The following is a 144,179-nucleotide window of genomic DNA, read 5'->3' as shown; positions in this document are numbered from 1 at the left end:
GGCTTTGAAACCACATGATAAGATATAAGTCTCGGTTTTGCTTGTGGTGGATTTTTTTTTTTTGCATTATCCTTGATGAGAACAAATTAATGAGAATCTCTTGATTCACACTTTGCTTTTTCAATCTTTTCATGATTTACTGGAAGCAAAAACTGTGTTTATAATTTCACTCTCTATTATTGTTATTTTTAAAGACACAAAATGCCTTGAGTGCTCCTCTATAAACAGATTCAGTATTTTAATATGTTTTAGTAAGTTTTTCCCTTTGTGTTGTAACAGTGTAGTCTGTAGTGAAGCAATGAATCATTGCAGCTACGTAGTTAAACACTACGGACAATGTCCAGAAGATTGGGTTTGTTGGTTCACATATGAAGAACACAGCACGAGATTATTTGTCGGGAACATTCAGGGTGAGGGGAGGCACCTGGGTACAGCATTCAGGGGCAGATCATGAATTCCACAGCAGAAATAACATGTTTTTTACAACACATTGACACGGGTGCTGCAACCCTTATCAGCGGAAGCTGTGGAATATTGTCTTTCCAAGTTTACAATTTCTACATGTATGGCTCCTCAGTTTCATCCAGAGAGAAGTGTTTTCTTTTTTTCTTTTTGAGTTTTTGTTTCTCTCGCCTCTGGAAACATCATCAACACAACCAATCGCTTGCTTCTGGACATTTTACTAGAGGGCTGGCAGGAACATTTCTGAAATCAGATTAAGCCTTAAATTTCCTATGATGAACTGAATTGAATGTTTTACAAATGCAAATTCAAATACAGTAAGTACTTTGTAAATAAATAAAATCAGAAATTTAGTAGAGCAACTTTGATGAACTGAAACATGAAGGGTTTGTTTTATTTCTAGAATGGAAATGCATGTTTTTAATCACATAATTTGGAGAACATGTTTCATATCATTAATATCCTTAAATATACTGTCAGTTTAGAGAATTAGATTCCTGTTGTAAATCCCACAGTAATTCTTGTGTGACCTTTACCGAGACACAAATAGACATCTTAAAAAAGTCTGATCTACACTGCAGGTAAATAAGGACAGGCAAAGGACTGGAGGGAAAGAATGCCAACTGTGGACACAATGGTGGATGGTGAGATGAGGGGAAATTACAAATTAGAGAAAGTATCTGGCACCGAGACGTGTTGGCAGCAGAAACTTTATGTCCTCTAAGTTATGAGCTGGAAAAACTGCTGATTGAGGTGTTTTAGCACGTTTGCTTAATACCCTGCTCTCAGTTCATGGTTTGCTCTCTGGTTTGTTGCACACCAGTCCTGACTGAATGTACTCTATAAACCTTGCAATTTCAGAGATGCCCCAACACCAGTTGTTCAGCTGTAGTGATTTAGGTTCGACCCTCATCACAGTCACTCAGATCCTGTCACCTGCCCATTTCTCCAGCATCTGATCCATCGACTGTGAGAAACAACTGTGCACTCGCCATCTAACATATCCCACACCTCAACACCCACTGTCGGTTGTGAGATAAACATCATTCACTTCATCTCTGAGTGGTCATGATGCTTTGGTTTATCTCTGCTGTATACAAGCATCTTCTCTATATATATGATATAGAGGGAATTAATTTTTCTGACTGTGATACTAGATACTGCATCAAATATGGAGACATAGCCCCAGTTTGTGCCTTGTGTTAGATGTAGAGATTTCGATTATTAGCTATAATTTAATAACCATCCACGTTAGACTTACCACGAGGAACAAGATTAAACGATATTATACGCTCACGTAGAAGTCACAAGTTTAAAGAAAACAGGTTTTATTTACAATGTCAAGGAGAAGTACAACACTACCCACAATCCTCAGGTGTAATAGCGGCATCTCTGATTAGTAGAGCCATGAAAACATCAGCTACAATTGGATGGTTCAGTGCTACCAAATTAGGCTACTATATACTATACACTGTATGAAACACTATATATATACACACAAGACACAAAGTATACAATACAATACAATGCAACACTATGTTAATAACAAGGTTACATTTAAGAAGTGCACAGGTAACGGATCATTCACAATGGTTTATGGGATGCATAGCTCCTTCACCCTTAAAGTTAATATGTACAAAGTCTAGTAGCTTTTTTTTTTTCTTTGCTCATCATCAAATCTTTTATGGTCATGAATGATCTCATCTTGTTCTAAAACGTTAATAAAGAAATTAATGGGAAATTGACTTCAGGAACCAGCTCCATTCTAAAAGTGGTCTGACTCCATCACGCTCTCTAGCCAGCTGAAACACCAACAACAGTGGCAGCAACCACAACAAACAGGCTACATAAAAAAATCTGGCTTTTGTCTGCTGACGTTTACGCTGAGTGTACTTGTTTAATTGAGGGTATTTAGCAGCCTGGCAAACATCTTCAAATGGACCAAATGGTAATTGGAGCTGCCTCCATCCTCACCTGCATTGTACAATATATTAAGTGCTATGTGATATACCTATGTTGAGTGCTCAAACGTCTGTGTATTTTTGCATGTTATTTTATGTGCATATATTATGTGTGTTTATATATGCAACATTACTTTGGCTCAGTAGCTGAGTCTGCACTTTACACAAAGGCTTGTTTCCCTTCACTGAACTGTGAAGTGCAGCAGTTTCTTATTACTGAGGCCCAATAGCTCACTAAGGGGTGTGAAGATTGTGGCTGATACATGGGCTTTTCCCGTGCTCAACCTGCGCTTCTCCTTTTCTGCACCATATTTTTACAAAAGCTCCAATGTTATCATCACAGCAGGAAATGGAAAATACAGGATCACAGGAGCCATTTTCCAGCCGCCACAATGAAATGTATTCAGTGTGAGCAGCTGCACTGCATGCATAACGCTCTTGTGTGATGTGGAAGTTTTTCCCTCTGTTTTCAACCTTTTAATCTTGTGTATGTTTTCCTGTGGGACTGTGGCGTTGGAGTTTCCACGGGTTTTTGTTCCGCTGCCATGATGTTAGAGCAGGAGGCTTGTGGGACCACGGCTGCAGAGGCAAAAATCAATAGCTTTGCCAGCAACAACACTTTACCAGCGACAAGTGCATTCATCAAGTAAAGAACGACTACTCAGCGAGTGAATCTCCCTGCATTTTGCACTTCAATGCCGCAAATGTGTTGTGTTCTAGCCTGTGATAAGCCTGGAGAAAGGCGAGCTCCCTCTCTCTTCCACTGTTAGCTTTATGGAGCCCTTAGGAATCACACCTACCTTTCTGTGAGTATAAATGTGCTTCTAACTGTTGTCATATGTGCCCTACTTTTGTCATGATGGAACTTAATGGGCACTGGATGCTTTCTGGGGATGTGATCTGTAGTAGAGGCACTGCCAACAAGCCTTATCTAAAACACAGAGTATGTTTGGCAGCAAAACTGATACACATGCAGATACTAATACCACAGCTGTGAATGGTTCTGCTGTTTATAGTAACTGCAAAGTGGTTATAATCAAAGCAGCAGAGGCAGAGAAACACCACACCCCCCTGTGTGGCCCTGCAAACATGCCTAAATTTCCCATGATGCAACTCCATCGCAATATTTTTTTCAAATGCTGCACCTAAAGGCTTTCTCATGAGGGTTGTGTTCCTCAGCTTTGATAAATCATCACCAGATCCACAGAAGACATGATACCACTGATTCCACAGCTAATCCACCCACTGACTGCTAAACTGAGCTTGATGTTAATAACACAGCCTGATTGCCAAAGGCAACATTACATCCTCTCAATGTCCACTTGGTCACCAGTGCCCAGTTTCCATTTGTGTGAACTTGTGAAGAAGTGCATGAAGGTATAAATGTGTAGACCTTTAATAAAAATGATAAGCTACCAATTAGATTAGTTCAATTCAATGTTATTCACAATCACAACATTGAAGAAATTCTGTAGCAGAACCATCTGCCTCTGCGGATTGGGCTGAGAGGAGAAAAATGGATTGACTCCGTGGATATGACAAATGCATTGACAGGCAGTGGAGCCAAAGGTAATAGACCTCAACTTGTTTAGAGTTGAGATCTTCAGGCAGAAGATACAAATGCGGAACTGAATGAAACGGGCAAACCTGGAAATCAAGGAACAGAGGTCTGAGGCACGGAGGATTGAAAACAAGCAGAAGGAGTCACTGAGAACCAGAACTAGGTAAGTTTGCCATAGCACAAGTACAACATGCACTGACCCAGCAGGTGATGAGAGGACTGGGTCATTATAATCCTGGTTTGAGTTGATGAGCTGATAAGTCTGAGGTGTGCAGATTAAGAGAAAGGAAGTGGATCCACTGCATTGTGTGTAACTATGTGCTGCATGCAAGTGAAAAGTATTAACAATGTTACTCCAATGCACAACACATTACAATAAAGCATGCAGTTGAATTCTTAAAACCTCAGCATGTGCACCCATAAATTATCCGGTTGCTGCACTGACCTCATAGAATAGTTCCACCTATTAATTTGCATCAGGCAAAAGTTGAGTGTTTGCCAAATTACAGGCAGAGATCTCCATTTAGATACACCAGTACAGCAGCCTAGTTTTCAGACTGTCCTATAACCAGAGCATTGAAGGTTTGATTCTCTAACTTTATATATTTTCTTTTTTGTAATCCAAGTACTTTCTGCACTAAAGTGTCACCGTTAATGAGAATATGCTCCTGACCATTGAGCCCAGAGAGTTCCAGGTTCCTGTTGTTCCTGGGTGTCATTGTTATTAAGCTCTGTGACTTTATTAGGGCCACGTGGAGCTTCAAGGGCAGTCATAATAAATGTTGAGGTTTTAGCATCGCCGCTCTCCCAGTGACTCTGTAGTGAATAATGATCAGGCTCCGTGTAGGAAGGACCTCATGTTTAATCTAGTCCCTATATGGATGACCTTCACATGAGGCTGGGCCACACTGGATAAGCAACCACTCTGGACTAAAGACAGATTGTCCTGAAAAGGACACTGTCAGAGTACATTTGCAATAAGAGATGAAAGTGCTCGACATGCTAAAAGCTCTGGTTCTAGCTCATGGTTAAATGAGAGAACTTTTTCTTTGTAATTGAGTGTGCGGGGAGCAGACCTTTCCTTTGCTTTCAGTTTCGATAGGATAATTGCACACATCTGATTAAGTTAAACATTTTCACTTAGCCCACTTACTGCTTTAAAGGACATGGACATAGAGATGTATATAGAGTAAATAGATCAATGAAAAATGTATCTATTAAAAAAATTACAAGAATAAAGCTACTTCCATCCAATCAGTAAATAGGCCCTTTGAATTAAGCCCACAGATTATTAATTCAAGGTTGATTTAGTTGCATTAGCTAAACAAATTGCCCTATATTCAATTACCATAGCATCAAATGTTACATGGGTAACTAAGTAAAAAAAGCAACTCAGACAAAATGTCTGCTGCACCTATTATCCCCATTCTGCAACAGGGAAAGAAAACCTGACAAGATCAGTGACTTAATTTACATGGATGTAATATCACTACTATTGTCCTTATTCTGAATTAATTCTGAAGACAAAAATGATTAGATGTTTGCATGAATTCCTAATAGGACATTCCATTTACATTCCTGTTTAAATGTTACAGATTATAGTCTGATTGTGTCTCATGTCAATGTCACCAAGTCATATGTCCGATATTGAATATTTCAGTCCATGTTGCAAAATTATGTAAAAACTATAATAGGACTATATAGCTTGATTAAGACTTACACATGTCTAGATATTGCAATTTAGGTCAGAATACTCAATTTCTTAATCTGATTATTGCTCGTATGATTTGGTTATGCTTATCAAAAAATGCTTTTTGCATGGCAGTGTTGTATTTTCTTAAGTTTAATATCAGAATATTGGCGTCTACGGCAGTTTTCAGAAATATACTCTGTAAAATGTCCATACAATTTGGTCCCTCTATGTATACTGAACCTCTTGCTCATCCTGAGATATTTGTATCCAGCACTTGATAGAAACGTCAATAAAGCATCCACTCGCTCGCTGTGAATCCTCCAGATAATCTCCTGCTCTATTTTCATCTGGGCTGAGTTTTTACGAGGGACAAATTTGAAAAAGTTCTCACCAACTGACATGTCCACTTGCATTCTAATGTACAGGCCCTGCCGATAATTTCAGGAGATAATCTGGTGTTCAGTCATCTGATATGATATACGATATGGGGCTTCCACTTTCTCTGGATAGAAATACTGTTATTTTCCTCATATTAGTGCCGTAGAATAAAAATGGCAATCCGCAAATTAAAAAGGCACCAAACTACAGGTATAACATCACCCCGACCCCCGCCCAAGCCACATTCTCATTGGTTTCTGTGTTTTCTATTGTGTTGGTGGAACATTTGCAACTAGTGCTTTATCACAGCAGCTGCTCTGGGGACCAGTCCAGTCAATATGTGAGTGTAATGTGACTCCTCATAGAAACACATCATTTTGAAAACAAGGCAATGGTAATTTAGTCTCTCAGTCAAGGTTTAATTATAACTGTGAAGGAAAGTTTTAATTGCTTGGTATATTACGCATATATATATATATACCCAGTTTACACACACACACACAAGCACGCACACATGCGCGCGCGTTAATGATCCCAAACTGAGCAAAACTTGGAAGCTTTTCTTTTTTATTTCACTTATCTCTCAAACACACCCACACTCTCACTCACAGACACTAACACACACACACACACACACTTCATTCACACATCATTAGTCTCAAACAGAATAAGAAAAGTAAATTATGTTGATTGACAGGCTTCTGAAATTGTAGGTGTAGAATGTCAAATAATAAATAATAATAATAATAAAACACCTAAACAGTGATAAAGCAAATTCTGTTTAATTTGAACACAAGAATGTTCATATCTGCTTGATCATAGGTCAGTTTTGCAATTTCTGAAGGAAAGCTGCAACCAGCAACACCACAGGCCAAAAAACAGCCCACTCCAAACAGGCAGGTTTAGAACGAGCACTTGGTGCCAATTTAAATGATGGAAAATTGTGTGGTTTGTCTGATTTCGAACCAAAAACTGAAGCCAAAGCGCTCAGAAAAAAATGAAACTTGATCATCTATTCCCTGTGATACGATCAAAAGGACAGCGTCTAAATGTAAAATGCTGTGAGTTTGTAAACTATCATTAACAAGTTCTACACAACTTTCCCGAATGATTAATAATTGTAATCGATGTGAAGTAGAAAGCTGTGTGTACAGGATTTAAACATTCAATCACAAAGGAAATGTTCATTAAAAGTATTACCCTCTGTTCCCTCTACCATCCCCTCTCTGCGGCAAAGTCACAGGAGCCAAGTTCAGCCACAGTCGAGATAAAGCCCCAAACGATGGCCCGCCATCTGTCCTGCTCTCTTTGCAGGGGAGCATATGTTAATGCAGCCACTCTGCAGCCTTCATGTGCTGCTTCTAAGTCAAGGACAAAATTTAATTTCTCCAGGAGATTGTATCTTCCCATATGCTTGGCATTTCGGCTGCATTATGCTCCCTCATGTCTGTCCCCTCCCTACGTCTCCCCCTCCTCTTGTTTTGAAATAAAACTGCGTGTGGAAAAAACACACTCTCTTCTCAGCTCCTATGTCCTCACCTGATTTGCAGTTGCTCTGGTGGTTTGCTGGTGACACTGTAGTAGGAGCTGAGTGGCAGGATTTTTCTTTTTTTTGGAAAGAGATAGGATTTTCTCTCCATGGGTATCATTCCATCCCACTATCAAGCTATTAAGCCAGAGTACCTGAAGGGAATCAGTGAAGAGCAGCATTGTGAGTGATCAGCCACCACCGCCAAGCTGAGTCAAGCTCCCTGTATGTGGGTCAAGCTCCACTACAGAGCACCATCAGCACAAAACGAGATTCCTGGAGGGGGAACAGGGTCAAGGTAACCCTGCGAACATAGAGACAGTTTCCTGACTATTATATGAACACCCCCCCACCCCGCCCACACCTAGAATGTCCTATTATGGTTCAAAACTTCTTCCAAAACAAACCATAACCATCACAATTCCCTGGATGTGTCTCTGGACTTACAAGCGGCACAACACTACCATCACCAGCAGGAGTATTCTGCTCAGGTTCATGCATACAGTCTGTATCCTGTAGCTTCAGACATCCTCTATGTGAAGATAAACAGTGTACAAGTTCTAAAATAGTCCAACCCATCCTCAAACCACACATGCAGTCAAGAATACCGACATGCAACAATATTTTCATCAAGATAAACTAAACAGAAAAGGGTCGTCATCAACAATACAGCTGATCACTCCTATAAATGTTCACATCTCAGGGTTCCCAACAGAATTAATTCAATTTATGGCAGTGACAGGGTCCACATGCACACGTGTAAAGGTCTCTCTCACATGCAACAAATTAGGTACACACAATATAGATATGTAGAATGCATTGATGCCACAACTACAGCTGAAATGATGTCTGCCTGTCTGGTAAAAACATTAGGGACCATAACGCAAGCATACGGTAGCTTGTGGCAGTGCAAGCACGTGAAAGCAGGTTAGAGATCTTTTCTGTTATTATGAGACATGTAAAAATAATTTTGGTTCATTATGAAACTGGCAGGACAATTTAGAATATGACAGGCTGCCGCAGTCAAGATAATTAATGGGGAACACTGCATCTGAAGCACTTTGCTCCAGTGTCCACCAGCTGACTCCAGAACAGCCGCAAAGAACGTCTGTTGCAGCTCTGAGGAAACAGAGACTACGAAGAACATATGAGAAATATTCATTTGTGGATACGTCTCAAGTAGCAACACTTGCAACTCTTGCTTATTACAAAGTCTGAATAGATCGCACCAACTCATTTTTTCTCTATGAACTTGTGAAGATAATTTTTTTCCTCACTCAACAAAAGCTTTTTTTTTTTTAAGTTAAGGTCAAGTGTCTCATAAAGGAGCTGAAGCTCAATCATGGCTGCAGTTTCCTACATATTCAAGGTGTGGCTTGGACAGTTTATGAGTCCTGCTTTTGATACTAGAACCACATCTGCAGAGGCCGAGATCTGTACTGGCATCCTCCTGACCGAGAGCAGCATCTGCCAGTATGGCGGAGATACATGGCTGTATAGCCTATATAATAAAATAACTATATTAAGAATAAACCTTTTTTTATACTGAGCCTTTTAAAAGTTACAAGGTACTTCACAAAACAAAACAAGTACAAAGTCAGATCATGCTCAGCATGCCTTTATATTTCAGGTGCAGAAGATGTACTTGATCTCGCTCCTTAAAACGTACCTTCCCCTCGATGACTGAAAAACAGAAGCAATATACTGGCATGTGAAAGCACATGAAAGAAAACAGAATCTCCAGTGGTTTAAAGTCTTTTACTCACTGAGCATTCTGTCAGACACGATGCATCAGAAACACTGCGACATTAAAGCAAACTCTTAAACAAATGTACCCAAATGTACTCCTGCTCCATTTCTGTCATCTTAGGTTTGTGGCATTTCGAACACTCAGCAGGTGCAACTGTGCACATGTGAAACTCTCATCCCTGCTGACATGTTAGACGTCGTCACACAAGGAAGAATGGAAGTTGGTGACTGAGATCACTGGAATCCTCTGTAGATCAGACCGTCTCATTTCAGTTCAGCCTTTGCAGTCTATGTGGCCCACATACTCTGCCTCCTTCTGGGGTCTCATACATCGTGTCCTAAAATTAAGTCTGCCTAGTCATATTCCTAAACCAAATGGATGATAGAGAAAGGACAGATTGAGTATTTACAATGTATTGGTGTGTTTCTGTCAGTAAATTCACAAACGCACACACCCATGCATGCACATCTGGTCCAAGGATTTAGACTCAATATCACGTTGCTACTTCCGTTAGTACAAATAAGTTTCTATAAATATGTTTTGATTTGTACAAAAAGTGCACTATGGTGTCATGATATAATAATGTGTTTGTGTACGAAACTGATTATTTGTTTTCCACCGACGCGCTAATTTCCCTCCTCAAACATCGTCAGAAAGGGAAACATGGCAGGAGGAGGTGACAAAGCAATTAACCCCATATTAAGGCCATCTGTACTCGCTGCCCACGCCAGAAATCTCAGCTGAAATTATGCATTCTGACTGATTAAGTTCTTTCTGGAATATTAGACGCACTGGAGTGTTGTACTGTGTAATTATACCAGGAATAAATGACGGAACTTAAAAATAGTCATACATTTATTCAGGAGTCATAATTTACATGTGCTGCTTTTGGAAACAGCATGAGTGCATAGGGGGTCTCAAACAGCCGACCTTGAATTCATACAACTCTGGGTTAGCGCTATTAAAATGACACATTTCAGTTTATAATAAATTACAATAAATAAATACAATAAATTCAAAATTTGTGGATTTTGTGTGTAACAACTGTTGTTGAGTTGTAACATAGGCTTCAGAGGTTATGTTAAGATTGACTATCAATTCCATACAATCCCAATAACACGATATAAAATGTGATTACAAATGTAAAATTGGTAATTTGCTAATTGGAATTTTACAGATTAGTGACTGATGGGTTAAGGCAATGAACAACCACTGAAATGTGATCAGGAATTCAAGAGCACTTATGATATGATCATGCAAGAAAGTTGATGGTTCAAATCCCAGTCTTTCTGTGTGGAGATTTGTTGTGCTCCCTCTGTCTTCGTCGTTTTTCTCTCATCACATGGTTCAAAGACATGCAGATTGGGGTAAGGTTGAATGAGACTTTAAAGTGACGGTAGGTGTGAAGGTGAAGTTGAATCTCTGTGTTCAAACTGGTGGTATTACATCAGATGTAATGGCATAGTGGACGTCAACAACATGAGTCCCAATCTGTTCTGTAAAATGTAAACAGGAATACGAATCAAATATTCTATTAGCGACTCATCTAAACAGCATATCAGATAAAAAGAAGCTAATATACCTTCTCTCGACTGGCTGCATGAAATCACTTATTTTGTTGTGTAATTTAAAAGGTCTTGTGCTATTGCTGTAGATTTGAAGCTGAACTACACATGGCCTCCTACTTTACATTTAACAACTGTTGCTAGTGTGAATTAATTTGATAAATTTTTAATTTACTAATGTGTTCACACTTCAAGAAGTTTGGCCCCATGAAAACATACAGTTTGCCACTGTAGTGATTGTGTGTAGTGAAAAGTAATGGAACAAATATTCACTCCTCAAAAAAATTCGGAGATCTCGATGAACTTATTATTATTATTCAAGTTGAAAATCTTTACTGATGTACATTGTATAATTTGATGAGAACAAAATGACTTCAACGACGTTAAATGAAAACCAAAATCATCAATCCACCTGGATTCAAAACCACACCGAAAAATCTAAATGATGAAAAATTGTAATCACAGGCTGTTCCATCTTGAATTTCATCACAGCCTCAGTGACTCAGTTTGTGTGGCCCCCTCATGCCTGTATGCATCCTCCCAAACCTAGATAAAGGCTTCAGTGGGCTCCTGGACAGTCTGTGGTGGTACTTGGCATTGTCGGATACACTGATACAAAATGTCCCATAGATGCTTAATTGGATTTGGGTCAGGGCATCAATGCCTTTGTCATCCAGGAACTGCCACACTCTGGCCACATGAGGCTGGGCATTGTCCTGCACCAGGAGGAACTCAGGGCCCACTGCACCAGCGTAAGGTCTGACAATCGTTCTGAGGATGTCATCCAGGGACCTAACAGCAGTCAGACTACCGCTGACTATGATATGGAGGTAAAATAATAGTAATTTTCACTCTTTACTTTGCTGTGAACAGCATGTGGCACCCAAGACAAAACTGAGACACTCAAATCACGCAGGCAGTGTGGTCGCTCTAACCTGATAACAATGAGAAGCAAGAATAGCATTAAAACATCAGGCCGTTCTCAATACAGATACATCAAGTTCATACTTATCAGGAGGTTTGAAGTTCTACTCAGATGCCAGACATCCAGGAGAAACAGTTTTTCACAAAGTAACAAACTAACCAACTCTGACAGTCTCTTTCCACAGTCGTTCGTAAATCAGAATGTCACTCAGAGCACATATCTCAAGCAGTCCCCCTGAATTCAATCACGCTGCACCAATTGTCACACACGCATCAATTTTATTGCCACAAATGTGTGATTATTTTCAATCAGGATCATGATCCATACATTTTAAAAAATGTTGATGCAATGTTTAGTGAAAATGAATTTCTTTCTTCTTCTTGTACCAAAATGTAATGGGTTCTTTCCCCAACTCATACCTCATCCTTCCACCAATTTCCGTGGAAATGCATTCAGTTATTTTTGTGTATTCATGGTTAAAATCAAACAAACAAACAGACAGGGGTGGGAACATCAGCTCCTTGGCGGAGGTAATGAGGATGTTTGCCAGGTTGTCACACAGCAAAGAAACACTATGAAAAATAAGCACAATATGCACTTGTCATATGGTGACATAAAGGATATTTGTTGCAGGAGCAGCCTCCTCTGCTTTATGACAAACCAGAGACTGAACAGAAAAGGCATAATAGGCTAAACTACTCTTAGTGATAATACCCACAAGAGTGAGACGACTATGAAGAACATCAGCCCTGCCCTCGAATATTTCCACTCTGCTGGTGTTTGGTAACTCCTCTTCTCAGCGTAAAAACATCCGTCAGTGAGCTATCCGCTTACAGTGAGCAATTATAGCACAATGCAGCCTGTAAAACTCTTAACAAATCTGTGTCGACTGGATTAGCTGCATATTGACAGTTATCTGCTGGACTGTATTCAGCTCCAAATGATTTGAAAAGGTCCCGTCTCTAAAAAGCTACAAATAAAAACAACTAGAGGTGTTTGACAGCCCCGGGGCAGTTATTCATCCACTTCACAGCTTTTCGCTGTCACAAAGTTACTTTAAATGAATGGGTTCTGTCCTCACTATATCCATCACTGTACATCTATTCTGCTTCACTGACATTTCATACTTTTTCTGGTCACAGACCATCTCTCTGTTCTAACCCCCCCCCCATCACCTGAATAAGTATACACACACATTTGTACAGCCATCCTTTTGTGGACCCTAATGTTAATCTAATCTCAATTAGCCTCATTAAGACCCCGTGAGGACAACTGATCCTGACAAGGTCATGTTTATACTGGAAAAGGAGAAACACAAATGAGTACACAAACACACACACACACACACGCGCGCACACACACACACTGTTATGACCGTTCCACTGGCTTAATCATGTTTATTTTTTAACCATTACCCAAACCATGATGTTTTCCTAACTAAACTTTGTAGTTTTAGTGTAAAGAGGATCCATTCCACGATCTTTACTTCAAATCTGTTTCTGTTTGCATGATTATCAAGGTGCAGCTCCCAAAGGAAACCTACAGTATATGATTGTTGAGTTGATGGATGACAAGGGTGGGATGATGAGAGATATGGCAAACTAAAGACTTCTAAAGGACAAGAAGGATTTAAATGGAATATAATGATGTTTCATTAGTCATTTCATTAATCATGCTACCTTTGGATCCCTTTATATTCATACAGGGCAGGTCCTCTTCCACAATGTCAGACTTGTTGTACTGCCATCTACAGTGGCCCAGAATGGACAAACCAACACCTTTCATACTTTGACATAACCTGAGGGCCACCACAGGTTACTTAGTCATCCTTATTGCATACAACCTACATTTGTTAGCATGAGTAATATTACTAAACACCATCATGTCCCTGTATTTTCTAATCACAACCCACAAATACTGTACTGAGTTCATTTTAGTTATCCTCACCTTCCATCGCTTTGGTTATGTAAAAAGGAATAAAAAGGGAATCTTAATGTTCACTACCTTAAAATGACAGGAGTTTGCTGATACTGATATCAGGCAGTAAAACATTTCCAATACTTATATACATGTCAAATATTAGCAATGATACCTAAGATGTTGTGATCAAAACTGTAATGACAAAGAATTTTAATTTAGGCTCAATATTTTTCAGTTTAACCATAAACTTGATTATAGATAGCTATAACAAAAAAAAAGACAGTATATATAGTTGATCCCAAGATACAAAATGCACAAGACCCAGAATAAACCAGCACCCAGAAACTGCTGCACCAAAATATACAGGTTTTTCAAACAATGCAATAATGGACTTGTATCCTTTCAACTAAACAGCAGTAGTAGAAGGATTAAACACAGACCACAGTGAAGGAGAGGTTGGGGGAAAATTGCCCAATAACTAAATAAATAATTAACCAATGCCCAAAAATAAACAGGATCTGATGGCACCGTCAGGAGGGCTGGGATGGAGTAATGCGTTCAATGTAAAATGATCGCAAAACATATAGACAAATTACAACCAAAAAAAACACAGCTACACACAAAACAATGCAAACCAATCACAGCAGCTACAGTGACTTATACCACACAAGAACACACACTTGTAAGATGGCCACTCTACTACTAAGTCTCCCTTTAACAGAGCACAGAAAAACCAGGAAAACAGCCCCATTCTACATATCTACTAAAGGCCATTTAGAATCTAATAAGATCAGGACATAAAAACAGTGGGCTCCTCTATATCCTTGTTTCAAACACTAAACAAAACATAATATACTTGAGAAAACTTTACAAACATTTCAAAATTACATGATACCTGCATGTGACTGTTATCTAGCTATGTTTATATTATATTAATGGTACTAAAATGTATTTGTAAGCATTTTCATTATGTTTGAGTATATCTTGTTACTTGCCGGATGGGCTCAAACAAACATTACAAGTCTTGATCCCTTAGCAAATGAGAAAAATATAACTAAAACCTTTTTGAAATGATTGGCTTACAAATCTTTTTTTTTGATATATTGAGTTTAAAAGATATATTTCATGCTTTTAAACACAGATATTTAAAGAAAAGGGGTCCTACCAAACACAATTTTGCCACATGCTCTCTCGCTCCCATCTCTGCTTCAGTGCAGGAAGGAAGGCCCAGGTGATGGTCCCGCCCCCTTTTTAGACCCCTCCCCTTTCCCTGGGTCAGAGTGCTGCACTTCCTGTCACCTTTCCTTCCACATATGGAACTTACGCATGTTCACATCTTTTCTGCATCGTTTTTAAGTTTCCTTATTGGCATTTATCAGCAAATATGTCTATAAAATACTCAAAGGTGGCCAACGAATAAATCGTCAGGCAGCAGTCACAGAATAGTTTCCTGGTTTTTGTCACAGTAGAACAGAACACAGATGTGCAGGAGACTTATTCTTTCTCTCCTTGCCTCCTTCACGCCTACATGAATGTGTAAATCCAGGCCATGTGTTATTCTCCACCCAATCTCATAAATAGCCCATCAGTGTTCATCCGCAGTGCTGGTTTTAATCATGAAATTATGGTGAGGGTACAGAATAAAAACATCAAATCTGACAGAACATGTCCTCGACACACTGACACAATGTATGAGGAATATCAATGAGCAGTTTATGTACTTGGAAAAAAAGGTCTCTGGGAGATGGAAGTGCGACTTCAGATGGCTTCATGGACATCGTAATGCAGCTGTGACAGATTCACATTCCATAAACAATATACAATCTTAGTTATTACTCACGCTCTACATTGTGCATTGTTGGCCTGGAATTACCTCCACACAGAAACACTACTGTACATGACTCATAGTGCAGACTCCTTGAAAACCCTTGAGGAGCCTGGGAGCTTGGTCATTTCTCTGGAGCCTTGTACACAGGGTGAGGACATGCCAAGCCCCAAGGCTCGTCCTGATTACATGAGGGGTTGTATAAAAATTTCAGTGTGTAGGGACACAGAGATCTCCTTCTGAGGGCAAAGCTTATGTGAAAACAGTGTAGTGGGGGCAGCAAGGAACAAGAAGAGGCAGTATATTCAGATTAAGACCACTTTATTGATCCCAAGGAGGGCAACGCATTTACAGACAGTAGTTAGGTTGCATGTGTTTATACTACATACAGTAGGATTTTTAATCAGTTTTCACAGGCTTCACTTAATTCTGACATACAAAATATTTTTACTGTACTTAAAGTCTCAACTTTCAAATAATTCTTCTGCAGAAATGTTGATACAAGAAATTCAGCTACTTTTCATTCTGTTACTCATAACTTGCACATATTGAATTTTCACCTCACTCGTGTTCATGGTGAGCCCCAGTGTCTGCATGTCAAGTGTCAGAAGATTTTACTGCAGACATTTTGAGAGCATTAGAGGGACATTTACCTAAATTTTCATTATGCCCAGTTGTAGGGAGAACAGGGAGACTTTGAAATTGGTTTGTGGAGCCTACAGAGCTACGGGCATGCTTCCTCATCCCCCTACACATCGCCTACTGCATATGGCACTTATCTACCACATGCACAGCCAACAGGAGCAGTTTAGAAGCTTAGTATCTTGACGAAGGAGCTTATGCATGTCAGCATGCTAATATTTGCCAGTTTGTCCAGTTTGAGCCAGCAGCTTTTTAGCTTCGCGTAAAGACTGGAAACAGGGGGAAGCTGCTAGCGTAGCTGATTCCGTTTGAAAGCAAACAAAATGAACCTTTCGGCACCTTGAAAGGACATAAATTAGCTTAAGTTATCCGGTTTCTCTTTGTGGATGTTTCTTGGCTGAGCACATGGTCTGATCCAGCAGTCTGTTAGAAGCAGATATACCTCTGTCTGTCGTCCTCAGGGTGCAGCAGAACCAATCGTATTATTGGCTGCACCAGTGGTTGTGTGTGTGACCAGATGTAGAGCAGAGGGAAGCCTGATAAATGAGATTCCTGTCTGCTCGCCACTCATAATAACCCAGTGTGCCAGGAGACAGGAAACCACACGAGATACAAAGAGAACTGTGGGCGGGGCAGAAAGGATGGATGTTTTTTTGTTTTTTTTATGGGGAAGGAGACAGATGGCAACAAAGGGAGTTTCTCAATTTGCACACTTAGCGCGTCCTCCTCTTTACTTGACATGTTTCAAGTAAATGAATGAACAAGAGTGTTTCTCAGAAGCTCCGGATGTACAGGACAGTGATTTAGCTCATGACAATTCTTGTGAAGTTCAGCAGAACAGAGCAAGAATAATGTACTTTATGGTAAACAGCCCTTAGAGACCATGTCACTGCAGCGCTATTCATTTATTCTGGAGTCTAATATTCCACATACATCATTACACTGACTCTGATCCAATATTCTGACTATTGACATTAAGACATTATTGCTATTGTGGTGTTTATATGTTCTACACATATTCCTATTTATATGCTGCAGAGCATAGTTTGATTATGACTCATGCCGAATGTTTAGGTGTTTCATTTTTTTCCCCTTTATCTTTCAATCTTGTTCTCAGGTCATGTGTCATCAAGCATGTCGATGTTGATGAACGTGACTAAGGCTGGAATATTCCATGTCTTAATTTGATTATTGCTTACTCAGAGTATGACCCTGTTTGGTTTACGGTGTTCAGAAAATGCTGTTTCCAATCTGTGTCTTATTATGTGAAGCATACAGAGATTCTGCTTTTCATGCCCCTTCTCATGTTGGTTACAAGGAGACTTGTGATGTGAATGCGAAGCTTTGCACAGATTGCAAATTAAAAATTCAGTGTTTTGTCTTTGAGACAAATCACATGCCGTAATTACCAACAAGATATTTCAATGCTAAACAGCAGAAGTTGTGATTTAGAGAACATACACTAAAGAGTTCTTGGACACATCATTCCATGATACACACATGGCAGATGATCTGATCTGCATGCACACTTGATGAGAGCTGTTTAAATGCATGGTTTACTCACTGCATTATCCACACAATATACTAATGTTTTTTTTCTGCAAACATGACACAAACACTTAGCTTCCTGAAAAACAGTGTTAACTTTGAAAGTTAAGGCCTGCATACACTCTTGACTGCTACACTGTTTTGAGTGTTGTATTTATTGGGTCTGCACTACAATTGCACGTAAGTTACAGCTCCATCCTTGCACTGAGTTCAATATCCTAACAACAGAAAACCTGTAGTAAAATTCTATATATTTAGAGGTATACTCAGAGGACCTCAAAACATTCTGGATCTAAAGTAATGCGTAACACAAAATATGTGCTTTCAACAGATTTTCTATTTCACATCAAGTGGAAGTATAGACTTTTCTCACCACATTTCTAACCTCAACATGAAAGGATTCTTAACATTAAAGCTGGAACATACTTCTTCAGAGAGCATGTTAGCTAACGTTGAACGGGCTCCCTTGAACATCCCCTTGGCTGTTTCTTTGATATACTTTTTTTTTGCTGCACAGTGTTTAGTGTGCATTCAGTGCATTATTTCTTCTTTTCCACTTTAAAAGCACCTCCTAAAAGGAGTTGGAATTACCAGTCAACTTGCTCGATGCTCAAATCAGGACAACTCTATGTTGTGATTTGGGAGGTGTGTGCGACAGTTTCTTAGACAGCCTGTGGGACCTGGAGAAGTTAAGTATCAAAATGCGGTATTATATATTTCCATTTGATTGAGAGTAACAGGAGAGTTGGCTTAAAGCCATTATAACAGAATAGAAATGATAAACTGAAACTATTAAATGATTAAAATGATTAAAGATTTAAACATTCAAGAGTAAATCAGACTTAGACAACATATTTTTCATCAGCCATTAAATCTGAGGATGTTTGGCCTGGAAGAGACAAAGGACAGGACGCGAACAAATGAAAATGCAGCAGGTTTAGAGGAACTTGACAGAGTAGCGGACAGTCAGCCTCAGGTGATCCGTACTGTATTATTCTGATTCCTGCAGACAGAAAGGAAGACAGATTTGTCTCTCTGTCAGATCAATGGCTGCTTCTCCCATGGCACTTTCTCCCTCATTTATCTTCTTGACTTTGATTTCATTGTCGGACCATAGCGGAGGATGTCTCTTCATGAATGCTGGAGCTCAGCAGTTCCAGCTCCTATCCATCTCTGTTGGATTCCCCATTAGTCGTCTTCTTATTTTCTTAGAGAGAATGCCATGATATTGCACTTTTGCTGTCACAGCACAGCCTGTAAATCCAATAGTACACTTTACATTTGTTTGGGATCTAGATTGCTATATTGATCATGCCCTGTCTCCGGCACACACGGCACGCAAACAAAACAACTTTGTGTAGCCTTTACTATATTAGTTCACTCTTCAAGGTCACTGTGAAATGATGTATTGGTAAAAAGTGAAGTGAAGAGAGCAAAGAGCATATAGTGTGTGGGATGTGGACACTGTGGCTTTATCCTTGGCTGAGAAAGAAAAGCTGTAGTGCATCTTTGCCTTTGTAGAGAATGTATGGAAAGCTATGAACACAAGTGCTTCATGTTAAAAGTATACACAAACAGAGATTACCCAAAGCCCGTCCAATGTGGTATTTAAAAAGCCTTGATTTATGTTTCACATTTGTATATTGTTGGGCTAATTGGGGTCAATTAAATTTAAACTCAGCTGTGAGATTATATTATGGTAAAGAGAGGGGTGGTTTGATGGTTTGTGCTGTTGCCTTATCAAAGGTTCTGGGTTCTAACCCTGGTTCGGTGCCTTTCTGTGTTGACTCTGTGTTTTAGTTTGGGTATTCCTGCTCCCTGACACAGTCCAAATCATGCAGGTTACGTTAATTGGCAACAATGAGTGAATGGTTGTTTATCTCTATGACCCTGATCAGGCCTGGTATCAACTTATATCCTGAATGATCCAATCACAAGTGTACAGTGCTAAGTACACATTTGAATGCTGTGGTTATTGTGGACCTGGAGGATATGCTGTTCACCTTAATTGAGATTTAAAGCAGGAGTACAGAAGTGTAGGCTATCTGAGACCTGGATAGTACTTGGGTATGAACCTTTCATTGGGGTCACAGAATACACAAACCAAACCTATTGCCAGATACTTGCCAAAACCCCTCTTCATTTTTTAACACCAACATCTTTTGAATAATTGAATTGTATTTATACATAGTTATGGTATTACTCATGTAAGAATGATTTAAAAGTAATTCTAGTTTTTGCTTGGAAATTCACACACCCATGAACCATCCTTTGAGATTAATCAAATGCAATAATAAGATCCACTGGGAAGTGCTTTAACTATTCATTGTAGGGAGTGACCTCTCCAAGGTAGACACTTTGGACCTTTTTCCTAATGACCAGGAGGAATTATTGTAATTACTTGTGGGCTCATCAGTCCATATTGTAATCGCTACGTGTTACCTGCTAGCTGTCTCCACACAATAAAGGTCATTACATGAGCAGGATTAAGCTTCACCCTTGAATTACACTGCAGCAAACTGCTCATCTTTTATAAACCACAAGATACCGGCCTTAATGCACGACTGCAACTCCCCGGAGGGAAATAAAAGCAATATAAATAAATACAATGTTGTGCTAATGCCTGTAATGTCTTTGTAATTTATTGGATTACTGGCTCCACACATACAACCCAACGATTAGACCATCAGAGTTTGTTAATGCCCTCTTGAGCACAGTATCAGCACGTTTACTGTCATTGCACAATTTTCTGCTCCCCCCGCTGAAGTCAAGAAAGATCTTTTCACCATGGTGAGGGAAACAAAGGCTTACGGCTCCGTAATTAAATGGAGCCAACACACAGAGTTTTATCTTACTGCACAGCACAAGGAGACCTGTGGCCAAATACTATCCTGCCAATTTGATTACTACTATTTTCAACACAGGCAGCAAACCAAGAAGGATTCATTCATTTAGAAATAAGCCCTTGAAGGTAGAGTGGAGGATGAGGAAAGTCCATTACTGAGAGGAACATTGATCCACTTGTTTGAAGTTACTTACAATTTAGAGAGACAGAAATGCATACTGCCAAAAGTGAGGCTGCCAATTCTTCCTTTTTGAATATATAAAAGGTTTTACAATTAACTCTAACTAGTGGAGTTAAACCTGTCTGTTTTTAATGTCCTGTGTTAAAGCTCTGGAGCTACTTTAGAATTATTCCTGGTTATTAGTGAGTCCTCCTCAAACAGTTCTACAATACACTGTCACTTTTTATTGTTTGTGTTCTGCACGTTGTGTGCGGAACTTTTTATAAACAGCTGATGATGCAGAATGAAGTTAGAAAACTTTGTGTTCATCCAATCTGATTTATCTGTAGTTAAGATTTTATAGTGAATGTTTTTTATAAAATGAAACACTTTATTGCTGTCCGCGTGTGTAGTTCATATATTTTTTAATGATTTTCCTATTTTTTAAAAATAATTAACCTAACTTCTTTTTGTTTCAGAGGTTTGTTAAGCTACCAACACGATCTTCAGACCCAAGTTCAAAATAAAAGCTCAGTGAAAAGCATTGCAGTAACAAAACAATAATGACTGATTGTCAGACAGGAAGTGGTTCTATGAATGTTGTTGCCATGACAGATCAGCATCAATCTCAGGTCCACCCATCTGTGTCTGTCGGATACGGTGAAATAAAAAAATCTAATCATCAAAATGATCTGGCCGCCCTCTTGCTGATCAATGCTGTAGTTTATCCAAGGACGTGAAAGGAGAAATGTTCAATTCTGCTGTTAGCAAACTGCCACAGCCTCACTGACTACTACAGAGCACTGATCACCTGTTTATTAAATTTTCATACATAAACATATGTGAATATTGAATATGTCCAAACTCCGCCCTGCATATACACATTCCAAGTGTGATGCCAATACGTTGAACGGTTTGTGAGCGATGAGTTCCACATACAGACATACAGGCGGTTGTCACATTAGTATGCAGACGATGTCACTGGTATTCAAAGGAATATTTTGTAATTGGAATACATGAAAGTTAAATTATCTTTAATCCAATGACAGTATATTCAGTGTGATTATATTATATTATATTAAGTCATATTATTGAGCTGATTCTGAGTTTTACATTGAACTTTATCAAAGGCAAGAAGTTTAATTTTTACACTTTAAAACATCATCAGCATCAATTTTTCACTTGACTTTGGTGAAAAAACACTTGTACAATGTTTTCTGTGCCTCTAATGAAGGTTTGTCATGTCTAAGAAAACAATCCAGTGTCATGGATGTAACTTTGGCTTGTTGGGCAGTGTGGATAAGCTTGGAGCTTAATCTACATGAGGGTTTAAAAGTCACTGAATCTTAGTCTATTTAAATTAATTCAAACAAGAGGTTTAGAAAACACGTATATATTTTGGTTGAGGTTGGGTTTGAGGTCAGATACCTGAGTGGGATTTGGTCCTGGAACGTTAGCTCTTAATGACACACCCTGAGTCATTTAAATACTAAAGTGAGTCTGGACATCTCATCCACATACAACCATAGTTTACTCGGGATGACAGCGTGTGCATGGCTAAATCAAATCTCAAGGGCAATTAAAATATGATATTAGGGAAAAGAAAAGATAGATTTATGGAAAATCCATCCCCAGACCCAGTGGGGTCAGTGAATGCACAAGTACAGTGTCAAATATCCAGCATGAATACAAAACAGCATCAAACCGTGATTGATGATTTTTTGGTGAAATATTTCAACTTAGCACTGATTCCCTGTTCCTTAATGTGTGTGCAATGACACGGAAAGGGAGAATGATGGAGTAGATCATGTTGAATGTTTGTACGCTCACAGTTCAGAGAGGTGCTGCCGTGCAGACAGGCGGCTGCCAATCAAAGTCGCCCACAGCGTGACACACCAGGCAGGGTGACCCAACCTCTGTCTCTGTCAGGGGGGAGCCATCAGCTCTCCACAGCACATTTCTATAGCTCTAGCCTCCTCCAATCTTCCTCATCAGGGCCCTGCATCAGTGAGGACACTAAGGTCATGTCCATCTCATGGTGGAGGAGTTTAGCAACATGGGAGAAATGTGACAAATGTGTTGGATTTAAAATCTTTAAAAACAGCATTTATACCTACAGTGGAAAAGCTGCACTTCGTTTTACATTTGCACAATTATCAAACCATTACCTGGGAAGTGTCCTTGAAAGAATTTAATCAGAAGAGAACAGATATTCTTGTATTTTGTCATGCATAAGCGTCCTTGGGTCTCTTGAAAGGTGCAATATAAATTAGCAATTATTATTATTATAAGACGAGGATGATCTTTTTTATAAAGCTAACTTAACAAATGAGTAGTAATAAGTGATAGCAAAAGTTTTATCTAGTGTGTAGTATTATTATGCAGTATATATTATCTAGGCCTTACTGAACAACCCCACTTGAAGTGACAGACTTTGGTCCATTTCCAAGCAAAAAGCTGGTGCATTCTATTTGTGGTGTGACAGCAAAGCAAACCAAATTAAATCTGACATCTGTGAAGAAAACAAGCTGTTTCATCAGTGTACAGATCGACACGATAAATCATAATTGGAATCTTAACAAGTGAAATTTAGCAGATGACTTGTTCCTGGATATCACATTACAATTTTTAGCACACAGTGAGGAATGAGGTACACTTAATACAGTCTTTATTTTAGCTTCAGTTAGCATAACATGAGAAAGCTAATTTGGTTTGGTTTGGACTTCTGACTGTAGCCTTATATTTAATGCACGGATGTTAAAGTGGCTAATGAAAAGTAATGTTTCCTAAGTGTTCTTTGGTATTATGAGCAAACCCTATTTAGTACAGTAACTGAGAATCTAACTATTTAATATCAAACATTTCTTGCGACTTTTTCGAGGGTGGGTTCTTCAACCCATGACCTCAGTATTTTCTAGGTACGGCCCTGTTCCTCATAATCTGCCCTCCCTCTGTTCTTGTGCCAAATCATCTGCTGCTGCATCTACAATCTAATTTCCTTATCTAAACCGGATCCCTTTTGCAGGTGATGCTGTTGAGTCATTCAGTTTCAGAGGATGTCTGAGATAAATGGCTGCATAAAAAAAAGAAAATGGCCTCTATAAGTAGATGGGTAATGGATCTGATCTGCCCACTCAGCGCTGGCTAATACATCAGAGCAGTCACTCTGCCATTACATAAAGCACAGATAAATAAATAAACAAAAGCCATTAGGATGATTTGACTTGCAAATAAACATTATTAAAGATATTGCTGCTCACTTTATGTAATATCTCAGCCACTCAGCTAAAGCTGTGTGACTTATCAAACATATCAGAAAGTTATTTACTATATTCAATATTATTACCTTCATGAAAGTAAAATTAAAGCTTGTGGATATCTTACCGTCACTTTTTTTCTCTACTGTAAAGAGCTTCTAAATCCTTTTTAGTGCACTTGTATTTAAATGCAGATGCACTGACTTTCAAAAATCTGCTTCCCCTCAGCGCTATAAACAACTTCAGATTCAATCTCCAGCAGCTCCTTCCGTTTGTACACCAGGTTTGAGAAAGTGACTTCACCCTCTGACCTCTCACAAACAGATTATCTCCTGAAGAAGAGGCCTAATAAGGTCGACTATGGTGCTCTGATGGAGTATTTCCCACACAATTGACAAACTGAAAAATGTAACACACAAAATAAGACATCAATCCACTATCCTTTGACAGTCGTTGGGGGCAACAGGGCCAATCCCAGTTGACATTTGACGAGAGGCAGTGTGTCACAGGGCCGGCATTCAGAGACAAATAACAATTCACACCTACAGTCAAGTTAAAGTCTCCAATGAACCTAACCTCAATCTGAATGTCTTTGTGTACCTGGAGAAAACCCACACAGCCCTGGGTAGAACCTGCAAACTCCACACGATAAACCCCACCAAGCTGGGATTCGAAACAGGAACTTGCTGTGAGATAATGAGGCGACTGCAGTTCTAACCACCGCACCACCACCACTTTGAGATACGGATGAAATGATCAAATCATTCTTTCCGATTTTCATATTTGCAAGTGTCTGGAAGACAGGCTGCTCGATCCCCCTCAGGTGTATATCTATCTGTAACAGTCCCCCTCTTACGTGTGCTCTTATTTCTTTAAGTAGATGCTGAACAGTTCCCTCAGGGCTCTTACTTTTCTGGAGTCTTTCCACAGCCAGTGAGAGACTCTCTGCAGAAAATCATTTCTCTTCTTTGTTGAATAAACTTCTCACATAGAAAAGTCAGTATTCATGAGCGTTGTACCATTTCACCACAAAAACCAGTATCATTACAGTATAAATACATCAGCGCAAGACATGCACATTTGTATGATTATGTTTCTTTTTTGAGCTTGCTAATTTCCTTCCTTTTTATCCCTCCTTCGTTCCTTTTTATTGCGATGCTCCACTTTCGTTACACGAGGAATGTTTCCTTCATTAAAGTGTCATACTGAGTCTCAACATCCAGACTGTGCCGGGGCGGACGATGTGTCACCATGGCAACCCTCTCATAATCTGTTCAGATGTTCACAGGCAGTATGCAAACACACACTCGTACGCCATATACTTGTGTGTGTGTGTGTGTGGGTGAGTGGGAAAGTTGTCTCAGACTTTGGGACCCCACAATATATCCGCTCCCTCCTCAGTTCACCCTGCTGGAACTTTCTTTGACAGAAACATGACAACATGGCCAAAAAAAAGTTGTTCTATGGAATATATAAAATAATATGATAATGATAAATGCTAGATTATATTTGTTTGCATAAGAAGCATTTATAATAAGAAAATAAAAGATGAAAATTGATATTTGAATTCAACAAGCTCGAAGTGAAAGACCACGCTCTTGATTAAAGATATAATTGAGGAGCACTCACATCTGTGTGGCTATTTCTCTGAACAAATCTGTACAGAGTGCAAACAGGAATTCTGCAGCTGGGGTAAACAAAAGCAGGGAGATCTGTGTGACATCTATTTGTTGAAATAACGTAACTGGAGAATAAACAAGCCAATCATGAACATGGAGACACGTGCCGAGACGTGGGTGAAGACTGCAGTGTTTTATATATCAAGAGGTATGCATGCCAGCTACGTTGCAATGTGTGTGTATGTGTGTGTGTGTGTGTGTGTGTGTGTGTGTCTGCAGAACCTACAGTAAAACAACCATTAAATGTGATTTAGCCACCAAATGCTGTAAAATGTAAATGTCATATTAATCTAAATATGAATATGGACCATTACTGATGCCAGATTTAGATGCACTTAACCTTTTAAATTTCATGAGTGTACCTTTGATTTTTTCCATTTATGAATCAGATACTCTCACACATAACTGCTCACCTCTCATACATGTAGTAAATTAAAAATATCACCTCCTACTGTGCTTTTCTTTGGAAAATGCTCGCATGTTGGAATAAAGAATCTGGGTAACTCCAGTCGCATTATTACTAAAGTATGACAAAAGACATACGCTCTCTCTACCAAGGCTCAGTGGGACGTCCTTTGACCTCTAAATTATGTAACAAGATTTCACGTCCACACTCTGCAGATTTACTCTTGAACCAGATCTATATACAGACAGAGAACATCTTGGTTTTCGATTCTACAATGTGATTTTTCTACAAATAGGGACAGTACAATGAAGAGCACATTGCATCAGAAAATCCACTGCTGTTTCCTTAAAGGCTAATATTAAAAGCCCTTGACTTGGTTTCTATGTAAAACCACTGACGTGCCGTGACAGCGATCAGCACTTCTACATATCCAAAGTGACAGATGAAATGACTTAATTGTGGATGATAATAAATCTCTTTTGCTCAGGGTTTGATGGTTGTAGAAACGCTGAGTGGAGTGTCATTCTTCCCCCAGGGTCATGTATTTTTTAAAGCCTCGCTTCACGCCTGTACAGACACAGCACAGTGACTGAGAGAGACAGCGAGCGTGAGCTCCCAGCTGGAAGCAGCCATCTTGGACTAGGTTAAAAGCATAATACTGGTCACGCTGTATCAGCAGCAGAGGAGAGATAAGGGAGCGAGGGAATGCCAGTGCAGGGAAACCCCTCTGCAGAGAGAGAGAGAGAGAGTATGGATACTGCAGATACTGTTGCAGGCAAATGAGAAGGCTGGGCAGGAGGAGGAGGAGAGTGCAGTCTCTGGGGCTATTCCAGGGTAATGTTAGGAGTCTCATTGAATCAGCATCATATTTCACACAAAAGAAATGGTGAAATAGATCAGTGAAGGGCTGTACTCTCTCATCCACTGCTAGATTTGTTGATCCATGCGCACTAATCTAATCAAATTCTCTGTCAGTCGCAGTTGTTACATATATATATATATAATTCCAGGATTAATCCATTCTTTTCAGAGGAGGGAGGGACAGAACATTTTAGTACCTAATGGAGACTGCTCAGTTTTACATAAATAACGCTTACTCTGTGTCTGCCCTGCCTTAATTCATACCATGTCAAAGAAGCCAGCGGTGTAGTGTGACAGCATTTTGGTAAAACAGAGTTAGTGTATACTGTGCAAAAAGTAGACACACCACAGCTCAACAACAACATTGCATAACATCTAAAACAGGATCCTTTGTCTGTGTTAGCAAGCTCCGTCTACCCTGAGCCTCTCAGAATTGGCATTCCTCAGAATGTTTGGTCTGATAATAAGGTGAGTCACAGTCAATTATTTTTATTTTTATTTAGAATTAATTTAGGCCATGTAGATGTTAAATAATAAGGCTACATCCATATTATTATGTTTTTCGTTTGAAAATGCACATAACATGACCGCTAACCTACACTGAGCATGTACATTATCCATGTTCACTGGTAGCCGAGGCTAATGGCATTGCTATTCATTTTTCCAGAAGATCTGACATGGGATTGGCGGCAGACGAATCAGCAAAGTCTACGTGGTGCCCAATAAGACCACATCAGCAAGCAGTTGTGAGCGTCTATGCCATAAATTCCAAACATCTCATTTTATGCTCATTCAGACTAAAACACAGCTCCAGAGTTTTCAAACTAAAGCGAGACCCACAGTGTTTCCAAACTTCTGTGGAAGCCACCCTCTGCTGGTCATCCAAGAGAATACCGGAGAGACTATTGTCTTTTTAGACCTGGATGATATGTGTATTTTATTTACATTCTATATGAGGGAGGTTAAAGCTGCATCCATTTCAAAACACTCTATTCAATCAAAACTGGTTGGATAAAAATGATGTTTTCTCTCTTTATAATTCATCCTCCACCATGACATTAAGTTTTTTGCTTTGTGTCATTTCTCAAAAACTCTTAGATGGGTTTCAAGTAAATATACTACAGAGCCTTCATGGTACCCAGAGGATGAATCCTAATGAGTTTCTTTACACTAATGATCCCATGACTTTTGACCAAGTGCAACCATGAGGTTAAAGTTGTAGGTTAAGTACTATTTGATGGATTGCCATGGATTCATTTGTGCAGATACCTTTACTTCTATTGTGTCTATCTCTTCTGTTGCTTGTTGTTCTTTTAGCTGTCATGAGCTGATTTTTATTTTTTTTATAAATGAAGAAGCAGGTGTTGGGGGGGAAAAAAACTCAGAGATCCAGTTGATAATGCAAGTGTGTCTCTTTGGAGTGGAAGGAAATTACAGGATGTCCAGCAATCTGGGAGAAATGAATCTCCACAAACAGCATGTGGCTAAAACCAACCCTTTAGCTGGTGAAAGTAATTCAGGCAGCAAATTGTGTTTCCACCAAGACATAAATTACTTGCACATCATTTTAATTTCCAAGCAGGAATCTTACAAAAGGTGTAGGCTTATATCATCTGATTTTATTCAATATAAAAATCTCAACCGTGAGAATACCAAGCTTTTCTCTGTGTTTATTGAATATTTAATCTGTTTTTCTAACAGTGAGTTGGAATTTTGTTCTCTATGTGGCGTGTTTTCAAATCATGCAGCTTGTTTTTAACACTTAACCTTATCTATCACGCCACACCACAACCACCACAGACAGGACACAAAGATTTCTGCCTCTGATGAGCCGTTCAAGGCCAAAAGCTGTCTGCTCTGGTTGATCAGCAACAAAGTGGAAACTGTTTATACTGTCCCTGAAATGGCAAATTAGCCCACTGTTCCCTCTGCAATGGTTTGGTACAGGAGGATTCATTTTTCTGTGGGTGTGACACCAACGTTCTTTATGAAATCAGAGACTAAAGACATGTCCGCAAGAGCACACACACACACACACACATCATATACGTGGACACACAAATATACAGCTGGTTGAAGTGAGTGACAAAGCGCTGTTCTGTAGCTCTTGAAATTCATGTCGCTGTCACCACAGGAAGCTGTGTGACAGTGCAGAAGGAGGCTGTGATCATTAGTATTTTCATTCATTCTATTTCAGGAATTTGAGGCACGTCTCTCGTGTTCCATTTTTACCCACACTCTCCTCTTTCATCTTCCTGTAGCTATTTTTACTTCCTCTCATTCCAACGAGCGCAGAACCGCAACCTGATGCCAGCAGGTCAGACTTGATTATGATGTTTGGCGTAGTTTACATCTCTGTCTCTGACAGAGCGTCTGTGCTCAGTGCTGTTTTCCCCGGCCGTTTGAAATTAGCCTGTGTACAACTGACAGTCTGATAAATATGTGTTCAAGCAGGATAAAGTGCACAGCTGGACCTCACAGCAAGGTCTCCTCTAAGGGTCCTGTATCCATGCATCTGTTAGGTGGCTGACACAGACCTCTGACATCTCTGTGAGGTAAATAAGTCATATGAAGAGCCACATTTCCACAACCAAAAATCTACCATAACCAAATTCAACCATAACCAAAATTTCACAATTTAGGGAGCGGACTAAAAACTTGCTTATAGATAAATACAGAATATGACATATGTCCTGTGACCATCACCTACGTGCACTTTGACACTGATTGGTTTGTAGGGGATGTGTGTGACGTCGGCATGTTGTATGTTCGGCTATTGTCTTACTTAACATTTAAATAAAGTGCTGAAAGTTTTCTTTACATTTGAAGGGAGAAAATTAATAAATTGGATCACTAACGACTGCATTTCTGCAAGCTGCTGCTGCTGCTCCTTTTCTTCTTCTCTTGTTCAAAGCTGTGTCAACCTCCTGCAATTAGAGTCAAATCAAGAGTCTGAACCGTAAAAAGAAAAGCTTTCACATCACAAACGATCTGAACCCTGGATCAGTTTGATCCTGACTGACACCATCCTTGTGGTCAGACAAAATTTTGGTCTGTTGGTACCTGTCACAGCTTTGGTTCAGACTAAATGTGAGTCTATTTGTTTAAATATATATATATACACAGCTTAACATTTGTAAAACTCAAGCTAATTTTTCATAGAAAATATTTTCACATTGAATAACTTTTTGCTTTTACAAGTAATCTCAAATTGTTACAGGTGATCTAGCCACATTTTTCTTAAAGCAACATCGGACAAGATCAGTTTTAATCCATCAACCGATCAAAGGCCTTGCAGACAGTGTTGTGCCTCCTTGGTGAATGTCCAACATGGTCTCAGAATGGAAGAGTGAGCTGTAGCTCTGGTGCTTCATGTCTGCAGTCTGTGATTATTTGAGGCTAGAGGAAAAGCATTAAAGCCAGAGTGGCTTGTGAAAACTGCATGCTGAATAATTGATTGTGTACATAAAGTATGGTTGTGGAAGCAAAAGAGGAAGAGAGGGCTGTGAGAGGGGATGAAGGAAGCAGGCTACTGGAGCAGAACTATAAAAAAAAATCCACACATTATATCTACAACAAAGCCTCACTCCAGCAATCAAATTTCCCTGCACTTCCTGTCCCCAATCACACGTGATGAATGGTTTTCTCAATCTGAATATGTCTGATAACATGGTAAGCAGACAGTAACTGGCTTTTAAAAAATGTATCGTCCTCAGCGAGGAAGCTTGGTGTCACGTCCGCTGGAGTCCCTTGGGGCCTGTGTAAATGCGACACAGCTTGCAGAGGGAAGCCTGCCGCTTCTTCTGTGACACAAATTAGGAAAGATGTCACCTGAAATTGGGTTTTGGAGGCAGTGAAGTACAGGCGGATGTTTTTGGTGCATGTGACGACATTATTGGCGCAGCGAGAGCAGTTTTCTGTTATTTGCCAGCCGTGGGGATAACAGGAAGTTTCTGGATCAACATGCAGCATCAGAACACATTTGTGCTTATGAATATTTTAGCTGCCCCACTGAGAGACCTTTGTAATACTTTTTGCATGTATTTTTGTGCATTACAGGCCACAGTGCAGACAAAATGTTGAGCGTGATCCATCCTAGTTATATCTAATCTTAAATAACAGAGACATTTTTGAGGGGCAGTTTTTTCTTTTTGCACCCCCACATCCACTGTATCCATCCTTCCTCCTGACTTTGGCACACAAATACACTGAATCACTGATTTGATGTACCGTGCAAACAATAACAATATCTACTTTGTGATAAAATGCATGTGGCCGACATAGACTGTGCATAAAGATGGACAACATGACAACCACCCCAAAGTGAAGCCAAAGCATCTCGATCTCCCCCTGATGGCTGGCTGCAGTATAGGTCGAAAAACCTACTTGCTCCATGTTAGTGGAAGGGATGGGTCAGATGAAAAAGTCAAAGTACATATTAAATGAATTATTTTAAAATTACTGTAATTTTAGGTAGTCACACTGATCTATGTCCCAGTATAAATTTGGTTTAATTACTTACTTTTTGCTTTAAAAACATATGAATGTATCGACGATACCTCACTCTGGCTCCATCCCCTGATAGCTACAGTGCAGGCTCTGGCTCCAGATCATATTACCAGAGCACGCGGGCAGCGTTCCTATTTTTATTTAGGATGTATTGGCTCCATTTCAGTATCGAATAAGGGAGTGGAGAGGTGTTGTCCATCTTCATATACAGTCTGTAGCTGTGTTGTAATTCAGGAGCCACATTCTTTAGAGGCTGTATTTGACAACCAATTTTGCCACTGTGGCAGAAGTAGACAGTTTCATTTTCATGGCTCCTTCAAATGCATTCTTTCATTCCCTCGAAACAAAGGCTCCAACAGGTGGATCCTTCTTGGGCCAAGCTATAACAGGATTGTTTGTACTTTTGTGACAAATGGTTTTTCAAAGAGGCGATGGCATGGGCAATAACAAGATGGCCGATGTTTGAATATCACACTTTAATTCAACCTAACAGCTAACAGTAAAATGTTAAAAAAAAACAATGGTCTTTCACATCATGTCTATCAGCAGCTCTTTTGCCATAGGCGATAGCAGGAAGAGACTGAACTACTTGTTCTTCCAGGGAAAGCCTCTCCCACCTTACTATTACCTTTGACAACTCCGAGGTAACCCCCACCCAGACTGCTAGGAACCTGGGTGTGACACTCAACAGTTAACTCTCCCTTACTACCAACTTTACTGCAACAACTCGCTCGTGTAGATACAGTACATGCTGCTCAACATCAGGAAAATATGTCCCCTTCTCACTCAGAAGGTGGCGCAGGTTCTGGTCCAGGCTCTGGTCATCTCACACCTAGACTACTGCAACTCCTTCCCGCTAGTGCTGTCAGAACTCTGCAGCTCATTCAGAATGCAGCAGCTCGACTGGTCTTTAACGGACCTAAAGTCAGTTACACTACTCTGCTCCTCCGCTCCCTTCACTGGTTACCAGTGGCTGCCCACATCCATTTCAAAACACTAGTACTTGCATACTGTGCTGTGAATGGATCGGGCTCAGTCCACATCCAGGACACGGTCAAACCTTTCACCCCAGCCATTCCACTCCGCTCTGCATCTACCAATCGGCTTGCTGCTGCTTCACTGCAAGGGACAACAAGGCACTCAAGAAAATCCCGACTGCTTGGAATGAGCTCCCCACTGACATCAGGACAGCAGAAAGTCTACACATCTTCCAACACAGACTAAAGACACTTTTCTTTCGACTACACACAGATAAAAACGAAAAAAAATTGTTGCACTTTTATGGCACTTACATGTAGCACTTGTAGTTTGGTTTATTGTAAATTGCACTTACTTGATTCGTGTTGTTCTGGGTTTGTTCTCTCATGGTTGATGCACTTATTGTAAGTCGCTTTGGATAAAAGTGTCAGCTAAATGAAATGTATTGTAATGGTTCAGTCTTCAAGGTCTAAACTGGGCCTCTCTGGTCTTGACCTTCTATGTAAAGTGCCTTGAGATAATGTATATTATGATTCGGCGCCATACAAATAAAATTGAATTGAACTGAATTATGATTTGACGCAACTTTAAATCAGGCTACATAACACATACATTATATCTTATTTGATCAGAATGAAGCATGTTCGTTTCTTCATCACCTAAAAATGTCTGCAGTTGATGACATGTTGTCTCAAATTTAAAATCACAGCTTCTCAGAACAGATCTTGGGTTCATTTCAAATTTTTTGTTTTCCCATAGGTAAATATTTAAGTTGGAAAGACTGCCTTCCACCACGTTCTACCTTTAACCGTTACGTGAGCATGTCCCTGTTAAATTGTAAGGAACTAGCCTGACAAGTTCCAAACAGAAATAAAAATCTAAATGGCATTCCTGCTAAAAAAGGCCAGATACTCCTCTGCAGTAATCAGCTAAACAATCCCACAGTTTGACTTCCCTGAGAGGCGGACCTTGTGTCTCATAAAGGCAGATGTCACATAAAACTACAATCATCGATTGAATATAAACATAAAACAAATCTTATATAACTGTGCCGACACTAAGCAGGGAGCCTCAGCAACTAATGGAGTTCAGTGAGAGGTTTATCTAAGATACATCCCCAGAGAGGGAAACAGCAGACAGCAGTCCATCACTATACACACAGGCCTGGGACTTCAAAATAAAAGCCACTGCATCATTTAACAATACACTGTCCTAATGGTGTAAGTCTCTTTAAATAACAGCTGTTATTTTATCGTCATATCAGGGCACTCCCCCAAATACATAATCGACAATTTTTTCAGTCACACTGCAGCAGAGAATAGATAGGAATAAAAAACACTTTGTATGTACCTTGTATACCTTGTTTGTTGAATTCCTGTTCATGTCTTGATAGCCATCAATGAATAAAGTTGTGGCCCGAGCATGACTGTAATAAACATGACCAGTCATTTCATTATCTGTTTGTGTCTGTCACTAACAGACCTGCCTGCATGCAGAGTCTTCACACACCACAGAGAAATACACAGCTGAAGCAGAGACAAGTCAAAAGTTAGTGAGGGAGTCACAGGCTTGTAGCAGTTGTCAATTAGTGCACGTTCATATGGGCGTAGCTTTGACGAGAGGGCCTTTGGGAGGGTTGGGATATATCGGTCGCAGTGCAGCCTGCTCTTGTTGGCAAAATATTTCTCTCAATGTACAATATCACACTGTTAAAATCAATCTATGAAGATGTACGTAATGTGTTTAAGTTGATTTACACACTATTAAACGATAATACACTTTTTTAATTTTCTTGTTTGTACGACCAACCAACTGCCAGCTAAGAAATGTTGCACACAGCTGACTGTGTGTAGAGTGAGGATCATCCTGATCATGGGTGAGTTTGAAGTGGATCGTTTATGTTAACAAAACATCAACACGTGCTTATGTGATTGTGAAGACTTGCATGGACAGGTAACACTTTAAACAATTGTTGCAACTATATCACAACTGTGTCAAAAGAAGGCATAAGGTGACCAGTTGTAAACAAGGACATAAGAGCCATGTCTCAAGTCAGGGGCTGCCACCTTCACAGGACGCAATCTATGTGGCGCACTGTGCAGGCAGTCTTTGTGGGTCATGTAGACCGCAAAGGCCGGACCAAAATGAGATATTGAGGTATTTCTTCAATTGGACACAACGTGACAGCTTTGTTGCCACTTAGTTTTCATTATATGTGTATTGTCAGTTGAAGCCAGAAACTTCCCAGCAGCATTGCCTCTTGGAATAACAGTGTGTTACCAAAGCGCAATGACTCATGGATCAACCCAAGAAGTATCCACCCATTGGAGCCTTCATTTCTCAGGAATAGAAGAATGCATTGGTCGGGTGCATTTGTCTGAGCCTTCGAGAAGGGGACCAGTCGAGACGTGCCGCTGTGACACAATCGTCCTTCTGCTGCAGCCTCAGAAGGATGCAGGCCCTGAATTGAGAGTCCTACAAGCTCTGTCTTCACAGGGGGTTTAAGCTGTGTCTATCTGCTGTGACTAAAGGAGCAGTTTTAATTCTATTTATATCAACAGAGCTGTCTACACGGACTTATATGCCATTTGCCCATAACCACAACATAATGCCGATTTTTTATACATCAAGTCCATTTTCTTCCGTTGTGCACGGTTGTGTTAACTTATGTAACTTCAGTGATTGTGTGTTGGGCCCTGAGCACTGCTAAAACATGGGAGACCTGCACACACTCCAGCCACTCGACGATGTATAGCGTCTACTAACTGTTGCTATAAATCACATCAGTAAACACAGTGGGCCATAATTTCTTTCTGTGCACACATGGAAGCAAATGTATAAACAGGCCCACGCATGAACAAATGCATGTGGTTAAGCTCAACCCCTACACTTTTGTACACACACAAACACAATTACACAACTGACGTGTCACATTTTTCATAAGAATCGATCCTGTGCAAAGAGCCGTGGTGAGAAATGACACACACCACAGCCTGAACACACACACTGGGGCATGGGTGTACCCATTTTCTGCTCCACCGTGATATGTAAAGCATTAATAAAGTACTGTGGGAGGCTGGGCAATTTACTTTCACTGCAGCTGAAATTACATATTTGACAGTGACAAATCTGAATGCATTGTTTGCCACATGAGGGGATGGATGGGAGTCGTACAGTATTATTCCAGCTGCACATGTTTAGGTGATTTAAGCCTACAGGTTTAAACAGGTTTCTCTTCACATGTGGAACACGTGAAAATACTTTTTTACAGATAATTCAAATGCGAAGTTCGAGTTCATGATCATAAATGAGCACATCCAAAAAAAACCTCCTTCCATCTGTGTTTCTCGATGGCACACATACCACCAAACCCCACATCTACACTCACACACGCTCATTATTCATCCAGCAGAGCAACCACCCCCACAGCACACAGGCATGCAAAAACACACACACATACAAGACTTTAACTACAGCATTTCCTCTCAAATATTTCCCCAGGGCCCAGTATAATGTTTCTGACTAAGGTGGAAGCATACATCATGCAACGGGCTTGGTCCCTTTATGACTTGTTGCATAAGTATGTGAACGCTTTCAAGATAGCCGATCTGCATTTATGAATAATTTAAATATGGTCATATCTCCATCTAAATAGCATTCATAGTAACTTATAATACAAATCATTTCATTGTCCATATTGACAAGACCGATAACAGTGTTTATAAGACTTGTCAATGTGCTGTAGGTAAAAACAAACACCACAGAATTGATATGTTACATCCTGCCTGCTGTGCCACTCACAATTGCAGTTGTGTTGATGTTTTCAGCTACATGCGACATCTATTGCACTTCTGTCCATCCTGGGAGAGGGATCCCTCACATGTGGCTCTATCTGAGGTTTCTACTTTTCTTTTGAGGGTTAAGAGCAGAGGATGACACACCTTGTTGAGCCCTATGAGACAAATTGTAATTTGTGAATATGGGCTGTACATAATATTTGATTGACTGATTGCCTCGCCAAAAAGAGCTCTGAGAACAGAGGCTCATTTGCATTTTAAGATGGTAAGTGTTCCGGAGTAATCCAAAAGGGTTCAGATATTCATCAGTCCAAATTATGTCTTTAAATTTCTACAAGTGGAGACAAGTTAGTACAGTGGTTACTCTCCCTGAAGGTGAGCACAAGCTGAGACGACTCCAAAGGCACAAAACAGAATTTTTAATGAGATCTTAAAAAAGAAGTGCAGAGTTACAGTTAAAAGCTTAAAGGAATCATTTGAGCAGGTTAATATCTCTGTTCATTGGTCATGAATATAAAGTGGAAACTGCTTATAGTGATCACAGATATAATGATCAATCGTTTATATGGATCAAAAAGCTTGGGACAGAACCGTTCCAATACAAACGCTGTTTAAATCCCTTGGTTACAGTGTTCATTCGGGGTCTTTTCATCATAATTCACTGCTCCTCTCGGTGTCTCTATCATTCACGCTGTGCACCTCCAAACGAATCGACGTACATATTCTCAATAAACTATGTTTTTATGGGTTGTGTCCAAAATACACTCACTCATTCACACCTTGCATCAGGGAGCTCCATATAGAGGACTATAATTAATCTTTTTCTCTGTACCAGTAAGTACATCATTGTTGTTGCTCGGTTTAAATGTGCCATGTCAATGTCAGTCGGTTCATATTATACATATTAAACCTTTCAAGTTTGCTGCTGCCTGTTATTGAGTCACATCTGTGTGAGTGTTTTTATTCAGACATAAATAAACTCTACATTGATTGTTAGCTGTTTTTTGCTCATTCAGGGTGAGCGCAATGCATGTTGGTATATATCGCTATTGTTAGTGAGCATTGGCTGCACACTACTTTTCATGTTGCATCGTGTTGTACAATGAGTCTAGTATATACATTATAAAAGTCATTTTAAAAGTATTTACAGTTTCTTTGTAATCTTTATATTGAACTAAACAAATGAGGTGTCACACTTAAGAAGATGCCAAAGTAAACAAAACAGTGAGAGAGGCTCTGGGAGCTTGTGGGACCGAGCTAACAATTAGCCCTCTGAGCTGTTACCATGTCACCAAACCTCCAGCTGCAACCAGGCCCCAGCAGAGACATTATCAGGTTTTCAGATGACATACAATTATTTCTACAGAATGGGTGTAGTTATAAGACACATTGCTATTACTATTAGATTACTACAATATATAGTGTCATTAGAATTTTGTTATATATAGTGTTGAAGTTGCATGTTGCAGCCTAACTCCCCTCACCTCACCCTCTCCTTCCAAACATGAAAAAGAACCTGTGGTAGCCTTTAATTGCATAAAAACTCCAAAGGTGTTTAGTTTGTTCAGTCTGGGCTAACGTAAAAAAAAAAACATGGCGGCCTCCGTAGAGAGGGTCCTCCATGTAAATATAAAGTATTTAAATATAAAGGGTCTTTTCTGGGGTAAAGAAAACTACAATTCATACAATTTAGATGAAATTAACTCGTAAAAACATCATGAGGATTACTCTCTTATTAAATTTCTGCCAATCGTTCCCTTTCACCTAAATCTTACACACTGGACCTTTAAAGCTAGGGTTTGTGATCCTGGAACCCCCCCCCCCCCCCCATCAAAGTTACACCCCAAATTACATGATCATGCACTGACTGACTAAAGCTGGAAGCCGACTTTTCTGTGACTCTCTGATTTCTATCGTCTCTGCTTCAGCGGTGTATGTCTCTCAGCTTGTAAAGACTGTGGTCATGCCCAGTGAGAGCAGCCAGGATGATAAGTGACAGACAGGTACGTCAACCAATCATTCCATTTAAGTTTATCGGTCCTGCGAGTGCCACAGTGAGAATTTTATTTTACTTTTTTTCACAGGACTTTGTCTATTGGTGGTTCACAGGGCTTGAAAGAGGATTTCATCAAAATTTATAAAAAAACTGCCTCAGAAACAAGAAACAACCCTTAATGCACCACTTTTAAGTTTCATGGTGAGTTCATCCAACACATGCTGTGTCATTTAAACCAACATTTAACATGTAACTGAATTAAAACTTTCCCTTTTCTGCTGACTCATAGAATACCTCAAAAAGGAATTCATTTAGCAGGAGAGCAACAGGAGACTGACCTTGTTAACAAGGTAATGGAAACCTGCTTTAGGGAGAAATCTGCTTTATAACAGAATTATGAATAAGTGGTGTGAATCAAGGTGATGAATGAGAGAAATGAGGAATGATAATGAGCAGTTGTGGGCTCTGACATTTACATACAAAGACAAAATATGAATCACCCCCAGAGATGAATTCATTGCTGGTCATGACAAATCATTTCACAGCCCTTTTGTCTGATGGGTAGAAACAGTTTACTGCATAAGCAGTGAAGTGAGCCTGTGGTTATGTTTTTTCTATTGACAAGCAAACCACTCCCTGGCATGTCTGCTGTAAACTGCATAGACACATTGATACATGAATTATACAATAGTTAAATGATCTGTGCCTGAGGCCTGTAAGGCAATTTCACAGTTATCGATTCTGGCTTTGACCATATCTGCCCCCTCAATTTCATCTGTGACTTCTCCGACGGGTCAAGCTGGGGTCACTGAGGTTTCTTGTGGTTTCCACAGTACAACACTGCTCTCCAGATGGGGTGGTCCGTTTAAACAGGGAGCCAATTTAGGAGAATTTTGTGGGATTATGAGAAAATATTAAGTCCATTGATAGCTGTATCGGCGTTTGCAGTATTACCAAGCTCCCCCCCCCCACACACACTGTTTTCAGAGTAGATCAAAGTGACGCAGAGAGAGAGCGGAGAAGAGATGTTCCATTTCAACAAGCTGCAGAGATGAGATAGACATTGGCTTCCTTTGGCAATTCATGAAAACAAAATGATGCCTCAAGGTCATCAAAGCACACAGACCTGAAACTGATTCATCTCTCTCATAGGTGCCTTCACTGTGGGTTAAGGGATGACTATTCTCGAGGCAGCTAAATGAAACCTTTATTCAAACCATGTGTTAGACCAGCATGGCTCCATGTTGGATGGCTAGTCTGTGAGGATGATTGAGAAGAAAAATGATGGGTCTCCAGCCAAAAGTATCCTCAATACAGGTGCTGCCATCGTGCACTATTGTCTTCATTAAGAGCTAGAATCTGTGCAGCATCATTGAGGATATATTCAAACCAATTGTGATCCATATAAAATCTGTTGAAATCTGAATTTTGAAAAAACTATCAGCACTACTGCAAATAAATCTTTTACTGAGCAAAAATGTTCATGCTCCAGCAGAGGCATTGGGTTGATCTATTATTTTGTGGTGAAGGACATCAGTAATGAAGAGCAAACAAAGTTTGATTTGAGCCTCCCGTGATTCATCGCAGTGCTTCTTTGAACAAACATCTCTCAGCTCCTTCATTAAAATGCTTTATTTCAAGCAAAGTCGAGAAAAGACTGATGGATCGCTCCGAGATATTTATTCTAAAGTCTTGACTCATTCCAGCACACTGCCTCTGTCTCTTCTTGTCTTGTGGCTCCCCTGCTGTGCTGATTGTCTCTGGCTTACAGCGGACTGTATATTTACCTCTTAACGTTTTACAAGGAGAGCAGAGGACGACAGTGACTAAAACAAGCTGCCATCAATTTCTACCATTCCAGCGCGTCATTCATGATACAGTATGGTCAGCATGTCTGATGACAGGAGAGGTGGAGAAGGGTAGGAGAAAATGTGGAGTTATAGTCTCAGCAGGAAGAACCTTGCAGGAATAATACTAGCGTAACTAAGAAACTAGATTGGACCTGTGTGTTTAGACAGTACTGTATAATACACTGTCCTTTCAACATTGTTGTCAAAAACACTGGTTGTTATATTTTGCATTTGAATGTCTGTTTATTCTCATAAATATTCTAGTGTTGTGGTACGAGCATTATTTTTTCAAAACTGTAAATGTAGTTTCACTTGGATGTACAAAAAATGTATTTTCAATGCTCTTGTGTTTATACTTCAGAGGGATAATTAAATCTCCCTGCGTCAAATAGACATTTGAGGTGCCTGTTTGAATATGCATGGAAAGATGAAAATGTACAGCTTCTTGTGCAGCTCAGTTTTCCGAATAATTTTAAAATTTAAAAAAATCTTATTTAAAAAAGGGTTCCTTTCAATTGTCCCATTTCCATTTTTTTTTTTACTTCTGATCCCTTCACTTCCTACTCATAAATACTCATCACATGTAGTTTCCAGACTGTTTCGTCTCCACCTCGGCCTCATCCTTGCATATACATCAAGTTGTCTGACAGCAGCCTCACATGAATGGGTGAGATGGATGAAAACTGATCAAGAGTGAACTGTAGTGCACTATAATAGATGGTCTATATTCATATAGTGTTTTTTCTAGTCTTAAAGACACTCAAGGCAATTTGCAGTCCACACATTCATACATTCCATCAATGTGCAGCACTTTCTCTATCATACATCACTCACAGACTGGCAGCAGTCAGGGGCAATGTGGGGTTCAGTATTTTGCCCAAGGACACTTTGGCAAATGCAATGGGGGAGACTGGGATCGAACCACTGACCTTCTGGTTAGTTCATGTTCTACCACTCTACCCCCCAGAGCGCTACAGCTTCCCCTATTCATAATACTGAATACATTGTACAGTAGAGGATTCATATTTGACTATTCAGTTTTATTCACTTGTTCCCATTCCACAATACAAGGTATTTTTACTTAAGGCATGTAAATGTTTCTCTGCTCTGACATTAACCTTATATATAACAGACCATATGCAGATATTGTAGTTTTGCACTTTACCGCATATAATGTAGTTTAGTCGAACTGTTCTCTGCACTGAGAACCTGTAATCACTGCCATTAGTCTGATGGCCATTGAAATGCCTGAAAGCAGAAATAAGGCAAGCAGACCCACCATGCTGAAGGGTTGTTGAAAGCATGTTTAGAAAAAGGTTGTTCATAACAATACTCTTCTGCAAAGCAAGGCTAATGACAACCAAAGCTGTTTTTCGGACATTTCCGTGTTTAACTCAATGTACAACTCCGAGAGAGAGTGAGTAACATCAGGATGAAACCGAAAGCATTAAATATTCGGGACATTCTTAAAGGTGTGCGTGCACCGAATGCAAATATGGTCACACATCCCATCTGGCCACATCTGTGTTCATATAGTAGCCTACATATGCCTTCAAAGAGGGTTCAGTGGTGCATCCCTGTGTGTCACGCAACACAGAAGCCGAGGTGGTCCCACAACACCTGATATCACACAAGCTGTAACCTGACAGAGTTTGCTTCGGTTGACATGGTAACTTCTCCTCACCTGCACTGCATTTCAGTTTTATATGAAACATTCAAATGCACAGGCAAATACAGACATTCATAGTTATTCGCCATGAAAATCTCTCATCCAGTCTCAACATTATCTTTAAGTCATTACTCACTTCACGAGCTTTATGAATGGCATCATGTGACTTAGACAAGAATTAGAGTGTAACCACCTATTTAGTTATTTAATGAAACTAAAATGTTTCTTCACCAAGAACTCAAGATAACACCCGCAGTTAAGCATCTTTCAGCAGTACAGAAAAAATGAATGGCTTTTGCACAATACGTCTTTGCTTCAGACTGATGCATTGGTCATTTTCTTGTCGAGCACCAAGATTGTTAAAATTGCAAATGATCCACACTCGCACCCATCGGAGCACCAGTGCACGTGTTGGTTATAAATTGAGGTTTGGTCAGGTACATTTTTGGCTCATGGCTGATCTTGAGGCAGCGGAAAGCAATCACGCTATTGACCAACTATTGGCATAATATTTAATTTGAATATTTATGCATGCTCACACTGTGCACATCATGCACCCACACAAGTGTTGACAGCTAATTAATACTTAGGTAGCACTAGCCTACAGTAAACAGCTGATTTAAAGGAAGAGGATACGGTGACAAGCTCATACTAAGAGATCTACACAAGCTTCCTGAAGGGATGAATGTGAGACTACACAGGTTGGAGTCATTTTCTACGAGAACATATAGAAGTTAACTTTCAGCCAGTAAAATGAACAACTCACAGGTATAAAACAAACTAAGTTTTTCTCTGTACAGCAATTTTCCCGAAATGTAGCATTTTGTTGAGTTGTCAACAAAATGCAAAAAGCAAGTGGCATTTACGGTTGATCAAAATCTTTCCAGTACCTGCTTCTTTGTATATGATATTATAAACTTGCAACTATCACATTTGGTAGGATTATGCCAAATTATTAAATGAAGCATAGGCTCTTGAGTTTGGTATCACTCCACAAATCATAACTGGTGTTTCTGTTTCATGATGTTTAATTTCTCTAATTTAAGTCTGCTTTTAAAAGCAGATGAAACAACACAAGTAATACTAACATGAAAAATATTAATTTTCATTCATCTTTGAGATAAAATATTGAGTAGGCAGGCTTACAGAAAGTGTTGTCACGATCTCATATCCTTGGGCAATTATCTGTTACCTTCTTAGAAAAAGGAGTAGCTGTTTCTTTTGAAAAAGCACAGATTTATTTTTCTATTTAGCTTGAGGCAATGTTCCCTTAAGACCAAAGCGCTTGATAAAGAGGTCAGATGAATATAAGGGAATACAAAAAAGACCTGGTTAACACAATGTAACACTGCTGACTCAAAAGGGTAATGGCTGCTTTTATTTCCTGCCTAAGAACAACCTGCAGAAGGGAACACATTTCTCACTGGCAATCAGAGCTGAGAAAGAAACATGTCAATGCAACTTTCAGAAGCATAATGGAAAAATCTTTCATATTATTCTGTACATAACAGAAGCAAATATGTGGCTCAGGAGGTGAACTGAGTCTTCAACGGACCAGGAAGTCAATGGTTCTATCCCCAGCTCCTTCACTCTGCAAATCCTAGTGTCCTTGGGCAAGATACTGACCCTAAGAGGTCTTTAACACCAGAGAAGCTATCTATGCCCTGGCTTTGGAGCTGTACAAACACACACACACTTAGTTGATCGATCAACCTTCTAACAACATTCATCTTTAAATGTATGGCTTCACATCATATTGATAAACTGACCAGCTGTATTATTCTCCTTAGTTAATAAACATAGTAAGGAAAATCACACAGCGTAATCAATAATGTGCATGTGTGTGTCGACGCTGCAGCCTCAGAAACAAAATAATTACCCGTGGTAGAATTTTACAAAAGGACCTGAGTAGAACCAGCAGGGTGAGCAGCGTTTGCCTGCCCCAGCAAATCAATCGCAAGAAGTGCTGGCGGATATGAGAGGGGGTGGGACTGAGGGGCAAAAAAGAAAAACAGGGAAAAGATGGAGAAAAAAAAGGAGAGAAAACTTTTTGGACACTAAAGCAGCACAACTGGCAACAAAGGAGCTCTTAAATAAATGAACCCAATTCCCAAGTGTGCCTTTACAGGGGCAATTTGCCAGGCCTATTGTTACTGCTGTAATGTTGTGTATTGATTAGCTGCACATTTACATCAAGGTGAACTCTGAGAAAGATTACAAGCCACAGTGTGTTGAGGTGGAAGCCGTACAGCGTCTGCTTTTCTCCTCTGTTCTGGCTACTTGTGCTGGCTGTGGGTGAGGGCTGTATCTGATATGCTGATGTGAAGGATGCTGACGCTGCCGTCGTCTTGAGTTGAATTAGAAAAAGAAAAAAATGGGCGAGAAGCTTCTGATTTCATGGCAGGAGAAACTGAGCGATAAAGAAAACGCAAAGCGAGGGATTAAAAAGAAAAAGCGGGAGAGGAGGAAGACGATAAGCACAAAAATGGCAGGAAGAAATAGAGAAAACCAAACACAATTAAAAAAGAGGAAAGGAATAACAGGCAGAACAGTGAGGAGAGAGAACAATATGTAGCCGTCGCCCCCTGTGGCCTCTCATGAGCCTCATAACCTGAGAATAGAATGTTTTTCTTCTCTGTCTCTATGAGCAAAATGCTGATGCAGCAGCCTGTGTCCTGCACAGATAGGCCCTGATGCTGGCTGACACACATCTTCTTTTGCTGTTACAAGCCGAAAATGTGCAGCCGAACTCCAATCAAACTGCATCTGAATGAAAAACGTGCAAACTGGAAAAAGATGCAGCAATACTGACAAAACGCTCAGACAGGTTCTTATGCTGATTCTCTTTGCCAGAGAAAGAGGCAGTGATGTGACTTTGCAGCAGAGCTGGTTTGCGCTGGCGTCGCTTCAGGAGGTCACCGCTCTGTCTCTGGCAGGACCCTGACAGAGATTTCTACTTTCATATAGTTTACAGACAGCAATGCTAAAGGGGCTACAGAGGAGATACAAAGGTGCATGCATTCATCTGCAGGAGTTATATCATTAAATCACTCGTGAAAACACTTCCATCCCTAAGTGTTCATCTGTTCTCCAGGACTTGAGAGATTATACATTTTACAGGCAGAAATGCAATTGGTCCAGTTTATATAGTGTGCATTATAGATACAATTTTGATTGACCTTAAGATACATCAATTCTAACATCTTTGCATTGGTCAAGTCTGTTAAGGTGACCGATAAATTAGTCTGGAAAGAACCAGATTACATTTTGTTGTGTTTTGTATCTTTGTAAGTGCTATTCCTCAATGTATGGGCCAGTTTGGTGGGTAACAGGAGTGTTTAGGAGCTGCAGCCAAGTCAAATCAAGTCCAGTAAACTGGTTTCTACCACCGAACGCTATCACCACTGAATGAAAAAATAATAATTTGGTCTGTGTGATGGAAGCTAAACAGTGTAACACACTACTCAAACGAGTTTATAAAACTTCAAGGTCACAGTGCTTTTGTTTTCTTTGGCTGGCAGTTAGTTTAATATCATATAAATGGTGAGAGGGCAGGAAAATATCAATGGTCAGAGTTGGATAGACTGCAGCATGTATCAAAGTATGTGTGAACTTGATTCATATCAAAATTGCACAAATATCAGAGGACAAGTTAGGAAGGTTTGATCATTTTGTGGCAGCAATGGCTTACATCATCATGACACAGGAGTTCATGGTACAAACAAAAGAGAATATTGTCCCGTTAGCAGAACTATAGTGTCACACTGGTCAGAGGCATAAAGGACTATGAATGCAGACTCAGACTGGATCAGGATCAAAGTCAAGGTTGCTAATACAAACAGAAGACGAAAAAATCCATCCAGGGGAGAGCAACTGTATCAAAACTGTTCTGAGAGGATCAGAGGTCACAGACGACAACACAAAGGTGAAATGCCGAATCCAAAGTTGTCAAGACAAACTGGTGTTAACTAAAGAGAAACTGTGTCCGGAACCATCCGCTCATTCTCTTTCTTCAGTTTGTGCTGTGATGTGCTGCCCTGCTCTAAAAACATGTTTTACCGCCACAACTCACAGATCAAAAAACGAGGGAAGTCAAAAAAATGTCATGGGAAATATTAGGGACACAACATTAAAAAAATATATTTTTATAGCACTAACTCACACAACATACATTATCTCAAGGCACATTATATAGTAATGTCAAGATAATATTAAAATCTCCCTTCAGAGATACTACACACCCGCCATTATTCAGTCATAATAAGATGAGGGAAAAACCTACAACATGGCTGGACTGTTTCTGATCAAACTGTAAAATTCAGGACAAAGTTGAAATCTGTGAAACCTTCGAAAAAAATTCAAACACAGCGTGATCAATGTGTTGAGAAAGATTTTTTCCCCTTTTCAGCCTCTGGCCTTGTTTGTTTCCTGGAAAAAGCAGAATAAAAATCTAAAAACCTGCTTTGGTGTCAGAGGTCACTGCTCCACTCATTTGCCTGCAGCAGTGTGGGGAACCATCTGGCATGGGTTTTATACGGGGAGTTACAGCCAAAGAGGATGAGCGCGGCTGCTTCAGACGGCAGCGTATTGATCTGTGATTCATCGTCCACATGCAGGAGCGAGGGATCCTGTGTGGGCTTCTCACTAGCATGGGCCTGCAGCAGAATACAGTACAAATATACTGTATGTGTGTATACTCTGCATTACATGGAAGTTTGTCTTAATACATTTACAATTCTGGAGAGCTGAAGATCCCACTGGAAACAGCTGATAAGCTGCATGATGAGAAGAAGAAATCCTCTGATAAAGCCATGAGGCATAAGAGGAATGAAATTAAAGACTGTCATCTAGTGGTAAATCTGTAAATTACATCTTGCAAATGGCTGATATGAACCAATACGCTCGGTAACTGGAAGGAAAACAATCTACTGGCTAGGTTTTCAACTTCACATGCTTATACTTGTATTTAGCTTCATGAGGTTGAAAAGGTGAATACTGAATCTAATCAATCTAAATAGTGAATAGTGTAATTAGTCACTGTTGTACCTGTCTGTGAGGATCAGTGATCCAAGCTCTGGAGGGATATTTGCAGATCCAGCAATCACCATGAAGCTCCCATTCACCCTCACAGCATTCAGTACTTAAGACTGTATTGATCAACCTGAAGAGATTGATAATCTATTAATGGTACAGCCATGGCCACTGGGAGTCAATATTTAGTGCCTTTAACAGATACTGGTAAAGGGCCCACGAAATCAATAGTTAACATTGGATTGTAGATTTCCAAAATGATTCCCTAGCACTGAGCTGAGCTCAATGGAGGAAAAGGAAAAAAAAAGCATTTTCTAAGAAAGGCCCAGAAACTGTGCAGCTGGCACGATGGGGCTAATGGAGTAGGAAACTTAAAATCTAGTTTGGACCAAAACATCATCAATGAAATGAAACAGATGTTAGATCACAAGTAAAAACTTTTTAGTTCTTTTTAAATACTTTTACCTTCACTGGGTATGTTCGTTCAACTATACCCTGACAGAGTTGATGACTATAATTTCACAAAAGAAAAAAAAAAGCATACATATTTAGTATTTATATGTTATTAGACAAATTAATAATCTATTACTATATTTGACTCAATCAAACTGAAAAACGATGCCTTCTCATTGAATGTCAACTCCTTAAACAAATTGAGTTTATGTAGGAGCCATTTTCTTTTCAGCTTGATGCTAAACTCACTGAACCTACTTCAGGAGAATAAAATTATTGAAACAATATCCTCAGAAATTGGAAGATGGTGTCGACATATCGTGGTTCTGACACAGGAAATATTAACAACAGGATTTAAAAATACTTTTAAACTATGAAACTGATTTGACCTGCGCGTCTGACATGGATGCACTTTGCATAAGTGGAATGTAAATGGTGCCTTCAGAGTGACAGTTCCTAAATGATAAATGATTGAACCCTTAACTGTGGACATGCTGTTTCAGATGTTTTATAGATTTTATATAATATTTTTCTAATTAAATTGAAGGTGATAATAGTGTTGAATGCATTCTATTTCTAATCCCTCATTAAATCAACATTTGAAAATAGTTTCATTTTTAAACCTAATGGCAGTTTCAACTGTTGGACAAGTCTAATTCTCTTGTTCACAGAGGTACCAAGTATAGAATTGAGAGATTAGACAATCATTTCAATTTTGGCACAAACGACACTTTGCTTCACGGATGAACAGATTAGATCTGAGTGGTCCGAGGTCAAAGGTCATGGTGGGCACACAGGAAATGTAATTGGGCTCTTGAACATGACATCTCAAGTTGTTATTTGCACTCAAAGAAGAACAGATTAGATTTCTGTGAACAAATGTAAAGGACATGGTGACCCCATCAGCCTGGAAAAATATTTATGTAGACTATAACTGCACTGGTTGGCAAAGGCTTAGAACCACAGGGTTGTGCTGACTGTTTCGTTCTTGCACACATGGGCACACGAGTGTTGTGAACTACGCTGCAGTATGTCTCTATTAACAAGCATGAATTAAAAAAACATTTCAAACCATATTTCTAATTACCATGCCGTAGCCAGGTCAAGGTCCGTGTCCTCAGACTGGATTTTACAACACAGATAAAAATAAGATTTAATCAGTTAGCTACTGTGCATAAGACATAAAGACTGCTGTAAGTCGTCACATTGATAATAAATGAAGTGTTGTTGACACAACAGATCTGGAAACACCTAGTGTTTCCTAAGCAGTATCACAACAAAAGTAGACAAATTGAAAAGTGTCACATAGGGGACTTAAAAAAATGTTTACTATCCAGCTCTATTGTAGCAAAGGTAAAATAGCAGAGTTTCAATATCTTTCTTTCTCTCATTACGACTCTGAAGATGTTAATGTTGTTTACAGGTTTAATAATGTGGGAAGTTGTGAAAATAAAAATTAAAACAAACACAAATGGCAAATTATGTTAATTATAATAATAATTACACATCATTACAGTATCAAGCAAGTCTAACACAGCGATTGCATGGAAATAGCTTTTTTGTAATTGTCACTCACGTGGTTTTTTCTCAGTCCTGATTTTCTGACCAAAATGTAGATAAATTAAACTTAACTCAACAAATATCTTAACGTAAGTGAAAATACGAATCCAACTTAAAGTAAACGTACAGACGATGCCTCGAAAGACCAAAGATGGGAGCAGATGTAAATGGATTGTGGACATCATGTGTTCTCATTGAATACACAGACTTCCTGTTCATTTTTCAACTTCCTTATATGAACATCCACCATTAAGTGGCAGAAAACCAATATGGCTGTGTCTGAAATCACTCACTAATTATTATATAGTCTACTATATAGTGTTTTATAGTTTAGTGAATTTTTTATGGTCATTAACTGTGCAAAATATACCATCATGCATTGTGCTCGCAGCAGCGAAACGAAAGGAGAGAGGACAGCAGGAACAGCCCGACCTGTTGCTGAAATGTAAATACTAGCAGAGCGGTGCATCACAGCACAAACTGCAGCAAACTAGTTTATTTCTATATTTAAACACGGTCATTCATTGAGCTTTTTACCTAAAAGTGTAAAATAAACATTTTCTGTGTGATTTTCTAACGGCCGATGTTGTTATACGTCATAATTCTGCAACACTGACGTAATCACCAGCGCTGACATAATGCTTCTTTGCGAATGAGCTCACTTTATAGTCCTCGACACAGAAGTCACTGGTGAAGTAGGGGTTAGTGAGTAGATTGGGTGATGTGTTGCATTTTGAACTTCAGTCAAATTCACTGTGCGTGTTGCATGAACTGAAACAGAGCTGAGCGTGTGAGTTAAACATAATTCAAACTGGACAAAAACACTTATTTCCTGTGGCTTTTTAACTATTACTCCACACAGGCACACCCAGCAGCACCATAGACCATGCGTCTCCACTTTCTCCCGTCGTACAAAAAAGAAGCTATAATATCCTGGATACTGGTGCCACCATTCAATACTTTTGACCTCTGTACAGATGGATCGTGCTGCTGAGCCGGGATATTGAGGTCCTGCCAAGACACGCTCTGGACTCAGCTGTCAATCATTGCGTTTCACCCCCATTTCTAAAGCCAATAACTTTTTAAAACCAAACTTAGCTGAAGAGTGAACACTTGAACATACATCAGTTTGATAAATGACACCAAAAATGACAAAAAACCGTATCTGTGAAAAATGTATTTGGTCTATTTTCCATCTACTAACATGGAGGAGGCAGGGTTTATGACTTATGCTGCAGCCAGCCACCCACCAGCGGGCTGATTGAGACACTTTGGCTTCACTTTTGCGGAGCTGTCATATCGTCCATCTTCATATAATATCAAGGAACAGCACCTATAGCCAACCACAGTTAGCATCTGTACAGCTGTTGTCAGATCATTGGTTGTTTGGGGCAAATTAACACAGACATGGTGGTCAAATTCACCAAATCATGAAAGGTACTCACAAAAGTATATTTTTGTATATTTTAATTTATATTGTATATATAAGTATATTTATTCATAGCTGAGTCTTAAAATGTCTTCCACATTACTCAGAAATGATCAAATATAAATATATTACACCATCTATGGCTCACCTATACATGTGTAACACCAATCAGCTCCATTCAAACTCTCCATCTCACCCCCCAGCAGGAGTTCACTGATGCCTGTGGTTCTGGGGTTTGAGCAGGGAGACAGCAAGGTGGTCACACATGAGCTTATCTAGCAGGCCCAGACTCTGCTTGACAGCCAGTGTCTTTACGCCACCTCTAATTATATGCAAATCTCCAAGAGGCTTTGGAGGAACGGGTTTGTGTTTGCATATGTGCATGTGTGTCTCAACCACGTCTGTTGCTGCTGATGTGCTACATACAGCACATCGACTGCATACATACGAACACACACTGTTTAATCACAGTTTAACTGTTGTTAGTCACAGCAGTTTTGTCAGCCTTTGGATTTCTAAACAGTTTAAAATATACGAAAGTATACACATTTTGTAAAGTAATATCTACAGTGGCCAAGAGAGCTCAGTGAACTGCAAGTCCAGAAAACACATGCAAATAGAAAAAAACACATGCACACAAGCAAACTCGGAAAAATCTTCATCGATTTGATCACGTGTGCTGCAAAAAGTCGCAACACAAGCAAACTTTGTGAAGTTCCATTACCACTGACGAGAAGCAGACTTCAATAACTTCCCAAAACATTGAACTACAGCCAGGTTTCACTTTCTTGTGTCCCCTGGAAACCTTTCCGTTGTTGTTTTCGCTTTAGGTATTTGCTTGTGTTGTGAATTTTTGCAGTACATGTGATGTCAAATTGAAGTGTTTTCCTTAATTTGCATGCATTTTTTTCTATTTGCACGTGTTTCCTTAATTTGCACCGCCCTGAGGTCTTTCGGCCACCGTAAATATCTTCTCTAGACTTTACAAAAGGAAAAAACTAGAGCAAAGTTAAGAACAGGACAACACAGTCTGTTTATATATTCCCGTTTTAAATGTGAACCCGCAGTTCAATCAGGAGACACTTCATTTGAAGAATGAGAAAAAATGAATGACCTTGCACAATAAAATGAAAGTGATGTGATATAAATAAGAGTAAAAATCATTTGGCACTTAGATCCTTTCTGATGTCATCATGGTCTGGGTCTACATCGCTGGTGGTTGATGGGAGCTGATGAGTTGAAATGAGAGGACTGAGCTGGGTTCCACCAGGACACTGGATATAGAGACAGGAGATGACTGAGGAGGAGGAGGAGGAGGAGGAGGAGGAGGGTCACAGCAAATCACTGAAATGATTACACCGAGGAGAGCAGATTTAAAGATGGACAATAAAGACATGATTGAACCTTCACTTAGCTTCTATTGAGACTATGAAGATTTGTGAAAGTAGACGAATGCAATCTGCAAATCTTATTTTCTGTAGTGGACATTCATACATTGCATTTTTTATTCACACCACAAGAGGGCACTTTTGTGACATTGAAACAGAAATGACAGAAATGTAGAGACTATGGAGGCCGGCCCATGCTGTCATCTGATCGCTGACCAACAGGCTTCTTGTTGTAATAATAATAATTATTATTTTTAGTAGTAGTAGTGGTAGAAGTAGTAGTAGTATTACACTATAATACATATCACACTGTGTTTATTTTAGATTATTCCTGTAATAACAAACTGCATTTAAATGATGAATAAAATACCTGTTACATTGCAGAATAGAGAAAAGGAACATTCTCACCATGCTGCAGCTGATCCACTTTATACTGTTGACTGGGGGAAAGAGCAGAGCAGCAGAGCAGCAGCACAGTACGTGATATTGAAGCAGTAATTCTGTTTTATTCCGGTGGCTTCAGAGCCTCAGGGCGTATCGATGAAATCATTAACACTGATCCGTTTGGATCATACAAACGACCTGCACAGGACTCGGGTGACTCTGCTGTAGCTATTGCTGAGACCTTTTACAACTGAAGGGGGAATAGTGCTGAACTGACTTAAATGAGTATTAGCTAATAATTTAAGATTAATGAATCGCAACCATTACGCAGAATTGGAGCACAGGGCCAGAAAACCCTTTTGCATTAGCAGCATTCTACTATCAGTGGTGCAATGCAACACAGTATTTACTTTGTTGCTGCAAGTTCTTAAAAGTTTCAGACTGTAGGCAAAAAGAACAAATCCTGATGAGAAACACTCAGTAAATTCAACATAACAATCAAGGAACACTGTAAACGGATAAGAGGACACATGTGACACAAAAACACAGGTTTCTTTTTACCTCTACAGAAAAAAATGGCAGTTTTCTAAAATGCTTCTTATACAATAAAGAAGGAAAAATTTTATTATGATCTGATTAGATTGTCATTTGTGATGGATAATAATAATAATAGTAAAAATAATAATAATAATAGTAATAATAATAATAACATTAGTAAGAAGTTACCAAGAAAAGTAGATTATCATTATTAAAAAATACCCTGCTGATTCAGCTATGCCAGCACTCAGGGTGATGATGCTTATACTGCGTCATAACTGCAGGAAGTTGAAATAAATAACTATTTGTTTACAAAGTTTGCCATATAAATTCAAATGGTGATAATGTAAATTATATGAACACAGCATATTTTTACTGCCCCCCAGTGGCCAGGAAAATATTGTAGGTTCAATATACATATTGAAAAGTCTGTCCTTTCTGAATTTACCTCGAAAATGTTCAGAAAAGTCCCTCTACAGACTATACATCTCTAAACTTTTACAACTATTTGCTGTAACAATGACCAGTGACCATCACTGAAGAACTGCCAGGTGTGAATACAAAATGGATTATTGGTTGCTATGCAACGCCATTTAAAATGCCTACTGGGAATGAGCACATTGTGGCCTTGGCTCCTCTCCAAACAAGAAACTAGAGGCTATGCCAATTTCTGGCAATGCTGCGTTCACAAAAGAGGCCAACACTTATTGCCATAAATGAATCCCCACAGCAGCTGATACTGAAAGTCCACGCTCATAAACACTTTGGAGGTGTAGGCACAACACAGCAAAGTTGTTTTAAAGTGAACATCATTAGACTCAGCTGAACAAACTTTCAGCTGACGGATATTCTGCAGGAACCTGGGAATTATCAGTGTAACATGCAGAACTAACTCAGATCTAAGAGTTCAGCCTTGTGTCTGTATGATGCACGATCATTTGTTCATTTTGTGATTATCAGTTTTAATCTGGGGTATAAAATATGGATCACCTCTGTGTTTATGCATCTCTTGTCACGTGACGTCTTTCCACCAAATCATGCGCGTGATGATGAACGTGAAACAAGTCCTTCCTGTTTCATGTTTCAAAATAAGAGCCTTATCCCTGTATAGGGATCATCTCTGTTAACCAAAGTCACTTCGCAATCTCAACACAGCTTTGGAATGTCGGTACTGAGCTTCCCATCCCTATTCTGGTCACACACTTTGAGCATTTTAAACTTCTCGTACGATACTTCAACATTTCCCATCTGGCAACGCTGCTTGTATCAGAAATGCTCAAAAAGAGGCAGCACTGAATCTTAAATCCACTGCATCACTTGTTGCCATGCAGACTCATCAGTCTGTCTGTCCATCTGTCTGTACCTGTCTGTCTCTCACTGATATTGTATTGGCCAAGTGTAACATACAAGCTAGACCTATAGTATTTAGAGTTACAGTTAGAGTGCGTCTATTGGAATGTAATGTAAGTCAATGTGTGCGTGTGTTTGTGTGTGTGTGTGTGGTAGCACTTCTCTGTAACATCGCAGGAGGCCTGCGTGACGGCCTCCAGTGTCTGACCACACAGCTCTCACATGGAGACTCTCTGAGAGGACTAAAGTGTCGATTTAGTGTCTTTTTGAATGTTACTGAGCACTTGTCGTGCTGTGGAGAAAATGAGAATGCATAAATGATGCAATGAGCTGTAAAATTGCCTTTTGCTCGTTAGAATCATTTTCACTGTTTGTCCCAGTAGATTTATCTCAGTAATAAATCACATCTTGAATTGAAGTCATTAGACCTGGTCTGAGTACTCAGTGTAAAGTGTGTTAAATTAAGTTTTCCTGTGATTGCAGACTGAACAACCTAAATAACCCCCAAGTCAACACAGTCTAACCAGAAGCTTAAGTGTTGTCTGATGTCCAAAGTCTGTCTGAAGTGCATAATGTCCTTTTACAATTTGTCTTTAGGATTAATATCTATTAATGAAATACCCTCAGTAAGGCATGATGGTGCCATGTTGAGCCTGGAGTTCACATCTCCTGGTGGGTTTTCACTGGTTTCTCCTGAATCCCCCCACTGTCCAAAGACATACAGACTAGGGTTAGCTTGTTTGGAGACTTTATATTAAATTGTGAATTGGAGTGTTTTTTTATCTGCCTGTCCAGAGTGAACCCTCCCTCTCGCCTACTGTCAACTGGGATTGGCTCCAGTCCCCACGACTCTTACAGGATAAGAGACAGAGATAATGGACGAAATATATTTTATCCAAAAGTTGCAGCTCTTAATTACTCAGGTTGTGTTTGCACTGCCATTGCTATGTTGGTTTGTCAGTAGGATTTCCATTACATTTTGAGGAGGGAAGACATTTTGGAGCAAATCCAAATATACAGATGGACCAAGGATTTTTTCTCACTATCTTTAAAGGAATACTTCACTGAAAAATTAAAATTCACTGGAGGGGTGGGTGAAGTGTCTGAGTCCACAAAACACTTCTGGAGTCTCAGGGTTAAACAGTGCAGCTGAATCCAATGCAAGTCAATTGTGAACACTTCTTCATACTGCCTGACCTTTAGCCTTAAAGCACAATGTAAATGACCTCGGTTTGAGTCGAATATGAATGTCGGGGCTTGCAGACACTTGGATGACACCACACGAGCAGTAGGAGGCATGTTGTGTTTTTCTGTTGTTTTGTTACATCTGATGAAGATGTCACTTTGGCTAAAACACTGTTTATTTGTCATTTCAATCCTTGTATCCCTTCACTGCTTGCCAGTTAAACTTTTGATATTGATATTAAGATTCTTTTAATAACCTTCAAAGCTCGTGGGCTGGCCCCTACTTACAAACAGCTCTTGACTCCCTACAATCCGAGCTACAACCTGAGATCGGCCAGCCTGTCCTTGTTAGCTGTGCCTCAGTCAAGACTAGCTACTCAGGTTGACCAGGCTTTTTCCGTCAGGGCCCAGAGGCTCTGGAACTCTCTGTCTGACGAGATTGGGCTCGTCAACTCACTACCTATCTTTAAATCAGTGCTCAAAACTTATTTTTTGTGGGATTTGTGAGTATTGTGCTACTGTGTTGTTTTAATTCCTTTTAATCCTTTTCAATATACTTTTACTTAACTACATATTATGTAGTTTCTAAAATAGGACAGTTTTTGACTCTGCTGCCTCTGACGGTAGGTGTTTAGTTGAAAAAGGCATAGTGGTAATGATGTCTGATCTACTGAGCGTGGCTTCACTGCCATACAAGCCAGTAGCCAGCCGGATTTATCTTTAGCTGCAGCGTTATTTTTATGTATTTAGTGAAGCACTTTGTAACCTTGTTTATATAAGTGCTGTATAAATAAAGTTATTATCATTTTCTACCTGAAACCCAATCAGCTGTCACAGACAAGCTGTTGCTAGGCGACAAGCCAACCTTTAAAACCTTCAAAATGATCCTCAGCTCTGACAGGGTGACATCCACCTGCCAGAAATACACACAGGGAGACAGACGTTTTAAGCTGGTTTGCCAGCTACAGCCGCAGCGAGCCGTTCTGTTCGCGCTCAAGCCAAGTCAGCTTTGTTTAGCCTGTGTAAGCTGAATTCACACATTTGACTCAGAGGACTGCACAATCTGTACAGCATATGATTAGGCAGCTATTAGAGGCTGTTTACTGGTGATGCAGCCAGAACAGCATCTTTTCATGCTCCTATTCTCAAGGCCTCTGTACACTGCTGCCGCTGCTGTTTTAATGCCTCTTTTTATTATTTATATATTATTCAAATCATTCATTCTTCTTCTTATCATTTCATTTTATTCCATTGAACCACTGGGCCACTGTTCTACTTCTATTAACCAACATTAAAAAACTCCCAGTTCTGTAATTTCCAGAAATGTTCTGATAACATTGTGGTGGGAGTTTTGGAGGGTGGACAGGAGGATGAGTAGAGAGACAAATCACCTGCAACTGAATGTGAATAGAGACAAACATGATGGTTGTGGATGCCACCAACTTCTCCAGTCTGCAAAAGGGACGCAGAGATGGTCAAGTCGGACTATGACTACCTTAGTGTATAATTGGACAACAGTGAGAAAACCATCTCACCAACAATGTCAGTCAGCTCAGCTCTATCCATCACTCACCTTCTCCGTCGTTGAAACCCTGATCCTTCTTCACATCCAGATCATCTATGGTACATGCATCACCCTTGTCCTCCAGAACCTTCACTGGCTCCCGGTCCCTCAGTGCAATCCAATTCAAAATCCTCACCCACAAAGCCACCCCCACAACCAGGCTCCTTCCTACCTCGCAAACATGCTCCATGTCCACACCCCCTCACGCAGCCTCTGCTCTTCTGATGCCAACCACCTCTCCCTTCTACACAGGACCAAGCATCGGACCTGGGGTGACAGAGCCTTCTCCATAGCTGCCCCCTCCCTCTGGATCTCTCTCCGCCAACACATCGGGGACTGTCCCCCTTCAAATCCCTATTCAAAACCCAGAACTACATCCAAAGTTTAATGACGTTATGTTTATATCATTGGTGTATATTTCTTTTAAATTGTATGTGAAGTGTGTCTGAGTTTCTTGAAAAGCACTATACAGATAAGATGTATTATTATTGTCATTATTATTGTTATTAACAAGCTGCAGAGGTAGACTAACATCAAGGCTGTAAGGAGGACCTGAGCTCGGGGGTCTCAGGTCCTTCACTGTGTGCAATTAACTGTTCCAAATGTTTTATTGGTCTGCTGTTGTGAGCACCATGTTCTGTTGGGCTGTGGGGGGCAGGCATTGAAGCTGAGGATGCTTACACTACTTAAAAAGACAATGGGCCTCATTTATAAAACAGTACGTATTATTCATAGTACAAGTTTGTGTGTGCACAAAAGCCAAAAACAACATACACCAAAGAATAATCAGATTTATAAAACCACAGCTGAGGGAACGTTCCCTTAATAAATCACAATCCACCAGGAAAGACCTGCAACATGTCCACATTCAGTCACAAATGGTCAATGCAAAGCGCCATGTGAATGTTGAATGACCTTGATGATCAATGAATCAATCAATGAGCCAGTTATCATCATGGAAACCATAGAAATTCTTCACAGTCGCTGAACACTTCTTTACTTCGTGTTGTCCTCTGAGAGCAACGTACCCGATATGCAGCATTACACAAGTATCACCGCAGTATTTAAGATTACAGTGATAGGACAAATGACTTCACACCTTCCCAAACTGATCGGGGCAATCAGTGGTATCCTGAACTCATCATTTGGAAATGGAGCTTTGAGGGTGAACATAGTTTAATTATTTTCTAAAGTGGTTTCCAGAACGCTCTGTGCGCCTGATGGCACACTCGTGTTCACTGCAGCGATTTTACACACAACCGAAATGAAAACTGAAGTCTTACTTGACACCGGCACATTGTTAGAAGACATTAATAGCTGGTATTTAATGGTATCTGAACCGTGACACAATGCAATGGTTATGAATGTGGTTGGGTCCAAGCTCACCACCCTCAAGGTCAACATCCCACTCAACAACATTGTGCCACAGACTGTGAGACTGTATGCAGGATAACGAATGTTTACTGTGGTTCACTGTGGTGTACAGTGTTAGAGGTGGATGTTACATAGTCCAAGAACACACTGCATCCAGAAAAGATGATTATAAATAAACATCAGAGGCTCTTGTTGTCATATGAAGTAGCATGTTTACAAGGTGTCAGCACCATTGACCCACTGTGAAGTTTTGATTTTCGCACACTAATGCCAATGTAACTGCAGGCGATTTACAAAAGCTCCAGAAGGTGGCGACATCTCCACAGTGTAAATGTGCCTCATGCTCAAAGTTAAGTGGTGACATTGACTTCCTTCAGTCTGACTGATCTCTCTCTGTGGGAGTGTTTTTATAATTCCGTGCGTCAGTCAATGTATTTCTGTTTATTAAGCATTTCTTATTTCAATAATCCCTCAAGTGTTTTTGTCACATTAAGCTGTTAATCTGTTTATATAGTTCAGGTGAATATAGCAACTGCATACACACACACACACATGTCTACTTAACTTCAGAGGACATTGATTTCCTGGAGACTCTCACTAACACCTTAATTAGTTCTCTCATTTGTGCTAACCTAAACATAACATCACCCTAACCATAACCTAAACATAACATCACCCTAACCATAACCCCCTAACCTAAACCTAACATCACCCTAACCTAAACTTAACCTAAAACCTAACATCACCCTATCCATAACCTAAACTTAACCTTAACCTAACATCACAATAACCTAAACTTAACCTAAACTTAACATTAACGTAACCTAACATAAAAAACATATCTTCACTTTAAACTTTAATGATTTACATTATGGGGACTTGGTTTCTGTGGCCATAAGGAAGACAAGACCCCACAACATGAGTTATATCAGGACCACCACACACACACACACACACACACACACACACACACACACACACACAAACGTGCACGCACCGGGCGCAGCACTCTTAGATCCACCTGTTCACGCGCCCCCATGCGCTCCGCTCCTCATTACTGCTGCTGATAGGTTTGTCAGAGAGAGAGAGAGGCAGAAAAATAGAGGGGGGGGGGGGGGAGAGCTACGTTTATATTAACGCCTTGTGCACGAAGTGAGGAGCAGCTCTCTCTCTCTGTCTCTCAGCAGCGTCACACACACAGGACTGTGAATGGAGCACCCAGGAATCCTCCTCTCTCGGGTGCTTTTGCGCATCAGCATCGTCCCCTCGGTTCCTTGAGGAAACTGCTTCACATGATCATCTCTCCGACGCTGTGGACGCTGGATCACGCGGAGTGCACTGATCTGAGAGCAGCTTGGACTTCACTCACATCGCCGCTGCAGCTGCTGTCTGGAGGACGACGCGCGGCTCATCACCACCACCTTCATCATCTGGGGAGGTTTCCTGCAACAATTTGTTGCAAACATTGCGAAGGGCGAAGTCATGGTGCCGGCACCGCCTTGGCTCCTCATGGCACCGTGAGAACTTTCTTCCCGGCCCCGCTTCTCTCCATCTTTTCTTTTTAGATGTTTGTCAGTGGGATCGAGCTCCTTTGGGGAATCCTCCATCGTTTCCCATTTCAATTATGTTCACTTTTGCTGCCTTCTGCTACATGCTGTCTCTGGTCCTCTGCGTGTCCCTGATCTTCTTTGCAATATGGCACGTAAGTACCTTAGCTGTGGTCTATCCTGAGATTTATGTTGTCTCATCATCGGGGATGTGTGCGTGCATATTGCAGGCGCAAGTGTGATATTTGTGCTCACATCCTTGTGCATCGATTCCCTTCGAGGCTCGTGCACACTGCACGCACGGTCTTTTTTTTTGCAGACAGGTGCGCACCTGTATCTTCGTGGAGAAGGCTCCGTCATCCATACTGTGCATGCATCCGTCAATCCGTTTAATCACAATTGCCTCTCATTGGCTTACTTCACACATTTGTACTGACCCAGTTCAATATCCAGAGATGCCTGCAGCCTAACACAGCATCTGAGATCAATTAAACTCTCTTGCTTGCAGATCAATTAGGAAATCTTGTCGAGCCTTATCTCCACTCTCTCATCTCCCTCTTCTCCCTCTGCCTTTAATCAAGCCTCAGCTCAGCTCTACACCAGTGCCAATATGAGAGACTGCATTATGATATTTGAATAATCTCATTATTTGCTCCTTGAGCAACATCTCCATCGTGAAGGGTCTTACATAAGGACAGATTTGGGTCAGGACTTCCAGCCTATTGCCCCGGGGCTGCCTTTTGTATTGAAACAGCAACAGACCTGATGCACTTGGGATGACTGATCCTCTGGCAATTACAGATAATAGCCGGTCCGCCTGTCTATGAGCCACTGGCCCTGTCTCTGCTGCACAGAGCAGAAATAAAGAGACCAGGACAGTGACACGGCAGACACTAATGACAGTGCACACAAAATGAGGGGTTATGAGAAAAGGAAAAACCTGTATGATGCTAGTGACTGGCAAAGAAAAAAAATCTTCATCTGTCCTGATTGGGCCAGAAGCCACAAACGCTCCCTTCAGTACTGTGTAAAATCGGCACGAGGGGAAAGATCACAAAGAAAGACAATATTCTGTAGCCTCAGCAATAATCCACCTCGCACCAGGGTTTATCTTGCATTCTGCTTAACACGGCAAAAGGAGCGTTCTCTGCTGATTCTCTTTCACAGTGACATACAGACATGCAGCAATAATAAGCCAGGGCTCCATACTGCGAGGAAGCATAATTAGGAGGGGGCTGTGAGGTGGGAATATGTGGAGCTGTGGGAACGAGCGGCAGAGCCAAGGATGCACATTAACACCAGCCACCTGCCAGAAGCCAGGAATTTTTTTTGGCTGTTAACAGTTACACTTTTATCAGTCGTTTTTGGCAGGTTGCCATCTCTCAGTCTTTTTTTCTTTCGTTTAATTTCATCCGGTTTCAAAGAAGAAGAGGGGGAAAAAAACACAGTGGCCACTGTGGCAGTAGGATTCAGGTTAGTTTCACGCCTTGAGCAGCAGTGCATTGCTAAAAGGAGCAAGTATGCTGAGTCAAACCTACTCAGAGTAAAATCAGCCTATAAATAAATGAGATGTATTCAGAGACGGAGGCTATGAAAGAAGCCGTATAGAAATAAAAAACAATAGGAATAAAGTAACTAAGTGCTCTGACTCGGTATCACCAGCCCTGTCAGTTGTAAAACTTGTGCCTGAGTCACAGAAGACAAATCACTTCACATAGATGGACTTCTGTCATTAATTGACCATAATCAATCAAAGCACTGGCTCCCTGGTAAATTAGCTCATATGTATGCGTCTGCTACTTATTTTCAGGTGCTGATAAATCTTTCATTAACTCGCTGAACATAACCGATTCTTCTTCCTCTTCCACTCCCCTCATTTACAAATCAAGCTGTGCCATTAAAACCAATGTGAAAAAAAAGAGGAGGACATGTTTGCTATCTTTAGAATATATCTGCTATCATTAATCACTCCTCTCTGGCCATCCCTGGACTCACCGTGGGGTGAAGTCTTCAATAAGATCAGGTCAGGTAATAAGGACGGAAGACAAGTAGAATGTGGAACTGTAGAAGTTCATTCAAGAGATGCTGCCCAATTAAAGGTGTTCTTTGAGCTGTAAACTGAATTATATGACTGTTCTTTAATGAAGTACATTAATGCAGGTTTTAATATCACATCCATTACCACGTTTATGGAAAATCTACTTTATGTGTTGAACCTGGCTCATAACGCCAACATAACGAGTTTCAAACTGGCTTGGACCTTGCAAGGCCAACAGAGTTACTGTTTAGTATCATGATGGTGATGTTGATCTTGAGCCTGGATGGATAACTCAGGGCATTTAGTACATCTCTGTGTCATGACCTGCACATATATTTGAAAAGGTTACACGAACCAAAGGTGGGCAGTTCCCCGCCATCAGTGACCGCTCATGAGAGGCTCTGGAGAGCCACGCTCGTCTTTCAAATCTATGCTGAAACTAAACCCCTCAACCACCGACACTTCAGCAAAAACTGAGATCTGAAGTAACACTTTAAGCCACAACTTGATAAACTGGTAACAAAGCTTCTTTTGGGGAAATCATGTTGATAGGCATATTAAACCATTGATGGTCACAATATGGTAAATGGTTTTGGTTCTGTATTTATAGAGCTTTTCTAGTCTTGATGACCACTCGAAGTGCTTTACACTACAGCTTGCCATTCACCCATTCACACACGCATTCATACAGTGCATCTATAAGGAGCACTTTTTTTTTCTATGAGGGCCAATTCAGGGTTTAGTATCTTGCCAAAGGACACTTTTGCATGCAGATGGGGAAGACTGGGACCGGACTGCTGACCTTGTGATTGGAGGACGAACGCTCCACCCCTCACCAGCAGCTGCCATTGATACATAATCCTGGCAACTGAACTGTGCTTCCACAGTCAATTTTCAAACTGATTTTGGCAGCTCACCAAGACATACACTTTATCGAAGCATTTGTTTTACAACCAGTTGCAGCAATGGGCAGAATTAGTCTGTTCGTCACATAAAATATAAAATCACAATCACCCAGGGGAGTACTCACATAGCAATTTGAGCCATTTTAATTAACATACAAGGTGAACTGCGACCTCCCCGAGCTCTGCGGTTCAGCGCTTCAACAGCTCCACACTGCTTGAATGATTCTCCTCCCATGTAACCACGGCGCCTAATGTGCTCTGAGTGTCATTAAAGTCGAGAGCGAGCCAGACGCTCCTTCGGTGCGCATCTGATAGATGGGAAAGCCCCACAGCGCAGTTATGATGTAGAGGCTGTCCCGCCAGTGTGGCAGAGGGTAGGATGTCAAACTGACATAATTTACTCTCCCACTTGGGGTTTCCATTATATTGTGGTAGTTTTGGTATTTAGTGGGTGGAAGGTGTCGCGTGGTATGAAAGCAAATGGATGGAGCGACAAGCCAAGACAAAATGCACTTACTCTCCCTGAACCTCTGACCAACAGGAGAGTAGAGGCCCTGAGTTTGCTTTCTAGTTTCTAGTAACTTGAATAATATGAGTAATAACAGTGGCAAATTTAGCTCTGAGTCTGAGGGCTTGACCCGTCCATTCACTATCAACTGCAACAGAACTGAACAACACCTATTCCTCATGATACCTAGCCTCCGGAACCAGAAGAGCTGCTGCTGTAACAAATACACCAATCACAGTTTAAAAATCTGATATTTGAGACATTTCCCAACTGGATATCAGAGATGAGATGATTTTTAATGAATTCTATGTCTTTTTAAATGATCTACAGTTCAGCACTGCATTTGCTCAGCCTGATCCTGGCAGTTAAAGCCTCTGACTATTATTCAGTGTTGTGGGTAATCGTAATCGCATCATTGTATATAATAGCTCAGTGAAAAAAAATTACAATGATTTATAATGTAGAACAGCTAGGAATCAATAAAATATCTTTGGGTTTGTTAATTTGTCAAATGAATGAGAGGATTTGGTTTATGTTTATCCGTCACTACACTTTTCTTGTACTCCTTTTTAAGACCCCTAAAGTGGTGCATAGACCATCATTAATGTATTAACTTATAAACATTGACAGACTTATTCTAATGTTAAAGTGAAACCCTCAGAAGCTTTAATCAAGAGAAAATCAACTGAACAATTTAAATTATTAAAAAGACAGATGGAGGGATTTTTTCACAACCTGGCAACCCAGAACAATTCCTTATTATAGCCAGTCTATAGAATATTAAGTAAATAGTTTATCTTTGGTAAAAACAGTGCTACATGTTAAAGATTAACAGTGTTTCATGCCACTTCTCATAATGACGTGAGACATTTCGAAGTTGGTGTGTTGCTCCCTTGTTGCTTTGTATGGTTGTAGTGTGCAGCGCTATTTGTAGCTCAATATAACGGATCCTATCCTCACCCATACCACATCCTTCCACCATGTTTCATGGTAATCTGTTGAGTAATGTGTGTGTAATGATGTTAAATAACAGAGTGGAAGACCAAATAAAAAAAATCATAAGCTCCTTGGTGGAGGTAATTGGTGATATGTTGAGGTCCTGATTGGCAGATTAGTTTCACCTTTCTTCACTGCTTCCAGTCTTAATTTCCAACAAACCATCCTCTGGTTCCAGCTTTACATTTAGCATGGTCTGCATGCTGAGGTACAGTAAAACCAATCGTCTTTAACCGTCAGGAGAAAAAGTTAAAGATTTAATTCACCGACATGTCAAACTAATACTTTCATTTAGGCTGTGAGTTTACCTACTAATAAACCTAATCACTGAAGCCTTATTACATAGTGGTGCAGTGTCACTTCTTTTGTTAGTTTTTTTCAAATTCGATTTTTTTTCCCCCAAAGAGCAATGAAAGTGAAAATGTTATATGATATTAACTTTGGTCATGGTAATATGCAAAAGACAGTATAAAGCAATACAGTAGGAAATTAATTATTTACAAAATATTGATAATGCATCTTTTTGAGGGTCGCTGTTTCAAAACTGGATTTCTTCAGGGTATACATCAATTTAAATGTATGACTTCTTACATAGAAAGCATTTTAAATTCAAAGCATGCCTCACAAACTAATACATTTCAAAGATTGATACAAAACCAGTAGAAACAAAGTCAATTATTGACCATTAAATATTATATTAACCATATTGGTATTGTCAGTATTTCCTCACTGTATATAACAATAATTCCTAGTTTATATCATATATATACCAGTGTATAAGATGTAGGTGAAAGAGAACTATTGGCAAAAATTGAATGTAGAATATTCCTCATGATGTTTTTACTAGTTCGTTTCATCTAAAGTGTATGAACTGTATTTTTCTTTACCCCAGAAAAGGCCCTTTATATTTAAATACTTTATATTTACATCGAGAAGGTCCTCTCTACGGAGGCCGTCATGTTTTTTACATTAGTCCAGACTGGACAAACTAAACACCTTTTGAGTTTTTATGTTTGGAAGGAGAGGGTGAGGGGTGTTCAGCTGCAACATGCAACTTCAACACTAGATATCACAAAATTCTACACACTGAACCTTTTATACGGCTGTGGCAGAGAGGACGGAATATATTCTCTTCACTCTTCCTTCCACTCGTCTTCCATTTGTTCACTTAAATCACCTCACACAAAGCACGCGCTGATTTGAGAAACACCGAGGCGACGCCGCACATCAGGATTTCATGCGCTCTTCAGGATGGATTTTGAGGAGTGCAGCTCAGCTCGCGTCTCAGTTGGCGTTGCCTCCTTGCCGAGCGTGACTTTGCATCACACTGAGATTTTGACAAGTACAGGGCATTCGCAGGCTTAACAGAGGTGTCGTGTGAATAATCGTTCACAGAGAACAACCACAACACTCCCTCATCCGTTCCTGTCTCTACGGTGTTCTGATGATATGGAGCAAAACAAGTTTGTTTATTTATTTGTTAACTCACTGGGTTGCTATGTGCCGGAATGAGAGAAGATGAGGGTGCATGACAGTGGGGACAGACTTTGAGGAAGAGCAACGAGAAGAAAAATTGAAAGATTGTCAGAGTGATATTTAGCCAAACATGGTTTTTGCTATTTTCCTTTCAACCTGCAGAAGCCTTATCTTATTCCCATGATCTGTAACACCTCAGTGTGGCTCCTCTGGGGACAGACTGGTCAAGACCCAGAAGAGAAGGAAGAGAGAAAGTCACAGGGAGCTAAATGGAAGGGGGTGAGGGTGGGTCTGCAGAAGGAGAGAGGAGCTGCAGGAGTGATGGGATGATGGAGAAAAAAGAGGGAAAAGGCCAGAGAGACTATGGATGTCACTTACTAGGAGTTCAGCCCAGTTCAGACTGGACTGGATGGATGACCGGGAGAGCGTACAAAGTGATAATCAGCCATGAAAAGGAAGGATAAGGCAGCAGTGCAGATAGGGAGGGATCAAAAGAAGAGAGGAATGATTCATTAAGAAAAGTTCTGTGTGGGAACGTTGAGTCTCTTTCAAAGTAAGAAAAACTCCTGAAATGTACCGAGTGAGGCAGCGCAGATACAAATGCAGAGGCAGATAATGGATCAAGGAGAAAATGAACTTTAGACAGTAAAGATTTATGTTGTGGGAAAGGCACTCAAAGTTCAAACTTCATCTGGATTATTCATGACTTTATAACTGATGAAATAAAGATGTGGTTCCCACTTAATGTTCTTGTTACAACTGTCTACAGGCTTAAATAATTTACTCATTCACTATTTACTAAACACTGTACTGGGAATTTAATATAAATAATTATTCAATTAATTCAGAAATGCAAAAGTTAAAACAGTTTTTTTATTCTAGTAGTCATTCAAATGTGGCTTTTTTGTAGCAATGCAGGTTGCTCTTACTGAAAACTGGTAAATCCCAAAGTGACCACATCTTAGATGATGGTATTAATCCCTCACAGCAGAACGAAACACTGTGCGCAGAAGAATAAATAGTATATAGTTTCTCCTGGATGACATGTTTGGGGTAATACTATCTTTATCATCTTTCCCAATTAAATCAATTTGGCTAGTCTTAAGTATTTTCAGATTTTTTATATGTATTCCATTTTTATTATGTCTAATAAAATATTAAAAAAGGGAATATAAAGAAGAAAATATAGGTGTTTAAATTTGGAGACAAGTTTTGAAACAAAAATAGATTAATTCAGAACTTCGAGGTTTGGTCTAGCATTAAGCATGTCGAGGGAAATTCCATCCAACTCCCCTGGACTGTAAAGGAAGCAGCTCTGGCTCAAGGTGCCCTAGTAAGACATCAAGGGAAAAGAAATGCATGGTGATGCAGCTGATCGTAATCTCAATGAAACCGACAGTCAACGGGGCTTTCTGGCACCAGCCGCTGGGAGCTAATGGAGGTGGCGCTCAGTGTATAGCCAAGTTGGTTCAGCATTGATCAATATGTTCATTAACCCCTGCTGGCTCCTCATCCATCAATCTGCCTCCACTATTTCTATTGCTCCCCTGCACAGGGCACACACTGGGGGATTATATGGGTGATCCTTGTCCTCTTTTTCCCATTTCTCTTCCACTTCTTTCTTCCTTTTTTCACACATCACCCACTACAGCACTTGCTTTTTACACTTGAATAATAAATACACATAATTATCATCATTTATGTTAAAACATATGCAGTTTACCAGCTTCATTTTCTTTTCGTATCCTCATTCTTTAGCTTTGTAAGTGAGAATGTAAAAGAGACTGATGGCGATTTTAGAGAAACACCAGAGCCAGTGTTATCACGTTTCGATTGACTTCCCAGAAGCCCCGACTGCTCCCATTAAGCAGCTCCGTCATAGACAGAGTGCTTTCTACATCAGACAAATTGCTACTCCAGCGTTTTCTCTGAGGCTATGTTTAGTTTGTGAACATTTCTCTGGGCCAAGTGATCACAAGTGACAAGGTAAAGCTTGTGTGGATTAGAATCAACAAGATTTGCATAGATTTTCTTCTGCGTGGAGAAGAGACTCGTGCCGCTTCACATGTACAGTAGTGGATAACTGTCGGTACAAGGGGCCGTGCGGGGAAAAGGCTTTAGTGATGAGCAGAGAGAGTTGTCGTTTTATTCATTCATTCATTAGATCCTTGCGTGTAAACCTCAGCACTGCTTTACTATATAGTTCAAAGATGATCAGCCATGTATAAATTAGATACCTTTAGACATGGAAATTGGAGTGGATTGTGATTTGCCACATTGAACAGATCATGTGTATCAGGCATCAGGAAGAAAGACAATACAAAAAGCTGTGCATATTGTCCTCTGTGTGAGAAAAAAACTAAATCCATCCATTTTCACCTTCAAAATACTGTAATGGCAGTAACTGGTTAGTTTGCAACTCCAGTCTGTTATGGTGGGAAGTTTTCATACATTACAAATAATGCATCCATGTCCTCATGTTATTGTTGGGTAACAACATTATTTGATGTGATCTAAATGAGTCACTTTACAGTTTTTGGATGGAGATGTGTGTGGGACAGAGTTTTAACAACTGATTTTCTGCTCAAAATCCCTTTGATTTTCTGCTCATGTGTGGTACAACAGATGGTTTATGTGTTGGTTGGTTACTGCACCACGGGGGCATATGCAGGCTGTGTTTGAATAAAATGACCCCAACTTTTCTTTCAGTTCTGTCGCACCACATCTAGACCTTTTCCACAGCGGTTATTTTGACATTAAATAGCAAATATGGGTGTTACCGTTCGGTTTCCTTATAATTTTGTCCTGTAAAGTGCTTTGAGATAATGCACTGTATGTTGTGATTTGTTGCTAACTGAACTGAATCAAATAGAATTGAAGCTTTGTTAATGTCATTAAAATGCTTGTGTTAACCTTTTTCATGCAGCCTCTTATTGGTGCATGGTGTTTGACCTTATGTGACAGCTCAGCCCGCAACATGAGCAGAGGCCAAAGGCCATGAGGCCAAGCAGGGAGCTGTACAACAAGCTTGAAACACTGACATGATATTACATTATAGAGTTGTATATAGAGTATAGAATATGCTAAAATGATCCATAAAGATGAGGGGACCTAATGTGGGCAATGATTCTCTGAGTACCTCTGTTGAATATTCTCAGGTGATCTATTAACCTAGTCACTGTAGCTGCATGCTCATCATATGCCTTTGGTGCCTCGCTGCACGACCTGATAGCTGAATAAAGCAGAACTCTGATTTAAGAGGGGGAAGAAAGAGCTTTATTTCATTTGATCTTGTCACATTGAAAGGAGGAGTTAACTGTGCCAATCATATCTATACAGGGAATATTCAGCTGTCTCACCCTGCCAAGGTGTTCAGCCAAGATACAGTGTAACGCTGACATGTTGGGGATTAAAAAAAAAAAAGCTCCCACACATGACCAACCAGTGGCCTCTGAGTCTACAGTAGAGGGATATTTTGAAGTTTAGCACAAAGTCCTAGAAGAGATAATGAGATCTGAAAAGGCAGGGACTGAGAGGCGAAGTACATCTAGTGCTGTTTTACTGATTTATTGATTATCAATATTATTTATTGTTTGAGGTTTGGAGTTGTAAACAGGAAGGCGTATCACTGTCACAAATTGCTAGAATAAATTTCTTGTCGCCTATGCATGTAAGCAGAATCCAATGCATGTCTACATCATTGTTTCCAAATATCTTCATTTCTGCACATCCAGACTAAAACACAATTTCGGAGTTTTCTAACTAAAGCGGGGCCAGCAGCATTTCCAAGCGCCCTTTTTAAATCCCTCTTTGCTCGCCTGACATTTCACAATTGACCATGCCATCACTAACAAATTGAATTTAACACTACAAAACCAACACAGGCTTACTTTCACCAGATCTCTTTCTCTTTTTGTCAGCAAGCCTCTGCATTTTACTGTCTGCTTGAGGTAAGGTAGAATTGTATGCTCCACATGGGGAGATTTGGCAGCCTGTGTTCTAACCTGTGCATCGTGTCTGGTGGTTAATACAAATATTATATGTGAAGTTCAGCGCTGTTCAGTTCTCACTGGCTGCATGTATAAAACACTTATGGTTTGGATTTTTGCTTCATTGGTTTGTAATGTGTGCATCAGAGGTTGGTGAGAAGTGGTTGTGCGGAAAATTAACCCACGCCGAGTGGATTTAAAATCCTGATAAATATTTAAGGCAAAACGTTGAATAATTTAAACAGACCATGTAGTCTTTCACATCAGAGTGGAGGTTCTGCTGATTGCTGTTGTTGTTTTTAATGTTGTTATCTCTATGTGAATTCTTTGAAGGCAACATGGACGTAAAATAATGTTCTTGTTTTGGTCGTAGCTTCCACCAACTGTGGAAATGAGCACAAATTTGGTTCTGTGGACTAAAACACAACAAATTAGGCTCCATCCATCTCGCCGCTCCCCTCACTCCTCCATGAAAACACACAGAGCAAGGCATCAGTCCACTAGCAGCCCCAATCTGCACTGACACACAGAATCCAGTGAGCCAAGAGAGAGGAGCAGGGGGCGCCAGGTTTGCTGCCAGCCAACCATGACTTCAAAGCAGTCAGTTAAAGTGAACATCCACATCAAAAGAGAACTGGATTTGCAAAAAAAAGAATTCTGCAGGAATCACCCTCTGAGCATGTCACATATTTGAGTTTTGGTCGTCTGGTCTGCAGCTTAGAAACAATATCACTATCTGAGGGATCTGAAATCAAGGGCAGTGAAACTACTATTTTCCTTTATGGGATAAAACTTTTATCCCAGTTTTATTACAATTTGGGTCTTTTTAGCTTAAGTCATTAAACTTATTGGTGTTTCACTCTTTACTCACTTAAATTAGTAGTTGATAACAGGGATTCATGTGTTTTTGCCAGATCTATTTAAATAGATCTATAGTTTATACTATAGGTCTCACCACTTAGTTATGAGTATCAGTACTTTTAAAAGATTGCGTAAGAAACTTTGTCTATTCAGAGGAATTAACCATACAGACTTGAAATTGTCTTTCTTATTGTGGACTTAGAAATAATTGTTGGCAGGTGATTATATTTCTTTGGTTAGATCTGTTTGATAATAACAGGGGTCTAATCGTTTCAGAATGAGATTGGTTCAAACTTCTGGATTCACAATTTATTTCTCATAAATTATTTTTCTTTACTATGAATTTATTCTCGTAATTCCCGATTCTATTCTCATACTTATACAGGTTTCTTATAAATTACGACTTAATTCTCATAATATTAATTGAAATCTCTTGTTTTGCTCTACATCATGGCCCTAATATTCCACCTGGTTATTTGAAATGCAAAATAAATACAATCCATAAAATTGCGCCCCATTATGTCCAACCATCCCAGTCTAGCTTCCTATTTTAACTTCACAATTTAATCCCAAATTGCCTCGATTTACCATACGCACACACAGTTTTGGTGTGCAATGAGCGGGTTATACCAACATGTTGGGTAGGCCTACTTTCAGCTCTTCTCCAATAATAAGTGGTTTAGCCAGCTCAATTATCTCTTAAGGTTGCTTTAGGCCAAAGCAAGCGAGTTGAAGTTATTAAGACAGTTGTTATACCTGTTGGACACCAACCTGTGAAGGTCTAATCATCTAAACCCCATAATTCCTTGCTTGAACTTTTTATTTGTTAATTTAAGTAATGGAAACAAACTTAAAGATTTCAAAATAAGACGAAGGTTGGACTTTAAGCCTGACAACGTTCACTGTTCATCTCATGTGGTGCATATAAGGGTGTGTTAATAAGGTATAGTTTTTCTCCAGTATTTTAATATATGTGTCTCTGTGGAAGAGTGTGTTCCTATATGTCTGGATTTATGCAACATGATGACTTGTGTGAGAGAGTGCAAGTGTGTGTGTGTGTGTGTGTGTGTGTGTGCGTGTATGTGCGTATTCCCATTGCCCAGGAGGAACAGCCTGGGGGAAGCTAGCTCACTGTAACACAGAGAGGCAATGAGCCAGGATCACTGTTGAGGTCCACTGGGAAATAACATGTAAAGAGATGGCTGTTAGTGCGGGGCGAGCCCAGGGAAATAACCCGGGAATGGTGTGAACCTCTGCCGTCTCTCTGATGTTAATGCCCTATACTGGGCTCACACATTCACATGTATGAATGCACACACCCTCTGTTTCTTGCTCATATACTGTACACAATGCATGGTTAACATTTTCACCACACACAAACAAATAACTTTTCTTACGACACACACATTCCCGCTGATGTACTTATGCTGTTGGTACATCGTGCTGTTGCCCTTATGCACATATACTGATTGACACACTCATATTTCTTCCCCTCGCATACACACATTTTCCTCCTGAGGCCTAACTATTCCAGCAACAACATCTGTCTTCGGTGTGCAGTTGCCTCCATTGCAACACTTGCAACACATATGGAAACGCTGTGTAGCGTTTCTACTGTTCATCATTACGTGATGTTGTTATTACCGAGAGTCATCTCAGAATGTGGCAGTGAGTGGGCGGCCAGATCAAATGACACCAATCCAGCGGGTTCGTTTTATGTCTCTTGCATCTAAATGTTGTCCCTCTGGGCAGACGATCCAACATCTCTACTGGTGCAGATCATGTTAATGATGATGACGAGGAAGAGCTGATTGTGAAATGGAGGGTGTCTCCCAGTCAGCCCTCGAGAGAGAGCTCCAGGCTACATACACTATTAAGTTTAATGTCAAGCACAGTGCAGCAGGTGGAGTGGTTTGATGTTGACTTTACATGTGGACCTTAATGTCTCAGGGCAGCAGTGGCAGGGAAATAAGTGAATAAAGAGCTCTGGCATGTGTTAAGTTTTGGGTGAAGTGTCCACCATGACAATTGCAATGCTGGGAGGCGGGACTAAGAACCTCTTGTGTGTGCGTGTGTCGTGACAAGCTTTGAGAAAAGTAGAGAGACTCGTCATATATACATATTTGTTATATTAGTAAATGCACTAGTTGTTTAGGTATTATACTTTTGTTTAATATAATATATTAAACAAAAAGTAAAGTCAATCTTATAACATGAAAAACCCAGGACGCTTTTGGCAATAATGATGCTATCTTATTTTATATTGTCCATCTGCTCATCCCTTCTAACACACTCTCTCTGTCTCTCTCAGATAACAGCTTTTGATGAGCTCCAGACTGACTTCAAAGTGCCGATTGATCAGGGCAATCCACTCCATGCTGTAAGTGTCCTTTCCCTACTCGTTTATACATTTCCACTACTACACATATTGTCCTACATGTTTCTTTCAATTACTGCCTTTTGTTTGGTTTTTTGGGAAATGAATAAAACCCATTCGCTACAGGCTACAAACATCAACACACTTGTCTTCCACTTCCTGCCTCTGTCTTTCCTTGTCTACATTCCTGTTTTTTCACTTTTTCCCCTGTCCATTAATTTTAAATAAGACAGCTGGCAACACACTGGTTTTTTGTAAGCCTCTCCTCTCCTTACTTCCTGGCTGACAAGCAGACTATTACAAGACATTGGGGCAAAGCATCAAGAATGAATGATCATTTACAAATAACCCCTGAATCCAATTATAAATAAAACAAAAGCAACAAACCACAAGAGATCTTCAATTTGTGTTTAGTGCGATCCTGCGCATAGCGACAAAAGGTTAAACGCACTTATTGTAAACTGTGTCTGACCTTCTACTACCTAAACCATCTCAGTACTCAAACCTCCAGCTAGTTTTTCAGTGTGGCCTCTGGCTGTGTATATCTGAATAAACTAGTAGCTATTGATTATCACAGAAATGCTCACTGAGCTACATAGATTATTACTTTATCCAAAATTAATTCCCAAAATCCAACTTGAAATCAGACACCTGGGTGAAGCTACCAACCTTGTTACTGTCTGAAAAATAAGTAAGTCCTTGACTGTACTCAGATTCAGATATTTTATGGTTTTTTTTACCCCTATCTTTATTCAAGAGTGTGGTCTTTCAGGGCGTGATTGATTCATTTCACAGATTTTGTAATTCAACACCCTGCGCTTGCACTTAAAGTGATCCTGCCTGTGCTTAGATTGATTCTGCTTGTGCTCAAACTGTGTGTTAAAGTAACCACCTTTACAGGACTCTCAAAAATGTAAAGGTAACACACGCACAACGAGGACAAGATAATATAATTTGTCAACTGGTAACCTGGAATTCGGAGATATCCGATTACAGATGTTTTACGTGAGCACAGAAAGAGTGCAAGCATGGAAAATATATATATTATATATATCCAAGCAACAAGCGCAATGTTTGATGACAAGCAGGGACTTCTTTTAGTGTGAGCCCAGGGTTTAGAGTGAAAGCATAACACAATCTGAACATGAAATCAAATCTCATTAAAGATGGGAAAGAAAACCCTGTTTAATCCAGACTCCTGTTATCAAATATTGATTTTAAATCAGAGGGTGATGTACATGCCTGGTGAATATACAAGTGTGATGAAAACAGACTTCAGATCTTTCAGCAGTGCAGTATCATTTGTTAGTGCCTTTCCAAAATGAGCATATACTGATATGCCCACTCTTAGGAACGTTAAGCTCCCTTCAAGAAATATTGTGGAGAGTTACAGTGCGTGTTAAAATGAGGAATGAACACTGATCTCCTTTGTCAAAGTCACACTCATGGTTGAATTAATGACAAACTCAGAACTCCTTCCTATAAGGCTTTGCAGTGCTAATAACTTAATTCATTATAAAGCCAGAGGTTCTTGTCAAGTAAACATAAAAAGTAGCTGCTGATGATGTTTTTCAGTTCCAATGAGAGCAGGCAGATTTTTCTTTTACCAAAACTGCTGAGTGTCATCATCAGCCAGCGTGTTGTGCACAACTTCCTGCTACACAGCAAATGATGGCTGATATGCAGATATGGGAGCTTTTCTGACTGTCAGGATTTTTGGGTATTAAATGGCCAAAGGGCAACAGACACCAGGGGAATATGACGTGTGTCAAAACACTTGATCATATTGCTTATCGAGGATTGTACTGACATTAGCTGCATCTTAATCTCTATAAACAGATTGTGAATATGCAGAATCTGTTAGTGAGGGACAAGACTGGTTTCCATTTTTTAGTTTGACCAATCACGTTTGAGCAAGCTTTGGTTGCCCGCAGGTAATCAGTCCACGTGGAGAGCAGAAGAGGTGGAACACATTGACCGAGATGCATCGGCTAATGACTTTTAAATTGATCTGCCACCACATACTGATGGCTGTTAATAGAGATTTTGCCAAAGTGTCACCTGAACCTTAAACACCTACAAAAAGTATGTCTCTGCATGTGGACACTTTCAACTCGTTTGCAGTGAATGAACCAGAAGCCCGAATATATTGTCCCTTTCCCCCAGAGGCTAATGCATCTCTAGATAATAGCCAATGGGCCATCTTGTAATGAACGAAAAAATTACCTACACTTCTCATACTAGCATGGGAGACCTCTGACTGTTTGCAGCGCTATTTACCATGTGCTCGCTCTTGTTACCGCATGCTTGCACTTTTGTCCATTACGTTTTTACCATCCACGCAGATAAGCCAGACCTTAGTTTTAGCGACAGTTGTGGCATGCAATGCAGTTCTTTCTTTCTCGTGAGATTTTTTTTCTGTCACTCCTGAGAGCCAGCTTTGTGCGTGTGCACATCACTCCAGTTACCGTCATAGATTGAATCAGCTTTGAGGGAAACACTGCAGATGTAATGTGCTTCGGTTGACAAATGATGTTAGACTACACAAGGTGGATGTTGTTTGTTTCCAGTGTCTGACAGTTAGATCAAGGACTTCTTTTGATTGACGATTTCACTCATCACTGTCATTTCTCACCGGGAACAGCCCAAACTGATACATGAAGTGTCCTTGACAGATAGCAGCAGACTCACTGATGGCCACACCTACAGATAATGCTGTCATTTCAATCCATCCCTACTATGTTTTTAAGGCTTTTTCAGGCTTTTAGCATTTAGTGATATTGTGTCTCCCATCTGCTACTTAAATAGGAACATGTATTATTGTTGCAGCCTGCAGAATATTATGCATCAACAACAGTCAAGTCCCAGGTAAATACTTTGGATTAAACACATCCTCAACTCTCAATATGCGTTTTGAGAGAAAGGGGTAGTTTTTGAGCCTCGCCGTGTTTTGCTGCACCACACACGTTTTCACCTTTACCTCAAACTCATTTCTCCCTTTTACCTTTTCTCACTGCGAGGAACTGCAAAATAAACAATACCAAAAAAGGAGAGAAAATATGTTCTGGTTCGTTGCTCCTCAAAATTGCCACACCAGCAATCGGGAGAAGCTGTGGAGAGAGATGTACTTTAGTGTTGGCCAGCGTAGGAAAGCATGCCCCAAGTGAAGTTGTTTTAGGACGACTTCCAGCCCGCTAAATCCCTTTCCCATGAGTCTTTTGGGCTTCCACTAACACAGTTGGCTCTTAATAATACATGTTAGTTTGGAGGTGACTTTGACTTAAGAGCTCTGGACTGTATAGAATCTCTGGAGTATTGACTTCTATAGTTCCTTGGGGATGGGCGGAGGAGAGAGGGGAAAAAGTTGGAGAGAGAGAAAAATGAACAAACGGAGAGCAAAAGAAGAGTCAGAGATGGAGACAGGCAGAAAGAGGGAGAGATGCATGAATGAGGATTTCTGAGGAGCCGAAATGAAAAGAATTCATCAGCTTGAAAGGCATTTTCAAGAGTGTGAAAACAGTGCATTAGACCAGATTTCCCCACTCATTGCCACTTTCATACTTTGTCATATTTGCATATCATTATGCAATGCAGAATGTATCAAAGGATCCAGCCGGGGAATGGGCACCAAAGTTCCTTCTAATTTTCTCTTCCCTTTTCTTTCTTCTCTCTCTCTCTCTCATGTTTCCTAAACCCATCCTTCCCCTTTGCCTCCTGCTCCTTATATGAAATGCATCACTGCTACCCATTGTCAGATAAAAAAAGTGGCCCTAAATGTATTATTACTCTTTCATAACATACATTTAATATATTGTTGATGTAGTAGCTATGTTTAAAGTTTTTTAATGAGTTCCCGCAGGCACCAGAAAAGCCTAGAAAGATTGTGGATTTGGGTAAAGTAATAATCAATAAATAAGGCTTCAAGACAGGGTTAGAAAATGTATCATAACTTCATGGGTCTCATCTTGAGACGGATTATCAGGGTGATATCATACACGTGTGCACAGTATGTACAGAGCTGAAGTCAGGATGCGGTTAGCTCAGCCTAGCACTGTCAGCAGAGGGAAACAGCCCGTAGCTCCAACTTTCAATTTCTATTAAACCATGAATTTAAAGACGTGACACGTCAGAAGCTTAAGACAAGGCCCATTTATGATCTGGAAAAATCCTACATCCGCCACTGGCCCCAACAGAAGGGAGATCCATGTTGAAAGATAAATCCCACCCATTGTGGTTTGTTTGCTTGTTTTATTTTCCATTTCCAGTTATACAGCTGCATATTCTTTGCTTGGTGTGTATACTTTGTACAAAAATCTGCTGCTGATTTCATTTTTAATTTCTTTAGACATAACGATTTTACTAATTAAAGGTTTAATACACATTAAAGTTATTCATTAATGTTAAGAGAAACTTCTATTCAACATTTTTACCATTAAACTTACATTTAAAGAGTAAAATACTTACATGCCTGCGGCACATTTCTTATAGAGGATATCAGTCCACTGTATGCATGTCTACACAGTGTTATATTTTCAGGATTGGGGTGCATGTTGGTGGTGGGGGGGGGCCCAATGGGCTGCCTTCTCTTGCGGTCTAACATCCTTGTCAGCACCCCTGGCTTTAGAAGTGATGGTCAGTGTTTGATTCTTCACTTTGGATCATAGACTGTTGTCAGACTGCTTCCTTTCTCCATGTTAAACTTGGCAAACCTCGTTATGGCTTCAGCTACACATGTACCACTCACTCATTTGTCGCTTGGAAAGAGGGCAAATATACATATTTAATTAATTAATAATTGGATCTTTATACGTATAGGCGCATTCACTTCATCTGTAAAAGATCAAGGCCTCCAGTGTCTCTGTAAGCACTGCAGCTTGTAATGCGTGACTATTAGAATATTACTTTGTGGGAGTGATTACAGTTTACAAGCACTGATTCTTTCACTGTGTTTTGAAATCAAGTTCTAGAATCTTTTCCATCTTTCTTTATCAGTCGGGTTGAGATTTCATCCTGACTGCAGTACTCAGGCATAGTTCACAGACACACACATGATCTATATGCCCTCTCCATCTCTCCATCTCTCACACACACACAGAAATTCTTTCAAAATACCAACCCACTTTCTTTCTTCCTATCTCTCTGCATATCATCTTTTCTTTCACGCATGATGAATAGTAGTCTGTGTCAGCCTGTTCCCTCAGGGTGTACCCCCCCCCCCCCCACACGCACACACAATGGACATTTTCAATACTTCATCATCTTCTAACAACTGCAACAAAGTGTAAAATGTATTATTAAAATGGTCTCCATCACTAGTACCACCTGTTCATTTTACACAGGTTCTGTTGTGTTTCTGTTCCCATTGCACCACCAGCTGCTTTAGCTGTAATCTTATGCAGGAATGAATAATCATAACTTCCTATGCAGATCGATTATCCTACTTCGTCTTTAGGTCTTTTTTAATGTACAACTCAGGGGGTGACTTTGTCTCCTCAAGACTTTCAGAAATGATTGAAGTTGAGGAGTCCGATCTACCATGTACAAGAAAAAGAGAGATAGTAACAAATAACTTTTCTTGTTGATGTGACCCAAATACAAATGGTCTTCTTCATTCCGTCTTCTTCTTTGTTTGGTTTATGGCAATTCACAACCGACATCAAGGTGCTAAACCACCATCTACTGCTTCTTCTTCTTTGTTAAGTTTATTGGTGGGTGGCAACCAAAGCCAATGTGTATTACCGCAATCCACTGTGAGTTTCAATATCCTACTTCCTCTTCTTCCTACCCATTCGGTACTGTAACTCGTATTATCCTTGATATTTGATGGCTTCGCCTTCTTCTTCGTTCGGTCTAGTGGCGGATGGCAACCTACTGTGTTGAAGTGTAAATCAGAGTTATATAGGCCATATTCAATTCTTTTGTCCAATACAAAATTGACACCTTTTGTCTTTTATAGGACTTAATACAAAATGGCTGCCTTTTGTTTTTCAATTTTCAACTCCATGTACGAATATAAGTATTCATAGTTGAACAGCTTAATTAGATTCAACTGACACAATCATAGCGTGGCACAGCTCTAAATATATTGCACTTTCTCTCTCTCTCTCTCTCTCTTGCTCTGAAGGGCACAACAATCATGTGACTGGCTATAATCAAATCAAACACCACTTGTGTTGTGGATATACAGTATGTGTTGGTAGCCAGTTAAATGATAGGTGGTCAGGCTGAGGCGTGAGGTGGCAGCTGATGTAATGACTATGAATGTTAGGGTTACCAATTACCTGCGCCTGTAAAAGAAAAAAGAATCAAGGCGCCGGTAGGTCTCAGCTATTAGCCGACCAGCTACAGTCGCTCTGCAAGTAGTCGCCAAGCTTGCAGCACCACTTATTTCAGGAGGATGGTTGAATGAACTTTGCTGTGCTGCTTTCTGGTGTGACTGGACCTTCACTGCCAGCAAGAAGCAAACAGGCGTATCTGTGAACATGCACACACACATTGTCATGCATGACAACATATTCTCTCCCACGCTGCAAAAACACAGCTTGCTTTGCGTGTTTGTCATGATTTCACACCCATCACTCCCTCACATGCAGACACACACAAACATAGATGTCCCGTGACGAAAATGCATTCGCGCTCTAATTGCATTGTTTGCCACTGTGCTGAGAATTGAATGTCTTCAATGCTAATGGCATCTGTTGCTTGTGTCACCGTCGCACATATGCAGACAGACTCCAACGAGGGCGCGCACATGTCTATACACACGCATACACATTTTATTATGAGGGAATAAAGCTACAGCCGTGAGCGATGATAATATCAGATACAGTCAGAGTGATAACTGAGGAAGGAGATGAAGGAAAGAGAGTCTGGTGTTTTTGTTCAAATGGCTTATGGATGCACCAAGGACACACAGTGTCAGCTTCTGTAGCCTCTTCATGCTATTTAAATGAGACACACACACACACACACACACACACACCGTATCTGTCCATCTCCCTCGCAGCCCCATGCCTGTCTCCCCTTCTCAAGTCCAAGTCTTCCTTTAGTCACACAGGGAATTTATTTCACAGCATCTGGACAGTCCATTAACATTATAAACGTCCCCGTCCATTGTCCAATCGAACTCACGCTGCTTAGGCGCTTCCTGTAAATCAGAGTTTGCAGCTAATTGGTGCGGTTGAATAAAGGTCGATTTAAAGCCCCCCCCCCTCACTCCACTCCACTCCAGCCTCCCTCCTCCCAGCTCCTGTTTATACTGTACTGCCGCGCCACTCTCGCTTGTCAAGCAAATTCTCGCTGAGTAACATTTCAAAGAGCCATCAACCTAATTGCTTGCTAATGAGAAGACAGTTGCGAGTGTGTGCGCACATGCACCGGCAGACGCACTCGCACAGGCACACACACACTCAAGAGTTTTGAGTGGGATATATTTTGGTGTCCTCGTTCAAACCCGCCGGCAGATGAAGGCGAGGGGAGATGATGCCTTGCAGGAGTGGGTTTGTCCCGTTCTTGATGAGATGCATGGTCTCAACCAGAAAAAATCATTAGCAGCAGATAATTGGCCACCAGACTGGTCCTTTCATGGCTGTTGTGGTGTGTTTTTGTCTGAAAGAACGTTGGTTTCATGTGCACAGAGGTTGTACTGAGGACAGAGGCAGGGTTCAAATTCCTTGTTTTGAGGAACATGAAAAAGTTCCTGGACGTGCATGCAGGCAAATGTAATCCACTACTGTGAATACAAAGTCTGAGCCTGACCACACCACACCGCCGTTCCTCCTCCCAATCATAGATTCCCTTTTTTGCCCATGTCCCGTATATATTGCACTTCAAAGTCAAACTTCCTTCTGCTGAACTGGCTTCTGCTTGTACTTCAAAACATTTTAAATAATGAAAATGTAAAAGGCAGAGCACATTTTTTTTCCCACGCTTCCCTCTGATGCTCTTGTGAAATGAGGTAAAGCCACATGAGGCATTTGGGGGGGAGATGGGAGATTGGAGGAGTGGAAGTTGGGAGCTCTGCACACACACAGTCCCAGACACACAGACAGGGTCCCAGACACACACACACACACACACACAGTCCCAGACACACACACACACACAGTGCCAAACACACACAGTCCCAGACACACACACACACACACAGTCCCAGACACAAACACAGGGTCCCAGACACACACACACACACACACACACACACACAGTCCCAGACACACACACACACACACACAGTGCCAAACACACACACAGGGTCCCAGACACACACACACACACACACAGTCCCAGACATACACACACACGCACACACAGTCCCAGACACACACACACACACACACACACAGTCCCAGACACAAACACAGGGTCCCAGACACACACACACACACACACACACAGTCCCAGACACACACACAGGGTCCCAGACACACAAACACACACACACACACACAGTGCCACACACACACACACAGTCCCAGACACACACACACAGTCCCAGACACACTAAGAATAAATGCTACAAAATGATAAAATTGTCACACTCATTTTCATATTACGTTTTAGTCTCTCCAGCTTTTCCTCTCTCCTTTGTTACAGTGGGGTTATTTAGACTTGTTTGCAGCCTCCCACCCAAGACCCTCCGGTTTCATTATTTAAAACACAAACATGAATTAAACATTTTACAGTAGAAATGTCAGTAGCAGTCTAGAAAAACTGTAATTATACTACAATAGTACTAAATAGTAAAAACTCAACGATGCATATTTTAGGAAATACTAAGCCTTCTGCATGTTAAGATCAATTTTGAAATTAAACTTCAAACAGCAAGTAGAACCCAGCACAGTTGCTTAGTTACTGTGCACATCCAACAGACACACAGCCATATTTAGCATACATTTGAGTTGTTTTTTTGGTCACCTAGAGCTGTGAGGTCCAATTCTCCACTATGTTATCCAGCTAGTACCAAATTATAGTCAATTAAGAGCATTTTAATTAAAGAAAAAAGATGCCTGCCTCTGCTGGAACCGATAACGGAGTATTAGGGGAGATGTATTGTTACAAGAAAAATGTCATACAAGAATAAAGCAATTTTAGTATGAGGATTTGAAAGGATTGCACAAGAAAGTGTCTCTTCTAAGAAAGGTTCCCACAGGCTTGGAGGAAGTTGCCTATTTTGTGGTGGATGAAATGTAGTTATTTTCCCATTAATGATGACTTTATTCTCTTCATATGTGTTTATTTTCAAAATCTCAGCTATTTCCCCCCTTAAATGGTGACCATAGAAAAAAAACGGTTCTATGCATTCACTAATATAAGTAACCATGCACATGCTTATATTTGACCAGTACAGCTTTCATTGAGGATCTTGGGTCAGGTCGTGGTGAGCCTGCCTTTGCTTTAAGACTGAATGGCAGGTTGAAAAAGCTTCCTTGGTTTAGCATCTCTACAGTTCACAGATTACCATGTTGTATCTCATTTTTCTACACAGCACATGGTATTTCTTGGAAGTTCATCCATCTACTGAGCAACAGTTTGCAGCATCTTTGACTGGCAACATCTGGCTTGATGCCATTATTAGGACTTTAGACAGTGGTGTGAGGGTAAGAATAGTGTTGACTGTTGCTTGAGGGGCATCACAGTGGCTGATGTGAGTCGCACATGTATGGTTTGTAATCTATGGTTATCTATGGTTATTTGTAATTTGTTAAAACTAGAAAATGACATGGAAGTGGTATTAGCTCCTTATTTTACACACAATATGTGGAACTATTCTTTAAAAAAACATATGTATCAAAGACAGAGACACATATGCACACATACTTATCAAGAAAGAGCCGAGTGGCACTGGAGGTGTTATAAGCTGCCGAAAGAGTCATGGTAACACGTTCAAATGTGAAAAGTAGAATTACACATGCTGTGCCACACACTCCGTAAAGACTGTGTGGCACAGCAGGTCGCCATTGATTTGTGTATATTAATACACTCCACATGCACAGAAGAGGAGAAATAACTGTTGTATGATAATAACTAGCTTTTATTGGACTGAAATAAACGCAGTGAAGTTAGGAGACTCAGTGAAGCCCTCGGCTAAATAAAAATCATATTTCATGGGTTGCTGTTTGGCTGAAATAATTCATGCCAGTTTTAAATTGGCAAGTGTGGTGTGTGTGTGCGTGTGTGTGTGTGCGTGATGACTCTACACACATATCCATATCTCTTGCAGCTTTCAGTGAGCTCCTGCTTCTGTTAGTTTTTGACACATGCCAACACACACACACTTGTACTTCTATCTTACCTTTACCCTCTTTGGCATAATGCATTCCCCATTCCCCATCACCGTCACCTAACCATGACCATCACAACTAAATGTCTAATCCTAACCATAACCTAAACCTGCTAAAAGTAACAGCTCCTTGAATAACTGAGGATCTGCCAAAATGTCCCCACTCCACCAGGTCTATGCTCAACACACACACACACACACACACACACACACACACACACACACACACACACTCACACACACAGGCACTGCTGCATGACTACTTGCCCTGTAGTTCAGCACACTTCTCCCCTGCACTCAACATTAAACCCACATGATATTAAAAATGCACAGGTGAGCTGAAACCCATAAGGTCTTGAAAGTAGGCTACAGTATGAAGTATTCTTTCTGTGGCTTTAAGCTGATGAAAAGGTAAATCACAGAAACCAGATGAATGTGGATCAGAAAACACTAAAAATATTGTTTCATAATGTGTTTTCAGGCCAATTATTTCAGCACATTTTCATCCATTTTAATCCGGTTTTCTTGTGTGGCTGCTAAATATCAGTTCTGCTTTAGACATCCTGGCTTTGATACTGTGTACGTGCCGAAATACTTTACCGTTCCCATGGTGACTCTGTTGTTGACTTGCAGCCAGTCCGACCAAGAGGAACAAAGTCAAATGGACTGTCCACGAGCACAAACAGTGTGACGCTCAGATCGATGTATGATTTATAAGCTGCCGCAGCTATGCATCGCCCCCTGTGGAACACACTGCACTGCCACTCCACTCCATATTGGTTCTCAGTAGGACTTCAGTTAATATTTGATGATGATGTTAAAAGCTTCGGTGAAACGGTGCCTCAGCATCGGGGCGATTGCTGATTTAGGCATAACTTGTATGAACAAAGAGAACTACCGCTAGAGAGAAACTCAAATAGTGACATTTTGCTGTTACACTGCACTTCTTATATGAAGACAATGCAAAGATCTGTGGGGTGGGTGTAGTTAATACATGCAATTCATTTCTCTCTGCAGTACCTGTTTTTGATTCTCCATGTCCCCCCCCCCTTTGCTTTAATAACTAAAAGACACCAGATAATCATAAGCTTACCCCGATCCCCTCAGGTAGTAGTCAGAAGCTGCTCAAAAGATTAGCTGCATTGAGCATGTGTGAAAGGCAAACCGCGGAGAAAGTCCGGACCCAATTTCCCTGAATTTCTCTGCAGGACATGTCTGAAAACAGCTTTATTGACACTCAGACCCAAGACCAATGGTAATACATTGACATCCCATACCCAACTCAGTTACACCAAAAAAGAAAAGCAACAGGCGTGACTTCGGTCTGTTAACTTTGAGCCTTTGTTGAACCCCAGGGGGCTTTCACATCTTGTTTGGTACAGACCCTGAGACTTTTCAGTTTAGTCCAAACCAAAATAACAGTTGTGAAAGGTGCCTTCGACCATGGTGTGAACCAACAGACCTAAATGTAGTCCAAGCAATATGTTTTGGGGATAGTTCAGACTTTTGGACCAACTGCAGGAAGATGAGACTCTATGAGACAATAGAAGGAAAAAAAGAGGCAGTTTACAGATTAGCTTGTATCTTCACCCAGAGCAATATGAAAGTGCTTTTTTTCTATGTATTCATTCAAAAAAGTTTGTGAACACAACAGCTTACACACACCTGTCTACAAACCAGTCAATGTCAAGTACATGTAGATGTACATACATCAGGCACAGTATTTCATCAGCTCCCTAAATTACAATGTGAAACCAAAAGTAGGTGGGACAAATGGGAACGTGTGAAACCCCAGGATGACTTCTGTTGTCCCATCATTCAGGAACAGCTGAAAAGAAACCTGAGGGTGATTTCATGCTGTTTTTGATGGTTTAAGTTATGGAGAATAAAAAAGGAATGACCCCGGCAATAGAACAGCTCACTTGTGAGATCTAAACCAGATGCTGGTTTAAGTTACAGGCACATTTTTGATGTTTGCTTTTGCTCGTCATAAACAACAAGAGTTCCTCGTCACCCAGCAATTCCTATGAAGAAGTGAGACACTGCTAGTTGTGAGCTGATTCCTCCTCTTGCAGAGATCAGTCTGGTATTGAACACACAGCGTAACACAGATCCAGTTTGGGAGAGGGTGTGGATTGGACCTCTGAGTCATGCTTGTTTTGGAAGTGCACAGAAATAAATATGAGCAGCAGATGAAGATGGATGCTGATTGGCTGCGGTGGGTGAAATGAAAGTGACAAGAGGAATATTTATCGTGCAAAATTGGGTCTAACTGCATCTTTGTGGTTTTGTCCAGTCTGAAGTTAATTGAACTTGAATCCACACCTTTAAGACATTCAAAGAGTTTGTGAAATAGAATTAATGTAAAGCATATTTGGCTGTGATCATCCCTGTAGTTTCTCATCATACATATTCTTGAGCAGCGTTCTGGAAGGGTACCCGTACTCAGCATCAGGCCCATTCAACACCTACAACGTCTAAATACAGCACAAGGACAAACATGCACTATTTCTATTCTACTACCTCTTTGTTCACATGTCAGAATACTCAGCCATCATAAAAAAAATAATTTGATAAACTTACCTCTTTATTTGTTTGTCTTACAGAGGGAGAGACTGCGGAATATTGAGAGGATCTGCAACCTGCTGAGGAAGGTAAGCAGAGGACAAATTATCATCATTATCATCATTATCTCACTTGTGCTGTGCAGATTGTACTTAGTATGCTAATAAGAATACAATTAGGTGTAATGAGCATTGCACCTTTCAGTGAAAATTGAAATGAAAAACATTTTCCTGATGACACTTTACGTTCCACAGACATATGACACATTTCAGGAAATATTACACGTGTTTGAAATGCATGCCATCTGCAACACAAATTCACTTTTCTAATTGCAAGGCTGCTGTGTGATAATTTTGTTTTTTGCACATCAGAGTTTTCTCTGAAGTGCTGTAGTTTGTTGATTTTTGTATTCGCAATGTGATGCTTCTTTTGTCCTCTTGCCTCATGTTGGACTGACATCAAAAGGGAGACTGGTCTGTGCTCTGCAGATGGATGCTCTCTCTCTTCGCTCTGTGTGTGTGTGCAGACATTTTGCCTTGAGGTACAAATGAGGATGTGAAGAAGCCTCCTCTCAGCTTCAGTGTGACATCTGTTTCTCCCTCCACCTCTCTGAAACTCAAGCTGTGTCTGCACGCTTCACCCGTGTGTGTGTGTGTGTGTGTGTGTGTGTGTGTGTGTGTGTGTGTGTGTGTTTATGCTGGAGGTTCATTACTCGAGCAGCTGATCTTGGTTATCAGTGTTGTCAACTCAAGCCCCTTGGCCCTCCACTGGCCCCTGGAGAGAACATTTCCCCTACAGCACTAACACAGAGACAAATACACACATGAATGAATGCACAAAGCGACATACAGTGCACACACACACACACATACACACATCCAGATGCACTGTCCTTGCAGCTGTGACCGGCTGTGCAGTGATAACTGGAGGTAGCTGTAAATGTGTTATCACAGCGCAGCTTAAAAGTGACTTCCACCTAATTTATTACTGATCTATAACATTTTAATCTATATAGTTGATTGATTTTTGTTGAGACAGAAATGCATTAGCTGCAGTATTTTGTGCTCCTGTATTATGGGTTATTGTTAGTGGAAAATGCAGCTTAATCCTCCGGAGACATAAAACAGTTTAATTCCATTGTCATGTGGTAATATATACGACAAGCCCAATATAACACAATATTATGGTTCTGGCTCTAGCTTTGAGGGTTCTACTTCTAGTACGGCTACTGTGCATGACACCTACTACAAGCCCTTCAGGCCTTGTGATGAACCAGCGACACATTCAGGGTGTAGTCCTCTTCATACCTAATGTCAGCTGGGATTGGCTCTAACCCTTCTAGGCTTGTCATGGTTTACATAAATGGTATAGAGGATGTATAAATGATATGTAAATCTTCAGATATGCTAGAGGCATAGCTCCAGTTATGACAAAGTCCGTCTGTTGGTTGGTTGATTGGTCCACCACTTTGCTCCTGACAAAAATAGCTCTACACCTATTTAATGGAAGGCCATGACATCCCAGTACATTTTCATTACCAGCTAACATTTAGCATCCCCTCATAATGTTCAGCTTTACATATATTGTGTATTGGAGCACCATTAGATGTGCACAGTGTAATTCAGCACACTGTCTGCAGGGATGGACTCAGACGGACTACAGGTAGACAGATAATTGGAGTTACAGAAGTGGCTCTCTGCACTGAGGAAACTATAGAGGCGATTATGACTGTAAACCTGTGTTGACATGGGCTGTGTCCAAAATTCCCCGTTCATTCGTGATCACCTACTTTACTTTATAGGGACGTTGATATAGAGGACTATATAGCGAGCTCATCGGCAAAGAAAGAAACGCTTTCGGACGCTACGCTGAGCATTTTCTCTGCGCCCGTAATTACGTAATCATGATGCAACAACTTCAGCTGGTGGAAAATCATTGTTTTAATGTTTATTTCACACATTCACAGTTTATTTTAGACTCTCACCACATATTTTACTGTCGCAACTCAGATTCATATACATATAAACCTGATTTAGACTTTTTTTAAATATTGCTTTGTTTGTGACCATCGGTTGTGCACTACTTTTCACAAAGCATGGTGGGAAACAGTGAGTCCACATAGGGTTTAAAACCTTCACTGAGCATTTGGACAGCACTGCAAAATTGCAAATTCACTCTATAGTGGACTATATAGTGGCGAGTGAGCGATTTCAGACATAGCCATGGCTTTGACGACTTGTGTCACTCTGCTTTATGGGTGCATTGTGGGTGTATCATTAACACACCAGTTGTGTGTGTTATGATGGTAGAGTATTGTACTATAGCCATCATATTCCTGAAGTCGTGTAGTGTACTGGTCACACAACTGAGCTGTCTGATAGAAGCATCATTTGTTTAAATCCCTGCACAGCTATCTCAGCCATATCCATATCAACGCAGAAATCAATAAAATGCAGCCGCAGTCGGAGCAGTAAGCACATACACAGCCACCCTTCACAGCCAGGCTGTATACCGTCACACTTCAGCCTTTTGAGAGGAGGAATGAGCAATAACTGCAAAGTGTCACATCTGCTCTTCTTTAGTGTCTGCAGAGCGTAAACCTCAGTGTAATACAACAGAACTGGATTTCTGTAAGAAAAGCAGAAGCCTTGCAAGGTGGCACAAAAGAGTTTGAAGCCAAATTGTGACCTTGTAAAGTCTCTCTCAATAACTTAAATGGGTTGTTGGAAAACAGTCAAAACAAGTGAGTACAGGCTGACAGCTCCTGAGCTTTGTTTCACCTGTCACGGATCACATTTATATTAGTAATCAGAGTTTGTTTACGCCACTTATTTCCCAGCACAGCTCCACTCAGCTTCAACAAAACCCTGGGTCTAATTAAGCAAAATAATTAAAAAACGCCCACAACCTTTAAAAATGTATTATTCTTGAGTCGTGCGTATCAGCAAAGATTACTAAGATCTAAAGTACAGCACTAAGTCACTGTAGCTAGTCACTATTTTCCTCATGGTTAAATAACTTGTCTTCAACAAGATGCCTTCTGTGACTTTTGATTATTGCCATGGAGATTCATTTGAAAAGCAGAAAAAATGTTATCGCAAAAATAGGTTTGTATGCTGGATGCACACAGTTTGAGGAAGTATTTTTACTTTGTCACACACTGTGCTAGTCAGTGTGGACGCCTGAGGTCTTGAGAGGATCTGCTGCATTGTGAAGGTTTTTCCTCTTTTGTCCGGAGCTCCTCTCTCCTCCTCTGAAACTCTTCAGCTCGCTCCAGCTGGCACCGTCGCAGCACGGTGTCCCTGATTGATTTGGTTCAAAGCTTTGGCTGCGTTTCGTTTATGTTGGCACACCTAGTTTATAGTTTTCACTATGGAAGTGGACACGGGCCATTTTCGATCTCACTGCAGTGTTTGCGTGTGTGTGTTTGCGTGTGTGTGTGTGTGTGTGTTCTCCTGGGTATGCAAACACATGGAGATGACAAAAGCTTGAAGGGATATATTTTGTCCTTTACTCTGTACTTGTACATATATCCTTGTGAGGACCGTTTTAACAATCTACAGAGTGAGGACATTTTAGCCGGTCCTAACGTTCTAACACACTTTCAATGGGATGTTTCAGGGTTAAGACTTGGTTTTAGGATTAGGGTTAGGAGCTAGGGAATGCATTATGGCAATGAGTGTCCTCACTAAAATACATGTACAAGCATGTGTGTCTGTGTGTGTGTGTGTGTGTGTGTGTGTGTGTGCAGTCTTGTGGCTTGAGTCGGTGCGTTGTCACAGCAACTGAGCTAACCTGAGTGTACTCATTAGAGCTCTTCCTTCCTTTATTTTTGGGCCTGTCTCACCCTTTTCCCCATCTCTCCTTCTCTATCTCTCCTCCTCTCAACCTCCTCCCACTCTCTCCCCCTTTCCTTAGTACAGTAATGAGTAGATGATGGAGGATGAGCACAGCACATGATGGACTATTTACTTCTAAGGTCCCAAGGGTATTTTCTCTTTGAATAACCACCAGTGTCTTCCAAACACAAACTTTAGCTGCTTTTGCCTTGTGTCACCAAAGTCATAACAGTTAGTTTTAAGATAATGTTTCCATCCGTCTTTAGCAGCAGTCAGAGAGAGAGCAGGTTACAGTGTGAGATGGTTGTCTGCCTGATGACAACTGTGTCAAACCGAAGAGAAAACCTCAATCACAACCCCACTGACAAATTCAGAAAATCCTGCAGAAGCAACAGCTCGGCCATGAAATTCTACTCTTCAGCTGCAGCTTTGCTTGATGGATTTGGTCATTCCATGTAACAACTGTGATGTCAACACGATGCCTTTCCCTTTAAGACTCAGTGCAGACTTCTGTTGAACTATAGGTGTCGCTGCAGAGAAAAATACAACACTGCCAGAAACAAGCAAAGAAGAAACGTTAAACAAATGAAAAGGCCTTTCCCTGCCAAGAGTCAGGTCTTGGGAAGCTCCAAATAATACAGTGAAGGTTCCCCAAATCCACAATAGAGATAATCATCAACTAACCAGAAGGTCAAAGGTTCGATCCCCGGTTTGTCCAGTCTGCGAAGGTGTGTGTGCCGCTCAGGACCAGCTGGGTTAAGAGCTAACAGGAGCCACACTTTGCAAATGTCAGATGTCAGATCAGTGGCATTGACCAGTTTAGGTTACATCAATTTCTTTTTTTCTTCTCTCATAATGGTGGTACACTCGTAAATGAATCACTTCTCATGTCTGCCTCCTATCACCTTCACAGCTCCTCTAATCAGACTTCCTCACGAACTCTGATGCTCCAATGAAACTGCTTTTCCAGTATTTATCTGCCACCACATTCAATAGAACCTCCCGTGGTAAACATAGTTCATGGTTGGTTTAACGTAGTATCTGTAAAAGGCTTCAGTGCGTCGCATTTTTCACCGCAGTGAGCTGGAAGCTGAAGTCCACTGGGATGTGCTCTGTTTGAACAGTGCTCCGCGTGCTGCTGCAAACAAAGACTGGAACTTACAATAACTAATTAAGAAAAGTAAGCAGAAGAAGATATGAGTGATTCATTTGATTACATTAAGTATTTAAAATACTCTCTGGTGACGCATCTCATGAAGAACATTGTAAATTATGCAACCAGGGTATGAGGTGAGAGGCTGACTCTGGCTGAGCCCCAGATATCATGTGTGGAGGTGGGAGAAGTTTCCAGATTGAGAACCAGCAACTCTCGGTGTCATATCTGGATGAATCCAGACATACTAAGCCGTTTCATCATCACGCCCACTGTCTCTGCAGATCTCCTGCTGTTTTCTCCCATGGGCTCATTTGGACAATCTCAGGAGAAGTCATAAGGGGACTGGCAGGAGAAAGTCCGTAGAATGTCCGCATCGACTGACTTTGACATTTGCCTTCACATATACCGCCCCTCCGCTCAGTGTCAGGAAATGACCTGCAGTTCAGCGCAGGTCTGGAAGCGGCTCGAGAGATGACGCCAAACAGTTCAATCTTGTCTTGTTTCTTGTAGCTTGAGTCCGTTTGCTGCTCATGTGTCTTTCACTAAACCCAGATCTGTGGTTGCTGCAATGATTACTCTACTTCTCCACACAGGATCTCTGGGGCTCAGCCACAGAGACCCTTGTGTTCTTATTAACCCCTATTACCAAGACGATTCTCCCCTGATTGCTCAGACCACACCACATTGGAAGTTTTTTTGTAGCCTTCCCCAGATCCCTAAGACTAGTCTATGAGCTCTGCAGGCAGCTACTTCCACCCCACGGCTTGGTTTTGGCCTGATATACTGTACATTCCCTCATGTCCAATCAACTGAATTTACTCCAACAAAGACAACATGTCTGAATAATTATCTCAATGTTTTATTTCAGTTTACAGTGTTTTCTTCTTAATATCTTTTCAAAACCATTAAATTCTGGTATTACTTGTATGGGCTCATTATGGGGGTATTAGACTGAGACTGAGCAACAACAAAATGGTTTTAAAGTGTTTTTTTCCAGCAGAAACACTCCTCATGGGGACCAAAGACTGCAAACATTTTTTGAGGTCCTAGTTAATCAATATGGGTAAATGCACAAACCTGTGTGTGTGTGTGTGTGTGTCTGTAAAGTCAGCGTCAGTAAGCCGCTCAAGCTTTTCGTTGCATGAATTAATTAACATGACTAAAATTAATAAATCACAAAACATTCCCATGTTTTGTTCTTTTCATTCCACTTATTTTGTTGATTGGCAGTGGAGCTTTTGCTTTAAAAACACATAATTGTGCAATTGTGTCAGACTGTAAGAGAATTATTATGCGACTGCCAGACACCAAGTAAACCAACAACAATAAAAACGCCATCCGGTGTGTTGCTGATAAATGGCTGTACGTGTGTGATTTCTCCTGTGTTATCCCTCACGCAGCAGCTGTGTAAGTTCCCTGTCAGTCACAATAATGAGCTTATATGCAAACCACAGTGCTCCCTTGATCCCACACACTGTTGCCAGGAAAGAAGACCTGAGAGGTGGAGTGAAAGGAGAGGGGGAGCGGGGAAGCTCGTCTTTGACAAGAAAACAGCAGCCACTGTTAGGCTCAGCAGGAAATGAGGAATAATGGTGTACCGCATGACTTCTACTGGAAACAGCCCAGATTTCCATAGTTTTAGTCATCATAAAATAAATTCTCTTCTCTGAGATTCTGTACGATTGTGCAAAGGAAGTGTTGAATAAATGATGATGTTATTGGTGACTGTAATAGTCTCGATGCTGATTTGGGTTATAGAGTGGAGGCTTACAAAGTCTGAAGCTGTACCGTTAGCACACTGTGCTAATTTGAAAAGCATAGATTCAACTATCTTGACACTAATCAATGTATGAAAAAATGTAATTTCTAAAATAATTACTGAGACTTAGATCAATAACATAAATGGAATAGGGCAGCACAGGGGTTAGCACTGTCGTCTCAGGTCTGTGTGGAATTTGCATGTCTGTGATGGTTTGTTGTGAATACCCACAGTCTCAATCATGCACATTGGGGATTACACAAATTGGTGACTTTCAGGCTGCACCCATTCGACTACGTTTTAATATAAAAACAGTCTCCAGACTAGCGTTTTGCTCCTTACCAGTTACAACCCCTGTCAATACTAACTAAGTGACCACTCACATATACTGGACCTGCCAGTTTAAGCACGAACACATGCGTGTGCTGGTGTTAGCATGGTGCAGATTGCTCGAATAATAGCTGGTCTCCCATGTAAGAACTTGTTCCACTGTTTCAAAATATCTGCAGAACAGCTGTCAGCTACCTGTGTAATTAATAATCCATGTTGCGTTCTACACTGGTAGCTGAAGTTTATGCTGGTATCAGGTAAAGCTATGTCGTGAACGCATAGACTCAAGCAGTAAGAGGTTGTGAGTGTCCACGTCATAGTTTCCAAACACATGTTTCTGCCTGTCCAGACTTAAATGTTTGAGTTTTCAAATTATAACAGGGGCAGCAGCTTCTCCGTTTTTAGCGGCTCTAGATCTCTGGGGTGATGTTGACTGACATTTTCTTCAGAAACGAAGTTGTGAATGTACCCTAAATTGTCCAAAGGTCAGAATGTGAGTGTGTTTGGTTGTTTGCCTCTGTAAAGCCGTTTTCAGACAGATCTGCGGGTAAAATCCGGACAATTGGCTACGGAGTTTACCTGCTTGCCTTTCCCCGAATGCACAACGCAGCAGGAGGTTCTCTGCAGACGTGTTCACGGCAACAAATCCTTTGCATTATACAGGCGAGAGGTAGAGCAGCCAGGTGCAGCAGGCAGACACAAGAAGCAACATATTAACTCCACTGTGTGATTTTCTTTACAATCAGACTCCGGTGTCAGCTCCTATCACAGCAAACTCTCTTGACATCTTCGTCAGTGTCTTCCATGTGTGTGTCACTGCTTTTTCACCAGGAGATATTTGTTTTCCTTTGGGTTTTTTTTGTTTTTGTGTCAACCAGCTCACTCGTGAATCCAGCGGGGGATCCCCTGCTGTATTCTCACATCGACATTCTCTACATACATTACACTTGGAGGCCAGGCGGAGAAAGTCAGCAGAAACTCTGGTAAATTTGCATTCATAGATGCACTTACCGGAAAAAAATAAGCTCCAGTAACCCCCCACCCTCTACCGCCAAAAGAAGCGTTACAGATAATAGATGGATGAAATAAAAGCTTGTCATTATTGTTTGACTGATGAAACACCCCTGTAACCAAGAACATTACACGTACAGTGTGCATCCACCCCTCCAGTCTTCTCCTAAATAAGAAACACCATGCACTATAGCACTGAGTGCATTGGTGGAGCTAGACCGTGAAACAGATGTGCTTCATACAAGGCTGTGCTCACACATGAATGAAGAGGTATTACACAGTGTACACTCCATCTGCCAACACCTGGCTGATGTCATGGCAGCATGTTGTCAGCAAACACACAGCTATGCCTGATAAAAGATAATAAATGCAAAGCAGGTTATAACAGCAGCACGGTTTGCATGGTTTTAATAGCAGCTTGCTCGCTACCGCATGTAGTAAAATATGACAGGCAGTATAATCCCCAATCATTGTACAGTCATACTCCATTAGATGCTACCCCCATCCAAACATCTGTCCATGCAGATGTTACTTGTAGGACTCAAGTATTATATTATATTCATAAAACAGATATTTCTCTTAACATATGACTTTTCACAAGCTCAATTAGCAGATGCTGAATGTAGCATTTGCAAATTGAAGCTGCGCAGCATCATGGTGTGAACTCTCTCCAAGAATATATACTCAGCCGGTCAGCCTGCCTGCTCCAAGTTAACTCAGATTCAAGCCCAGGGCAAAACAGCAATGCATCCTGAACCCCATTAATATTCATGAGGAGGGAGCACTTGGTTAAAAACTTAGCTGGCATGAGGTGGGACAACTGTGACAGTTTGTATCATCGGCAGGGCACAAAATAAATGAGCAGAGCTCCACTTCATGGATTTCCCTGTTTGGAATTATAAACAATGAGGATGAATATAAGAAGAGCACGGTGCTTTCTGAACATAAAATCCATTTTACACCAACATAGTAATTGATTTCTAAATGACAGAACAATCTCTCAAGCCGTTTTCAGACATGACCTTTGTGTAAAATTGGAAGAGGTTGCTATGGAGTTTACCCAGAGTCTGCCTTTCACACATGCACTACGGAGCAGCAGGTTCTCTGCACAGACGCCCTCACAACAGTAACAGAGGCAGGAGGTGACATATTAATTTTGCTGCATAGATCCTGTGGGGTGCGCATTATCATTGCTATGTCTGCTAGCATCGCTACTGCTAGTGGACTTTTAGGCTTAAAACATGGTGTAAATGACCTTGTTATATTCATGAATATTCATGAATTCTTATTTTGTTCCGTAACTGATGGATGTGTAAATAAGCAACTTCCTCATTTTAACTTAATTTGTTAAAACACATTTTATCTACTTATTATTGTTGGTTTAAACATAAGGAACAGATAGTTCCAACGTATTAATATGTCAACACATCAAAATTTAACACCCCTGCACAAAAGGGCACCTTGTGAGATTTTTCAACGCATATCTTTTCCAAACAGACTTGCTCCTTTTTTCTTTTAAGACGTAGCTCAGAAACTGTGAATCTGAAACTTACAGAGCAGATGTGTCGGACACTGTAACCGGACCTGCTTCTCAGGCTCTGCTCCTGCCGCAGCCCTACTCATCACTCTTTGTGTCCCCTGAGCCGCCTCAGGTCAGTGTCTTTACTCAGTACAGGAAACTTTCACCAAACTCAATGAGAAATTGGGGTCACACCATCAGTTTAGGTGAAATAATGTATCTGAATCTGTGTATGTCTCTCTCTCAACTGCTGTAAATGCAAATTGTGCTTCATTAACAATGAAGGGAAGAATTATTGGACAGTTAATTCATTTTTTGGAATCCATAAAATCAGCCTTCCTTCATCCCTTCACTCCGACATGCTAGTGATGTCAAGGTGAAGCTTACCCCACGCTCCAGTTATAGCCAACCCGATTTAAGGATGCAGAGGAGTCAGCTGAGAAGGGGAGGGGGAGGGAGGGTCCCCTGTGGTTGCCATGATGCGTTTGAAGTTTCAGTACAAAGGTCTCTTTGCCTTGCCTCCCTCAGACCCCCCCCCCCCACATCTCTCCATGACTCACTATCATTGGCTGTATCCATCATGCATCCATCCCCACATCTCACTCAGTCTGTCCCCTCTCCTCTCTTTGTGTTTATCAACTCTTGTGTGTACACACACACACACACACACACACACACACACACACACACACACACACACACACACACACACACACACACACACACACTTAACTCTGCAGATACTCTGTATTTTCTCCAGACCTGACCTCCTACAGTATAATGTCGGTAGAAGTCTAGGAGAAGTCGATGTGAGAACACATCAGGGGATCCCACTGGATTTACTACAAGCGTTTTGGGGGTTGATGATAAACTCCCAGTAAAAAAGCAGTGACACACGTAGAAGACACTGTTTCTGCGTGTTGTAAAGAAAATCGTGTGATCTCCACAGCGGAGTAAATACGTCACTTCCTGCCTCTGTCTGCTGCACCTGGCTGCTCCACCTCCCATCTGAATAATGCTGAGGATATGTTGCTGTTGTGAACGCGTCTGTGCAGAGAAACTCCTGCTGTGTTGTGCACTTGTGAAAGGCATACTGTGGGTAACGTCAGTATCCAATTCCCAGATTTTACCTGCAGGTCATGTCTGAAAACGGCTACGCAAACACACAAACATACACACACTACATAAGTAGACAATTCTCAGAAGCCAGTAGGAGTAGCTGGGCATGCAGGTGCTGTGGAGTGTGTGTGTGTATTGTCTGATGTAGGGCCACTGAGGGCCTGTCCTGTATACTTTGATAAAACTCTGTGAAGTTTGCCAAGACACAGGACACAAAGGAAAACTGCAGTCTGCACTGCACAGATGGTGGTTCTGTGTGTGGGATTTGGCTCTGAATGTGTGTGTGTGCTCGTGTGAGTTCTCTTTTGGGTTGTGTTTATGGGTACAAATTCCTGCAAAAAGGTGGCTGTCAGTCATGCAATCCTCCAAAATAACGTAGTCAATGTAGAGATCTTAAAATAGCCTATAATGAAAGGGACACATTTAGACTCTCTTTCTATTCAAGCAATGAATCTCTGCAGTCTAAGGACTATATTTTCCTGAGGGTGCACTGCAAGCTTACGGGGGAAATGCAGTTTTTATGCAGTTTTCTTCTGGCACATTTTCACAAGTTCCTGCTTCCAAAGGAATGTGTTTTCTCACATGAGAGGGTGAGGTACCACCTCTGTTTCTACAGATTAGGTGATGCGCTGGAATTCTGGTGCTGATTTTGGCATCAAATTGCATCTGTGTATGATTAGAGGTTCACCTCCTGTCACAGGGGCAGGGCTATTGTTTATGGCTTTGCTTGGCACACACACACACACACACACACAGATCTCAGCAAATTTAGGATAAAAAGACAGTACCAACAATATCATCCATGAGTGTGACAGATCAGTGCAGCTGTTCTGTGATGATTGAGCGTCTCACAACGACCTGTAGAATCAATCAGATCCTTTTCTCACTTAAACACCTGGTACATGTGTTTAATCCGCAGTCTGTGATTTGAGAGAGCGGCTGTGAATAATGTGGTTGGCACAACAGCACCACTTCATAAATCATTTAAATGTCCATGATTTCAGTGGATTACGTTCACTTGTTTTTCCTGCTGCTCAGAGCCATCTTCAGGTTTCAGGCTCACACCTCTCCCACATCCTGCTTACCTGACACACTTGCATGGATACCTTATTAAATTATTCATTAATCAACTGAGTTCTTGCCCTTAAAACTCTCCAAACCTTATTTAGATTAAAGGATAAAAGTACTTTTTACAAATAATAACAGTTGTGCAGCTGAAAATAAGAATTTCTTCCAACTGCACTTATTTATGCTTTTTAATGTGCAGAGTGGAGGCAAACTGTGGATGAACTCGTTCAATTGAATTGTATTTGTATGGTGCACGTTAAAGCATACATCAAGGAACTTTACATCCTGGCTGAGGTATTAAAAACTATAAACAAGCCTAACAGTTCCCACGGCAAGCAAGTACTTGAGAAAAATCCCTTTTAAAAGTAAGAAACCTCTATCAGAACCAGACTCGTGGGCGGCCATCCACCTTGACCGGTTGTGAGAGAAATGGAGAAGAGATGAGAGGTGGGTGGAAAAGAGGGGAGAGAAGAGAGGGACCAGGAACAGTCTGTGTTATTAAAGTTCTGTCAGTGTGGTTGTTAAAATGGAGCCCTAGGAGTGATACTTAAAGATGTAATGATAGCAGCACAAATGGATAATAATAATATTAATGGAGGATAAGCAGTGGATCGTAAATTCATTTGCATATAAACTAATTGTTTCCACTACAACCGGCTCACTGATATTCCAGCTGCTGCTGAGCAACATACAGTTACTACAGCGCCTGTGGGCAACATTATTCAATAAAAAGAATTGTGTTTGAAATTATTCTTGCACATGCGTCTGCATCCTACATAAGTAACATAAATGATCGTCTCAGCAGAAGCATTGTTCAGTGGAGTGACCTTTTATGGTTCTGTGTTTGGTTCCATTGGATCCCCATCATGTTTTAACAGCAAACGGTTTCAGTGTTTTTAGTTTTATTTTCCTTCCACCCTGTAAAATCAATACTGTAATAAATGTTAGAATACATTTGCAATGACTCCATATTTCAAATAAAAAGTTGAGAAGCATAAAGACAGGTCAAGGACAGGAAGTAAAGCACAAGACACACACAAAGAAAGAAGTTTCAAAATAAAACAGGAAAAAAGAGGGGAAACAAATAAAACACAAATCCAAACTCAAGGACAATAAGGTAAATTTCAAATATAGTCCATATAAAAAATAATCTTAGGTCAAAATAGTTCCAATAGTTCACAATGGGTAGAATCATGAGTTTGATTTATGCATTATGAACTGGAACTATTGTTTGCTTCAAGTGTGCAAAGAAAATTGTTAATCTGAGTCAAAAAAACACCTTTACATTCAAACTAAATACACTCACAGAGCACTTTAGTAGGAACACCTATATTCAGCCAATTATGTGGCAGCAGTATATATAATTATGCAGAAACAAGTCAGGGAATGTTCACTTTAATCATCAGAATGAAGAAAAGATGTCAGTGACTTCCACCGTTTGTGTGATTGCTGGTGGCAGATGGGCTGATTTGAATGTTTACCCAAAATGGTGCGTACATAGCTTTATGTGCCACTTGAACGAGAGCCAAAAATACAAAGGTGCTCTTGCACAAGGCTAAATATAGGTGTAGAAAAGGTCAGGGTATGTTTAATGTAAGGAAACTAAAACACTGTATGACATTAAGGGAAGGGAAGGATGGTACAGTGGTACACAACTTCTGATACAGTAGATGCTGGCACAGCAAAATGCAGTACGCTGATTTGAAGGAAGATAATCCTCAGGGTTACTTAGCTGGGTATCCCATCATGCATCTTAACAGTGAACTGTCATTGCTGGAGAAAAGGCTCATAATCCCAGTTACAGAAAAAAATACTAAGAATTTACTTATGCAGCATTTTCCTTTGCATGGTTTCTGTGTGCCTTTTCCAGACAGAAGCTGTTCTCTATAAACAGTACGTGTTACAGTAGTGGGGATACACTCAGAGTTAGTCATACTCTCAGCCAATCTGTGCTTTATTCTCCATGGGTCTGCACATACCAGACTGTAACCTAGACAATTTCTACATACAAATATGTGTGTATCCATGTTTATTGATGTGTGTGTGTGTGTGTGTGTATGGATGTAGCCTGATGTTCGTTGTTCATATTGGTTTGAATATCAGACTTTTGTGAAAGTTAAAGTGTCCCTGAGCCTGAAGCAGATCAGTAAAGGCTATAACAGTGTCACATCATCATTAACTGCCTACAGTGTTATTTATAGACAATTTGTTCTCATAATGATAATTAACAAATACATTAACGTCAGAGAATGATAGTAATTGTGGCAGAGATGTTCAGTGACAGAGGCGTAGCTGAAATCCTGCTGCACCATTGCTCCATTCCCAGGGCAATTGTCTGGAAAATTTAAACAGCATCATCTTAGTCATTCACAAGCGGTGGCATTGTTAGCATATGTGGACCCACTGAAACAATGAGGCTCCGGGTCCCAGTTAATTATTGGTATTCGTACATTCCTGTAGGAGCTTTATACCAGATAGCAGGCCCCTGTAATCATCACACATTTTACCTGGTTAGTGACAGCTATGGGCTCAGGGAGGACGGATAACATGGTATTAAAGGGAAACAGCAAGAAATGCTGTTTGTTTACAAATATCAGAATCAGCTTTACTGGCCTAGAACAGTATGTGTACACATTCAAGGAATATGACTCTGGATTAAGATCACTCTCATTGTACTTACATAGAAGTAGACGTACAGCTAGGAAAGTTAAAGAATGGTCCAAAAGTACTTGAAGTGGTGGATGGTCTGGTCTGGACTGTACTGTACAGTAATATTTTGAAAAGAACGTAGGAGAATATGCAGTATATTGAAAACACTAATGAGCCACACCATAATAGTATGTATAGCAAAGTAGTATGTACACAAGTAAATTGGTTCTGTATGTCATAAGAATACTTTGCAAAGAAGCAAACAAGTCCTGCAATGAAATAAAATAATTATCTAGATAAATATGCAGAAAATTAATATTTACAAGATCAAATGATTTAAAAAGTCTACTCTGCCCTACTTTTTTCATAGTTACGAATTGGTTAAAGTTTTTCTTAAAAATCTTGGTACAGGGTTACAGAAATCAAGAATAACCCCAAATAGTGATTTCATCCTGTGGGGGCCATGAATATCCAATGTTAATGCAATTAAACTGCCCAAAAGCTGAAGCCTGGACACAAAGTTATCTGACAGGTTTGTATTGACTATAAGAGCTAATAATATCATAGTACCATTGGGATAGGAATGGAACTGATGTAGCCACTACTCATAAGAAACTCTAAAACTAGGGGGTATTCCTTTAGGGGTTAGGACTCCTCCACTCCAGCATCATAGCACATGACCACCATTGTCCACATCTGCCGAAACAGGACAGGGTATAATCAAACTGAACGGCTGGGCCTGCCAAAGACGAGGGGATGCAGAGCGAAAAGTGTGGGAGAGGAGGACTCATTAGCTTGTCAGGGAGCCTGTGAATCTTTGTTCCAAGAGACCAGGCTGAATATATATGGGAGGGGGCATGAAAGTGCTAACTAGAAGAAACAATGCCGCAATGCACAGCAACATATTCAACCCAGTATCTTTTGGAGGTTCTGGCAAAGTTGATGATTCAGCACCTAATGAGTTACGTTCTAATGTAGATGTTCAAATTGTGTGTGCCCTTCGTGTAGCAAGGTGGAAATTTAAGTAATGGATTTGGGCGGCTGTGGCTGAGGTCGTAGAGCGGTTGTCCTCCTAACCGAGGGTCAGTGGTTTCATCTCAGTCTTCCCCATCTGCATGCCAAAGTGTCCTTCGGCAAGACAATGAACCCTAAATTGCCCCTCAATGAAAAAGTGCTGTGAAGTGCTTTGAGCGGTCATTAAGACTAGAAAAGCACCATATAAATACAGACCATTTACCATCTACCATGTGCGTGTGGCGTGAGTTTTTCTCCAGCCCAGTCATCAACCTGGAATCAACATTCACTTCAACATCAAGCCACAGTCTTTCACTAACTTAAGCAAGTTTCCTAACACCTGACCACACTGAACATTTTATGCCAGAACCTCAATCAGTTGCTGCCATGAACAGATACTGAAATAAGGAAAAAAACAAACACAATAATGCGTCATGGCGAGCAATCACATGGCAAATAGCTCCACGTATAGCGTACAACACATGCAGCAAAACGGTGGGCATTTACTCGTGACACCAATGCTAGTTAGCTTCTTAGCCAGCAACAAACACACCAATCCACAATCTGCAGTTGTCATTTGTGTGTACTCAAGCTGACTTTAATCATCCAAATAGTAACAACAGAAATTGAATTTGAATTGTTTTAGTTTTTTTCAGGGTCCCATTGTCCGGATGTCAGTTCTTGTCATGATCATGTTAAACTGCTGTGAGTGAGGCGTCACTTTCACAGTGATTACACCACTATAGCATGTCAGTTTCATTCTCAGCAAACATAAAGACCGTCAGTGGGATGAGAAAGAAAGCAGATTAATAAGAAGATATCCATTATATCTACTACACAAGGAAACCCCATGCACTTGTTTACTACAGATGGTTTAACAGACTCAGATGCTGTGATGGATGCTCCAGTTCCTACTAGTGTTTGTATTAAGAACCCCTTCAACAATTCAACCTATCTTTCAGTGAGATTACGGCCCTGTCGCATACTTTTAGCAAGACATGATAGTGTGTGTGTGTGTGCATGTCTCAAAGTCAGAGGGACATTTTACTTGGCAATCCCCACTTGGAAGCCTTTCATTACAAAATGAGACACACCACTTTTGATTTATAGACACCTACTGTAACAAAATGGTTGCTGACACATCTAAAACTTAAAAGATTGACTGGAGAATATTTCTTAGCAGTTACTTTAGTAGTCATGACAGTACAAAACCTTTTTTTAAGGTAAGAACTCAAAGTGATACTCAGATATCACAGTTAATATTTGAATCTAATTCTTCAGTTTCCTTCAGCTGAAGGCAACATTGCATATGTCGCCAGACCCAAAGCTCCATCCGAGTGTGTGAGGGCTTTTTCGAATATGCCGACGCCCGGGGCAGCCGTCCTCACCAACTCAAGCGGAAAGAGCATTTCATCAACTCAATTGCAAAAACAAGACTCTTCCAATTTCACGCCTATCATTCCCGGCCTCAGGGTGAAAGGGCATCAGCAGAGAGCTGCTGAATACTGTAGTGAGCAGTGTGTTTGAGATGAAGAAGAGGAGGCTTTGATGTTTCAGCTCAAGGGAACGTGGTCTCTCAGCAGCTTGGCAATCAATGCAAGAAGCCATGGACTAATATATAGTATCACTGCTGTCGTGCCAAATCCTTATATCTTCAAAATGTCAATATTTAAGCAATTATAAAACTGGCATGATATTTTAATTAAATGTAGTATGTAGAATACTGCTGAAATGTAAAAGAAAACTAGGGGTTATTTCAATTATTTATATCATTATTCCAACTCTTGATACTCGTCAAATAAACTGATGAGATCTCTGAAGAACATGGGCAGTCAGATGATTGTACATGTTGAAAACATACCAAGATAGATGAATGTTTTTGGTATCATCACATATAGATTGACTTCTTGGTTGAACTTTGAACTACAATACCAATAGAGTTGTGCAAATGTAATTTTCCAGTGCAGTGCAGGCTTATTAGTGAAATAACAGATGGTAGCTGAACTGCTTGCACTTGTCACTCTCAGTCAGATGCATTTCCTTGGTACTAGGCTAAAGTGCTTATTGCATTGCTTACTCTATCTTTTGTATAGTTATTTTATGCTGCTATGTTGTTGATTTTCATGCTATATTCCTATAAATGTTTACACTATCATATATTTATCGTATCTTAGTTTAATTACAATAGAGATATTTGAATTTTGAATCAAATAAACTGATAGACCTGAGCTACTAAGGTAAAACACATTAGTATGTCGATACATTTGGATTTGTTGTCATAAACTACAAATGTCAATAATGTATCTATAATATATTATATATATATCTATATTAAATTGAAGCTTTAGTGAAAGAGTGAACCGAAGAGAACAAGTGGAGAAGTTGACATTGTCACACTGTGTAACGCTAGGAAAATAAAAATTCTGAACAAATTGTAATAGTATGAAGTGACTTGATAAAAGACTGCTGACAGGACAAGGGCACTTCAGGACTAATCAGATTTCAGCTGCCCCTCTGTCCAAGACCCTGGAACAGCCCCTGGTTGCACTCGATAAGAACAAATGTGGGAGATTTTAGGAGGAGGGAACCTCATGTTCACATAGATTTAAAGGCACCATTGAAATGTCCCCTGTGTCTATGGGGCTCATATTTAAAACAATAGTCAAAAAAATAACCCTGATGATGTCACCAATCAATTGCAGAAAGAGGGAGAGTTTTAGTGAAGTGGCCATGTATGTAAAATGAAGTGTAAAATGATTCATTGATTCTCAAAATAGTTTCTGCATCAGCTAATTGACTAACAATCGAATAACAAACTCAACTAACCACATTCCACGATTGTTCTTGGTCAGACATTCATTTTGATGGAAATGATGCAGGAACTACTCCATCCATAACCTTATCCATGATGTAGTTATGTCTTTCATGCCTTGAAGTCTGATAGATACACAGGCTTCATCTGATCTTTAATTTAATGATGCGTTACACAAATCCAAAGCCTCTGTTGCTACAGACTTATCTATTTTTCCACTGTTAAATGGTTAAAACTATTGTGCTTAGGAAGCAACGTGCAATAAACCAATCGGAGTGACACCTCCTGTTTCCTTTAAAACCCAGGTGTGCTTGGGTTTTGGTGTATTACTATTATAAGCATTTTGTCATTTATTGTTAGTAAGAGTGAATACGTTTCTTTAGAGGAGACGGTTTCACATCACACAAGGGAAAAACATCTCTGTGTGTGTAAACATGATGTGCACCCACCAATGAAGGAGCATTATACCATCTTGATAATATGTTCTTAAAACAACGGTGAAATGCTAGACTAGTGAGTTTTTTTGTTGGTCAACCTCACAATCGCTTCGCATGATAAGGCCCAAAGTGTCACAGCCACTCTGCACTGTTGGGATCTGTGCTTTCACACGTGCTGCTGCTCTGCAAGCTGCACAAGCAGGTGGCTGACAAACAGTCAGTGTGACCCGGCTGAGATGGTGACTGGAGAAATTAAGTTGTGAAACTGGTGAGCAACCAATGAACACGCTGCATCTCTCCTTCTTTTCTCATCTCTTCTATATCATCTCTTTTATTCTCTATGTATTCCCCTCAGTTGTTGGGGTTGCTTGTGGCCCAGTGTCTTACCCTGCACGTCTCAAAAAAACAGTGCCATTTGTAAAACTCTCTGATCACACTCCATGGTGGGTGGCCTTACTAATTGGACCTGGAGAGGTTGGGCCGAGTGGAGTCGGCCCTGCCAGGTTCCACTTGGGCTCTGACACAGGCGTGGGCAGAGGCGTTCAATTACCATGTTGGATGGTGATTTGCAGTAAGAGGTCTGGGAGCAGTTTGCCTGAGCGCAGGGGTAATGAGAAGAGAAAAAAGAGCATGTGACAGTGAACTTGCAGAGAAAATTCTGCCTGGAGAGAGTGATGTGAAATATGTGAAATATAGGTGTTATTGGCTCTCTTAATGCACAGACAGCAGTATCAATATTCTCATGTCACGTTCAGCAGGAGAAACACGAGTTTATTTTAAACAGTGACAAGAAGACTCAAAAATCAGAGGTTCCTCTCAGCCAATCAGCATAAAGACATCCCACAGGCAGTAGTAAAATAGTGAAACCGATAAAGGTGTGTGGTGTGTATTTCTTCTTGCTCTATTCTATAGTCGCAATTTTTCTGTTTTATGTCTTTTATAGCAACGATTCCATCATCTTCATTTTCCATACACATCACGTTTTTTTTTTTAAGTTTTAAAAATAATCAAAACAACAATGAAACCCCAAACTGATCGACCAAGCCAACAAAAGAGAAAACATAAACTAAATCAAAAAAAGAGGGGCGGGGGTTACTATCTTATCTAGTTTCATTCCATTTTGTTATGTGGTCTCTAATTGCCAAAGTGAGGAGGCTGAGGTATGATTCATAAATGATGCAGGATGAAATGATTCAAAAATAAGGTGTATCATCAGCATGTTGAAAATATCCAAATTAATGCATTGTCTTTTTTTATTGAATCAGAGTTAATTCAATTTTGGTCTGATGACAGAGAAGAGGCAAAATTAAGATTTTCTTCTTCTACACCTTCTTCCTATATTTTCACTCTCTCACAGTGTGTGGAACATATAAGGGATTAAGCAGATGTATGAGATTGTATTCCTAATGGACATTAGAGATAATGACATCTTTGGGAAGTGTAAGTTGAATTGAATACAAGCAACTTCAGAATTATTCCTTATTATTAGCGAGTCCTCCTGAAATTGTTTTTATTGTTTGCTGGAGCTTTGGATTAACCAAAATGATCTGGTGATTTAGACGGATGGTTTGACCTAAAAAAGTAGCTTCTTCTTCTTCTTCTTCTTTCACTGATGGTTGTACAGCACAGAACAAGTGCACCAGGTTCTGAGGAATCACTGGCTTTCCCACAATGCAATGTCTCTGAATACTGCTGTAGTTTATCTGAGGACGTGGCAAAAGACTGTCCACATCAACTTGGTTCGTGGACAGACTGTTAGCATTTTTTCATTGTTATTATTGTCCGTATATTTTACCCCTAATGTCTTTAATAGTCAATATAGCAGCCTTGCAAAAACTGTGTTCATGTAGCCGTTGGACTGCTTGGATTTGCAAACTTTCTATGGTGCTGGGGGGTTTGTCGGTGTGGAAACCAGCATGGTTGCAGTCATGTTTCTAAATTGCAGAGTCGCTGTGAATATTGGAAATCTCGTAGTGACTGGGGTAAAATATAGACCCCCACATGAATGAAGCTTTGCCAGTGCTGCTGCTGGATGGATAAGATGGTTATGAGGGGGAGCCCCGGGCACCACAGCCACAGAAACAGATCTGCTGTCCCAGCCCAACACACACACACACACACACAAACGCCCACACACCCACACAATCTAGTCTGTGATTGAAGGAAGAAAATAGTTTTTTACACATTAGCATGGAAATTGAATGAATATGATTTCACACAAACACACATATATATGCTATGTTGTGACAGAAGTCATTGCAAGGGCATCTGCAGTCATCAGTGATGTTTATTAATTGTTCATTTGCATTTGTGTGTGCTCTGAAAATATACATTCAGTATTTGTAACGTTAAACAATAAACAGTTTGTTCAGTTTATTTTGACAATGACTAAATGTTTCACATTTCAACACAGCTGTTCATACGGGTGGATGTGACTGCTCAGCAGACCTTGACTGAATGGTTTGTGGCCACACTGGGATTTAGAGAGCAAAAAGGACTTTCTGCTTTCTGCTTCTGTTGGGGGCTGACGCCAGTGACTATGTGTTGTAAAATCACACTTCCTGTCTCTGTCTGCTGCACCTGGCTGCACCTGCAAAGAATGCAGAGGATTTGTTGCTGTTGTGAACGCGTCTATACAGAAAACCTCCTGCTGCGTTGTGCATGTATCTAATTGGTGCTAAAGTTTGGACCACCAACATTAAGTTGGATCCAGGGGTCCACAAATGATTCATTCAAACCACTTTCCAGTTCATATTTGTGAATTGTTATACCATCATTATTTCTCAGTTTTAAGCTAGGGAGCTGGAGTTTTAGAGAAATAACAATGACTGAATTGGTGTAGGTTTGAGTCAACAGTCCGTAAGTGGATGACGTCGACACGTCTGCGATCATTAAACATATGATAGGACACTTGAGTCTAACGCTTTGATGCTTTCATATTAAATGCCTATAACAGTGTAGTTATTTTGAATTTTTTAACAAGGCCACTTGGGGACACAGCGCTCTCTTCATCTAGTTGACATCACATTGTGATGTTGTTGCCTTTAAAGTTTTATGCACTTCTCAGTGTTGTGTAGTCCCTGCAGTGACAAATCATGTTTGCACCTTCATCTGAGCACTGAGCCAATAAACATGAGGGATCTCAACAGACAAGAGAGAATGTAAAGCTCAGTATGACTGTTTGTCTTTAATTTCAAGCTTTTTCTCTGCGTGGGGAGTTTCTGTCTGTGTGTGCTCTCGTCCATATGCTGCAATGTGCACAGCTTCACTGCTGTATGTGTAGAAACAAACAGATATATTTAGGTTTTGTCTCCACAGCAGTTTTCTGTTCTTACACTGTTAAAGGGCTATTGAGTGGAAACGTGTTTTTCTGTTATTAGGAGGCATGTAGCCATCTGAATAATGCATCCCGAACACTGCCTCGTTATGGCAGCGTATACAGTAATGTTCAAGGCCCAGAGTGGCACCATAATGTGCCGCCCTGTACGCTGTTAAATATACATGAGTGGTGAAGTGGCTTTCTTTGTGAATAACATTAACTATAGTGTTTTAAGGGTTTGGTGGACTAAGACTGGGATTTGGGTTATTGTTTGCAGGGACTTGCATGACGCACAATTTTTAACCACGCAATAAAATTGTCCTAAGACTCACATTGGCGTTTTTATGTCAGCTCCTGTGGTAGCCAAATATTTTGCACGTGTTGAGTCTCATCTGAAGTGATCATCCGTAACAGTGTCAGGGCTAATGATGCACCAGCACCAGTTGACTAACAACAAAAGGATACCTGATCATTTTGAAATAAAAGTGATTTTTGAGGTAACAGCAGTTGGCTGTCTTGGTTGTCTTAATACAACATTAACTGCGTGAGTTAAATTGTCCTTTTAATCTAAATTAGTTCAATGTCAAACTGTTTTCATTCATCCAAAGCTGAAACCTGCAGGAGGTGATTCTTTTGGGCTTCTAATGAGAATGAAACTAATTCTAAACACTATATTGAAATATTATCTCCTTGAAAAATTATTATGTTTAACAATTACCAATTATCATATTCTCCTGGGGAAATTAGTTGGGTCTTTTAACTCAAAAGCACTTGACAGTTCAAGTTGCATTCACCCATTCATGAACTATGAACTGGAGGTGCCAGATTTCAAACCAAAGACCTTCTTTCTCATTTATTTTAACTATAAGTGAAGAAACTGTAAATTGTTATATAGATGTAAACATGATAAGTGTTATTACAAAGTAATCACACACTTAGCAGCTATTTCCAGGGTGCATTCCTATAGTAATCTTTTCTTTTTTTGTAAGAAAAAAGATCTAGATTTCTTGTACCCTGACTTATTCATTGCATTCTTCTTCACATGACCTTTATTTGGCTGTTGGGCTACTTCTCCTGAGGCCTTGTGAAGTGAGGGCATATGTGGATGAAATGCAAATATTTCATAATGGGTCATTATAAAACTGCACATAACTTCTTTTAACTTCCCTCAACGATTTATTTTGGGGAAATAAGGGAGCTTTGTTACTTAAAAGTGAGGGAGGGGGCAGTGGAATCTCACACATATTCTTACCCTCACTGTTTGCCAGGAGGTGGTCTTGCCATATGATAATTATGATAATGATGGCACCCTGCCATCAGTGTGTGCTGCCCATTGTGAAGCTAAGCTCTCCATAATCTTGAATGGGGGCATTTAGCCACTTGGAATACATGCAGATAGACAGATTTCAGTGGCTAAATATAGGCTAGGACAAGGATTTGAATGCTAATGATGCGTTTTCTTTCACCTGTGGGCATTAAAATGATAATGTGGCATCTGCTAGCAAAACTGCCCTTTGAATGTAGTTCTAGCTCAAGAAATATCTGCATTTAGTTTCAGCACTGCAGTAAAAATGAAGATGGAGAAACAGATAAAACTGAGTGTAAAACGATTTAACCTTCTATTAGGGATGTACATCTGAATAATCAATCTAGTTTGGGTTTTTATCCGCTCCATCTCTCTAGCTAGTCTCACCAATTACTCTATTAATAAAAAAAAGATGGACAGTGTCTCCACTATCTACCATTGCACAAAAATTAGGCCAACATTTCTTGGAATATTATGGGTTTTAAAAATGTCTGGTATTTTCTTTATGGGAAGCGGCCATTTTAATTACAGCGATCAACTTCCCAGGTGCACATGTTCCGCCAAAACAAGTCCAGCTGCCCAAGAAGATAAACTATGCGACTAATCCTCATCTTCCTCCTGCCTCTGTCTCCCTCCTCTGTAGTTGGTGCTACCGGAGTATTCCATCCATGGGCTCTTCTGTATCATGTTCCTGTGTGCCCAGGAGTGGCTGACTGTGGGCCTCAACATCCCCCTGCTCTTCTACAACACCTGGAGGTAACTATCCAATCCACTGCATTGTGTGTGTGTGTGTGTGTCTGAAACTTTGCTAAAAAGAAACCTATGCTGGAAGAGCTGTCGATAATAATGAGACTTGTAGAAGTTTTTTGCCAAAAACTATACTTGAAGTTGCCAAACCTTGCACATTGTTGAAACACAATTTGCTGGGCATAATTTCTCCATAATCACAGCAAAAGTTGCCTATGCAAATGTATGTATCTTTTTAGAATGCAAGTAGTACTGCATTGAATGAGGTTTTCCTTATTCATCCCTTACCGAACCTAGTCAGTTGCTGTAAAATACTTTCTTCTCTAAGAAAAATGTAATAACCTACACACAAAACTGTTCAAATTACTTGGTACCACATACAAAGTTTTAGAGAAACACAAACTCTTTTTCAAAAATGTAACTATATATTAATGAGACTATATGTCTTCAGTAGGGATGAATTGGCTTGGGACTGAAGGTAAGGGAACTTAACCTTTGCATTCTAATCAAAGCTTTTCGAGGCACATGTTGTCGTTCTTTGTTCTGGCTTCTTCTGACATTACTCCACATCACGATACACCACCAATGAAGCTGAATGAAATGTGTGGGTACAAGCAAGTATATCAGTGAGGTACACATCACGAGCCCTTAAACAGCAGTGTCTGAAAATAGGTCACCAATCAGCGATCTTCAGATTCCTTTAGCTGCTCCTTCTGTATCTGATTTTGTCTTTGTTGCTGCTCTTGCCGCTGGTCGCGGGTCGGACGCGGGCTGCTGGCAGCCTGATTGGTTTAAGCTTGTGTGCTCAGCTAGTTGAACTTACAGAGTGAGCGGAGAGCCAAAGAGAGAAAAACATCTTGCTGTCTCATTAATTGGAGACTGTGCCAGATGCCCACCAGCTACTGGTGCTGCTTCCTGCACAGCTGAGAGAGAGAGAGAGAGGGGGGGGGGGTGAGAAGACAAGGAAGAGAGGGGGTAAGTCATAGAAGCAGGAGGATGGAAGGTGAAGGAGGGAGTAGCTGGGGGCGGAAAGGTGAGGTGAGAGAGGAAGTGATTGAGTGATAGGAGAGCGATCTAATATGGACAAGGTGATGCAGAGGGGAGTGAGAGGGGGAGGCAGGGAGTCACTGATGGTGGAACAAAGTGAACATGCAGCTCATGGATACATGCAGCGTCCATGTATCACAGCATCAAAAAGCAGGGCGTGTATATGCGAGGACTGTTTTGAAAGGGCAGATTCACACCGATACAAATGATTTGGAGAGGTCTGACAATTCAAACTTGTATTGAAGGATGTCTCATTGCAAGGAAACCAGTGGTCGTAAATTGCTCTCTTGAAATGACTCACTTTCAGTGGCTTCAGAAAGTAATCAGACCCCAGCTCTGAGACGAGGACTGTGAGTGCATGAGGAAAAGGATTATCTGCTCTGATGAGACAGAAATCAAACACAAAACAAATGTTCCTGTTGTTGTCTGTGTCTTATAAAACACCTCATATACCTGGAAGCATCATGCTATATGTGGGGAGTGGTCTTCTCAGCAGCAGGGACAGGGAGTCAGAAGGATGAATGCAGCCAAGACAAGTACTTGAAAAAAAAAGAAAGCTGCTCTAGGCTGCACTTGACCGTGAAGATGGTTCACCTTTCAGCACGACAATGACCCTGTGCATAAAGTCAAGATGAGAATGTGAGTGTCTTTAGGACAAGTCTCTGACCGTCCTTGAATGGACTAACCCAAAGACCAGACTAAAAAAGCCCTGACACCATGTGCCACAAGAAGACTCGAAAACCTGACGCTTTGCCCTTTAGCATTAGCATTTGTCTATTTACAAAGACAAAATAAAATTGAAGCCACTTCGTATTTGGACAGAAAACAATACACTGATGTTTAATCTGTTCTCACAGCTTTAACATTAGCTTTACCAAATGAAGCGTGTGTCCTGAGGATGATGAAATAGGAAAGGCCAGTGACCATTCAAACACAGTTTGAAGCTCTTCACTGGAGCAGTTGATAATACCCACATTTAAAATGTACATTTCTTCAAAATATTGAATTTATTCCACTTTTATGTCAGTTTAATTAAATCACAAGTAATTAAGAGGTGTCAAGATTTCAACATCTCATTATTGCCTTTACTGAAAGTCACCACTGTCCTTGAGTGGTGCAGCCAAAGCATAGAACATCTGTGGGGAGACATCAAGATGACAGTTCACAGTCTCAAGAAGACTCAAAGCTCTATCTCCCTTGCACAAAGGGCCAAATTGAGACAAAAATGTAATCTGATCCAATTTTACAATACGAGAGTTTTTCTCAAACCACTGTATATTTCTTTTGGGGTTACATTTTTGCTAACTAATGAAATAATTCTATCTTAAATGGTTGGGTCACGGAAACTGAGCAGCACAGGCAGGGACAGGTTTAGAGACACTTAGGATGTTAAAAACACAATTCCTCACTATAGAGTGCTTCATATGCATCCATGATGATATTAAACATGAGGCAGCCCAGTAAATTTTGTGCCAAGGGCTCTGACTGTTTGACATTTCTGCTCAAACTACTGAAAAATATTACAATCTTGAAAATATCAAAACATAATATTTGAGTGTGTTTGTACCTTTAGGAAATCTGCTCTTCTCATATAAACCTGTTCCACTGCCTATGTGGTACACAATCAAATTCCAGGAAATGTAAGGACTACTTTGCAACATGGAAAACATGCAAATAAATAACATACAGCATGGAAGGGGGTTCAGACAATATTCTGATTCAGAATGGCTGACATGTATATTGCTGCAATGTGGATTTTTCCACGTCAACTGTGGATCAGTGACGCATGTAGCCCAAGGGGAGATATTAGGTGAAATATAAATTGCTCAAGATAAAAGGATAAAGGGGGTATTTCCTAATTCGATCCTCTAATAATGGGAACATGTCCCTCAGCTTTGTCTTGTACTACAACTCGATGACTGATGGTCCACAGGGACTTGGACAGTGTTTCTCAAAAGACATTTTGCTGCTGAATACAGTTTGTCAATGCTTGTAACACCACAGATGGAACTATAGAACTACAATCACCTCCAGTGGCTCTAGAAATATCCGAGATGAATATCTCAGAAGCTCTGCATACAAAGTAGGTATCCATAGCTGCAACTAATGGTAGATATACCTGCTTTCAGACATGCACTTTATTACAGATAATCTCCTGAAATTATCCAGGCCATCGAAAAAGCTCTAGATAATGTCCGAATTAGTTTATGTGACGAAACACTAGGCGATTATCCAGAGGATTCACCGAAGCAACTGGGTGTCTCAATGACGTTTCAAACACGCAACAGAATGATAAAATATCTCAGGATGGATAATAGAAGCCATATACGTAGAAGACACTGAAGAAGTTGTCAACTTGGAAAGACAACAAGAGCTTTGATAAGGGCAGACTCTGGTGTCGATGTGCTGTAAACAAAAACACGTGATCACTGCAGTGGAAGAATAAAAAGTTACATCCTGTGTGGTGCACCACCCCTTGATCGCTCCGAAGACGTTAACAGTGACTTTACCTTAGATTTAGGAGTAGTACAGTGTGTGCAATGCTGTGTCACCAGGATGATCTAAGTTAAAGTAACGATTTTGTTTGCAAAGTCTCAAGTCCCTCATCGGCCTGTTAGGGCTGTTACTTACTCAAAGTGTGACAGAGCAGCACGCAGACAGACAATGTTCCCGGCCTCAGTGGAGAATTAATGATCACATTAGTTGTGCGATTACGTAACTGGCTGCTCCAATATTTGCTTGTTTATCAAAACAACTAAGTTCTCACAATATGTGAATGTGGGTGTTTGATTGAAGATTTTATGGAAAGCTGGCGATGTGCAGTTTCTTAGAATGCTTGGGGTGCCAGCTGAATCATTCTCAAAGTGTGTGTGTGTGTGTGTGTCTTTTTTAACATACTGCGGAAGATTTGTTTATGCATTTCACTCTTGTGTCATCTGTTACTTTTGCTCAGGGGAATAGTGTAACACATGGTGTTGTGTTTTTATTTTAAATGTAAATCAAATTATTAGCAAATCGTATTATATTACCTTGTTTACCTCATCATCAGTCATTTGTGCATGTAAATCTTGCAGGAATACATGATGTTCAGTGGCTCATTACAAAGACCCCTGTGTCACTCAGACTACATCAAGATGCATTTTCTGCATTATGAAGAAGTCACACGTGCATGAGTCATACACACTTACTTAGTGACTGTACATTGTAATTAATTCATGACAACCAAATGTGCAATGTTTCACATTCATTACCAACCGAGAACATGAATGAACATTCAGTATGGCCATGCATTAACCATCTGTTCACCTGGGTTACGACAGAACAGGCCACATGCATTAGTTATGATGGCAGCTCTCTGGTTGGACCTCATTACCCATCAAACCACTCAAACCATCATTTGAATGTGAAATTCATTATGATGGTCTGTATGGACTTTATGTCCAAGAAGTAAGAAGAAGCAAACCATCTGAATGCATCTGGTCTTTTACCATAATATTCAGTAATCCGCTGCTACAGATCCCTGTTCATTTGTATCAACTCTGGGGTCCATTAAAGGCAGATTTCACCCTATAAAAACACCAAGATCCTGCAACAGCTTTCCCTCAAAGCAACAGTCAGCAGTTACAATTCCCTCCTCATGTGACTTCTCAGAGCGACTTGATTTCATAATTGTAACAGCCTTACTGAGATAGGTCTCACTGGGACGTAAAAGCTCCTAGAAGGATCCAACAATTCCCCCAGCCCCCTACTCTGCTATTAGTCACCACCAGGTTTTGGTGACAGCACACATCTTCATTTGACACCGCCTTGAGAGAGGGAGCTGTTTGTGATTACAAATACTGATTATGCTAAAACCTCCATAATATTATATGTGGATTATTTTATAGGGTGGAATTTCTCTTCAGCCATAAATCAGTCAGCTTATAAAGTAATTTGAAACAGGACAAAAGTACTCTTTGAATCAAGTTAATGCATAGACATTGGAGTTGTAATTCACCAACTGAGCTGACAGGAGGAAGAAATCCCACCCCTGATACCTGTGAACAGACCTGGGTCAAAATACATGTATATTTGAACATGTACTGCAATACTGAATCATGCTTTGTTTATCTTGTTGGAAACAAAGAGTTTCACGACAAGATAAGTCACACCAACTTCTTATTGAGATATATCTCTGATGGACTGTTTGCTGCTACCCTTACTTTTTGCTGCGCCTGTAAAGCTTTCCATTCATGGCACATACGTAATATGTAGTCATTTGAAATTCACAGTAATTTCTGGAAACAACATGCCTTTGATTCAAAGAAATATACTCATATCAGTTATATTGCTTAAACATGGTGACTGTCAGTGTTTAACCTTCCGAGGCAGCTGGATTCTGCACAAAACAAGAATTTAACTAGTCAGGCTCTAAGCAATTTGCATTTGGCTGAACTACAGTGGTCAAAAGAACCATGCAACCACGCTCCAAACTCTTTGTATACCAAGCATCTCTTCCACTACAGCAACATAAACAGCATGTTGAGAATTCTAAAGCTTGACAGGCAAGAAAAGGAGTCCCGCAAACAGTCAATTACCTCAGGCCTATTCAATTACTAATTCACCCACATCTTCTGCATGATGGTGCTCCGCCTAACTCATCATGCCATCTTTGTCCATACTTTGTCTTTCCCATTTCCTCCGACATCTCCCTTGCCTCCCTCCCTCCTCCTTTCCCCCTACCCCTGGGTTCTGGAACGGGTCAACTACCCGCGGTGTGGTCTTTGCCCTCTGTGGTAGGTACTTTCATTCCCCAACGGACACTAAGGAGCTGCTCTACGACCCGGCGTCCGTGATGAACGGCGACACACTCAAGTTCTGCTTGAAGGAGGCGTGGTGCAAGCTGTCCTTCTTCGTCCTCTCCTTCTTCTACTATCTCTACTGGTGAGCACATGGCTGCTGGTGTGGGAAATGATTGGATTACATGTAAAATAGATTACATTAATCTGATTGAAACAGCTAGAGTTTACAAAAAACTGAACTGAGGTTACTTTTTTAAAACATGAATTAGACCTGTTTTTAAAGGAAAATGGTGAAAACAAAAAACGAGGACACTCAAAATTGACACATCGCTTTTGATTCCAGTTTCTTTTATGTGGCCGATTAACTTGTTTGATTCCCCAGTTCTGAAGAAGCATTGTGAGTGCAAATCACTGAATAAAGTAACCATTTCTCTGGCAATCACATGCAAGTTCTCTCATGTACTGTAGGTTTTTAGGCTAATAATTTGGGTTTGTTGGGCCATTACTGCTAATGCATGTGATGTTAAGAGAATTTGATTCTTTACTTCATTGACAAGCACCACTGTAATGCTGACATGGATAAAACGTCTTTAGATTGCTTCTTGATTTAACATGTGTCTTGATATCTACCTTTGTTTTTGTTAAATATCTTTCCATTGAAATGCACTCAATGTTCCTGTCCATGTCTAACAATGCTGTTATTAATCACTCCGGATTCCTGTTCCATGTGTCATGTGGGTGCTGCAGTGTGTGGAACCTGGAAATATCCCTCTAATAGGTCTTATCAATGGAAACACTTAAAGGTACAATCCTTATATTTTTTTTTTGATCTTTTATGCTAAGATAGTAAGTTGAATTGCTCTGAAGAAAATTTGACCTTAACAATCTTCCATATGGCTACCACTGTGTTTCATAAAATGATATGGAGGCCAAGTTTGCCTTCAATTATTAATATTTCATGCATGGCTGCTGTGGCTGTATGGCTTGTAGCTGTATAGCCACGTAGCTTGGGATTTTTGTGGAGCCATATCAGTTGCAGATTGTACTTTGGGGATTTGGCGTCTCTGTAGACATGGTAGTATTAGTGCAGATCAAAGTCGATTGTTGATTACAAATGATTCCAGAACCCAAAAAGGATTGCAACTTTAACATGAAGTTGCTCTTGTATGTGTGTGATAATGCTGTGATAAAACATTTAACATATGCTGCTAGGCTGGTTAGGTCCCACCCTTGTATGATGTGCTGTTGATATGTCTTTTTAGGCAGCAGTAATGTTTGTATGCTGTTAACATGTTTATCACAGCAATACCACACAGGTAGAAAAGCAACATCATGAGCAATGATAGTAAGTGTTGGTCTTTTTCTATAACTCAAGATATTTTTTGTGTAGTAATGTGATTTTAATAGAAATATCTTCACCAGAACTCTAACAAGTTAACCTATATTGTTAATGACAGTATATCATAAAATCAAGATATGCCAGGGAGATGAGACACTGCTTTGTGTTGATCCTCTGGATGTTTTTCAAGATATTTTATCTACCTGGTCTCATTCCCTTGGTAAAAGCAATTTGCTCTTCTAAAGATATTATCATACTGACTTTAACGTCGTTGATTATGGTAGAGATGATGTCTTTAAATGTTCAAAGCAAATTTTCACACTACAGTATACTCCCTCCTGGCATGATATAGTAGTAATAATTAGGAAGGAACAGAAAAAACCTATTGATTGCTTATTGATTTATGCTCACATCCCGTTCATTTTCATACCAGTGTCCAAATCAGTCTTGAGTTCCATGTGTTGCTTCAACAAAAATGACACTTACGATGTGACTTGTAGAACTGGTCGTTTTAAATTTTTAACCCAATTAACTATAACATAAGTTTACATACTTTGTTTTCTAACTGTAAGTAAAGGAAATTGTGCAAACTAGTAATGTAAAGTAGATGTATAGCTCAAAGTTAGAGTCGCCAAGAGGGCGACAACGTTTTACACCATTACTGTTGTCTTTGACTATATTTTATTTGTGGAGACAATACAGTATGTCCTGGATAGTGTGTTTTGTTCATGTGGACACTGGCCGACTACAGCTGTAAACAGAGCATTCTTCCTGAACTTAAATCATCTTGCTTCTCCATCTCACTCCATCCTTTCCTGCTCCAGCTCATGTCGGATTGATCTGATGTTTTAAAGACCACTGACAGCAGCAGCAGCAGCAGCAGCACCAGCAGATGTGAGGTATACCCCTCTACAAAGCAGAGTGATGGCCCATTCACTTTCAGTTACACCGAGTTCAAGAGGATGTGTCTGTTTTCACAATTGAGATTCATTTCGACATTAAACATGGTCTGATTTTTATGTTATACCGTGATAATGAAGCTGAATAAGTCATCAATCCTACTAAAAAAATGTTTCTATAGTCCTATAGGAAGGATACCTGCAGAAGTGCATTTTTGAATTATGCATGATGTTATTTTCTGACTTATTTTGACTTCTTCTTAATGTCACATGTCATATTGATGGAGAATAATTGACCGATAAATATAAGACTGAGATTATCCCAATCAGCTCCATGAGTTAATCATCCATAGATTCCTTTCTACTTGATATTCCCAACAAATCAGACCCTCTGTTGATTCATTTTGCTCGCACACACAGACAGAAGTGACAGCAATACCCTACAGTCAGCATGCAGGGTAAACAAATTGCTGGTCGACACGAAGAGATGATTTGATGAATAAATAGAACTGGTTGAATTGGAAGTGAAGAGACCTGAAACCTGCTCTGTGGGGCTTTGTTTTTGTTTTCTTAAATCATGACACTCTCTCTCACCGCTCCCTGAAACCAAACACACTCCGACTCACTCTCCTGCATCTGTGACCGAAAGATCCTCCACACCCTCACGATAAATCTTACACACACACACTTACGCAAAATCCCATATATACACATAATGAAATTGTGCATGGCCTCACAGACACAGATGAAAACACACTCTGCACCTGAGCACTCAGCATCACACCTGGGTGAGGGGGGATGTAAAATCCTTTTTGGTTGGGCAGTGGAGCGTATCCAGTGCAGATGACCCACTGGAATTACTCTATAACTCTTGACTTTGTCCATCTGGGCGACAGCAGGAGGAAAGAGGCTCAGGGGGAATTGAGCAGATTAATACATTAATACATCCACTCATCTATTTACATTATATTCTGTTTGTTGTGATAGATCAATGTAATGTTTCAGTAGATAAATCAAGACCTAGAAAATCTGGGAAATAAATTATAATATCAGTTTACATAAATCTCACTTTCCTCAGCAGAACGACGCCCTGCCTGAATAACAGCCTCCCTCAGAATGTGACCTCTGATCGTTACCCTCCAGCCTCTCTCTTCCCTCTCTCCTCTGAGACTGTTTGTAATGTGATGCACTCAGGTGTCTAATCCTTTTTTTCCCCATGGAAGAAGAATACAGGCTTTAGTATTTTCTCAGCTTGTTTTTTTTTTTTTTACCCTAACACACTGGTCCTCAGCATGTTGTTGGATGCTGCTGCCCCGCGTGTCGTGACTGTCGTCGTGCTGTACATTTACAAGTTAAACCTTTTCATCCCAATACTTGCTCCCCCCACCTTCCCGAGAACATGATAATCTGCCCTTTGTTTTTGCTCACACTCACACACACACACACTCACACACACACACACTCACACACACAAGAAGTCAAGCACCGACACACAAGATCCACCTTGGTTAATACTGGACAGATGCTGACGATAGGGAACATGTACAAATCAGCCATTGAGCTACAGTCGGATGTGTGTGGTCATTTTTCAGTGAAGAAGAAGAAGGTTTGCTCTTGTCTCACAGTGAAGTGTGTGTCTTTACCACTAGACTTGGTTTGAAAGGTGTTCCACTCTGGTACATTCAGTGTTTAACAGAACACAAACTGTTTAACAGTTCAAAAGAAGATCATGAGGCCTTCACTGTGTCTTTTTCTGCAGCCTAGTTCCCTTTGGGAACAGTTGATGAGGAAATAAAATTTACCTATGGATATAAACGCAATACTAGTACTTCAGCCCTGTCTCCTATGTACTCATTAGTAATTACATGTATTTTGTGAAGCACTTTGTAATCTTATTGAGATTACTGCTATACAAATAAAGTTATTATCATATTATTATTACATTTATATCCATATATTCGGTCTCAGTGGGAAGTAGTATTGAAGGTGAGATCTTTGCCGGATTTCATTCATTTTAAAGTGTATATTTAGTGGTACAGCAGACAAGTTCATGACATGAATGTGTTGTATTGGCATTGGCAAAGCTGAAAATGCTGACATATCAATGCTAACAAAATTAACATACCAATTGACTGGCCCTCATTTTAACCAGATAAAAAATAACCATCAACAGTAGATGATAATGTTTTAATGACAATGGCTATTTCAGAAGAAACTTTGGTCAATATATCAACTGTTATGCTGCCAGCAGAATTTTCATGTTGCAGCTACAGTGTGAGTATTGTATTGTTTATTGTGAGTTGTTAGTATTAACAACACTGCCATAAATCCAGTCACCAATAGATAATTACAAATCCCAACTGAGTGTCTGTGTTTGCTGCTCCTAGATGTAATTTAATTGGAGCTGCAGTCAGAATTATTTAGTCTATATGATTATTTCGTAGCTGGGCATATATAGTGTGTCTATTTTTTATTTATTTTTGAGGAGACCACACATTAGTCACTGTCTGTAATTCAGCCAGTGTTATCCAGCCATAAGGCTAATTTGAATTTGGCAGGTTAACACATACAAACCACAGACAAGTGAGAATCTACAGTAATGATGCAACATCCACTGGCTATATATAGCAATGTGAAGCTGCATGAAGCAACAAAACTTGAGGAAGCAATATTAATTTCAACACTTTGCACTTATTCAGGAGGCAGAGCAGCATTAAGCAATAAGACATATATCTTAACTAGTGGGAGACTATTAACTTTAGTATACGGTTTGTAGAGATAGATTATAAGCCATGCAGCATAAGAGAAATGTTTAATACAATTATCCTATACATTTTTACGTGTAGCTTGAAATTCCCTATATAAAAGAATATTGGAGAATAAGGAGCCTGTTGACCTTTGCTGACTGTCTGGAAAGAAGTATATAACATTGCAGCGTTCGGTGAAAATCCCGTAATAGTTGAAGGGAATTAGATTTCAAATTCTCTTCACCTCGCACATTAACATGCGAGGCTGCACTGCACACTAATTACAATAATTGGATGTTAGCTCATTACCACATGTTGTTCCCGTATAATAAGGTATCTTGTGAGGAGCCTGTGTTCAGCACAATTTCACCTGACGTTTGCTCTAATGATCCTGAGACTTAATTGCACTTTGCTACAGTTAGAATACAGATCCTGGTCTAATGGGTGATAACACTCACTAAACCCAGCTGGACTTTCACAATTTAACAAACAGAAAGTGTTTCTGTTATTGTTTTTTCTCCCCCCCCCTCCACCATCAACATAAAAATATCACAGTGTTGAATGCTTTTATTACAATCATCATCATTATCAGTATGAATATTATTTTTGTTAATGTTGTTAACAGTGTAAAAAAAGTTGTCATGAAAATGCAGCTAAGACACTGTAGAACACATTTTCGAATATTTCTCTGCTGCAGTATATCGTCACAAGTCATATTTTAGCATACATTAAGTTAATGTCTAATTAGACTAATATCTATTCACATTGTTAGCTTTTTGTCCTTCCGTGAGAGCATTTTAGCGCATTAAACCACATTTAGAGAGGTGTATATGGAAAGACTTTATATATGTTGTTTTAAAAAGTCCGATCAATGAAAAAGAGTGGGTTGTTGAGGAGGCCTGAGTTTATATACCGCCTGTTTCAGTCTGACAGGCTGCATAACAGGACATTTGAGATAAATAAAGACACCATTTGAACTATGAATCATGCAAAGCTGCTCTAGTGGAGTCCCAGAATAAAAATATAGAGCCTTTAAATATACATTTAACACAAACAACTCTGCAAAGCATGAGAGACTGCTTCCTTAAATATCAGAAACAATGCACATATGCAAATACATGACTTCCACTGTGTCATCTCTTTCATCCAGAGATGATTTGCAGCAATGCTTATTCCTCAGATAAGAAACCCACTCACGGACAGTTTACAACATCTGAATAAATCAATCAAATGTAAACCCATCTATCTATGGGTAAGTTATAATTTCACAACCCGGTCTGGACTTTGACAGAACATCCAGGTCTCCAAGGTTGTAACAGGAGGACGACAAGACTCTGAGGATCAATCATTCACTCCTGGTGTGTCTTCCCAGATGAATCTAGGATGATTACTGAAGTTTGGAATCATGAGTTACTGTCAGTGAGATGCAAATCTGTTCCTGTCAAGTCACAGTTTAGTGAAACAAGTGTCGACTCCCCAATCTGTGCTTTTTATGCTGTTGGCGTTTCATGTGATGCTTAATCACCCTCTTTGTTTTCCAGGTTCAAATAATCATTTATAGTATTTTGACAGAAGCTCATCAGTGTCAAAGCATCGCCCTGGAACTACATTACTCGTTGCAGCAATATGTTTTACAGCTTATTTTTTACATGCTCATTGCATTACATGATGCTCATCAGCCTTTGCTTTTTTATTTTTCATTCAGTGGCAAATGCCTTTCACGACTGGTGCATTCTAGGAAATAAAAAACAACACAAACATGCCAGGAAGGATTGTTGCCTTTACATTTTTACATCATAGCAGAAAAAAAATGTAAAATTGAAATGCAGTGTAGAAAGAATGTAATAAAAAGGGTTTTTTTTTGCAATTCAATATGTTATTTACTGTACTTGCTGTTCAAATATGTTTTGTCACAATTATAACTCTATTTTGCTTCTCTAAAATCCAGACCATTTTCTCTTCTTAGTTTCTGATACAGATCTATATCTAAATGTAAGGGCTCAACAATGTGATTACTGCTAAGATACACCTCAACTAAAGTTCAGCTATTTATTAAAAAAAACATTTATTTGAACATATTTGTTCCTGTTACAAACACCAGATTCCACTGGTTGTTACTTATTGCTGAGATCAGTTTCCACATTTTTCCTGTTAGCAGCAGTCAGCAACATAAACCACTGTATCTCCATTGTGAGAAAGAAACATCAGAATTAAATCAAGACTTTGTTACTTCCATGTTATGGTTACCATCTTGGCCTTTAGACTCCAAACAGCTCTGGATAAAAAAATAATATGTAGGATGGTGCTTGTTTCAGTGCATTGCTTTATGCACTGAAACACATTCCCACCATCAGTTTCATGCACTGTGGCAGCAAAATTATTATTCTCTCAATCTTGGATCTTCATTCAAAGTTGTGCACCTGAGTTGCCACTGTGTTAGTTGAGTCTTAAAGCCGTGGAGGGTGGGAGTGCATTAACCCGGTTTACCCACTCTCTTGGGACTCTTAAAGTAAAGCTAACGCTATGAGGATGTCATTCTATTTGTTGGGGAATTTTGACATATTTGTTGCACAAACAATTCCAAGTGCAGAAGAAAACACCAAAGAGAAGAGGAGGAATCTGAGAGCAGACACTTAACGTGTGCACAAACACAGTGTAAGCGCGAGAAGAAGAGCTGAAGCGCAGGAAATCAGAGAGCAAGATCACATTTTGAGTACAAGCAGATGAAGTCTAAGCTCAAGCAGGGACTATCTGAGTGCAAGCACAGGGTATTCAAAGACACTCTTGGACAAAGACAGTAAAGATATCCATACAAAACCAATTGAACTAAGAAAGTGTAAATACTATTACAAACAAACGCCCCTTTTCTTTTGTAAGAGGAACAATGTGAGCAATATGTCAATTTAACCCCACTCAATATTATTGAACTAGGACCATGAAGGTGCACAGCAGGATCCCTGACACTGTGTCTTTATGGGAGAAATTCTGCCTTTAGAGAAGATTATGCAGATTACGAAGAGAGAAGCTTCAAAGGAACGTCACATATAAAAGTCTGTTGTCAGAATCCAAGATAAATAAGTCCACTGCTAACATCCAGTACACAAACAAACCGACTTCCCTTTAACTGCGAGCAGCTGAGGCAGCAGCATTGAGATCAATCACCAAGAACTATGGATCGAACAAACACACACACACTAAGTTTTATTAATGCTTCAAATGGGCCTTAGATGATTTGAACTGTTATGTGATATTTTATTGCTTCGTCACGACTGCCTCGTCTCACTTCCTTTCCCCTGTTTCTTCTCTTGTGTTGCAGTATGATCTACTCCTTGGTTACCTCATAACAACTGATTTATACTACAGAGAAATAGAAAAGGCCTCTGGATTCACCGACTGCCCTTTGCGTCAGTCTAGAATTGAAATGACAGGATATTTCAAAGAAAAGACAATGAGAGAAACATGTTTTGTGTTGTGAAGCCAAACGATGAACACGTCGGGGCTGAAGCTCATTTTCTGCTCTGCCCCTCGCCCCCAAAGAGGAAAGGACGTGCTTTACGCTGGACTGTACATAAAAACTGAAGACTAAATCTGCTGTTTACAGTCTGATTGGTCATAGCGAGACCCAAGTTAATCACTGCCTGGCCAATGTTTGTATCACACACACACATAAACACACACATCCTCTGAGTGGTACCATACTCACTGTACAGTAGCAGTGCCGGTAGCCAGGAGGACGAAGAGCACAGTAGCGTTTGCACAGTTTGTCTCAGGCACAGCACATGGTGAAGCACTGTCCAGCCCAGCGCCGCTCGCCGACCCTCAGTCATTCCTCGCCGACGCCTCGCCAACCGTAGCTTCCCCGGTGAGTCCAAAACGAGGGGTGGATGGACGAGTGGCCGGATGGTTCACACTGTACAGAAAAGAGAAATGAGCTCTGGAGGAAGCACCAGGGTGGAGAGTTCTCTTTGTATCTCCCCACAGATGGCACATAACAGTCCACAGCCTGTGGACTACTCTTTCTAACATTATGTGAATGGCTTTTGTGACGTGTGCATTTTTGGTGTATTCTTTAACAAAAGGCATTTCTAATTGATCTACGGCAAAAGGTATTCTATACAGCAAAAGCCTTCTTCGTGTTGTCCTCGTGTTGTTCTATTGTGGGAAACTTTTCTAAAACTCAAGCAGAAGTAAAACCACAAAAAAACTGAAACCTGTCAAAGCTTTTATAGTAGAGGAGCACACATTCTTTGCACAAATAGTGTCTTTGATCTTGCACAATATTCGCAATATTTGGCTATATATTAGAAATGATTTATGATAGTCTAGCCACACAGGTGACGGTCTTCCAACATGTAAAGAACTATCCAGCCCTGTTTGAAGATGGGGGGGGGGGGTCTTTTCTAGCTCTATTTACACCATGGACCAAAATGTTGTCTTTCCAGTATTTGAATTGATTTATTTATTTATTTATGTCTATTTGTGAGATACTGACAGCTTGCCTCCATACTCTAAAATAAGAATAAGAGGAAGTGAAAGGTGTCTAGAAATAATCTTTCTCAGTGATTTGAATAAAAGCAAAAGTAGCAGACGATGCAAATAATATTTGAGAAACTGCCTGAGTATAATGACATGTTATATAATTATTTCCCGGGGATAAAGCTCCCTTCCATATACAGGTTAGATGTCAGTAACATCATCCCTTGCAGATGCAGGGAACTCCCAGACAATGCAGGTGATTGGACCTCCCCTTTCCACATGTAGCACAGTTTGCCACCTTTAGATATTTTAGGGCCCGTGCACACCTGGTATTAACATGTGGTTTTTGTGATCTGAAGACGTCACATGAGACACATTCAGGATGCATCTTAATGCCAAGTGTGAACACACGTACTTATCACTGGCTACTAGTGATTGGATCTCTCAGGACGGATGTTAATACCAGGTGTGTAGATCGCCACTGTCATCCTTCACTTGATCACTGACTCAAAGAGCAGATAGGAATGCCCACTTCTTGTTGTTTTCTCTAATTCTAAGTCATTTTCTATCCTAATGTGTATGTGACCAACCAAGTAAAATTTAGATATTGTTTATGAAATAAAGGTATTTTAAAATCAAGACTTGGTGTCCATATTTTTGAACTCGCCATACTTTTGTCTATATATTTTGTTTAAATAGGATTTAATACACAGATGGTGCAGAATCACCACGTGAACGAGATATCTAACTTTTAATGCAACATGTATGTGAACTATTCACCCGCACAGACAGTTCCTATGGTTATTGGACAGGATTTGTTTCTGTACATGATGCAATGATTCATCTGCTCTATATGCAGGAGGACACAGGTACAAATCCGAGGATTGTGTATGTTGTGCTGCACTGCTTGACTGTAAGTAATTCAATTTAAAACCAAAGTGTGCCCCTCAGACCATAATAAAATCAGGTGATAAAAACCCCTTATTTTTTGTATCAATCCAATTCATTTTTAATGCATAGCACCAAATCTTAAGATATACGTCATCTCAAGGCAATTTACATTTACAGGATTATAGAAAAACACAACAGTTCCCACATTTAGCAAACACACAGTCTTCTTTCTGTGCAAAAGCATTCCACCAACATTCCACCATGATTGAACATGAATAAGGATTCAGACGTACGGTTGGTTACAATAAGTGTTTTCCACAGAATATCACTAAGAAGCTAAATAGAAGCCACACTGCTTTAAAAACACAGAAAGTTACATTTCCTACCTCCATTTATTTACTCAGCATTTGACATCCACTCTCCTTTACCTCAGCAAAACCAGCAAAACTACAGTTTACCATCTATTAAAACTCCTGCAATGGTGAAAGTACAGATACATAAAGTGCCAAATGTAATTGCAGTACATGAATCAAAATGAAACAGGTAACAGCCGGACTGGAAAACACAGAAAAAAATTGATGATAGAGATGGGAAACACAGAGATGACAGGTTCAAGGAAATGAATGAAGTCAGACAGTCCGGCCAGGAAGTGACACAGAGGAGCAGACTGAGATGACTGGTTTGAACTGCATCAAACTGCACATTGCATGGTTAAATTGATCACTGACTGTGACAGAATAGTTTTAATGTGTGTGTAGTGTTTGTGTGTGTGTGAGTGTGTGTGTGTGTGGGGGCTGTGGCAGACCGGCAACGACAGATTGCAACGACAGAACAGTCTGTCTTCCCAGTATGCACCTGGGTGCTGTCCACATCACTGCCATGTATTTCATTTCATTATAATTAAACCGGTCACACACCGGTCTGACCTTTTGGCTCTTCATTGTTTATGTGTGTCTGTGTGTGTGTGTGTGTGTGTGTGTGTGTATATGTGCAGACTGATTTGATGTATCTGCATTAGTCCCCCCCCCCATCCCACTCTGCACCTCCTCCTCCCACCCCTTTCTCTCTTTTCCCCAAATCCTCACCAGCGCTCCTCTTAAAGCTGTGAAACGACACTGAGCTCTTGTCCTCCGGCTCTGGCACACTGTGCTCAGCCCTCTGGAACCTGAGGTTTGTCTGTAAAATGCTGTTTCCTCAACTTTTCACAGTGAGGGAGCCACTTTTGATCTCACGCTGTATGGGACCGACGCTCACTGATGCATTTTGCTACTGGGTCGACGTGCAGGCCCTTCAGAAAGAGGCTCTGTGACTCACGTAGGGTTCAAACATACACTTTTTCCAAACTGTGAATATAGGACACTAAGTCAGTTTTTTAGAATGGAGTGACATGGGGCACAGGAGAGCTTAAGCTTATTTAGGTTAATTGCTTTGTTCACGGAAATGTTTTATTCCAACCTAACTCCAATCATGTCAACTTGGTGTTGCCATTGGACATCACTGATTCCATTGGCTCCAATTATTGAACTTTGGTGGAAGTTTGCAAAACTGCTCAGCTAAATTTTAAGACAACACAGATAAAACCAATAACTTTTGATAATACTAAGTTCTAGGATTATTGTTCCCTCACAAATGTCTCTATAGTCAGTTGTTCATCCTGATGTTCAGGTTTAACAACATTGGGACCACTGTCTGTCTTATTGAGCCAGCGAGTCATCTTTTCTTGAGTGCTGTTTCCTGACTCATCCACTCTGTCCTCAAAACACCTCTCAAGTCTTCTGCCATCTTTTCAACACTCCCCAGGGAGCTGGAGTCCTTTGTTTTCACCTTACCGCAAAAACCTTTGTCTTTCACCATTTTTTCTTTTGTTTGTTTCACTACACGTCCTTCAGTCTCTTTCACTATCCTCCCCTGAGATCACTTTATCCTCAGACACTGAGCGGGAGAGAGAAGGGTAGGGGTGGCAGATGCAGTTAAGCATTATGGCATTTGACGTGTGCAATTGAGCCATCCTGCAGAGCTGGATGGGCAGTCTGTCAGCGCCCCTTGTGCTTCATATGGCAGTGCTGTCAAACTGCATTACTCACAGCGCCACTGGTGACAGGAGGACGATTTCACCTGTGTGACCAGTGTGCATCAAACAGGATTACCAACAGTTCACAGGTCCGTTAACGGATTCAAGTCATACTGCAGATGTACCCTAATGATAAAAGTTTGGTTTGTTTATTTAGTTTTGTGAATGCATCTCAGACGTTACTTAGAAAAGATATCATGTCCACACATACAAATTAGTTTTGCACACTTTCTAATCCCTTTTTGGTTGGAGATGTTGGTGTTTATCTCCCTCTACAATCCATTATTAAATGTTGTTAAAATACGGTGCATCTTGTGCTGATATCTATGAGTGGCACTTGTGTCAGCTGTGGACCCTACGGTCTGTCAATCAACAAACTTACAAATCACTAAATCTGTTTTATGATGAAGGCTCTTCATCTTAAGGATTACTATCTCATAATTACTGAAGCCGCTCTGCTTTGTTGCTTTGTCCAAATGCATGTCATTATGGGCACTTGCTGAAGTGACCTATGTTGCAATTTTTATTGACAGAGCAGTACCGTTGTGTTGTTGTGTTATAAGCATAATCTTTCCTGCAATGAAAAATTGTGCAACAATCCAGGCTCTATACAAGGTAAAGAAAGTTTAGGAGCATAAAAACATAATAAATGAATATAATTCTGTTTATGGCCTGTGAGACAATCCATAATTATGAAAAAGCAACTTAGATATATCAAAAACAAAAAAAAACTCATGACAGCAATTAATTGTGTGCTCACAGCGTAACTAGTAACCTGCAGCTAAATTGGAGGAGTGACCAACACAAGAACACATTCTAACAGAGACACAATTTTGTGGTGAGCCAGCTAATAGCTAAGAAGCTGTAACCTTATCCAGAAGGAGAACTTGTTAAAGAGCATGGTTGTCAGAATAATCGGAAGAATAAGTTCTCAACAGGGAAAATTCCCATTAACGCCACATCAAGTCAGAACAACGCCTCAGAAAGTCTGCAAAGATTAAACCAATCAACATTTAATCAGCTGGAAATAGTAGCCTCTTATTTGAACATGTCAATATTCACATTTTTTGGATTAACATGCACCCATTTTAAATTATTTATGATCCTTTTTCTTCGTTACCAATGCAAATATTGAAATGGAGTCGATTAGTTGTTTGAATACTCTAAAAGGAGGCGCTTCAGAGGAGCACATGAACGCACAGAAAGTCAAAATGTTCCAAAGTGTCAGTTCATCTTGAGGAAATGTCACAGAGTTGATTGGTGATATTTAATCATTAAGATGCAAAGAGTATTTAGGGGGGGGTTGATGACGCTTCTAACACGTGAACTCCTGGTGAAAAAGTGGTGACATACATGTAGAGGACACCAACAAAGATGTCAAGAGGTTTCGTGGTGAAAAGAGCTGATGACGCTGTCCGAGTGCTGATGTAAACCTGCTTTGTTGTGCATGTTTGAATGGCAAACTCTGGATGAACTCTGTGGCCAATTCTTCAGAATTTATCCAGAGGTCATGTCTGAAAACGGTTATTATGTGCGGCCAGGAACCACTTAGTCCCTTGGGTCATGTTTCATTATTTCCTGGTTCGACGTCACTAACCTCCCCTCTTGTCACTTCCTGTACTTGCGTGTTTCCCACTGCTGTGTCTATCTGGCCAGCCCTAATGTGTTACACCTGTGTCTCACTGCCTCTCCTCCCCTTGTGTATTCCGTGTTCCCTTTCCCTTGTGCCACTTTGTTTTAGTTCCCTTGTGTCCAGCCCAATTTCTTCCAGTGTTAAGTTTTCCCAGCGAGATAACTCTGCTCTCATTCTTCAATTAAGCCTTTAGCTCATCCTCCTCATTGTTTGCCTGAGATATTTGTCTCCCCGTGCACTGACCTGTATGTTTTGGAATCATGTTTTTTCTCCAACTCATGTTTTTGACTAAAGTGCAAAAATCATCAACAGACAGAAAAACATCTGCACAAAGGCCAAACAGGAGCATGAAGCAAAGACCAGGAATATAGTACGACAAAGAGGACTCAGAGCTCAGACGATAGGACTCTGTCCACAATAATGCAGATCAGAGCAGTTTGTCTTTTTCCTCTGTGTTTGGTCCCCTCATCAACAGCTTCTTAAACCACTGAATCATTACGACTCTTCCAAAGTCTCTCTGCATTTGATTTGACATTGCTGACACACACGTATCTGCCTCCTCCAAATAATGAGTGGGTTTTGTGTTCATGTCTGGATGTCAATATTTTGTAAAACTAAGAGAGAGGGCGGAGATTTTTTATTTTTATTTTAAACTGAGGGGAAATCTGTTGAAATAAATACATATTATCTATAGTATGGTATTTGTCTATAGTAGACAAGGCCTAGACAAACGAGGCAGCCCAGTGACAGAGTGACAAATGACACTATACAGAGACAATAAATATCAGGAATAAAAATAAACAGATAATAGTCCAAAAAGTGTCCATACAAAGGAGCTCATCATAACAAACTTTGTCTTCAGATAAACAACCTCCCTCCGCTCGAGCACTGAAGTTTGCATTTGGGGCAACTTGCCGGTGTTAGCAGTTCTTTGGTTCTACTTAAAAGTTCAACAAAAAATGAATATGAATTCCGGGGCTTGCGGACACTTGGATGACACCACATGAGCAGTATAGAGGCATGTTTTGTTTTTTCTGAAATGTGGAGAACCAACAGTGGGTAGCATTATCATCATCATCTCACACTTCACCAAAGAGAGGCAGTCCCAGCCATCGTATTAGAGTCTAGTGTGATATATGTGTTCAATAAGAACTGCCCTCGGAAGAGGTCATAAAAATTGGAACGGCCCTTGAGTGACTGAGAGTGATGTGTGCAGTGTCCCCAGGCTCCTGCAGCAAAAGCTTCTCTTAATTTTAACTCATCAATAATTAACATGAAACAAGTAGTAAACGTAATAGCTGACAAAATGACTTGCTCATCTGTTTTTTATATTATCATCTATTATTGTACATGAATAAACCAAACTATTTCTAATTGCAAGGACCGGTGCACATTTCAGTGAAGTGCTATTTTACCTTTTCTTTATGAATATAACATCACACATCACAGTAACTCAGCATCAGACACAAAAACATGATATTCCCCCACAAATTCTATTGCAAATATTGACTGAAATTAATCATAACATATTTCCAATTACCTGGAAATGATTTTTTAATAAAAAGAATAATTACTCTGCCATGGAGGCTATGTTTTCAAAGTTGTTTATGTACATTGAAAGAGAAACAACCATTTTCGGTCCAGTTTTTTTCTTTTAATGTATCTCTACTATACCGACTACTGTTATACACTTCCAAACCCTTTTCAGAGAATACTTCGGAGTTGAAACGGCGAAATGAGGCCATCAGAAAGAAAAGGTTTATAGCTCCTTCCATTGTAATGTTAGAGAGGACTGCAAATGAACCTGTCTCTAAAGAGCACTTGTACCTTCACAGCCTCTGGCACAGACTCCAGTGATACAGAAGAATCAGCCTTTACTGCCATTTGCACCGCAGGACGCCTCTCCTGCTTTAATGCATCAGGATAGAGGGAGATTGTGTAAGTGACTCTCCAGAGCACTAGAATGATGTGAATGATTGATGCTCTGCTTAACAGCACAGGTGTGGACGTGTGTGGTGGATCAGACAGTGACAATCGGCTGAAATGAGCACAGGGGCTATAAATGATCCGTGTATGCATGATAAAAAATAAACTTGATTCATTTAAAATGTGGACAGCTCAAACATAAATATCATCATTTGATGCTTCATACCTGATAAATAGATGAAAGATGAAGTGGCACTGCACACATGGAAGTGTAAAACTTAATTATATGACTCTTCTTTAATTAAATACAGCTACATACAAATCTACACTGATTGGTTGAACACAACGCCACCTTGGACCTTCAGGATCAATGAGTACATGCTTATCTCTCTATCAGCAGCACTGAAAGAAATTCCACCACACCAGTTTGCCTCAAAACACAAAGTTTTTTATAACCATCCTCAACGGCAGCCACACCTCCTTATAACATAACACAAATTAACACGAAACGTTAATGCTGCTGCTGGTATTTTGATTAGCAATTTTCATGTATAAGACAGTGCTACACATCACATCACATATTGGTAAGAAGTTCAAACTGTGCTATTGAAGTGAACAAGTGTAATGGGATCTTTTAACTTGGCTTTTGGTTGTTAATCTACCAAAAAAGAAATTGTATCAGGTATGCCCGACTGAAATTATATTTTATTCAAAAAACAAGAATTTCGTGACGTTATATTTTGAAACTCTCAAACTGGGATCAAGAGGTGTACCGCTCACTTACACTCACCCACATGTTATGTGTTTGTACTATCGGGATGGGGTGACAATTCTTTCAGTGCATCTTAGCAGATCATTTAACTTGGATGCCATGAATGCAGCCTCTTTATGTTACATAAAGTAGGGATCACTTATTAGACCAGTTTATCCAAGTAGAGTATAACTCCTATTAAGTGTGTTGTCCTAATACATCTGTTCCATCCTCTATGTGTATATGCCCTACAGCTGTGTTAGTCATCTTAGTTTGTTATGTGTGAGTCAGCTGTAAGAAGATCCGCTGACTTCTCGGCCACCAAAAGGTGAACTGGGGCGTGACTTTTAAAGAGTGGCAAAAGTGTGCGGAAGGGAGCGGAGTAAAACTTGGAGTCTAGTTAAGACTGAGGATAATTTTTGTTGCTCACAAATCGCTGATGGCCACATTCACAGGAGTTTAAGGGACCGAGCATGGAGTCTTCCAACGACAAGTCGCTCCCGGTGAGATCTGCTTTTACTTTGGCTTGCCCATGTTTGATTCATTGACTTAAGACACTTTTTCAACCTTTTTTTAAATGGAGTTTTTTTCCTATCTGTATTCAAAAGCGTGGTCTTTCAGTTCATGCACATGACTTGATGAATTTATGTTGAGATTGTGCATTCATTTTCATCAAAACCCTGCCCTTGCACCAAAGCAGCCCGTCTGCACTTAAATTTAAAGCTGAGCAAATGTAACAGCAAACGGCTTATTTTACTGAATGCTACCTCCTTTGGCATTGCAGCTCAGTCTTTGGCATGGCAGCTAAGTGTTAGCATACTGACGGCAGAAAGAGCCACCAACATCACATTCTACGACACTTGCGGATTAGTCATAGGGTAGCAATAGCCTTCCATCAGTTCAATCTGGAACCATATCCTAGCCGATACTGGGCGGGAGGCGGGAGTCACAGGATGGATACAGTCAATGAGAGCCCTGTGTGGGTGAGCTCTGCCCGTGTGGGTGTACAGTGGCTTGGTTACACATAAATGCTGAGCTCTCTGTGGGAGTGCTAATTACAGAGAGATATGCTCCTCTCCTTGACGCTGAGGTGACCTTCAACACTGTTGCATTAACAACGAGGCTGCCACACATTCTGAAACACATATTGCTGAGAAATACTGTTACTCTCCTAATATGTCTGAGGAGCTTGGCCATTAACTCAGAAACAGCTTTAGACATGAAGTCCTTCCTCTCCTCTTCCTCTCCATCTGCTCACAGCTCAAGGCTCTGTGCTAAATGTGGACGAGCTAAATAGGCGAATGCGATGATCATTCTGTGTTAGAATTAAATAATAATGTTTTTGCTTAAGATATTGATCTCCTCAAAAGTTGCAATAGACAAAGGTCTGTAGTGAAATTAGAATTAGAGAGTAAGACACTTAAAAATCACCTTGTGTGCTCACCTCTGCCTATTGCCTTTGTGTTTCTCTCCCTACAGAGTCAGTGTTGTAGTTTACAGACATCATAACAAGTTTGAGGCTTCGGATCAGTGGGCAAGGCCCTGTGGGGGAAGTGATGGACAGAAGCCCCCATGAGACATTTAACCTTGAGTTGCTCCCGTTTATTGCTGTGTGGTTTCACCTGCAGACTGCAGCAGTGGGCAGAAAGGGCACATTTATGGACCCAATGGACTGTTCAGTGCGATTTATCATGTAAACATTCCAAAGGGACTGAATTAATTTGCATGAACATAAAGGATGCATGAAGAAAGCAAGAAAAATAATAATGATTGATAGTTTAATACATTTATTTATCATTTATTGACATTTTAAAATTGAATTTGATCATCTGATTTTTGTTAAATTTAACATGTATTATTTACTCGTGTATAAAAAGACACAAAACTGAACCCTTCCTATAGAAGTCATCTGTCTTGCCCGGACTGCCCCTTCAGCCCCCTCACCCCTGTCATGTGCACGAATGCCCTTGTTGTTGTAACAGTGTTGTGGTGTACAGAGCCAGTGCTTTGAATTTAAACTTTAAACAAAAATATGGCTGACCCTTCCTTTAACACTTGTATGAACCTATGCAGACCATACAGTACAAAAACTGTGTGCCCAGCAATTCTTAATTTAAGAAGCGTTTTTTTTTTTAAACTATAACAGTGTCTTTGAGCCGGCAGAGATGAAGAGATACATTTACTTCTATTTTGTAAGTGGGGAGGTTTATTAGATATGCCTCTGCAGTAAAACACACTTAGAACCGTATTATATTAAATGTTAAGAAGCTATAGAATAAACACTGAAAGAAACCTTTAAAGCCTTGAATTGCTCTAATGCCACATTCCAGGCTCCACACCCAGCCCTGACCATGACTGTGTAGCTGTGAGATTCGTTCCCATGAGAACCATCACAGTAGAAGCATTTCACACTCTTAACACTGGTTGATTTGAATATCTGGAGCATTTTACCCTTTAGTTCAGTGTATTTAGGTAGACGCATTATGTGAAATTAATGTACACATACACACAAACACACACACAACATTCCAAATTTACCATTAGACAGTCCACCCTTTTATTTTTTAACAGTTTTATTTATTTATTTGCCTTTATCCCTCTCTATTTCCGTCTTTATCCATCTCTGTACTGCTCACTCTCTCCTTCTTTCACAGTTTGTTTTTCCTCACCCTTATCCCCCCACTGGCTCCATGTCTATCCTGCCAACCTCTCATCTGTTTATGCAGGATAAGGACACCAGAACTAATAAAAATGGAATCCGTGAAGCAGACACACACTCACACACACACACACACCCATGCACATTTACATGCATACATGCGTATTGAAAAATGCACATGATAAAGAGACACACATGAACACTGCAGTGACAGACACACAGTCACATGCAAACACAGTCTCCAGAGGAACTCTGCAGTGGCAGAATCTTATTTCCTTTGAGCTTTGCATCTGTTCTTAGGTAACCTATTTTTGATGGGGATTTGGATTTGTGTGTGTGTGTGTGTGTGTGTGTGTGTGTGTGTGTTACTCAATGGTTGTCTTACATTGAATGTTCAGAGTGTGTCAGACCTCAGCACATAAAACACAAGGTTGACAAGCAGTGAGTTACATGTAGTCTGTGATGTGGGATTTCAGTAATCTGATCAAAGAGACAAAAAAAAGGCTCAAAGCTCTGCTGGCAGCCCCTAGAGGCTGTGATGATCACTACACCCATAAAACCAACAAGCAGTCAAATATAATTATTTTCAGAATAGGTTACAGAACTGAGAAAAGTCATCATTTAAAATATGAGTGATACCATGAGTGATACCATACACATCAAGATCCTAAGATCATGTAATGAATATATGTCCTTAATCTTTAAACACATTTGAAATCCTTTGCCATTTGTCAGCTACCACTCTTCTTCCCCTTCTCGGTTGAGGTACTGCACACAACTGTCAGTGGAACATCTAGCAATTTGAAAAAAACTTTTACTCAGTGGAGATATGTCGACATGCAAGCTGAGTAGATGATGCCTTCAGCACACGTTCTTCAAGTATTCCAATCAGAAAGAGCTCATCCTCTGACCTGATGTTAGTCGATATGGCGGGTAACCAAAACTGCTTGCAGGTATTTTGATTATCAAAGCAAATTTCATTGACAATTATCTCACTGCCTATTGTCGTGGATGGAGAGTCTTACAGCTCATGATTAGTGAAAAAGCAGGAAAGTAAACACTAATATGACGGGAGTCCTGATTCCATTACACCTGCTGAGATTGCATTTTAACAGATTCCTCTTTAAGCCTCCGTCCACTGATGAAGACCAAGTGATATGGGTGAAAGCTTTGAAAGAAACTACGTGCATAGAGTTGGATTGTGTTATATGATTTTACAAATCTTTAATTTTCTGTAAAAGGCTGTGTATGAATAAAAGAACAAGTTCAGAGAGCATTACTTGCTTTAGAGTACATTTATGGTCTGCATGATTTGTAGCATTCAACGTATCATAGGAAAATCCCAGCAAATTAAATATTATTGCTTTTCACCCTATTTAAGTTAAAGTCACCAGTTGGACTAGATTCTGCAATCACACACACACACACATACGCACGCGCACACACAAACACACAGTGCCATAATGAATTAGCATGAGTGGGTTTATTATTAGAAGCGTGCTTGTCTGGGTGTGTGCCAGGATTTATTAGCTACATTTTGTACAGTGAAGTGATTGTGGTGTTCATATTGTGTGTAACTGTTGATTTCCCGCGTCAGGAGCTCATTTACTGCACAGCATCAACTTGAAGCATGACATAACTGGCAATTTCACTTCATCTATCACCACCTCAGTCTGTAACTGAGCTATTGTTTGGCTTGGTTCCAATGGAGACAATGACAATCACTGTTTACTGTGTGTGTGTGTGGAGTACAAATGTGTTTGTGCTAAAGTGTTAGGGAGGTTGAGTGTGAAGTGAAGTACCGCCTCTGGGAAGTCTAAAATAAGAAGAGCATTCAGACTCTTACAGTAAACACACACAGACACACACAGACACACAAAGACACAGACACACACACACAGCAATAGCTGGGTGAAAAAGTTTGGACAAATCTTAGAAGCTGTCTCCACCTCATTCTCCCATGTGTGGGAATGAGAAAGAAGTGACAGTATCAAATGTTTCATAATCAGCTCACACATTATATATCTGAATAAATTATGTTTACAGTTAACAATTCCAATCGTGGATGTGTCCTGAGGAGTGGAATTTAATATTTGTGTGACTTTTTGGTACCCAACAAATATGTGTTCCTATCCACACACAAATACCCCAGCAATCTGAGCACACATAAAACTATTTTACAAATTGAATAGCATACATAGAGCTGCACTCAAAATCCACAAATACATGCTACATTTAAATTCTGGGGAAAAAATGGAAACATAGGAAATACTGTACATTTTTCTAAATAGACAAGTACATTTTGAACTATAAAGTCAATAGTATCTGACCACAATCACTATTATGTCATGTACCCCATATATTTTCATTTAAAGGCTAATGTTTCATTGAGTTATCTGACGCCATAGATCAGCGGTCAACAACCCTTTCGATCTCAAGATCACTTATTAATTCTAAAGGTGAGCTGAGATCTCCACCCTGACCCTCTATATTAAATAAGGTCTTGACCTTCTATGTAAAGTGCCTTATTATTTGGGGCTATATAGATAAAATAGAATTGAATTGATATCTTCCAAAAAACCCACTTAGAATGGTCATATTCCATTATTTTGCAATTCCAGTTAAAGGCTCAATGTACAAGCATAAATATACTCAAAGAAAGGCAGCTACGTCCATTCAATGCATAATATTCACATTAATATCAATTCATATTTACAGCATCTGTTCTGCAGAGGAGCTGCTACTGCAGCACAATGTTTTTACAAAGGCTCCATATAAAATGGTCATAAAAATGACTACATTCTTGTATAAAAGTAGACCTGTGTACTCAAATAAATACCAGTACTATACAGTATGAAGCCGTGCATCTTCCGCCCCTGCAAATATTTCACAATAAACCCCCTTTTTTAAGACAAAAGAGTGGATTCGGTCCAAGAGAAACAATGGAGGGCTTTTATTTTGAAACAAATACAGAAAGTGTTGCGACCATTTATTTGTGACACAAATTCAACAGATAAACAGTCAAAAGATAATTTTCTCTGTTTATTCTGCCGGAAGATGCAGGTCTTCGAACCAGCAGCTCTGCCGGCAGTAGCAGACACACTGCACAACTGCCAGGTTTGCTGCCACTGCCATGGATACTGCTAGATGTATAGCGGTTTTCAGACATGAGCTCAAGAAGGCAGCAGGAGGTTCTCAGCTCAGATGCGTCCACAACCCAATTTTAAATCTAGTTGTCTTTCCAGGTTGACATCATTGGTGTCTTTGACTCCTCTTATTCATCCTGATTATTTGTAAATCATGTAATACATGTTTGTGACTTTTCCCAATAACACTGCTGTCAATAGCAATCCAATTAGAGTTCAAGTGTGAGACACGTCAAGCAAACCATTATACAGTAAATTATGGATTAATGTATCAGTCAGACATGGCTCACATCTATTTTTTTTCGCCATTTCTTCCAGGCTTTAAATCCCATACACCATCATTAAAAAGCTGACAGAAATCAGTGTGTCGTGCCACAGGGAACAGGTGGCTGCTCGAGCGGTGGCGATGAGCTGAGAGATGAATAAGCAGCAGCACCGAATGAGCAAATGAGTTTGACAGTTTAAACGGGCCACCCAAATGGTGATGGCAGTGTGCAAGCTCAGCTGACATGTTGGATGATTCGAGAGCCGGGCATCACCTTGAGTCGTCTGCCTCAGCCAACTTCATTCACTTTATTGTGGCATAACAGACGACACGAGAAACCAGATGCAATGCTACAGATGGACGAGAGCAGAAAAGAGCAGCATCATCAAATTCATCAAAACATTCCACGGTGTCATGAGGGGTCCAACAAATAAATAAGCTTTTAAACATCCAAGAGCAGTTTAAGGAAGTGGCCAATTGAAACTCCCAGTTTGATTGATAGCCTTGGCCTTTTGCAAAAGTATGTTGTGTTCACTCACAAAATACAGTAGATTTAAAAACACAAATAATTAATTTAATATATATTTGCTGTAGCCGTCTGTGATGAGCAACATTTCCCCATTAGACCATAACTACCTGGTGGTGGTTGCTGCACTGAGGAGTCAGAACCACAGACTGTGTATAAAGTGGCACATTGTCACTCCACTTCTTCCCACTGTCCAGACATGAAGCCAAAATATCCTGGATACGAAAGCTGTCATCTTCTGCAGTTGACGCACTTTGGAGCCGGAGTGTGCACAGTAGCGATAAGGAGATGGAGCTGCAGTATCGAGGTCCGGCCACACACAGACGAACAATCGCTAGTCAACCTCGGCCGTCAGAATGTTTCAGCCCATTGTTAAAGCATTAAATAATTAAGTCAAACCATCTAAACCCCGCAGCAGCAGATGCCAGGTCCCGGCTCTCTGCTATTGCTCAGATATTTGGTCCACGTCCTGATGTCAGAAATATAAACACGCTTCCGACCATTTAGGAATTTTGTTGTCGTGTTGCCTCGATTTTGAGGTAGCATAGAAGGAAAGCAAGAGTGAGGTGGATCACAGACACCGAGCACACACGGAAGGTGAGTAAAATATTAAATAGGTGAAACTAAGGCAAATCACAACACCAATGAAATCTCCATCATTATTTACAGGTGAACTGACTATAAGCAACTGAAGCACCAGTCTCATCGACAGCTTCTTCCTCTCCTTTCATTTCCTCCTCCCCCAGCATCTTATCTGGCCACACTGCCCTCTCCCTTTCTTCCCCATCCCCATCTCCTCTTATTTTCTGTCATTTAATACAAGGAAGCCAGTAACAATGGCTCCTCGGAGAGAGCCGCAGATCAATTTCCCAGCACCCTGGTATTGAATGGTGTCTTTGTGTTGGGGGGGGGGGGATCACAGTGAGCGACCTCGCTTCTACTAGGAACTATCAGTTCACCCAGCAGCCCTGGAATATTTTACTTTCTCCTCCATCCTCTGACACCGCTGACACGTTCGATTAAACAAAGCATTGTTGCTTTGGTGGAATTACTCTTTAATAATGATTTAGGTTCTTGGGTTCTAAGTAGGTGAGATATCTCAAGAGCCCTATTAATAATCTGGGCGGGCAGCATGAATGAGTAATGCCCAGGCCTTCCTCAATAGCAGCAGACTCTTAACCTGCAGTTAAGCTGCTTAGTAGACAAAAGCATGAGTGTAAGGTTGTTCATGTAAGCTCCCTGTTGTGCATAAAAGGTATTATAGTCTTAAGAGCAGTAGTAAAACTCCTTAACATGCCTGATAAATAACAGAGATGAGAGTGGGCCCTGGGCAGAAATGCAGAAATTAAAAAGAGGGACAGGCAATTGGAAAGATTGTCTTTTTGCTGTTAAAAGAAAAGAGTGTTGTGGGGAAAATGTGCATTTTCATACAAGTATTGCTGAATGATGGAGAAATTAGTGTTTCAAATGAAAATAAACATACTGTACAATGCCAGAGTTAATGCAACATCAGACAGACAAGAAAACCCACTTGATAAAAAATAAGACAAATTGATGAGAAGGAAAATTATGAAATAAAGTCAAGCTAAATGATGAATCAATAATATTCTAATAAATTAAAAACTTTTCTCACAGCATATGCTGCTCACAGGTTCTCTGGAGTCAGTGAGCATCATATGGTAATATTTGAGTTGTGTAAAAATATAATCAATATGTATTTACAAAAATGAATAAACACTAAAACACATTATTGCATAAAATAATATTGCTCCTGAATTCCACAAGCATTGTTAATTAGTGATGGAGAGTTCCAAGAGAACCTAACCTTCCCTCTGGGTTCTTGGACTATGTTTTGCATTTGTGTGTGTGTGTGTGTGTGTGTATAATATCTGATTACATATTCAAAGTTCAGGCAGTTTTACCCAGAAGCAAGTAATCAGAGACAATACAGACATGAGCCACAAATAGTACTAATAATGCACAAAGGACTGAATGCACCCAAAGCCAAAAGCACAGTTGTGTTTAGTTGTGTAAACCAGGTGGAAAATGTTAATGAAAAAGAGCATTAGGGAAAAGATACGATCAAAAGAGCACAAACAACTGGAGTAGATGATGGCGAGTTTCTGCTTAAGGACACGGCAGAGTGTAAACTAATCCAAAGCAAATATGGCAGTCTGTCTTACCCAACTTATGATTAAAGACAATGTGGCATAAATCATGCAAGAAAACCTCCCGCTGAAACCCTATAATCAATGTGGCAGTTCAATACAGCACGGCTTGATAGTTTGTATGAAAAAAAAGGAACAAATTGTTGACTTATTGTATTAAACAGCCAAATCTGATCAAACTGACTAAATGACAGAATAGTTATGTTGTGAAAAGCACATTATAAACAACACTAAGAGATTCATCTGAGGTGAATAAACAGAGGCAAAGGTTACTGTTCCAGTAACTCCACATGACACTCATTTAGCTGCATTCACCTCACTTCCACTGAGATTATGCAGTGTGTGTCCATGTGTGTGTCCGTCTGTGTGTCTCAGCAGGATCTCCACTTTGCTCCCAGTGTGTATCTCCGGTGTTGGAGGAAGACCTTTGGATTAACTTTTAACCAGCTCCACATGGTTTTCCAGCGTGTCAATATTAACAACCTTGCCCCCCCCCCCCCCCCACACACCACTACCACACACACCATTATCATTAAAGAAGACTTGTGCAGGTGAACTGAATGGTTTTCAGTTGATACATTATTGATATACTGTAGCTATTGAACAGGGACTGAAAATGTGACAAGGTCAGTTTTATGGTTGTGTTTTCAAGTTGCTGTCTGATTTAAACAGTTTTAAATTCAATCATTCTATTTTGAGTGTTTTGCTTTTATCATTTGTGTTGTGTGCATGCAAGTGCTTTTTCACGACTGCGCATGAACCACCGAGACACTGAACCCAAAGCAGCAACAGTAAAGTGACAACAGGTGTGACGGCATCAGGGAATAAAAACCAGCAGGCCAGACGAAGACGGAGCAGACATTCGGATCAGGCCAAAAGTAAGCAGGGCCAGTTTGCAGCTCTAGTAACTGGCAAAGGTCTTTATGGAGTGCAGACGCAGCAGGTAACCACAACGAGAGAGCTCCAAACTGTAGAACGATCCTTGGTGAAACCATGGGTCAGAAGACTAACCGCCACAATAATCTGAGGAGCAGCAGCCTGTGTCTGATAGGCATGTATACTCCAGCCCTTGACATTGAGTTAGTTTTAAGTATCTAGTTTTAAGAGACATTTTAAATGTAGTCATGCTTATCGTTTCATTGATTGTTTTTAACAGACCATTTGAAGACACTTTTAGTTGTGGTTTTAACAAACCTCTGCTCACCCCTGATTTTAAAATAACCTGTGTAGCCTTTCTGGAGAGTCTTAGGGTCTTACGGCACCATTGGTGCTTTGCTTTCAGCTGATTATGCTTCCTCCTATCCTTGCGCTGAAATTCTCTGACCCAGAAACGCACAGTGGTCATTAAAGACATTTCAATCCTTTAAATGTGTATCAGAGATCACATCTTTCAAGGGCTCGAGAAACACTGAGGACTTCAATAGGTTTGCATTCCCCCATACAGAGCCCTTTACTCTTTTTAAGCCTTGTTGAAGACCTCTGCCCAAAGCTCATCCTCTCAACATAGGAAATCAAGCAGCTACTTACACAACTCTGATCAAGTGACGTTGAGTATTGACTGTGCTGTGGTTCATGGCATTGAGTGGATCACCAGTAGGCGGGGGGGGGGGGGGGTTCAGAAGCGGGACTAGATGTGGGTGTAACTCTAAAGCCTTGATCCAATATCCACCCGATCATCAGCTCAGGTCTGAGTGATATCAGACAAAACAGTTCCCAAGAGGGCTCCACGAGAGGTATACAGGAATATAATGAATTAGTAAAGTCCATTTCCTCAGAAGAGGAGAATGTGCGAATGTCTGAAGAGGGGTCTGTGCCCCTGGGAGGTAAAATAAAGAAATCTATGGAAGCATCAACCCAGTTCCATTTAATAATATTTGTGCATCCTAATCCATCTTCTTGGCATCTCCCTGTCATTTGGAGGAGCTAAAAGATGGAGGAGAACAGGTGAAGGAAGCCAGGAGCAATGATAGCCAAGTGGATAGCACTCCATGTGTTACTGACGTAGCCCATGTAGGAGGTATCACTGACAAGAATTGCAGCACATAAGATATTAACCATTCCACATTTAGGGGCGAAAATAGGAAAAATAAAGAATTAGCTTTTTTCTCCTCAGAGCAGTAAGGATGCATCATTGTACATGTAGTTACATCGTGTTGCCCTGACACCTTCAGTTCTGCTGCTACATCCCGATGCAACATCTGCTGCATTCTAAATGATGCTCTCAAGGCTTTTTGTATCGGCTTGTGTCCTTGTTCAGACGGTCTATGTGTCACACGGCCTCGAACCCAAAAAAAAAAGATAACGGCAATGTGAATATCTCAGCAGTGTTAGCAGTGTTATCAGAACACAGGGACTAGATGGAAATAAATCATAGCTGCTCGGATGATGAATTAGAATCAAGTGTGATAGCAAGATTAGCGGCAGGTTATATTTCAGTGTGTCATTTTGTCATTTTTGTTGTTAATTTGTTCCTTAAGGGGCTTTGTCTCTGCGTGTGTGTGTGTTTGTATAGTCAGGAGGGAGATTAGCCACAAGAAAGGTCACTTGTCCTGTTCTGCCATGCGGCCGCTCTGCTACTGGAAACAGCTTTTTATAGTCAATTGCAATTAGTGTATTTGCTAAATTGTAAAATTCTGACAGTTTCATGAACAAGGTTAGTTAAAAAAATGGTAGGGGTATACTTGCCATTTCAATCTTTTGGTTTTACTAAATAAACACACTCACATTAGTGATGTTACAAGCCCAAACTTAGGTAGAACGTCAATACACACGCATTGCAATTTGCACAGGTCTTCGACTTGTTTAAATATACATTTTTTGATTTTTGGAGGACCAATTTTAACTACATGGGTTTAAAATGGCAATCTTGGAATGTGGGGCGAATGTAGTTAATTAATACCATCTTCCTGAAACGATCATATCTTAAAACATATTTAAAAAATGAATACATGAGAGATGCTGGTCCATTGACACAAGAATTATCATAAAAGACCTTGGAAAACCAAAAGTCTAATTACATCCTGGTAGAAATGGGAGAACGTTATAATTAATTTATGGCACATCAAAGGCTTTTCTCCCATGAATCTCTTCTGTTCAAGGATTTGGTATCTTACATGTAGCCCATTCTGTTCCACACATCTGGTATTACATGTCACCTGTGTCCTGCACCGCTACTCCAAAGACAGAGATAAATGGAGGTTTGATT

General features: G+C 40.3%; 1 protein-coding gene across 1 annotated transcript; it reads left to right on the top strand.

Annotated features, from left to right (window-relative positions):
- Nucleotides 1–59,103: 59,103 nt before the first annotated feature.
- cnih3 (cornichon family AMPA receptor auxiliary protein 3) lies at nucleotides 59,104–125,577 on the top strand. The gene is given in 7 exon segments (XM_020091663.2): nucleotides 59,104–59,621; nucleotides 59,624–59,722; nucleotides 72,652–72,720; nucleotides 85,606–85,653; nucleotides 109,546–109,658; nucleotides 115,476–115,619; nucleotides 123,779–125,577. Coding segments are annotated over 7 exon segments (537 nt in total). The 5' UTR covers nucleotides 59,104–59,585; the 3' UTR covers nucleotides 123,807–125,577.
- Nucleotides 125,578–144,179: the final 18,602 nt, after the last annotated feature.

The sequence above is a fragment of the Paralichthys olivaceus genome, chromosome 19 (assembly GCF_024713975.1).
Source record: "Paralichthys olivaceus isolate ysfri-2021 chromosome 19, ASM2471397v2, whole genome shotgun sequence".
In the NCBI taxonomy this organism is placed as follows: domain Eukaryota; kingdom Metazoa; phylum Chordata; class Actinopteri; order Pleuronectiformes; family Paralichthyidae; genus Paralichthys; species Paralichthys olivaceus.
The sequence above is the reverse complement of the archived record's forward strand: the minus strand, read 5'-3'. Positions and strand labels throughout refer to the sequence as shown.